Here is a 129,152-nt window from a genome sequence, read left to right as displayed (position 1 = left end):
GAGATTTTTCTCTTGGGATCCTTGGCCCGCTTATCTGGCCTTCCATGCATATATTGTGCGAGTCTAAAAGGTGAAAATTGGGGCCCACAAGACAGCAAGTCCCCCAGGAAGGATATCCCTGATGAGGGTTTGGAAGTGAGGCGCCTCTACCTGGAAAAAGCAGTTGACTATTTGCAGCTCTGTGATCAACACTGCCCTCTTGTGGCTACTTACTGTCAGGGCAGCCTAGAGGCCCTGAAATGCAGCAAGCCGTTGGTGTCTTCTCTCCTTCAGGTCCTCACTATCTAGGATCGATCCCCCCGTTCCCGGGGCTGATTTAGATCCTCCGGGGCTACCTTTCCAGGCTAGGCCATCTGAGAGAACAAGCTTTCACACATCATTCTCCAATAGAGTCCTCATGTGGGTGGGCCAGGGCTGACAATCCGTCCCTCTCCACCTTGCCCAGAGGGACTATGCACAGGCTGTCTCTCCATCCCTAAGGAGCTCTGGCTCTAGAAGTCTGGCCCTTCCTCGGATGTAAGGGCATGAGAGTTGAATGGGGATGGGGATCCTGGTTTTAGGTGGGTCAGAAATGAAGGGAGAGGACTTTGGAGGAAAGAAAATTGGGAAAGAAGCCTAGGGCTCGTATCCTTGTGCCCAGCTATGCCCAGTCCAGAGAAGGAAGGGTCAGGTTACCCCACCTCTCAGTTTGTCCCCAAGGGCTGAGTACACGTCACTTAGGGGGCACTGTCCCAAAGATGTAGAGCAAGGATGCCCCCTACAGTCCAAGACCAGGCACTGCTGAAAGTACTCTGTGGAACCCAAGTTGGGAAACCCAGCTCAGCTCTTTGTTCTTAGATCAGAGCCCAGGACCTGGCAGTGAGTGGGCAGCTGGGCAACCTGCCCTGGAATGAACAGCTGGGTGGCCCAGTATGCCCTGTCCCTGCAGATCAGGCTGGGCAACATCTTATGACACGTAAATCTAGAAGGGAGAGTTTCCAGGCATTTGAATTACCACTCCGCTCTTCACCTCCCCCACAGAATAGATATGCAGGTCACCTGTGAGAGCCCCACCTGGGACGCAGGGGTATCATCTGGTCTCTACATCACTTCATCGCTGATGGCCCCTTTCCTCTGAGTTCACCCCTTTCCTCGTACGTTCACACACACTGTCTCCATGATGATCTATGTGTTTTTTTGCTCCTCTCTCTAGGCTGGAATGATAAGGAAAATTTCCAGCCTTGAGTTCAACCCCTCACTCTGGAACTTGTGGGTTCAGTAAATACTTATCAACTGACTCACTGAAAGACTGGAGGTGGGGCACATTTGTGGCCCTGTGCTTCCTTGCTCAAAACACTTTTCAGTGCTAACTTTTCAGTCTGGCTTACCAGGCCTTCAGTCTAGCCAGTCTACTTCTCTATTCTCACTTCTTCTCTACATATGTATTATTTTCAGCCAAACTGGACAACTTCTCTTGCCTTGATATTCCATATCATGGAATGTTTTTCCATGTTTTTCCAAGACCTGCTGCTTCCACCTGAACTACTCTCCTCTTCTCCTCTTTCAATTATTGTTGTTCAGTCACTCAGTCATGTCTGACTCTTTGTGACATCATGGACTGCAGCATCCCAGGCTTCCCTGTCCTTCACTATCTCCTGGAGTTTGCTCAGACTCATGTCCATTGAGTCAATGATGCCATCCAACCATCTCATCCTCTGTCACCTCCTTCTCCTCCTGTCCTCAATCTTTCCCAGCATCAGGATCCTCTCCAGTGAGTCGGCTCTTCACATCATGTGGCTATAGTATTGGAGCTTCAGCATCAGTCCTCCCAATGAATATTGAGGGTTGATTTCCTTTAGGATTGACTGATTTGATCTCCTTGCTTTCCAAGGGACTCTCAAGAGTCTTCTCTCAGCACTATAGTTCAACAGCATCAATTCTTTGATTTACTTGGAGTTTAAATCCTATTCCTCCTTTAAGACCCCTGCCACTTCCTTCAGGAAGCCTTCCCAGATTTCCTGAGCGAGTGGGTTCACTTTTTCCTTTGAACCTCCACAGCATTTTGATTCTCCTTTGAAGGTGATAATCTGCTTCATCTCTGTCCTAGACTGTAAGCACCAAGAGGGCAATGTTTGTATTTGTTTCACCTTTGTACCCTCTTTCTTACCTCCTAAACAGAGCTTTGCATATAGAAGGTGCTCAAGAAATAGTTCATGAATTGAGTAACATGAAGCCTGTAGTTCGGGCTGCTGGGAGTTGCAGGAGGTGAGAATGGGATGCTTCAAGGCTTTAGGCGATGATAGGAGTGTCATCAGAATGCGGAGACAAGACATGTACAAGGAGCTGAGTGGGGAGTCTGGGCCTCCTTAGACCTTGGTTGGGGAGGAGCACTTTCCTTAAGAGAACAGGCAGGTGGGAGGGCCTTGGAGATGTGGCAGTTCGAGGAAGGGAACCTGGTATTGGGGAAACTTCGGGTTTGCCCTAGCGCCAAGTATGACAGACCCCCAGCTGTCCTTAGTGACAGGCACAAAAAAAGGGGATAGGAATCCAGAGGCTTAGATTCTGGTCATTTCTCCTTTGCCCTCTAGCTGTTGTAGCCTTGGGCAATTTACTTCCTGTCTCTGGGCCTATTCATCTGTAAAATTGCTATCTGACCTCCTATGGGGCTCTCTTCCCAGCCCAGGAATCACACTGGGGTCTCCTGCATTGCGGGTGGATTCTTCACCAACTGAGCTATCAGGGAAGCCCCTATGACCCTCAAGTGTGTGTTAGTTGCTCAGTCATGTCTGACTCTTTGTAACTGCGTGGGCTGTAGTCCGCCAGGCTCCTCTGTCCATGGAATTTTCCAGGCAAGAAGCTGGAGTAGGTAGCCATTCCCTTCTCCAGGGGATCTTCCTGACCCAGGGATTGAACCCAGTCTCCTGCATTGCAGGCAGATTATTTACTGTTTGAGCCACCAGGGGCTTTCCAGGTGGCACTAGTGGTAAAGAACCTGCCTGCCAATGCAGGAGATGCAAGAGATGTGGATTTGACCCCTGGGTCAGGGAGATCCCCTGCAGAAGGGCATGGCAACCCACTCCAGTATTCTTGCCTGGAAAATTCCATGGACAGAGGAGCCTGGTGGGCTGTAGTTCATGGGGTCGCAGAGAGTCAGACACAACTGAGCACGAACCCATGATGAGCCTCAAAGCTCTGCTATTTTGACTGCAGGTCAAGGTTCTGAAGTAGAAGGGTAATGATTACTAGGGATTTGTACATGACTCTCTCAGGCCTGAGCATCAGGAATGACCCCATCTAGGTCCTGGACCAGAGAAGGTGACAGAACCCAAAGCCATAAAGGAGGCAGGTGGTCTGGGTCAGCTGTGACTGGTCTCAGGATGTGGAAGTGAGTAGCAGAGAGAGACAGCACTCCCAACTCAAAGTAAAGTGTCCAGCTATCAGGCTCCAGGGAAGGGATTTCAGGGACCCCTACTTCCCTTCCCTCTGCTTCCCTGTCCTTTTCCTTGTCCCATCTCCAGAATGAGTAAATAGAGATCTGGGATTTCTAGCTGCTTAGCTGTGTGGCTCTGAGAAAGTCACTTAACCTCTCTGAGCCTCAGTTTCCACATGTGTAAATGGAGTTTTTGAAACTAACTCAAGAGATTGTTGTGACATTTCTCCTGTCAAAGTGCCTAGTTCTGGGGTGACTGCTAGATCTCCCTCCCTCCCGGAGTCTGGAAAAAGGCAACTGGCACAGACCGGCCCTCTGGCCACAGGGCAAATGATTAATGGTGCTTTGCAGATACTGGGATGGGGCGGGGCATGTGAAGGCGCAGGCTGGATGGGAAGAAGAGGCAGAGAGGTATCGCCCAACCAGCCCCTGATACTAGTGAGGAAGGGCCACTCTGCCTGGATACCTATTTATAGTGCAATTAGCAAGGGTCCAGCAGCTCTCTGGGAATTTTTCTTTGGAGGTCCAGCATTGAGCTCCAGCTGATGGATGGGGGGTGGGTAGGCAGCAAGGGAAAGGTTCTGCGGTCTCATAGCAGGCCTGGCCTGCGCAGGCACTGTGGGTGTTCCTGTCACTCTTGTGAGTCTGGTTCATCCAAGGCCCTCAGTTTCTAATCTGGTTGGGAAGGATTTATTTTTGGGTCCCTGTAACCTAGCAATGGGCTCACATGACCAGTGGCAGCTGCAGGCTGAATATACTGTCGGATCTTGGCTCCTGGCAGGGGGTGTAGGCCAGACTGTGGGGGAATAAAGGGAATGGAAAGGCTTTCACCTCTGCTTTCCTCCGACTCCCTCTTCAGCCCCTCAGCTTGGCCACAGATGGTGGGCAGGGGGCTGGCTGCCTGGGGAGCGGGTGCAGCTGGTGCTGGCACAGGGGGCTTTTGGACAGCCAGGAGCTGAGCTGCGGTGGGGAGGTCCCAGCTGTGAGCCTGCTCTCCACATGGGGAGGCTTGCATGTCCATGTGGGTGTGGTGGGGGCTGGGAGGGCGTCATGTCAGCATCCTGGGGGGCAACACCAGTCTTTGCTGTGGGATCTCGGGGACACCCCTTGTCGATGCTGGAAGCCCAACATTCGGCTTCTTCCCTTTGTTCCCTGTTAAATTACTAATATTCCTTGGAGAGAGAACACATTAAGCTGCTATCAGTGTGAATGGATTTATCAACCTCTTTCTCAAGAGCAGGTTTTGACAGACCCAGAGAGAGGAGAGGAGGAGGGCAGTGGGTGCCACTAAGCAGGCAAAGGGCCGTGGGAAGGGGCTGTGGGAACATACGGAACATTCGAGAGACTTCTGAACACATGGGTGGATGAATGAAAGATAAACTCGGTCCATTTCAAGGCCTCATCTTGCGGAGGCAGGAGTGGGAGGGGTGGACATAATCCCATCAAGGGGATCGAGTAGTTAGGACTCAACACTTTCACTGCTGGGGTCTGGGTTCAATCCCTGGTTGGGGAAGTGAGATCCCATAAGCCATGCGGCATGGCCAAAAATAAAAAAGAGGTGATGGTGGGCAAGGGTCAGGCAGGGCAAGGAGCAAGCCTGGGATGAAATCAGACCTCAGTACTAAATCAGACTTCAGTACCAAGGACCCCGCCAGGATCCTGGGAGGGACTTCAGGACCAGGAAACTTGGCCTGCTGGCCCCCACCCCAGTTGTTTGACCAGCTAGGGTAACTGTATTAGCTCCCCCAAGCCTGAGAAGCAGGCTATGTATTGTAGGCTTCTTATTCCTATTAGATGGGCTTCCCAGGGGGCGCAGTGGTGAAGAATCGGCCTGTCAAGCAGGAGACATGGGTTCAATCCCTGGCTTGGGACGATCCCCTGGAGAAGGAAATGGCAACCCACTCCAGTGTTCCTGCCTGGGAAATACTATGGACAGAGGAGCCTGGTGGGTACAGTCCATTGGGTCCCAAAGAGTTGGACATGACTTAGTGACTAAACAACAACAACAACAAATCCCTATTGGGTAAGTAGGAAGTGAAGAATTTTATCCATTTTATAGATAGAAATACTCAGGCTCAGGCTGAGTTCCTGCTGTTGACCAACAGAATAAAGCCCAGTTAGAACCAAGGACTTCTGACCAATCCAGTGCTCTTTCTTTCTTTTTTCCTGATCACACTGTGCGGCCTGTGGGATCTGAGTTCTCCAACCAAGGACTGAATCTGGGTTCCAGCCATGAACGCTCCAGGGAAGACCCTCCTATAATCCCATTCTAAGTGTAGTCTCTGGTTCTTTGTGAATCCTTGGACGGGGGCCATGTCAGTCTGAGCTAGGCCCCTGCAGGAATGATGTGGGCCCTGATCAGGGACAGGCTTTACCTGATCCCAGAGGGTCTGACTGATGCCAGGATGATCCTGCCAACATGAGAGCACAAGGTTTGATAAAAATCACTTTGCTGTCTTCGGGTTTAATTTGACACTTTAATTACATTTCCCTATACTCAGGTTTATCTAATTTTGTTTTAGGCTGTTTCCTGGAAGGTAATAGCCATTTCTATGGAATTGGCTTTAGGGCCTCACCCCAGAGTCTCATGTCAGACCTCTAGAAAAGCCATGGGAGTAGGGGGAAGAAGTAAATGCTTTGACATCAGACAGACATGGGTTCAAATACTGGCTCTGGTTTTTACTAGCTATGTGATCTGCACAAAGTCACTTCACCTCTGGTACCCATTTCCTCATCTGTGACGTAAGGTGTATGACGGCTGCCTCATAGAACTGGTGTGGGGATTGAAGGCCTCGTATGTAAAGGGGCTGGCACTCATAAGAGCTCAGGAGAGGGTGGACGGGAACAGTGGAGATCACAGTGTGGGTCTGGGCTGGTCGCCGGACTCTTTGTTGTCGACCCAAGGCCTGGGACAGCCACCTTGCCCTCTTCGTGTTCCCTGGGAAATTCATTGTTCTTATGACTGTTTAACTGGGGTCTGGTAAACAGTTCCAGAATTCCCTTTCTTCCTTTTTCGAGACAGAAGGAGTTCCCATACAGGTGAGTCTCAGGGAAGAGGGCTCTGGAGCAGATATCATGACTGAATTCCTTGTCTAGGCTCACGGCTCTGCCATACGTGACTCTGGGCAATCTCTTCACCTCTCTTGCAACTCTACAGTCTTAGGATCCTGTCCTTGGGTGTCAGCCCCAATCCTGAGGGAGCTGTTTTCTTCATAGTTTGTGGGAAGTCATGCCCCTTCATCTCACTTCCAATGGCTCATCACCTGTTCTCCGCCCTTCTGCCAATGATGTTTCTCAGCTCTGTTCAGCCCCACAGATCTGGAACAATCAGAGCCTCCCCAAGTGCCTGCCTCCCACCCTGCCTTGGGGGAGCAGTGCTGTGTTGGTACCACAGGGTGGCTTATGAGGGTGTTCAATTCTCCTGTCTCCACAAGCTCTCACAGCCCCATACCAGAAAAACATACTATCTAAGAAGACGATAATAAAGCGCTTTTTGAGGGGCAAGTGCAGGATTAAGACAAGGCCCTTGGCTCTCCTCCAAACCTGTTCTCTCTATACAGGAGGCAGCTTTCAAGGGAGCCCAAGTTTGGGCCATGCTCTTGAGCCGCAGCCCCTGTCAGACCTGACCTGGGCCCTGTGTCTGCGCTGGCTGGCCTACTACAGGAATGCCTTGGTTCTAATGTCTCAGAACCAAGCAACGGCATAGCTGTCAGAAACCTCAGGGATCATCAGTCTTCTATTCCCTTTGAGGGCTTCCCTGATGGCTCAGACGGTAAAGAACTTCCCCGCAATACAGGAGACCCAGGTTCAATCCCTGGGTGGGGGAGATCCTCTGGAGTAGGAAATGGCAAAACCTAGTCCAGTATTCTTGCCTGGAGAATTCCATGACAGAGGAGCCTGGCTGGCTACAATCCATGGGGTCACAAAAAGTTGGAGACGACTAGCAAACACTTTCATTTTCATTCCCTTTGAACAAATAAGAAACTAAGGCCAGAAATGACAAGTGACTTGCCTAAGGTCACACAGTTAGGAACTGCCAGAGTCAGGCCTTAAACCTGGATCTTCTGACTCTGAGTGCTCTTTTTATGTCATCAGGTTAGCCGGGAGGGTCTCCCCAGTCTGCCATCACCTGGCCTCACCAGGCTTTTGAGCTACCACTCTAGCAGCCTGAGAGGAGTGGGAGGGGCTGGGCCCACTCCTGGGTACCTTGCCTGGGGGCACTGGTCCCTGGCTCCTGGCTCCAGAAGTGGCTCCAAGGGTCTGGGTGGGAAGAAGGAGGCCATTAGGACCCAGAAGCTCTCAGAGCATCCTGCTCTGCCGGCTGCCTCTCACTGATCACTGCAGTGGTTCAGGCTTCAGCAGCCTTGGAGAAGCATCAGCTGAGAGGCGCTATCACATGGGAGCCGGGAGCTGCTCAGCAAAGGTAGGACTTGCCGACTAGGCCAGAAATGGGGGCCAGACCCAGGCCTGGTGATGAGTGCTGAGATACCCCACAGAAGGGTACAGCCCACCCTCCCTTACGGTGGGCAGTTCTGTCCAGGGATGGGCCCCCAGGTATCCTGAAGGAAATATTGGGGTGTGGGCATCTCTGAAGTCTAGAGATGGGGCTTGATCTACAGCTGGAGTATCCACATCCTGCAGACAGACAGGGTTCCCCATCTATCTTGCTCCATGTCATAGAAATGGGTCCCCTACATCCTAGGAATAGGTCCTTTGGCATCCAGGCCGACGGGCAACTCTGTGTCCTAGGCATGGGCAACTCTGCTGGGGGGAGGTGCCATAGCCCCCTGAAAATCTCTCCTGGCTTAGGGGGGGCATGCTCCTGTCTGAAGGAAGGCCAGGCTCGGGTCCTCAGGATGAAGCTCTGTAACTAAGAAACAGGTGCATGTGAATCCCAACACCTCTGCGGCCTTGGGCTGGGCACTTATGTACATCTTGCCTCCTGAGACAAGGCTATTTGTAACTTGACCGTACCCCTGCTAGAGGCCCAGACTTCAGCCTCTAGGATGGCAAAGGCTTCCAGGTATTGAGATGTCCTGGAGGTGAGGGAAGGGTTGCTAGAAGGGAGCAGGGAGAGGATAAGAGCATCCAAGAAGCCACGATAACCAAGCGAGGAGTGGAGCGAGGCTCCCTGGGCTTCCACTGTGAAACTGTTACCCCATGTCACTCCCAGCCTTTACCCTGGTCCATCAGTGAGGAAGTGCTGGGGAGCAGGTATGCTGGCTTTTCTTTAGAAGGTAAATGGGAATGCTGAAATTTAGGGAGCAGTGCGGAGATACTGGTAAGGCTCAGAGGGGCTGTGAAAAAGAGGAATGTTCAATGCCTTCTTGCCTAGGGCTCCATTATGGCTGCACAGCACCTCTCCATCTCCACGTGGAACACACATCTGCTTCCCGTGGTTGGGGACCCTGGGTAGGCCCTGTTGGCAGACTCTTGATATCTGAGCAGATGTGGTGGGCCTTGACTCCTTTAGCTCCAGGGCCCCAGAGTCATATCTTCTGGGCCCCACCCCAGGTACAGGGGATGGGGGAGTCATGGCATAGAAAGAAAAGGGCAAGTTTGCCTCTCCTGGTGTTTCTTCCCACATTTTTTTCTGGAAGCTTGTCTTATGATAAGCGTCTCTACTTGAGCCCTCTCTTTCACCTTCTCCACAGACTCTGAGTCTATGTGATATGAGCTGTCTTTTATCCCCCGGGAGAGGCACATCTCTAGGTAGGTAGTCCAAAGTTAGGACTCCTTCAAGTCCAGGAGCCCAAGTTACTCATTTCAGAAGAGGCTCCTGGCTGGCACACAACTGATGGACTGAGTGTTCCTGGAGTATATCCTGGAGGAAAGGATTCAACTGATCAATCTGAGTTTGATTCAGGTCACAAAGTTGTATTGAGCACCTACTGCATGCATGGCATGCTAGAAGTTTAATTCGTGCAAAGTTGATGGTAATGCCAAAAACCAAGGGTTGTAAGGCTGTAGCCATAGAGGGGCAAGGGACCTATCTGCCCCATGTGGGCCTCTTTACTTCAGTCAGAGAAATCACGGGGTTTTTAATTGAGCAGCCACCAGGCCCTCCATAGCCCAGGAACTTACTGAGCCATCCAATGTTATCACATATGGAAACCTTGAAGTTTTTCTAGTCCAACCCTCCCATTTAACACATGAGGAGAGTGACCCAGGAAACTTCTGACTTGTCTGCAAAAAGCCCATCAGACTTGGCATGGCCACAGTTTGCCTCTAATTTTTATACCTTAGTACACTATGCTGAGGGACTCTGGACTGAAAGAATGGCATATGAAAATAAAAAAAATTAAAATTACAGCTGACTCTTGAACAATGTGAGGGTTAGCAGTGCTGCCCCTTTGAGCAATGAAAAATTCGGGTATAAACTATAGTCGGCCTTCCGTCTCGCAGGTCTGCATCCCTTATTGCTGATGGGATCCTGTAGTACTGTAGTTTACTATTGAAAAAAAAAATCTGCGTGTAAGTAGACTCCAGCAATTCAAACTCATGTTGTTCAAGGGTCAGCTGTACATTGGGCAACTTAGTTCAATTCTGTGCAAACTCAGCATGGATAATGAGACACATAAAACAGATTTTATCAGAGAAATGAGAAATGCTGAACCCGGAGACTTCTTCCTTTGCCAGTTTCTTCCGGTTTACCTCTCTGCTTTATGCTCACCCACCTTCACTCCCCATACATTTTATACAGATGCCTACACCCTCTTCTTGCTCTCCGTCTATGGTAACAGTCCAGAACAGGAGGGTTTTGGCCAGAGGCCCCTCCATGGTCAGCTGCAATGACCCTGGATCCAGGGCCCTGGACCGTGGGAGTTTAGGAGCAGCTCCTTTCCCACCTCCAGGAGCACAGTGACCTTGGGAAGTTAATGAGTGGGTAGAGATGGGCAGCTATCATATGACTTATGCCCTTCTGGCTTTGGGAGCAATGGAGGCTGGATGAATTGACTTCCCAGTTTCCTGCCAGTGGGACGTTTTGTTTTCAATGGTCCTTCTAAACACTCCCAAAAGGGGAAGCTCTTTGGCTCGGGGGTGGTGATGTTAGAGCAAACTCAAGCACAGTCTTTCCCCTTTTCAGATGATCTCTTCCCAGTGGTAGCCCCAGTTCAGTGGGAGACATATTTTTTATTTTTAATTAATTAATTTTTATTTTTGGCTGTATTGGGTCTTCATTGCTGTGTGGGTTTTCTCTAGTTGCAACGAGCAGGGGCTACTCATCATTGTGGTGCCCGGGCTTCTCATCGTGGGTAGTTTCTGTCGTCATGGAGCATGGGCTGGAAGGCGTGCAGGACCTCAGTAGTTGCGGTTGTTGCTCTGCGGCATATAGGATCTTCCTGGTCTAGGGATGGAACCCGTGTCTCCTGCATTGGCAGGCGGAACTCGTTACCACTGACCCACCAGAGAAGCCCGTGAGACATTTTTAGAGATGTTTCAAATTCATCAATTATTTACTGAATGTCTGTTGTGTTGCAGCCACTGTGGAGGGCACCTTCAGGCTAAGCATGGCACGGTGGGCTGGAGTACTAGCCCTGGAGCCAGGCCTCCTGGGCATGTAACTGGACCTGGCCACTTACTAGCTATGTGACCTTTGGTAAGTTCCTTTATCTCTGGTAGGCCCCAGTTTTATCAATTGCAAAGTAGGGAAAGGATATCTACCTCATAGGGTTGCATAAGGATTAAAATGAGTTAATATATGTGGAGTGTTGAGAACAGGGCCTGGTGTGTGGAAAGCACCATATACACATTACTGCTTATTAGGATCTGATTAATACATCCTGCAGCATCTTCCAAACACAGTTGTGAAGTAGGTATTATTCCTTTCATTTTACAGATGGCTTTATGAGGAAACTGAAGCTGAGAAGAGCCACAGAGTTAGTAATTCCCAGACCTGGGACTGGAAACCGGATCTCGTGGTTATTCTCCACAACGACTCCTGCCATTCTGAGGAGACAAGAAATCAGGAAATTTACATAAGCAACCTTAAAACTGGGGCACGATCCCAGAGCTCAGCGGGACCCTGAGAAAGGGAGACAGAGGATTTAGACTCTGGACAACAGTCCTTGAAAGGGGAGAAGGGTGTGGAAAAGAGAGGAAAAGGAAGTGGAAAAGGAGCTGGAGACCACTCAGAAGATGGAGTGTTGAGTTGGTGAGGCTCCTGCATCGCTCCCTCTCTTGCTTCTTTGCAGTCACCAAAGTGGACCGGAGCTGCCTCCTGAGCCCTCAGTCACTGGCCTTGAAGGCTGGCAACGGTGAGAGAGGCTCCAGCAGGAGGCGCTCTCCCCCCAAGATCTGCACACACAAAATTGGGAAGCCTGAGCCTGGGCTTGCCATCCCAGGGGCACTGGACTAGGATGGGGGATGGGCCTGTGACAGGAGGTGCCCTGGGTGTCGTCTTTCGGCCCCATGGAGTCCTCACCCATCCCCCAGTCATCAGGGAACTCTTCCACCCTGGGGAGGGCCCCTCAAACCCCAGGTCCCTCTACTGCCAGTGGGGTCCCGGAGGCAGGGCTGCGGGACGTGGCTTCAGAATCCGTGGCCCTCTTCTTCATGCTTCTGCTGGACTTGACTGCTGTGGCTGGCAATGCAGCTGTGATGGCTGTTATTGCCAAGACACCTGCCCTTCGAAAATTTGTCTTTGTCTTCCACCTCTGCCTGGTGGACCTGCTGGCTGCCTTGACCCTCATGCCCCTTGCCATGCTCTCCAGCTCTGCCCTCTTTGACCATGACCTCTTTGGGGAGGTCGCCTGCCGCCTCTACTTGTTCCTGAGCATATGCTTCGTTAGCCTGGCCATTCTCTCAGTGTCGGCCATCAACGTGGAGCGCTACTATTACGTGGTCCACCCCATGCGTTATGAGGTGCGAATGACGCTGGGGCTGGTGGCCTCTGTTCTGGTGGGTGTGTGGGTGAAGGCCTTGGCCATGGCTTCTGTGCCAGTGTTGGGAAGGGTCTCGCGGGAGGAGGGAGCTCCTGGCGTCCCCCTAGGCTGCTCACTCCAATGGAGCCACAGTGCCTACTGCCAGCTTTTTGTGGTGGTCTTTGCTGTCCTTTACTTCCTATTGCCCTTGCTCCTCATCCTAGTGGTCTACTGCAGCATGTTCCGAGTAGCCCGTGTGGCTGCCATGCAGCACGGACCGCTGCCCACGTGGATGGAGACCCCCCGGCAACGCTCTGAGTCTCTCAGCAGCCGCTCCACGATGGTCACCAGCTCAGGGGCCCCCCAGACCACGCCACACCGGACGTTTGGGGGAGGGAAGGCAGCAGTGGTCCTCCTGGCTGTGGGGGGACAGTTCCTGCTCTGTTGGTTGCCCTACTTTTCTTTTCACCTCTACGTCGCCCTGAGTGCTCAGCCTGTTTCGACAGGGCAGGTGGAGAATGTGGTGACCTGGATTGGCTACTTCTGCTTCACTTCCAACCCTTTCTTCTATGGATGTCTTAATCGGCAGATCCGGGGGGAGCTCAGCAAGCAGTTTGTCTGCTTCTTCAAACAGGCTCCAGAGGAGGAGCTGAGGCTGCCAAGCCGGGAGGGCTCCATTGAGGAGAACTTCCTGCAGTTTCTTCAGAGCACTGGCTGTCCCACGGAGTCCTGGGCTTCCCGACCTGTACCCAGCCCCAAGCAGGAGCCACCTGCAGTTGACTTTCGAATCCCTGGCCAGATAGCTGAGGAGACCTCTGAGTTCTTGGAGCAACAACTCACCAGCGATATCATCATGTCGGACAGCTACCTCCGTCCCGCTCCCTCACCACGACTGGAGTCATGATGGGCTGGTGGACACTTGGAGGGTGATGGGGCTGGGGGCCAGTTATAACTTCAAGGAACTCCTTGTGGGATCACCTTTTCCTGGCTAGCTGGGGCTGGGGTCTCTGCACACAGCTTTTGCTTAATGTTTTCTGGGTCAGCAACAGAGCCAACTGGATGGATATGTGGCAAAAGCCTTGGACATGGCTATGATCCTTGACTACTGGGGGAGGGGACCTGGTGAGATGGTGACGAGAGTCAAGGGTCACTAAGGTGAGATGATGATGATGATGATGCTTTTCAACCAGTGAAATTTCCATGCCTCAGGAAGCAGGGAAATTCTAAGGGCAGGAGTTGGAGGATATAGGGCAGCAGGCCAGGTGTGGAGTTATTCTGAGGACTCTTTAGGATCTTTCATTTTTCAGTGTAACAGTCCATGGTAGAAACTGCACCCAGGCAAGGTAAGAAAATGACCCCTGACTTCTCATTTCCTTGTTAGGCTTAAAAAAAAAAGGGCAAAATTGCAGCCAAGTGTTTCCATTTAACAGATTTTTTTTTCTAGTTTTAAACCTGAGGTTTCCTTGAAGTGAGAGGACCAGCTTTATTCCTTTCTTGAGTTTGGTCAGAGCAAGGGGAAGTAGTAATCAGGGCCCATAGAGTAGAAGAGAGGAAAGCTGACTGCAGCTCTGTCTCCCACCTTCCAGGAACAGCTGTTCTGTTGTATTTCTTCTGTCTCTCTCTTAGACGTGAGAGATTGATTTTGGGACTTGATCTTAGCAGAGGGAAGATTAAAGCAGGATGGCTCTTTGTCTTTTAGGATGAAGTGGAGGGATTGGGGGTGGATTGCTGAAGGTTGGGGTTAGCATTTGAATTGCTAAGGTGGTTGGATACAGAGAGGCTCACAATAACCCTGACCAATAACACTGTAAATCTTTATTTTCCAGAACTGGCCTCCCTGATCTCTGTCCTCATGGCAGTGACCCATCGCCAGCCCCCTGGACAACCGGGTACAAGAGACTAAGGTTGGGAATGGGAAAGGTGGGGTTTCCATGGTTCATTAAATGCTTCCTTACTCCCATTCATCGCTCTCAAAATTAGCTTCAGTGACAAAGACTTAAATCTCTCTCCTATCTGCAGCCCTGGGTTGGACAGGGGGCACAGGAACTGGGCTCAGCTGTTCACTGATTGAGACTGTAGGAACTGTTAGGTGGTACTGATGGTGGTATATTCAAGGGAGGGGGAATAACTGCAAAACTGGACAGGACACCCATCTGGGGCTACCTGTTCATCCATTTCCCTCATTTCAATCAGGTAACATTAAAGAGTCAAGGCAGGACCAGATGGTGATGTGATCTGTATTTGAACAAATTCCTAGTTTATTGAGCTTCAAGGGGAAGTCGGGTTGGTGAGAGTAGGATAGCTTCCCCTTTGAACAGCTAATAAATAATTTTTATTATAAAAAAGTTATGCTGATATCAACATTGACTCCTTCAGTTCAACCCAGTGCATAATAGCTGAATACCCCACTCTCTGGGACTCACACAGATTTATAGTCACTGCCTTCAAGGAGTGCACAGTCTTAATTTGAATCAGGTACCTTGTTTTATATTTTGACAGAGCATTCACATATAGTAAAGCATTATAGAATTTTAGAGAAATATATTGAAAAATATGTTTATGGTTCTAACTTGAGAGTTCAGCCCATTGCAGCAAGATGTCTACATGGAGGCTTCCTGCAGACTGGAAAGTGTGGGGGTTGCAGATGAAACTCTAGTTGAACAAAATGATTTATTAAGTGAAATAGGGCAGCTTTTTCTCTCCAGATCTAGGAAATTTTCCAGGTTTCTGTCTTCCTACTGCTAGACTTATGCGCAAGGCCTATTGCACTGAGGAGTTCCCTCAGATAATTTATACGTCGAAGAGAGTCTTTTGCGATTGAAGGCATGTTCTCCACCACCCTCTCCTCCCTTTTAAGATAAATTCATGAGGAATCGCATTTTAGAAATAGGGGAAAACATCCAACATCACTGATGAACTAGTAGACTGAGCGTTGCCAGCAGGTGGCAGTGTAGTCTAGTGGAAATAGGAAAGAAGCGTGTAGGTGGGGAGGGGGAGCATTGCCTGGAAGCCATTTTGTTAATTTATTTTGCCTTTTCCTTTGACTTTGCCCTCCAACCCCTACTTCATACTTCAAAGGAGAAAGTCTTGAGTGGAAGGATATTGCTAATTTAGGCTGAAATTTCTTGACACTGTGACCTCACTGGCGTTTATTACAGAATTTGACATATGCTGGTTTATTTGCATTTATTTTTCCTTGAGTTGATCATGAAGGAAATAAAATTTTCTCTTCTATTCTGCTGAGAACTTTCCCAACAATTTCTGTCATGACCACCTTCCAGGAGTATTCTAATCACCAGGATCACTTGGTAAAGTTCCATATGTAATTCGTAAGCTTGTGAAAGCAGTTCCTAGGCAAAATTTGACTTATAAATCCACTGAAGAAATCAACAGGTTGAGAAAATTGTGCTCTCAAGTTATTTTTTCCCTCACCCCAGTGTTGTTGGAGTAACTCTCAATCCTAAATGAAAAGCTGTTGTCAAGACTCCCAGGTAACATCTTATAATGGCATTGTAGAAAAGGAGTGAATATGGAATCAGATCTACTTATTCACTGTGTGAACTTGGAAAGATGCTTAATTTCTCTGAGCCTATTTGTTTACCTGTAAAAATGTGGATAACAACCCACAATTACAGGGTTGTTGTGAGGAATAAACGAGATGACACATCGAAGTACCTAGCCATACCTGGCAAATAGGTACTCAATAAATATCGTTTTTTCTTCCCTTCTTCTTGCCCTCTCTCCCCGTAAGTATTGATATTCTAACAGTCACTAGGAAGAGTACGAGACTTGGAACTTTGAAGAACTGGCATTGATAAATTAAGGTGCATGAGGCTATTTAATGTGGTTTTCAAGAAATCCCTCTAATGATCATCAGTCACCGTATATATCTTTCTGTTGGGATCTTATATTCTAAGGTCTACGTTCGACTGGGGAAATAATATTTAATCATAGGGAAAGGTCTTGGAGGCTGCACGAGTTTCCCTCCCTAGAATGTACGGTGAATGTTTTTGTGGGGCTCTTTGGAAGTAACGGTAATGTAGGGCTACTTTCACCATAGAATCCAGGATTATGAGTAAAAAGAGTATCAGTGTGGGGCTTTCATAGGGGATTTATCAACCTCCAGGTGATACTATAGCTGAGAAACAAATTTTACTATGACTTCTCTTTTCGTGTGTTACCACAACAGGAAATTTTAATAGGATGCACTGGTTTGTTTTAGGGTGTGGAACTTTGGTTGACTAATCTTGGTAGAAGTCCTAAGCCCTTAACACACGACAATATGTCAGGGCTAAATCTGGCTTGTGTGGGGGAAAGGCAGCATGGAAATTTCATGGAAAAACCACATTTTTACCTTATGTAAGATCTGTTACCGATTTCAAGAGATCCTTTACCGATATAGTAGCTGGGAAACCCTCAAGCCCACTGGGTACCAGTAGGTGAGCCAGAGGAGAGGGCAGAAAGGGACTGCAAAGTCCCAGGCATGGTGGGTCTTAACTTATTCCAGATGTGGAGCGTGACCGCGGCGAGGCCCAGACTCTGTAATTCTCATCCCATAGCTCTGGCTGGGACGACGCCAACAAACAAACTATCCTACACTTGGTCTCAGATCTCCACAGCCAGAATTTAACTGGGTTTTCTGGCCAGTGAAAAATTCCCAGCAGAAATTCCCGTGCGGATTGCGGGCTTTTCTTGGGAATTTCCATTCCCCACGCCAATCGGCCGTGCGACCTCGGGAGGGTGCCTTGAACCGGAGAAACCAGTCCCTGGTATCTCTATATTCATCCAAATAAGACAGCCAAAAAGGTGAAAGGGGACTAAAGTCGAGCGGCGCCCGGTAAACTCGACAGAGCCGCCCTACATCTCGGAACCGACACTCGGCGTCCTGGTCTTTCTCTCTCCGTACTTCCGCTTTTGGTCACGCCTCCTTTACCCCAGCTAGGGAGGTCGAAGAAGCAACGGCCGCGGGCGTTGCCGGAAGTGTCGTAAAACGCCGGATATCCGGTTCCCCTGGGCGCTCTGGGAGCTGACGGAGAGGGCCGCCGCCCAGCAGTAGACTCTGTCTCCGCCTGCTAAGCCGCAGTCTCCGCGGTTTTTGAGTGAGCCCCGGCCCGGTCCCTTCTTCCGCCGCCGCCATGGGGTGCACGTTGAGCGCCGAAGATAAGGCTGCGGTGGAGCGAAGCAAGATGATCGACCGCAACTTGCGGGAGGACGGGGAGAAAGCGGCCAAAGAAGTGAAGCTGCTGCTACTCGGTGAGGGGCTGGGGGCGGGGCTGGCGGGAGTCCTAATGGGGGGTCGGGCCGGACGGGAGAAGAGGACCCCGAAGAATCTGGAGGGCGTGGCGGACGTGGGGCGGGGTGTGGGGTTGGTGGCTGATGCCGGAGGGCGTGATGAGGGGGTGGGGTTTTGGGGTTGTAGGAATTAGGCTGGAAAGAGGGTGTGCCACCATGCTGGATTGTGTTTAGCGAAGGAGCCTCGAAATGTGTTCCAATAGGACATTGAGACTGTATTAGGAATATGGGAAAAGCTCATAAAGGAAGAGCTGATGTTAGAGAAGGTTTTTCAAGGGAAGGGTTAGAGTAAGTTGGTGTTGAGGACGGGAGAGTGTTGGGCTTGTATAAGGGGGCCTGAATAATTAATATAAATAGGGGGTCTTGGACAGAGTGGTCACATAGGACCCTGTCATTTATTAGAGAGTGGACATTTCGAGCTCTCGCTGAGGTGGAGGAACCCTGGGTCATCCAGGAACATAAAAGTGTATGGTTGAAATAACTGACAAGTTCTCAGGTGTAAAGGTAAAGAGTTTGAGTGTAGAGGCTGTGTGTACTTATCCACTATTTCCTATTATTTTTATTTTCTTAAGGTTTTTTATAACTCCTTCCATTGTTTTTATAAAGGGGGAGCTGGTGTGAGCTGAGGGTATTTAAGGACTGGCTTGTTTGAGGTTTGTGGCATAGGATGTGATGCTGACAATAGGTTACGCAGTGGGAGTTGATGAATATTTGCTAGGGATGATGTGCAGTGGGAATGCAGTTATCTTAGGATAAATTATGGAATTGGACTTACTGTAAAAGATGTGATTGTGACAGACTTCTGTTGAGCTGGGCTTTTTTGTTTCTTCAAACGAAAAATATTGGCTTCAGGAATTACTGTTTATTTTACTTGACATTCGTTTTAAGTAGTTTTTATGTACAGTCAGATGCATTTTACTCAGCCTGGTTAGTTTTAAAATTTTTGAGAATTTGTTTTCTAGAAGCTCAGTGAATCATATAAAATACCCTGATGTCAGCTTACCAATAAATCAGGCCACATTTTTTCTTCACTGTTAGTATTTTCTAGGGATCTGTTAGGGAAGAGTAAATGGAAGTAATGGTTTCTGTAAGCAATAGAACTTTGCTTTTTAAAACAATTGATTTTTGGGAAAAAGAAGTTGCTTTAGGAGAAGTGCCAAATTTTTATGGTGTGAAGCTCCAGAGGACAGAATGCACCACCACAACCCAGGGTTTATTTTGTACTCTGGGGTGTTCAGGGTGCCCATGCTAGTCTTTTCATGTTAACGTAGTTGGTAGTTTGTAGATTGCAGAAGGCCTGGTAACAGCTTTTTGAATAAAGAGAGGAAGTTACGCACTGGAGTTCGAGCCTTCAGTTTGAATACTTGATCTTACAGAATGTATGAAAAAAAAAAATTGAAGTTTCAAACTGCTACTCTTCCATAGAACAGGTATCATTTGTGAATGAGCATGGTCCCTGGTATTTAGTAGATGCTTAAATATAAACTGTTAACCAGCATGTGCCAGCTACTGTTGGACATAGCTCCTTGGGATCTTTCAGATGTTTGATATAAACTATAGTACTCAAGGCATTAGCATTGTTTCTGTTGATCAGTTGGTTATGAAAGTAAAGGTGTGTTTTTATCTTCTATGATTATTTTGGTTTACATTCATAATCAGAGATCCCCTCAGGATATTAGGCTGTTGTAATACATGACTTTATAAACAGTGCATTTAATTAAAACCAAAATTAAACATATGATCACTTAGGAAATTTCAAAAGCAGTAGGTAAAAATCAAAGTACTACAACATTTGCTTTTACTTTTTAATCAATTTCATTGTTTTAAGTAATTTTTTTTAATATTCTTGAGCAAGTTAAATGAACAGATTCAAGCAGGTTGCAGAGAGAGATGCATTTGCTTGAGTCATGACATAACACATGCTGCCAAGTCGCTTCAGTCGTGTCTGACTTTGTGTGACCCCATGGACTGCAGCCTACCAGGCTCCTCCATCCATGGGATTTTCCAGGCAACAGTACTGGAGTGGGTTGCCATTGCCTTCTCCCGACATAACACATATATGAAATTAAAATTATCTTCTTTGCTATTTCTATAAACAAAATGCACTTATCACAGTATACAAATAATTTTGCTGTTGAATACCTCCTTTGATATACATGCAAGTCATTTTTACTTCCTCTCTGTAAAACTATCAAATTTGGTCTAAGTTGGAATCATTGTTATTATTTTAACAAAATGAATGTTACCAATTAAAGTTACTATAGAAATTCAGGAGGAATGCAGTATTGTAACTGTTTTGTTACTTTTTGGGTTTTTTTTCACATTTGCAATGTCTATTTCCCCTCAAATTTTCCTTATCTATTATGATACTTAACACAAATTTCCAAGACTCTGTGTAACTCCAATTGAAAAATATTTTGGAATTTGTAAATCAGCTATTATTTGAAATAAATGCACCATCAACTAGTCTAGAAATCTTTTTATGCCATCACTGATTTTCCCTACAATGGCATTCAACCTGTCCTCATTTATCCTCAGTCCAGCCCTATGTGTTATTGAGAAGCTCTTGATATACTGTCTAATCATAATATTCTGTAAAAAAACAAAATTATGTTATACAGGGTTTCCTAACCAGAATGTAGTGCATAGGAAGGCTTGCAGTGTGCTGTTTGCAAATGTTTAATGGTTTTGAATTTTTAAATCATTTTTATGATTTTAAATCATTAAAGTAACTTAACTTTTCAAATTTCACAGCAGTTAGAATGATATTTGAACATTTTTGGTATGATTCCACCAGTACACTTTCTGAATTTGGCAATTGAAAATATTTGATTTGGAAGATTTGTACCAATTAGTGTTTAATATCATCTGTAACATTTTGTACTTTATTTTTCATGCCATAATTTTATAATATAAAGAAAATGTATGTTATTTTCACCAGATTCCTCCAGTTTACGTTGGTAATCTATACAAGTATTATAATTTTAAGCATGCAGCATGATGTGACCAAAGTTGGGAATCACTGGTATAATGGATATGAGCAGTGTTTTTGGAGTCACATAAAACTGAATTTAATTCCCACCTCCATTTACTAGCTGTGAGACCCAGAGCATGTAACTTAACCCTAGGAATCTTATTTTCACATATAAAGTGGGGATGTGATACTTATTTCTAAAGTTCAAATGAGATAATATATGTAAACTGTTTAGCAAATAAATACTAATTGGTGACTTCTGTTATTTCAATGATTGGAAAACATCATTTTAGTTGCTTTTTTCAAGGGTGCTTCAGACAGATATTTGATTATTTTTCAAATATTAATGAACCCTTTTCAAAGACCTTCAAAGAATTTTAATACAACTCTTTTGTGGTAGAAGGAATTCAACATTATCTTTTAGTTTTGTGGGTTATTGAATGATCTACTCCTGTGCTATCTCGATCCATTTCTTGATAGTTCCCCTTAGCAGACCTTGAGAAAGAATTGTTACACAAAATGAGGTTAATGCTTTCTTCTCTAGGATTTTGCTGGTAGTGGCAGGGCAAAAATTAAGTTGCATGCAGAGTATTAGTTAGTTAGTTAAAGTCGCTCAGTCGTGTCCAACTCTTTGCGACCCCATGAACCACAGCACGCCAGGTCTCCCTGTCCATCATCAACTCCTGGAGTCCACCCAAACCCATGTCCATCGAGTCGGTGATGCTGTCCAACCATCTCATCCTCTGTTGTCCCCTCTCCTCCTGCCCTCAATCTTTCCCAGCATCAGGGTCTTTTCAAATGAGTCAGCTCTTCGCATCAGGTGGCCAGTATTGGAGCTTCAGCTTCAACATCAGTCCTTCCAGTGAACACCCAGGACTGATCTCCTTTAGGTTGGACTGGTTGGATCTCCTTGCAGTCCAAGGGACTCTCAAGAGTCTTCTCCAACACCACAGTTCAAAAGCATCAATTCTTCCACACTCAGCTTTCTTCACAGTCCAACTCTCACATCCATACATGACCACTGGAAAAACCATAGCCTTGACTAGATGGACCATTGTTGACAAAGTAATGTCTCTGCTTTTGAATATGCTATCTAGGTTGGTCATAACTTTCCTTCCAAGGAGTGTCTTTTAATTTCATGGCTGCAATCACCATCTGCAGTGATTTTGGAGCCCAGAAAAATAAAGTCTGACACTGTTTCCACTGTTTCCACTCTTTCCCCATCTATTTGCCGTGAAGTGATAGGACCAGATGCCATGATCTTCGTTTTCTGAATGTTGAGCTTTAAGCCAACTTTTTACTCTCCTCTTTCACTTTCATCAAGAGGCTCTTTAGTTCCTCTTCACTTTCTGCCATAAGGGTGGTGCTATCTGCATATCTGAGGTTATTGATATTTCTCCCGGCAGTCTTGATTCCAGCTTGTGCTTCCTCCAGCCCAGCGTTAGACTACTACTAAAAATCTTTTAGTTTGGGGGCAGATATCTCTGATAAAAGTAGTTCATTCTCTTACAGATGGTTGGTAAAACCGCAGACCTTGAGCTCTGTGCTCGTCACTCTGCCTCTGCGCCATGGTGTGCTGCTTCATGCTCTAGTTGCTTGGAAGGGAAAAGGGAGTGGATGAGTCCCTGCAGATATTTCCTCTTTTTCTTCCAACCCACTCTCTCCTTCCACAGGGTCTTTCACATCATGCCTTTTTTAAAAAAACAAACAAAAAACCTGGGGTGTGTGTACTCCTTAGGGCTTCAGAAGATCCATAAACTTTATAAAATTGTTAGCAGTATTTGTGGTTACATGGGGTTTTCTGGAGAGAAGAACCATATTTTCATCAAGTTCTTCTATGATACTGCCTAACCTCCTTAAAGTGTGTCATCTTTGGACCCGGAACATCAGTAGCTGGGCAAAAATGGGACATTCAAAATGCAAAGGAAAAACCTAGACACTGAAAAATCTTTTACCTCTTTTCTCTAAAGGTTTTTTACTTGGAATTTTGAGAAAACCGTTTTCTGTGCTTTAGAGGGCTTCTCTTTCTACAGTTCCCCAGTGATTAATGAACTGCTCACTGCCACTTGCCTCAAGTCAGTATATCCAGTACAGAACTTGCCTCCCCTCTTCACTTCTCTTCCCCAAATCCACCTCCTGTGAACCTTTCTGTTCTGGGATTGTCATTCTCAAAATCACCTACCCTGAAAACGAAACTTTTTTTTTTTTTTAACTCCTGGCTTGCTCTCATCCATATAATCAGTCAGTTGCCAAGTTCTGTGACTCAGTTGTTAACCAGATTTTTGTATTTCCTGAACCAGTAAAATGATTTTTTATGTTTTGACTCGACTGATGTCTCCAACATTATATTTTTCTTAGTAAATACATTTTTTTAATTCCAAGCACCATCTGTTATGATTACTATTTTAGTTTCCTTTCCTCCATGAAACCTTTTTGATGTTCTGAATTGGATATGATGTATCCCTCTTTTTGAAACCTCATAGTACTTTTTATGTTATCATCTACCTTATATTATGGTTATTTGTAAACTTAACAGCTCCTAACTATGTATGGCCTTTGAGGGCTGAGTGAACTTGGTGTTTTTATATCTTTATATCTGCTGCAGCACCTAATATAATGCTAAGGTGTTTTGCCTGTAAGAAACTCATTCATACTTGTTCCAGTCAAGGAGGTCTTTGTTGAAAAGACACAGTAGGCAACTTTATAGGCATCAGACATCCAAGGATAGATAAGAAATGAAATACAAGCAGGTTGAATGCATGTGGAATGTAATACATGTCCCCTCCCCCCATTTCTCCTAGAGACTGGTCACTTGCTCTGCTTTGTTGGTAAGTCACCTCTTCAGATCAGCTTTCTCTGCTCACTCAGGACCTCTTTGCTCCTACTTCCCTTCCCCAAGTCTTCAATTTTGACTTACTGTGATACCTCTGGCTCACACACTGCCTAATCTGGTAGTTCAGGTACTTCATATCGTCTGACTCAGGTTCCCAGGATTCTCATTCTGGGTTCCTGGAAAAGAATATCAGATTGGCCCATCCCTTTCAGGTGCCTACCTGTGGTGGGAATATGGCAGGGTTGTGGGGTATCATGAGTTTCATAAGGCTGACCCTTTCAGGGATTAGGTGGGCCAAGTTCTCTATTAAAAAGGCTTGACTAGAGAGTTAATGTTTAATAGAAGATAATGCCTAGCAAAGAGTCGGACACGACTGAGCGACTGAAATGAACTGAATGCCTAGCTAGTAGACACTCATTAAATGTAAGCTGAACTTAATGGAATGAGATGAATTGAAGAGCTAAACATATCATTGTTTAGTTTTTCTTTAATTCACAAGAGCATGGCTGCTAATTTTCAACATCAGGTTGTCATTTTGTGTAGTTGGGAGATGTAATTAAATTCAACTTCAGGTAGATGCAAGATTTTAAGCTCCCATTATCAACATATCCAACTCAGAGATTTTCTTTTCAGCTGTAGGGGGGTTGAGTTCAATCCCTGGTAGAGGAACTAAGATCCTACATGGTGTATGGCAGGGCCAAACAAAACAGCAACACATCCAACCAGAGTAGTTAATATCACTTGAATTTAATTACCTTTGATTTTTATTTATTTATTTATTTTTATTTTTATTTTTGGCTGTGCTGGGTTTTCATGGCTGAGCGTGGGCTTTCTTTAGTCGTGGAGAATGGAGACTGCTCTCTGGTTGCAGTTCACAAGCTTCTCACTGTGGAGCGCAGGCTCAATGGCTGTGGCACACAGGCTTAATTGCCCCATGATATGTGGAATCTTCCTGGACCAGGGATCAAACCTGTGTCCCCTGCATTGGCAGGCAGATTCTTAACCTCTGGACCACCAGGGAAGTCCTACCTTTGATTTTTAATTCAGGAATTAATTTTCTTAAATGCATATAATCAGTTCAGAATCTATGCATCATTGTCCCTACTTTTTCCTGGCTAACTTTTCCCTCTATTATTATTTTTTTCCCCCCTCTATTATTTTTATGAGCACCAGAAAATTGTTCAGAGCTAAGGGAGGAGGGAAAATGGACCATTTTTCTCCTTGTTAATAACCTTGCTTAGAGGTTTTTGTTAGAGAGTAGGTAAAAACATTTGGTAAAGAGATTGCTCTTAGATTTTAGTTATCCATGCCGTGTCTTCTCCTTCTGTTTGGTTTTATTTGGAAGTGGGGCTTGTTAGGAGAAATGGGAAGGAAGATATGCTTTAAGTATTCAGGAGCTAGAATATTAGCAGTAAAGACCAAAAAATTAAAACATGGGTCTTATAAGAATTGTCTAGAGCAGTGGATGCTAAATTTGTTCAGATTACCAGTTTGTGGTATGTTGTTGTTGCTGTTTAGTTGCTAGTCCTGTCTGACTCTTCGTGAAAGTCCCGTCTGACTCTCTGCAACCCCGTGGACTGTAGTCCACCAGGCTCCTTTGTCCATGGGATTTCCCAGGCAAGAATACTGGAGTGGGTTGCCATTTCCTTGTCTGGGGGATCTTCCTGACCCAGAGATTGAAGCAGGCACCTCCTGCTTGGCAGGAGATTCTTTATCACTGAGCCACCTGAGAAGTCCATAGGGTAGGATGAATTGGGAGATTGAGATTGACATATATACCCTATTGATATTATGTATAAAATAGATAACTAATGAGAGCCTGCTGTGTAACTCAGAGAACTCTACTCAGTGCTCTGTGGTGACTTAAATGAAAAGAAAGGAAATCCACAAAAGAAGGGATATGTATATGTCCCGCTGATTCACTTTGCTGTACAGAAGAAACTAACCCAACATTGTAAAGCAACTATACTCCAATAAAAATTAAAAACATTTGTCTTGTAGTCAACAGAATACAGTAGACTAGCACTCATAAAATCCGTCTATTTGGACTAGTAACTCAATTGAGAAATAGGAGATAGCATGTAATGTAGGGCAGAGACTGAAAACTGGAAGAGCAGTCCTCATCTCTGAGCTTCATTTTCCTTTTTCTGTACAGTGAGGTCCAGCCTCAGGGGTCCCTTGTCTGTGAAATTAATATTGTCAACTAGATGGAATATTTTAGCAAGTTATTAAGAAGGCTATATTTGTGTTATTTCTCTTTTTCTTGAGTCTGATTGAAAGTAGTGTAACATAATAAAGCTGTTTAGGAAGATAGTTAAAAACAAGTTTAAAACTTGAAAGACATAAATTCACGAAGTACTTGTATGTAAATATTCAAGAGGATATAAATAAATTCTTCTAGTATTTGATTTTCCTACCTATTTTAATTATCTTCATTTTGTCTAATTCTTTATAAGTGTTGGGCAAGTTAGAGTTATCTTTAAACTTTTATCTATCCAGGCTATTGTTTTACCTATGTAGCAACCCTCCGTGTCATTTCTGTAATTCAAGCTTCTTGAACTGAATAACAGTGTTAGGATCACTGTTTAATTGTTCCAGTTTTGATGCAGCACTGTATGTAAATAGAATACACTATTTTTGATGTATTGCTATTAAGTGCTAACAGAAATGAACATATCTGATAAGAACCAAGCAAAGAAAGGATACCAGAAAGACCAAATTTGTTTGATTTGTACCTGAATAATGGCCTGGGTGATCTTTGAAACAATTTTCAGGAGGATACAGTCTTTTGTTTTCCTTTTGGATGTGCCGCACAGCTTATGGGATCTTCGTTTCCAACCAGGGATTGAACCAGGGCCCATGGCACTGAAAGCGCAGAGTCCTAACCAGTGGACTGCCAGGGAGTTCCCAGATACAGTCTTTAGACATGAGTTTCCTTTGATTTCTGAGTTTAACTTAGAAGATATTTAAAGTTTAAGACTTCTAAGGATTAGCTGAGATACATTGTCCTGTTACTGTTTTTTTGCTATAGTCACATGTCTGTATCTCAGATAGGTAAATGTTTTAATAATCATATAAAAGTCTTAAGTTTTTTGAGTGTTGTTAGTATTTTACACCTCAAAAAATTTTCATTGCTTAAAAGTAGACGGTGTCCTATTTTTTTAGCTGCTTGTATAAATCTATAGCTGGCATGACAGGCATGTCTCACCAGGATTGAAACATATACTATTTGTATATTTAAATTGTTCTTGTATTTCCTGCTTTTATTCACGTGGCCTGCTGTTAACACTTATTACACTTGTAAAACAGGGACCATTTAAATCAGACCTCTTTAAAAATGAGCAGTATAACTTGATTCTTGTCATATTGTAATTAATCTTCCTGTAGTGATTGATCATGCAACCTATCTACACTTGGCTAAATACTCAAAATTTCCTTTATCCTTTCAAGTTGGATTTTAAAAGTAAAGTAGTATTCCATTGAATTCTGAGAACTTAGGAACATGTTATCTTTAAACATTGTATTTGGATTTCTGTTTTAGTCATGTATTGAAATCTCTAGTTTTTATAGGTTTTATTTAATGGATAGTATTTTATACTTAGATATGACCTTGGAACTTACCAATATAATTTTAGAATCATTAGGTTAAAAATATTTTAAAATCAGTTGAGGAGCAGCAAAGCTCCTCTTTAGTCACTGCTTTTGAACTAATGAGGAAATGAATTTTGCCCCGGACCTTGAAGTTATGTTTTACAAATTACTGTAAATTACACAAAGATTGTTTTAGAGTGAGATACCTTTAATAGAACATTTCCCCCTCTATTTACTGCAGTTAGAACATGGGAATTGTTAACTTCAGAACAGGACTTGGTTTGAAGTAATGATATAAATACTACAATGATTTATGTAGATATTGTAGTTCTGATGTATGTGACGTGATGGCACAGTCTTAACCTTTCTGTGCAAGTTATTTTAATATTGAGTTATGTATGTATTTCTGAAAATAAAAATTGAACTACTTCAGTTTAATGATGTAAGTCCTTTTTTTTTTTTTTTACCATTTTGCAGCATTAATAATTCTTCACGTTTAGGCTCATTTCAGATTATTGAAAATAATTTCCTTTATTTGTCTATATCTAAGAAGACACGTGTGTTTCTTACTCTTTTATTTTTATTACAGTTGTAATTGAAGTCCACATTCATGTTCTCATTGATTTTGTAGTTTTCAACTTTTTCTAGACTACTTAAAAGTTTATTAGTAAGCTTTTTGTTTGGGAATAATTTTAGGTTTGTAGGAAAGCTGCAGAAATAATGCAGGGAGTTCCTGTGTAGTTTTTGCTTGATCTTCTTTAGTGTTGATGTGTTACATAGCTGTGGTTTATTTGTCAGAACTAAGAGATTAATGTTGATGCATTAATGTTAACTTCACACTTTATTTGAAGTTCAGCAGTTTTTCCATGAATGTTCTTTTTCTGCTGCACGATCCAGTTCAGGACACTACATTGCATTTAGTCAAGGTTACTTTTTTTTAAGCTTTTTGGTTTTCAGTGTTCAGAAGGAGGCTTGTTTATTGACTTATTTATGATTAGGTATCTGATTGTCTTATGTGTACACAGGTACTTTGCTAGCCTGGAGATATAAATGAGAAATAGACAAAACTCTTAAGCAGTTCAAGTTGTGGAGATACACAAGTAAACAGTGGTAATGGAATGCTGTTATAGAAAAAATAGCCCGTTTTGGGAGAAGGGAGAGACATATCAGGGAAGTTCTCTCCGAGGTGACATTTGAGATAGACTTTGAAGGATAAATAGAAACTCTTAAGGCAGAGAGTAGAGAGAAGCACATCCAGGCAGAGGGAATAGTATGTACAAAGACTCAGAAATATGAATGAGCAAATAGATTTGCCCTGGAGTAAAGGGTTGGCATGGGAGGAGTGTAGGAGGTAAGGCTGGAAAGGTATACAGGGCATTTGGAGAGTATTGATTTGAATTTTTACTAGCTGTATTTTAAAAAGCTACATTTTACTGTAGCTAAGTAGATAAAGATTTGTTGTTGTTTAGTTCAACTTTGTGACCCCGTGGACTGTAGCCAGCCAGGCTGTTCTGTCCATGGGATTTCCTGGGCAAGAATACTGGAGTGGGTTGCCATTTCCTTCTCCAGGGGATCTTCCAGACCCAGGGATCAAAATGCATCTCCTGCATTATGGGTGGATTCTTTACCACTGAGCCACCAAGGAAGCCCCTAGGTAAAGATAAATATAGATAGAATTTGGGGGAAATCATCTAGAGACTTTGCATTCTCCTTTCCTTTTATTACCTCTCTTTTTTGCCATACTGCTACTAATTCATGCTGTAATAAAGGTTAGTAGAAAGAAATACATGTATGAACCCACTTTTGGGGGTTTTGACTTACAGCATTGGTGAGCATTTATATGGTAAAGGAAATTGAAATTGTAGACATCCATAGGGATGTATAACTGAATTTGAATTGAAACTGAATTGAAATTGTAGACAACTGAATTTATATTTTGTTACTGGTGAATTTTTAAAGTTGGCATTTGCATTCAATTAAATAGGCATTTAGAAAAGTGCTGTATGCTGCCATCAATGTTTGAGACTTAGGTAGCGATATGATTCTAGTATTTTTAAATGTGAAAATTTGATGAATGGATGTAACATTACAGTTAACTTTGTAGGACATCACTGCTATGAATTATTTGTGTGGGTTAAATGTGTATTTCACATTTCTGTCTCACAAGAAAATTTTGAGGCAGAGCTAGCTGGTAAGAAATGTGCCTATTTAAAAATAATTTTCAGTCAGGTCACATGTACATACCATGTAATTTAGCCTTAGCACTACAGTGACTTTATGTTGCTCTGCTTTCAAAGAAATAAAAGGAAAGTTACTCACCAGAAGCCAGGATTAGAACATTGCAGCAGTCAGAAAATGAACCCCCTTCTTGCTTGCAAATGACTGATCCCTTAAGCACACTTGTTATATTTCATAAAAGTGAAGAAGAGAGCCTACTTCCCCCTTTTAATTGACTTGTCCAAAGAAAACACATGATCTTTAGTAACACTGTTCATATTCTCAAGTGAAAATATTTTGAGGAGAGCTACTTGGCTAAGTGAGCTGCATCTTTTTTTTTTTTTTTTTTTTAATATTTTGTCCCCATTTAGGTGGTTTATGAACGTTAACTTGCTACTTTGTGGTTTATAATGCGGCTTGTAAAATGATAGGATCCAGTCCATGAAAGATGTGAAGCTGAACAAACCCTACACCACTGTGTAAGCCAGACATATCTTGGTTGTTAGAGATTTAAAAAAAATTCTCCCCATCCCTTATTGCGTATTTACCTTCTAGAAATATTTAATGAAAAAGTAATTGATACTGGGAGGAGACACATAGGTAACTTCAGATAACTGGTAATGTTTAACTTTTTATATTGAGTGATAGGTACACATTATTTGTTTTGTCTCGCACATGTCATAAATATCTCTTCTTACATTCAGTATTTAATTGAAGCAACTTAAAAAGGTTTAAAGGCCAGAAAAGGGGTTTAAGCCAGTTCCATTCAAAGCGGTGGTCATGGTGGTTTTGTTTTGTTGGGTCAGAAGGGATAGAAAACTCACTCAAACTAGCTTAGAGTTGAAGAGGGGAATTACTGTTAAACTAGAGATAGATTTATGAAAGTGCAGGAAGAGCTGAAGAATCAGGCTGCAGAAACTGAAGCAGTATTGGCATTGGCCATCTATTGTCTGCCTTTATTCTGTTTCTTTCTCACTGTCTTCATTATTCACTATTTCTGCCTCTTTTTACTTTGTCCTTACTGATTCTCCTTTGTGTCTGCCTCTCTCCTTTGTCTCCTTGGTCCCATACATTCTCTCTTCCCTCAGTTATTTTTAGTGTCTTCTTTTGTGCAGTCTCTCTCTCAGGACATCTCTGAGTCTTTGTGTGCATTTGTTTATACTGTTTTCTCTCCAGACCAGCTTTCTGAATCCTTTCCTTTATGGGGGGACTTCCTCACGTCTCAGATGGTAAAGAATCTGCCTCCAGTGCAGGAGACCTGGGTTTGATCCCTGGGTCAGGACAATCCCCCGGAAAAGGGAATGGCAACGCACTCTAGTCTTCTTGCCTGGAAAATTCCATGGACAGAGGAGCCTGGCAGGCTGCAGTCCATGGTGTTGCAAAGAGTCAGACACGACTGAGCGACTAACATATCTTTATGGTATTGATGTGCTATAATGGTAGTCTTAGTTTTCACACATTGTGACCTTGTAGTTTAGGATGACTTTTTCTGTGTCTTCTAGTGCAGAGTCCTTCAATAATTGATTGGTTGAAACAGCAACCCACTCCAGTATTCTTGGCTGGAAAATCCCATGGACGGAGGAGCCTGGTAGGCTATACAGTCCATGGGATTGCAGAGTCGGATACGACTGAGCGACTTCACTCACTCACTCCAGTAAGGCACTTTGAGTGGTCTATCAACAAAATCTTTGCCAAACCTGAGAATGGACATTCTCAGCACCATGGGATAAAATGGTCATGAAATATAGTCATGGCCACTGCCATGGCCTTGAAAGGCCCATGAAAGGAGTTCAGGGTGAAAATCATAAATGAGGCACTCTGTGCTCTGGGAAAAACTGGCAGAACAGGCCTTCAGATAGTTAGATCCTTTCAGGAAAAGATTTTATGAGTTCCAATTCTTGCATCTTCTTATACCTAGAGAAACACTGACGTCATTAATGGTGACATCTGCTTTGGCTATTAAGAAAAATTTGACAGTTAAAAAGTCAAAATAGAGTGGCTATGGTTCAGACAGGGCTTCCCTTGTAGCTCAGTCGGTAAAGAATCTGCCTGCAGTGCAGAAGACCCAGGTTCGATCCCTGAGTTGGAGAAGGAAATGGCAACCCACTCCAGTATCTTTGCCTGGAAAATCTCATGGACAGAGGAGCCTAGTGGGCTGCAGTCCATGGGGTCGCAAAGAGTTGGGCACGACTGAGCGACTAACATTAACACACTCATCTTTTGGAGCTAGGTCACACAGGGTGTAGGTCTTCTGTCAGCCTGTGACTGGGTGGGTCCTGTGTGAGGTATTTACTGATTATCCAGTCTTAGGGAGGGCCATGGCCCAGATCCTGTAGTCCCCAACCCCCAAATGAAATAGGGATGTCTCCAGAAGAGGTTATGGGCAGGCAGGTACTCTTAATATATCAATTAAGTTTAATAAAAATAGTGCACTTTTAGTCTCTTTGGTGATTGGTATATAGTTACTTCCTGGAAAAATCTTTCTCAGAGAGGAGACCCTTTATCTTTGTCCTAGTCACAACTCACTGCCATCTTTTATTGTTAAGATATTCATTCATTCTTTCATTCATTCAGTGAACAAATATGTAATAAGCACTCATAACATTTCTTACACTCTTTCAGGTATTGGATATAGAGTGGACAGGACAGATGGATAGCAGTTAATTTCACTGAAGCGGATATTGGGTATAAGAGAGCTGGAACAGGGTTTGAGAATAAAGTTTAGAGGGGAATAGGGAGAATAGGGGCTTCCCTGGTGGCTCAGATGGTAAAGAATCTGCCTGCAATGCAGGAGACCTGGGTTTGATCTGTGGATTGGGAAGATCCTCTGGAGGAGGGCATGGCAACCCACTCCAGTATTCTTGCCTGGAGAATCCCATGGACAGAGGAGCCTGGTGGGTTACAGTCCATGGGGTCGCAAAGAGTCGGTCATGACTGAGGGCCTAAGTACAGCTCAGGGAGAATAGGAGACTTGTGAGTGAGTCCAAATTTATTGTCAAATATAGTTGTGAGGTGAGAGTTGAAGACGTAACCACGAGTGGGTGTGGGCTGACTAAAGATAGCAGAGGAGTGGAAATGTCCTGTTTCTGTTAACTGCCCACATTGAAAATTCCATCTATCGCAACTGGCATTCGCAAAATGTTGATTAGGCAACCACTGAATCTCACAGAAACTCAAGCCATTTCCCCCACAGTTATTATGTGTCTACTCTGTCCTACAATGTGCTCTAGATTGGGGATAGGGACACAAAAAGAAGGCAGTGCTTTTGTGCTTTCGAGGAGCGTGCTTTTGAGTTTAGGGCTAGTGGAATACTAAACAGACCCCAACTCAAATAATTAAAATAATTTGTTCAAGTATTAGTGTTCTGGTGTTTGACATTAGCCTATGTAGGATCAGATTGAACCTGGTCAGAGTCACTTTGAAGGAGAATTACATAGATGTGGAAGGATTTTCAGGTTGTACCAAAAAGTTTCATTACCATTTTAATCAAAATCAAGAAAAACCCATTAGCAGTTTATGAGATTAGGAGCTGGAAAGAAAGTCAAAAAATTTTTTCTTATTGAGTATCCAGAGCTGGCTAGAGATAAAATGAGTTGATGTGACTGGGAAGGACAGTTTGAGGCTTAATTTTGGAAATTAACCTCTAGGGCTGATGCTGAAAGGAAATAATCTGTGCCAGCCATCAGAGCAGGGAGTATTAATTGACTGTGTTCAGAGGGAATAGGGGAGGCTTCAGCAAAGAGTTGAGATTGAATTGAATAGTATTTTCAAGAATGTTTAAATGCAGAAGACTGGCATGCTTGGAGGGACAGAGAGCTAGGTGAAAAAATTATGTTTTAGGTTAAGGAAACTTGTTAATTTCACAAGAAAAATAGATCTAACTTCTCCTTTAAGACCAAAATTTCTAAACTTATTTGTCTTTGAAGTCACAGTGTCTAGCAGTGCCAGGCAATGCAAGATATGTTTGTGGTTTTTTGTTTGTTTGTTTCAAAGGCAGAATAACAATTTTTGTTTGTTCTGTGACGTTTTCCCCATCTGTAATTTTGCTAACCATTTCTTTTACTGAGTTAGAAAGCTGGAAACTAGTCTTTGTGTTAAGTATCGTACCTTGAGACCTTCCCTGGTGGCTCAGGCGGTAAAGCGTCTGCCTACAATGCGGGAGACCCGGGTTCGATCCCTGGGTCGGGAAGATCCCCTGGAGAAGGAGATGGCAACCCACTCCAGTATTCTTGCCCGGAAAATCCCATGGACGGAGAAGCCTGGTTGGCTACTGTCCATGGGGTCGCAAAGGGTTGGACACGACAGAGTGACGTCACTATCACTGTCACTGTCCTACCTTGAAAAGCGTGTTGGATGAAATGTCAGTTTTTTACCTTAATCTGAATTTTTACTCTGTTAGCTACTTTTGCCTTAATAGAAAGGAATCAGTATGAACAATAGATAATCTTTTTTAAAACATTTATTTTTAATTGAAGGATAATTGCTTTACAGTATTGTGTTGATTTATGCCAAACATCAACATGAGACCCCTCCCACAATAGATAATCGTATTGGAAATAGCATGAATTGTGCATCTGTGCTCTTTAGTTATAGATATTCACTTTTTTTTTAATGAAGAGTAATCAACTTGAATGTTATTCTAGTTTGAGACTGTATAAATACAGAGTATCCTTGAGCATGATTATAGGAGCTTGGCTGCTAGACAGCTCTTACCTTCTCACTGTTGTTGCGCTCTTTAATTCTTTCTGCTCTTTGTTCCTTCTTGACTAGAGTGCATAATTGGAGAACATGCTGATCACTGTATTATGGTAGTACTGTGGATTGTTGAATTAATAGGAAGATGTGGCTCCATGGTTTGATTTGAAGCCTCTGTGTGTCAGAATTAGTTAGTCTGCCTTTAGTATTATAATACAGTCATTGAATATTAGCATACAGCCATAAAGCACATGGAGGCCAAAATCCTTCAGCTTTTATGTATAAGGAAACTCGGCATTAAATTAGGTTACTTGCCCACAGTCACAAGCTAGTCACGGCAGAGCTAGCACCAGAGTCTCCTCTTGCATAGAGTGTGTTACTATGTGGCTGCCCTGGTGGCTCAGGCGGTAAAGAATCTCCCTGCGTGGGGGAGACCCAGGTTCAGTCCCTGGGTTGGGAAGATCACCTGGAGAAAGGCATTTGACTAAAAAAATCTTTTTAAGTGCCTGAGTTGTAAATGAAAGGTGAGAATAATTTAGAAAGAAAAATAAAATGTACTGACCAAGCTTTCAATTTGCTGCGGGAGAGATGCTGTCTATACCTGTTCCAGTCATGTGTTCCCATAGTGTGATTTTGGAGGCCTATGGAGAGTCCACGAGCTATATCTGGTCTAGCACTGGCTAGAGGGTTATCCAAAAATAGTGACATGCTGGGGGCTGTGCAGACCTCTAGAAAAGGGGTTATGCTGCAGCTATAATCCTGGGCTTTTAGAAGTTTCATGATTTTTCCCCAGAAACAAGTATTTGAAAGGAAAAGATATTTTCCAGGTGCCACTGGAGTAACTACTAGTATATGAGGTAGAAGGAGGTAGTAGTGCAGAGACCTGTGGGGGAGCTGAAAGAAACAGCTGCAGAGGTGCAGATGGGTGAGAAGTGTGGGAGCGGAGATAGCAGACTGGAGAATCTAGAACTGCAAATAGATTTAAGGAAGAAAGTGTCTTTGTTCCTCAGGGTGGGGCAGAGAAAATGACTAATGCTTTGATGTAGTTTGCTGCAGCTTTTAGGTTGTAAGTTGCTGTTGAAGTGTGTGAATCCAGGTTCTATCTATAGCATTGTTGTTGTGAGAGAGCAGCTAAGTAGTTACACCATGTCTACTGCGATTTTGAATCAACATCAACATCAATATCCAATATCCAACAAGTTTTTATTAAGTTAAGCTCTTTGGGCCTTAACATCACTTGGTGGTACTCAGAACAGAGAAAACAGCATTCACAAATAATGGCTAGTTAAAATTTATTGAATACCTACTATGTACTGGGCACTGCTTTAAGAACCTCCTATGGACCCCTGTTTTATAGATGAAGAAATTTATTATACCTGATGGCACACAAATATGAAAAAGCATAATAAACTTACGTACCTTCTTTGGGTTGACTTTAAAGTTTTCTTTTAGTCAAAAGTGAAAGAAAAAAAGAGGTATCAGGTGACATGGTGTTTTTGAGCGTCAGCCATCTTTCAGGGTTTTTAAAATCAGTGTGTATGTAAGCTAAATGTGTTTCCTGATATATAATGATTTGTTTTTGCTAGCAATTCACTGACCTTAAAAAAGAAAACCTGCAAAGAAATCATCACCACCTCTTACTTTTCACACCCATAATATAGTATATGTTGTGGGAAGAAATAGAGGGGGCCTGTGATGTGAAACCTGCTCTCAAGAAGCTCCTTAAAAGTAAAATTTAGAATATATTTAGGTGATTACAGTGATTTTACAGTAGACTATGTACTGGTAAATTGTCTTTGGTTTTACAGTGTTGGTGATTGTATGCACTAAGCTGTACACATGTTTCTTTCTTGTTCTGTTTGACAGTTTATAACATGATTTTTAAATTATTAATAATTCTATTCCTTTATTCTCTGCAGACTGCCTTGCTTCTTTTATTGAGAACAGAGCCATCTAACTTAGTTATTTGTCTTCATTTTCTCCTTTTTTCCTTTTTATATAGGATGTCCCTTAGATAAATATTGTTATAAGGATAAATTTTTTAAGCCGAACTTATCCCATTCCTTCCTGTCTCTGGAAACTTTCAGATTTTTCCGCTGTATATCCTGTCACCTGCCCAGTTCTGCCTCTTCTGCCTACAAAGTCATCTTCAGTTCCTTCCGCTCCAAGCCAGAGTCTGTCTTTGCAATTCCTTTATGTCTACTCCATTCTTTATATCCTTACTGTTGAAGATTGGACATAGTTAAAGGAATCTCTCCTTCAACTTGATGAATTTTGAAGGAAGATATGTAAAAAGATGTAGATAAAATTAGGAAGTTTCAAACCCCACATATATATTGGGGGAAGAAGGTGAGACAAGGAAAGCAGTTTAGGGAAAACCTAAGAATGAGAAGTTACTAGAGAACTTACTTTTGAAGCAGTGGAGCACAGAGGGTTGAGTGAAAGTAGAGTTCAGACTAATAAGAAAAAGGCTTATAGAAAATGTTATAAGAATTTGGAGAATTATTAGATAAACTGATTAAAAAAAAAAAATAGAGCCATTTGGAGATGACAGGAAGGAAGAGGGGCCTTAAGCTAGAAGTTTGAGAAAATTATAGCAGTAACATACAATAGATGTAATGGCAGGCTCAGACATGTGAAGAATAGAAAGGAATAATCTGAGAAATGCATAAGAAGATTTTGTTACAGCCTGATGTAAAGAGAGAAGGGTGAGTGGCTTCCAGATGACTCTTAGATTTCGTACTTGGAAGAAAGTTAAGATGGTGGTGCTTTTCATAGTGATCTAGAGACTGAATGGGTCAAAGACTTGGTATAAAGTGATTCTTTTCTTTTCTTGTATGAAATGCCATGGAATGCCCACTGAAACAGATCCTGTGTTTAGTTCTGTGGTAAGAGGTGCTTTCTTTTAAGAAATAGAACTAGATGCCTGGTAAAAACCTGTATCTTGTGTGATAATGTTATATGATAAAGAGAAGACAAACTGACATTTTATGAGTAGCTTTGGAAAAACATGAAAGAGAGCAACATTTAAAAAAAATCAGCACCTTCATAGAGTAGAACTTAGTGGGATGAGTAGAAATTGATTCTGAGATTAATAAACTTATTTCACTCAAAATAATCCAACATCAGTGATTGAAATGCTGTTTTCATTATATAGAATGGTACACATTACTTCATTAATCGCTGCTTTTCATAGTTTTGTAGTTGTTGCTAACATAGGATAATCTAGGAATTGTGTGTCTGAGACTGTATAAAATGTAACTGGTATGCTTTTGTATTCTCTTCCTCAGAATGAAATCATTAAGGTTTTTTTAGATATGCATGGGCAAAATGACTTCTTTCCAACACTGCTGTTCAGTTCAGTTCAGTTGCTCAGTCGTGTCCGACTCTGTGATCCCATGGACTGCATGCAGCATGCCAGGCTTCCCTTTACATCACCCAACTCCTGGGGCCTACTCAAACTCATGTCCATCGAGTTGGTGATGATATCCAACCATTTCATCCTTTTTCATCCCCTATTCTTCCTGCCTTCAATGTTTGCCAGCATCAGGGTTTTTTCAAATGAATCAGTTCTTCCCATCAAGTGGCCAAAGTATTGGAGTTTCAGCTTCAGCATCAGTCCTTCCAAGGAATATTCAGGACTGATTTCCTTTAGGATGGACTGTTTGGATCTCCTGGCAGGTCAAGGTACTCTCAAGAGTCTTCTTCAACACCACAGTTCAAAAGCACCAATTCTTCAGTGCTCAGCCTTCTTTGTATATTTCAACTCTCACATCCATACATGACTACTGGAAAAACCATAGCTTTGACTAGACAGACCTTTGTTGGCAAAGTAATGTTTCTGCTTTTTAATATACTGTCTATGTTGGTCATAGCTTTTCTTCCAAGGAGAAAGCGCCTTTTAATTTCGTGGCTGCACTTACCATCTGCACTGATTTTGGAGCCCCCCAAAATAAAGTCTGCCACTGTTTCCATTGTTTCCCCGTCTATTTGCCATGACATGATGGGACCAGATGCCATGATCTTAGTTTTCTGAATGTTGAGCTTTAAACCAACTTTTTACTCTCCTCTTTCACTTTCATCAAGAGGCTCTTTAGTTCTTCTTCGCTTTCTGCCATAAGGGTGGTGTCATCTGCCTATCTGAGGTTATTGATATTTCTCCAGGCAATCCTGACTCCAACTTGTGCTTCATCCAGCCCAGCATTTCTCATGATGTACTCTGCATGTAAGTTAAATAAGCAGGGTGACAATATACAGCCTTGATGTACTACTTTCCCAATTTGGAACCAGTCTGCTGTTCCATGTCCAGTTCTAACTGTTGCTTCTTGTCCCACATACAGATTTTTCAGGAGGGATGTCAGGTCGTCTGGTATTCCCATCTCTTGAAGAAGTTTCCACAGTTTGTTTTGATCCATAACAGCCAGAGGCTTTGGCGTAGTCAATAAAGCAAAAGTAGATGTTTCTCTGGAATGCTCTTGCTTTTTCGATGATGCAGTTTGATGTATGGCAATTTGAACTCTGGTTCCTCTGCCTTTTCTAAATCCAGCTTGAACATCAGGAAGTTCACGGTTCACATACTGTTGAAACCTCCTGGCTTGGAGAATTTTGAGCAGTACTTTGCTAGTGTGTGAGATGAGTAAGGTTGTGCGGTAGTTTGAGCATTCTTTGGCATTGCCTTTCTATGGGATTGGAATGAAAACTGACCTTTCCCAGTCCTATGGCCACTGCTGAGTTTTCCAAAATTGCTGGCATATTGAGTGCAGCACTTTCATAGCCTCATCTTTTAGGATTTGAAATAGCTCAACTGGAATTCCATCACCTCCACTAGCTTTGTTCATAGTGATGCTTTCTAAGGCCCACTTGACTTCACATTCCAGGATGTCTGGCTCTAGGTGAGTGATCACACCACCGTGGTTATCTGGGTCATGAAGATCTTTTTGTATAGGTCTTCTGTGTATTCTTGCCACCTCTTGTTAATATCTTCTGCTTCTGTTAGGTACATACCATTTCTGTCCTTTATTGTGCCGATCTTTGCATGAAATGTTATCTTGGTATCTCTGATTTTCTTGAAGAGATCTCTAGTCTTTCCCTTTCTATTGTTTTCCTCAGTTTCTTTGCATTGATCACCGAGGGAGGCTTTCTCATCTCTCCTTGCTGTTCTTTGGAACTCTGCATTTAGATGGGTATATCTTTCCTTTTCTCCTTCGCCTTTTGCTTCTCCTCTTTTCACAGCTACTTGTGAGGACTCCTCAGACAACCATTTTGCCTTTTTGGATTTCTTTTTCTTGGGGATGGTCTTGATTACTGCCTCCTGCACAGTGTCAGAACCTCTGTCCATAGTTCTTCAGGCACTCTATCAGATCTAGTCCCTTAAATCTATTTGTCACTTCCACTGTATAATCAAAAGGGATTTGATTTAGGTCATAACTGAATGGTCTAGTGGTTTTCTCTACTTTCTTCAATTTATGTCTGAATTTCACAATAAGGAGCTCATGATCTGAGCCACAGTCAGCTCCCAGTCTTGTTTTGCCTCTCCATTTTTGGCTGCAAAGAATATAATCAACCTGATTTCAGTATTGGCCATCTGGTGATGTCCATGTGTAGAGTCTTCTCTTGTGTTGTTGGAAGAGATGTTTGCTATGATGAGTGTATTCTCTTGGCAAAACTCTGTTAGCCTTTGCCCTGCTTAATTTTGTAATCCAAGGCCAAATTTGCCTGTTACTCCAGGTATGTCTTGACTTCCGATTTTTGCATTTCAGCCTCCTATAATGAAAAGGACATCTTTTTTGGGTGATAGTTCTAGAAGATCTTGTAGGTGAGGTCTTCATAGAACCGTTCAGCTTCAGTTTCTTCACTACCATAAGAAAGTTCTTTGTGTGCTACTTGATTGTTACTATTTTAGTACCACCCCTGATTGTCAATTAAGTGGTAAGAACAGAGATAAAACCATATATAAATGTTCTTTTTGATTCTGTAAAAATGTAGATATCTGAAATTTTAAAATGATTTGAATGTTATTTTAACCAGTTTTGGTTGATAAAGTTGAGAAATATTAACAATGTATTATAAAGGATTATGCTTTTAAAACAAAAGTTATTCATCTGTTCAACGTTGCTTACCTATGTAACCGATTTATATCAAGCGCAGTTCTAGACCCTGGGAATACAAGGATGAGTAAACATTTATGGAGCTTATATTTTGTGGAGAAGACAGGAAATGAACAAATAAATAATGTGAAGAAGTGATTGGTAGTTTGTAAAATATAACAGAGTAAAGGGAGAGAATGTGATCAAGTGGGGGCTGTTTTGATAGATTAGTTGGGGAAGGCTGTTTTGAGGGAAGCAGAAACCTGGATGCAGAAGATTTTGCAAAAATTTATTCCAGGCAGAAGGAATGGTAAATGTGAAAATCATGAGTCAGGATCTAGCTCATTGAGAACCAGTTTGGTATGTTGGAGGAAAAGCAAGAAAGCTGGTCTGACAAGTGCAGAAAACAAAGTGTAGAATAATAGAAATTGAGGGTGAAGGAGCAGGCAGGGGCTGGAGCATATTGGGCCTTATTGCCCGTGAATTTTATTTTGAGTGTAATTGGACAATATAGGAGAGTTTGTGGACAGAGTTGTGACAAGGTCTGATTTACATTTTACAAAATTCATTCACGCTACTGAGTGGAAAACTGACCATAGGAAAGGTGAGATCTGAAGCATTCGACCATTTGGAGTCTTTTGCAGTGACTAGGTCTGTGATTTCCAGTATGCTCATGACCATCCATTGTGGTGCAAGAAGAAACTGTTAGAGCTGTATATTTATATTTATTTTTAAAAGTTAAGCTCTGCCAATTCAGTACACATATCTGTCCTGGCACCCACAGTCCATCTGTATATTAGCTGCATGTCACCAGTTTTGGCCTGAGCAGGTGGGTAAATGCTGATGTCATTTACTGAGAAGAGAAGACGTGGTAGAGCAAGGTTGGTTTGAGGATAAGGGTGGGGAAGCAGTAACTCATTTTGGACACTGTGAGATGTCTACTAGAAATATGAGATTATCAGGTAAGAGATTTACATTTATGACCCTGGAGTCCAGGTTAGAAGCCAGGATTTAGAACAGAGATTGAGAATCATTAGCAAAGAGGCAGTGTACAAGAAGTTTGGAAGCATCCTGTGTAAATGCAGTTTTCAACTTTGGCATTCACTATGTAATGGTGGACAAGTGAATTTGACATCTCTATAAAATGGAGATAGTAATAATATGTACGTCACTGGGTTATTGTGAGGGTTAAATAAGTTAACACAAGCAGAGTGTTTGAACAGTGTCTAGCATGTATTCAGTGGATGTTGCTGCTGCTGCTGCTAAGTTGCGTCAGTTGTGTTTGACTCTGTGCGACCCCATAGACGGCAGCCCACAGGCTCCCCCGTCCCTGGGACTCTCCAGGCAAGAACACTGGAGTGGGTTGCCATTTCCCTCTCCAACCATGAAAGTGAAAAGTGAAAGTGAAGTCGCTCAGTCGTCTCCGACTCCTAGCGACCCCATGGACTGCAGCGCACCAGGCTCCTCCGTCCATGGGATTCTCCAGGCAAGAGCACTGGAGTGGGGTGCCATTGCCTTCTCCCCAGTGGATGTTAACTGTTAGCAATTTATGAATGGTGTTTAAAACTAGGAGGTTAGATGCGATGGCCTAGAAAGTGAATGTAGGTAGAGAAACCATCCAGGGAAGGAGCCCTGAAGCAATACAACCTTTAGAATTCAGAGACAGGACGGAAGACACTGAGAAGGAGTGGGGTAGGAGTCAGACCAGTAGGGTGTGGGTTCTAGTAGCTGCCTAGTGAAGAAAATATTTCAGGAAGAGTCATCAACTTGGACAAATTCTGCTTTTGAGGGTTTGAGTAAGATGAGGACTGAGAATTGACCATTGGATTTGTTAAGATGGAAGTTACTGAAGACATTGAGAAGTAGTTTCAGTTGAGTAGTGCATAAACACCTGATTGGAATAGGTTAAGGAGAATTAGGGGTACAGAACTGGACAACATGTGTATATATATATATATATATATATAGACAACATAGAGGGGTTTGGGAATGAGAGGAAGAGAGAAAATGAAGTGGTAGCTAGAGAAAGATTTGTGGAGTCAAGAAAAGGTAGAAAGTGGGATGTGTTTGAGGGACTTCCCAGGTGGCAGTAGTGGTAAAGAACCTGCCTGCCAATGCAGAAGACATGGATCCCTGGGTGAGAAAGATCCCCTGGAAGAGGGCATGGCAACTCACTCCAGTATTCTTGCCTGGAGAATCCCATGGACAGAGGAGCCTAGTGGACTACAGTCCATGGGATCGCCAAGAGTTAGACGCAGCTGAAGTGACTTAGTACGCATGCATGCATGGGGTGTGTTTGTATTGATTATAAGATAGAAGGTCAAATAGCAAGTTTGTATACTGATGAGAGTGAACTAGTGGGTAGAGAAAACACAGTGATGTTTGAGTGACATGGACTAATTGTAGCAGCCAAGAGCTTGAGTAGGTAAAATAAGGTGGATAAGTGCAAAGTTGGAGGGGTTAGTCTTAAGATAGTTCATCCACTGGTGAAGGTAGAGAAGATTAATGGAGGTGCAGATAGACGAGGTGGCAAGAATACACAGAAAAGTGAAAGTGAAGTCGCTCAGTCGTGTCCGACTCTTTGCGACCCTGTGGACTGTAGCCCACCAGGCTCCTCTGTCCATGGGATTCTCCAGGCAAGAGTACTGGAGTAGGGTGCCATTGCCTTCTCCAGGGGATCTTCCCAACCCAGAAGAACTATATGAAAAGATGTTCATGACCCAGATAACCACGGTGGTGTGATCACTCACCTAGAGCCATACATTCTTCACATACATCCTGAAATGTGAAGTCAAGTGGGCCTTAGAAAGCATCACTATGAACAAAGCTAGTGGAGGTGATGGAATTCCAGTTGAGCTATTTCAAATCCTAAAAGATGAGGCTATGAAAGTGCTGCACTCAATATGCCAACAAATTTGGAAAACTCAGCAGTGGCCATAGGACTGGGAAAGGTCAGTTTTCATTCCAATCCCATAGAAAGGCAATGCCAAAGAATGCTCAAACTACCGCACAACCTTACTCATCTCACACACTAGCAAAGTACTGCTCAAAATTCTCCAAGCCAGGAGGTTTCAACAGTATGTGAACCGTGAACTTCCTGATGTTCAAGCTGGATTTAGAAAAGGCAGAGGAACCAGAGTTCAAATTGCCATACATCAAACTGCATCATCGAAAAAGCAAGAGCATTCCAGAGAAACATCTACTTTTGCTTTATTGACTACGCCAAAGCCTTTGTGTGGATCAAAACAAACTGTGGAAACTTCTTCAAGAGATGGGTTTACCAGACCACCTGACCTCCCTCCTGAGAAATCTGTATGTGGGACAAGAAGCAACAGTTAGAACTGGACATGGAACAACAGACTGGTTCCAAATAGGAAAAGGAGTACGTCAAGGCTGTATATTGTCACCCTGCTTATTTAACTTACATGCAGAGTACATCATGAGAAATGCTGGGCTGGATGAAGCACAAGTTGGAGTCAGGATTGCCTGGAGAAATATCAATAACCTCAGATAGGCAGATGACACCACCCTTATGGCAGAAAGCGAAGAAGAACTAAAGAGCCTCTTGATGAAAGTGAAAGAGGAGAGTAAAAAGTTGGTTTAAAGCTCAACATTCAGAAAACTAAGATCATGGCATCTGGTCCCATCATGTCATGGCAAATAGACGGGGAAACAATGGAAACAGTGGCAGACTTTATTTTGGGGGGCTCCAAAATCAGTGCAGATGGTAAGTGCAGCCACGAAATTAAAAGGCGCTTTCTCCTTGGAAGAAAAGCTATGACCAACATAGACAGTATATTAAAAAGCAGAAACATTACTTTGCCAACAAAGGTCTGTCTAGTCAAAGCTATGGTTTTTCCAGTAGTCATGTATGGATGTGAGAATTGGACTACAAAGAAAGCTGAGCACTGAAGAATTGGTGCTTTTGAACTGTGGTGTTGAAGAAGACTCTTGAGAGTACCTTGACCTGCCAGGAGATCCAAACAGTCCATCCTAAAGGAAATCAGTCCTGAATATTCTTTGGAAGGATTGATGCCAAAGCTGAAACTCTAATACTTTGGCCACTTGATGGGAAGAACTGATTCATTTGAAAAAAACCCTGATGCTGGGAAAGATTGAAGGCAGGAAGAGAAGGGGACCACAGAGGATGAAATGGTTGGATGGCATCACCAACTCGATGGACTTGAGTTTGAGCAAGCTCTGGGAGTTGATGGACAGGGAAGCCTGGTGTGCTGCAGTCCATGGTGTCACAAAGAGTTGGACATAACTGAGCCACTGAACTGAACTGAACTGAACTGAGATAGATTGAAGGGTTTGGTTATAGGAAAATGAGATAATTTTTTCGGAGTGCTTTACTTTTTCCCATAAGAAGGAAGCAGAATCATTAACTGAGTCAGAGTGGGAAGGGGTTTGTAAAGTTTGAGAGAGAGGAGGTGGTGTCAGATAGGCATCTTGGGAAGTAAGAGAGAGTTCACTAGGGAGGTGCAGGTGGAATATCAAGGCATTCAGGGGCCCCATCTGATAAAAGTGATTCCAGGTGGCTGAGGAGGGAAATGTGATTTTGAGGGAATATACAGTGGAAAGGTGGTAGAGACAACGCCCCCTCTGCTTCTGTTTTGAACTCTTTAGTCATGGCCTAGAATTGACCATTGGATTTGTTAAGATGGAAGTTTCTTCTCAGGTTCATGGATATAGACAGAGGAATTAGTGAACGTGAATAAGCCAAAAAATAATCATTTCCTTTTTGCCTGTATTCAGTACCTGTATCATGCACGATGTTTCATGTAGATGATGAGTTTGTAGAGGTGTTTATGTTGCCATATCTCCTTTAGAGTGCCTGCTTTACACACGTTATATCAAGATGGCACTGGGACACTTTCAATGAATTATATTTGGTTGCTGAAGAAAGTAAAAAATATATATCTGTGTGTGTGTGTGTGTGTGTGAAATCTCTAATGGAGAAGCTTTGTAGTTTTTCCTGATAGAAAAACCTCATCAAAGTTTTCCCTGGGACCTGTGGTTTCTGTTAATCTAAAATTATCACTCATGTGACTTCATACTTTTGAGCTGGATTACAGATGAATTCAAAGTCTGGTTTTCTTTTCTTTCAGGTGCTGGAGAATCTGGCAAAAGCACTATTGTGAAACAGATGAAGTAAGTTGGAACATGGTCTTTTGTAAAACTGTTCGATACATTTCCTCAAAATGTGTACAAGTCCATAGTGTCTTTCATTTTAGTTTCATGGTAATGATTTGTGGTTTTCTTTTTTTTAAAGAATCATTCATGAAGATGGCTATTCAGAGGAAGAATGTAAACAATATAAAGTTGTTGTCTACAGCAATACTATACAGTCCATCATCGCAATCATAAGAGCCATGGGACGGCTAAAGATTGACTTTGGGGAAGCTACCAGAGCAGTAAGTGTTTCTCATTTCCTCTTTACTTGCCCTTTTTCAGTAGATGCAGTTAAGCAAAATCTGCTTCATGTTTTAGGGAAATAAATTTAAGTGACAAGATGTAGCAAAGTACTGTCTCTGCTCATTTGAGATGTGTTAACAATCTACTTTAAGAGATATTTGATTACTGCCACAAATATAAATCTAGGAAATCAGATTCTGTGGATATACTGTAGGTTTTTGTGGTAACTTTTATTTACTTGCTGCTTTTACAGCACTGTTGACGTTTGTAGTAGTAAATGATAATAAATTAAAATGATCTCAAAGACGTTGTCATGATAAGTAGCTCTGCTTTCTGAGGTGTAGAGATTAAAAACAAATATCAGTCTCTGGGATAAACTTGATAAGGACATGAGCACCTAGTCTCAATTTTAGAGACAATTTTCCGGTATTCAAGAATACTGTATCCTTATACTACACTGTACTATAGGTTATAGAATTGAGTTTTACCATGTCCTAGTATAATTTTTGAAATGCCAGATATTCAGAAGTTGTGTTGATTGATTATAATGCTTATTGGGCCCTGAAAGTGTAGTTTGTAAATTAAGATATTTGATACAGTGGGAGAGGGCCAAAATGAAGTTGCAGGATTTTTTATATCATCATTAGCTAAATTTCAAGAGAAGGCTGGGAATGTATAGAATGCTTTCCTAAAACTAAGGGAGTCATCAGCTGTGTTCATTGTCATACTTAGGTGCTATGGTCAATAAAAGGAAGTGACTTTGGGAGACTGCCTGGAAAGGCAAAGCCTCTATGTCTGTAAAGTAGCTTAGGAACTCTTCTAAGCAACTGTCAACTTTTCAAATGCAAATTAATATTCAGTAAATAAGTGGGAAAAGTATTGGAGGGAATCATAGTAAAAGGATGGTTATAATTGATAATGTTAGACTAGGAAGTCTAGAGGTGCCATGAAGGAAGGGAAGCTGTAATAAGGATTGTAAAATGATTGGAGAGAGGAGAGCAAAAGAAAAAGTGAAGAGGAATGCGTGGGGCATGACTTTGACGTTTTTGTAGAAATTCCATATCACAGAAATTAGGGACTGTTTTTCTAACCCTCTGAGCAGGAAAAATGTGGTAGCTGAGACAAGAATAAATGAAGTCTTTATTTTTGTCTTATTCCTTTCTATCCTTTCTCTCACCAGCCTGTCTTCTTCTTCCCCACACCATCTACCAGTTCTTTCTCGTTTTCTTACTTTCTTCCTCTCTTTTCTCATTCCTTCTTATCACCCAACTCTGTTTCTCTGTCATATTTGCTGTATCCAGTAACTGGTTAGTAATACTCTCTTCCCTCTCTTTGTTGGCTTTTTCTCCGTCTCAGTTATTTACTTACTTTCTTAGTTTCCTCCTTTTTTATTTCGCACTCTCTATCTGACCTCCTTTCTATCCTGGCCATTCCTGCTCCCTTCCTTTCTTTCCTCTGTCAAATTAGTTGTTATTAATCTTTGGGTCCCATCATTCCTTTGTCACCAGATGCAGTTGACATTCTGTCTTAGAATGTTCAGGCTGCTATAATAAAATGCCACAGATTGAGTAGCTTATAAATAACTGAAATTTGTTCCTCATACTTCTGAAGGCTGGAAGCCTGAGAACTGGGTGCCAGCATGGTCTGGTTAGAGCTCTCTTCCAGGTTGCAGACTTCTTGCTGCATTCTCACTAGGCAGGAGGGGAAGGGATCTCTGGAGTCTCTTTTATAAGGGCATTCACCCATTCCTGAGGGTGCCACCCTGATGACCTAAGCATCTCCCAGAGGGCCTACCTCCTAAAACTATCCCTTGGAGATTAGGATTTCAACATAGAAATTTGAGGGGGATACAAACATTCACACGATACTATCCCTCTTCCTTTCATTTCTTTTTTGATCAAATCAGTACCATTAATTTCCAGGTCCTAACACTCCTGTGTCACCAGAAGCAGTTGACATTGTTAATTCCTCTCATGCCTGCTGAATCACCTAGCCCTCCAGCATCTACTCATCATAATCTACAACCCTATATAATTTTTTGAAGTTTCTCTTTTTTTTCCTTTCATATGTAAGGATTTATATTTATAGCTCCTCACTTATCTTTTGCTAGTTTTTTGTAGTTGGTAGGGGAGAGAATGGAAAAGCATAGAACTGGTGTGGGATAGGTTGCTTTTTCATATTTGCTTTATAGGTGGAGGTATGATGATCACTGAAAAGAGGGGCCTCTTTATGGACCTGTAAAAGAGGATTTATTGTGGACAAGCAGGAGTAGGTCTCTGGAAGGGCTTAAGGGAAAGATGTTTTCTCCTAAAGCTTAACAAAGTCAAGACAGCAAAAATATGTAGCAGTATCTCTGTTTTAAAGTTTCTAAAATTAGAATCATATTTTAAAAAACTAATACTTATTGAGGTTTTTGAATACTTACATGAGTATAGGTCAAATTTCAGAACCAAGGGACTATAAAGTCTTTATTTTTTTTTTAACTTTTTTTAATTAAAAAAAAAACGTCGTTTTATTTTTGGCTGTGCTGGGTCTTTGTTGCTGCGTAGGCATTTCTCTGGTTGCTGTGGGTGAGGGGTGCTCTAGTTGTGGTGATGGGCTTCTCCCTGCTGTGGTTCTGTTGTGGTGCACGGGCTCTAGGGGCGTGGGCTTCAGTAGTTGTGGCTCCCAGGCTCTAGAGCACAGGCTCAGTAGTTGTGGCATAAGGGCTTAGTTGCTCTGGCAGCATGTGAAGTCTTCCTTGATTAGGAATCAAACCTGTGTCTCCTGCATTAGCAGGCAGATGCTTTACCACTGAGCCACCAGGGACGTCCCTATAAAATCTTTAAATGTTAAATAAGGCAATATACCATATATAACTTCCTTGGTGGCTCAGACAGTAAAGCATCTGCCTGCAGTGCGGGAGACCCAGGTTCAATCCTTGGGTCAGAAAGATCCCCTGGAGAAGGAAATGGCAACCCACTCCAGTATTCTTGCCTGGAAAATCCCATGGACAGAGGAGCCTGGTAGGCTACAGTCCATGGGTTTATACCACATATGTAGAAGGACATGCCCACTGTTGAGTACATTGCCAGTTTGTGTAATTTTTGAGCTTTTCTCATTCGTTCCATTTTTATAAAATTATTATCTCTGAAAATAGAGGAGGGGAATACAGATACTAGATAAAGTTTGTTAAAGAGGGATGGGTCTCAAATACTACTGGGAAAAATACTGAAAAGAATCGCAAAAGAAGAATATTACCTGACTACTTGTAATATAGTTGATTGCTCCCCTTCCCCCTTTACTACTTCTTTATGAATTTGTTTAGCAGTTGCATTCTTACAGTTAATTAAAAATCTCCTGAGACAGATAAATAATGAGATTCAAGGCAGGGAAATTATCCCATGAGATCTGTGTTTATTTTTAAAGTATCTGACAAGCAGGGCTGGTTAGGACAAAGCAGTCACAATTCTCACAGCCCTTTCTGTCCTCTTTATCTCTCACATGTCTTAGTTTTTAAAACTAGAACCACTTAGAAAGCTGTGCCTGTGACTCAGGAAGTTTTGATCAAATCTCTTTGTGGTACTTTCTTTTTCTTCTTCTACCTTTCTTCCTCTTTCTTATTTAGAAGATTATTATACTTCAGGGAAACCTGGAGACTCTGAATTTTTCCCTTAGGAATTTATTTCCCCCACTAGACATCCAGACTCTGTAAATGCTTCAGTCTCTTCTTCTTCCTGTTCTAAGATTTAGTGGGGGGGCGGGGGGGGGGGGTAGAACAATGTTGCCTTAAACTTGATTAATGTTTTACTCCCTTTGATGTATTTAGACTTTACCTCTTATCTGCTAGTCTTTTCATTTCTATTTTTTATTGTAGGCTTCCTTTAACAGAATGGGGATGTATTCCATGTGCCTGTCTCACAGACCAGTTTTTTCTGTCAAAGAAATCATGAGTGACCAGCATGGAGATTTGTAGGACAGTCAGGAGAGATCATTTCAGGGATTAGTGGTGTGAGGAGTGGGAGTGCACTTCTGACTGTAGTGCGGTGAGAAGGGAGGAGACAGGCTTCATTGTAAATTCTCTCAAACTACACTGCCAAGAAAGGTCTCTTTCATGTCTCTTTTTAGAAGTAGTTACCATGTATTGTATGTGGTACCATTTGCATGTGTGTGTTAACGAGACGCTTGTTAAGTCTTCAAGAAATAGGGAATCATCTCTCTCCCTTAAATGCTTTCCTCAGGACGATGCCCGGCAATTGTTTGTTTTAGCTGGCAGTGCCGAAGAAGGAGTCATGACTCCAGAATTAGCAGGAGTGATTAAACGGTTATGGCGAGATGGTGGGGTGCAAGCTTGCTTCAGCAGATCCAGGGAATATCAGCTCAATGATTCTGCTTCATAGTAAGTAATTTTTCCTTGTGAAACTAAAACAAAAAGTGTCTTGGTGACCCTATCGAAAGTTCAGTGCCTATTCTTAAGGAAATAGGAACAGACACCCTTAGAATTCTGTAGGATATATTTATAAAAATTGTTTCAGTTTAGGGTTATAGAGCCATTGGTCATTTTGTGTGGCTTGGAGAAAAATATTTCCTCTTGGAATGTAAATGGGAGACTTGGCATCATTAGAGTAGCTCTGTGGTCATTTATTGGAGAAGGCGATGGCACCCCACTCCAGTACTCCTGCCTGGAAAATCCCATGGATGGAGGAGCCTGGTAGGCTGCAGTCCATGGCGTTGCTGAGGGTTGGACACGACTGAGCGACTTCACTTTCACTTTTCACTTTTCTGCATTGGAGAAGGAAATGGCAACCCACTCCAGTGTTCTTGCCTGGAGAATCCCAGGGACGGGGGAGCCTGGTGGGCTGCCGTCTATGGGGTCGCACAGAGTCGGACACGACTGAAGTGACTTAGCAGCAGCGGCAGCAGTGGTCATTTATAGTAAATAAGTGAGAGGAGAGAAATCAATTGCAGCTGAGTCCTGAATTTCTTTCAACTCAGTAAGTTCTCTCTGTATAAGGGCTTTACATTGATTGCCAGCTAACAAGAGAAGTTAAAATTGTGATATCCCTTTTATGCACACAACTCTCTGGCTGGGCTGCACTATGGCTTTCTCTGGTACTAGTTACCACTTAAAAATCTTTTGTCTAGATCACAATAATAGACTTTGTATAGAAGGAGAATGTTGAGTCTTGGGACAAAATTGAAGCATCTGTTTGTTAAGAAAATTCTCTGGAGTGTTACATAGTTTTAGAAAATTTGTAATTAATACTTCTGTTAAGCTATTACATGTTGTCCTATATTGCTTCTTTTACAGTGTGTTTATAAGACCTATATTCAGAATGTGTGGGTTTTTTCTTAATGTTGTTTTGGGGTCTTAGTGTGCTCTTGTTACCTGTATTCATCTCTGTACTAAATGAAGGCATTTCTAAGCATTAAGGTATTTTTTCCAATATTATATTCTACTTTTCCTATCATTCTAGCTTTAAATTGTTATAAGAAGAAATTAAATGATATTTGAGAAACATTTTTTAAATGAAAACTTGACTTTAGAAACATGTCAGTTCAGTTCAGTCTCTGAGTCGTGTCCGACTCTTTGCGACTCCATGAATCGCAGCACGCCAGGCTTGTCTGTCCATCACCAACTCCCGGAGTTTACCCAAACTCATGTCCATCAAGTCGGTGATGCCATCCAGCCATCTCATCCTCTGTCGTCCCCTTCTCCTCCTGTCAGGATTCTATAATTTTCTCTGTAGTCATCAAAGCTAGATTGTAATTTTTAAAACATGCATTCAGTAAGCTCTGAATCCTCTAACTATACCTGAAGACACATGATTTATAGAGTTTTGTGTTTTTTTTCATAATTGTTGATCTAAGCTTGACTGATTCCCTAACATTAATGATGGTACTTAGCTTTGTGTGTGTGTGCATGCTGAGTCGTATCTGACTCTTTGCAGCCCCATGGACTATAGCCTGTTAGGCTCCTGTATCCGTGGAATTTTCCAGGCAAGAATACTGGAGTTGGTTGCCATTTCCTACTAAGTTTTATAGAGGGTCAGTAATGATTCACTTACTATGGTATCAGCTGTTCTTTAAAAAAAAATTGGGGGGGGGGGGACCTGAAATTGTGAAGAATTTAATTTAGCTTTGAAGCAGTTTTTAAATTATTTCACTGAACAAATGAAGTTTCTTTGGAGGTATTTATTTGTTTTTGGCTTAGATTAAAAAGAAATCTTTAACTTTTCTGTTTTATGAATGAAAACAGGAGGAAATAAATACTCATTCTTACTAAGCTTAGTAGTTCTTTTTAATTTTAATAATTCAAACAGCATTTCTAATGTCCTGGCAAATGTTTAAACAGACAAATGACCCATTAATTTAAATGTCTGAGGGCTTTTGTTTGGTTGGATTTTTGTACTGTGCAGTGCACAGTTGATTTAGTATTAAATTTCAGGAGTCTTTATTAAGAATAGTGTTTTCATGTTTTTTAATTGGCTTTCACAGTTAAATTTTCGTAGAATTAATACCACTTTTGTGTAGTGTATAAAGAATCTACTTTAATTGTCCTGTGTTAGATTCCCTTTTTTTCCCTCATTATCATTTCTAAGAATCTGAAGATCTGATTTATTCTGCCACTTTAGTGACAGGTACAGATTCTGCTTTCAGCAAGGAACTAGTTTAGTCTGTTGACTTGCTCTGCACATGGTTGGCTTCATTAGGTAAAAATAAATGTGTATTTTACTTACTTAGTTACCTAAATGATTTGGATAGAATATCCCAAACCAACTACATTCCAACTCAGCAAGACGTTTTGCGGACGAGAGTGAAGACCACAGGCATTGTGGAAACACATTTCACTTTCAAAGACCTATACTTCAAGTAAGTCACTATCCTTTTTCTAGATATGCCAAACACAAATATCTTTCCTTTATTTAGTATCTGTTAATCAGGGTATAATTTATCTAGGCAACTTTCTTCGATTCAGAAATTTATAATTATATTCATCTGCTAGTATTTGGCTGTTTTAAGCGAATGGGTCCAAGTGTTTATTCTTTCTCCAAATAGCGTCAAATATGTTTTCTATTTGGAGCAATTTGAATTCAAAATTAAATTAGAACTTACGTATCAATAAAAGTAATCATGTGGTTACCAATTTATTTTATCTTTAATTTTATTCTTTTCAGCTGCTTTTTTATTGGAATCACCAAAACAGGTATTGAATGTTTGTTGTTTAGAAGGGTAGCAACAATACTAAAAGGATAGAAAGTAGTGTTTTGGTTTAGTTTATGTGGCTTTGTTCTGGCATTTTGATATTAAAATAGAATGCTTTTCTCACCAGTGTCAACCGTTTCTTACTGGATCTCACTTCTCTTTAAGTTTAATGGAATGAAGCTAATATTGTCCTGGCCTTTGACTGATTAGTGCACAGTATAATGCACAGCTTAATTCTTAATACTATGTACAGAGTGGAATATTGATCTAGGGGTAGAGTTAATTTGCAGAAAGTAAGATGATTTATAAGCAATTACTATTTTAGAGAGAGAAAATTCTATTATTCTAATACAGAGGATTTTCTCATCAGCATTAGTAATTCTAGAATAGGCTTCAGCTTGTCTCTGTGTTAATAATAGACCTGTCTTTTTGGTTCCTGTTTTCTGCTTTTGTGACCTTTGAGCTTAGGAGTAAACTTTCCCTCTTGAATATATGATGTACTTTTTAGCTACTTTGTTATGCTTATATGTAGAATGTGACATTCAGCATTATTGCATGCAGATGTAACTTCTAGCTCAGATTCTCTTAGTTTTCTCTTCTTTGAAAAAAATTGCTTCATAGAATTCTGTATGCAAAACAGTATGCAAAATCCATACAGAGTTTACCTATTACTAGACACTAGTTGAGGTCTTGAAGTCTTAATACACCAAAATGGATTTGAAACCTGATGGAGGAAAATAGCAGTTCAGCTGAATATTTTTAGAGTAGAAGAGCTGCTTATCATAGTACTGATGAATTTATTAACAAGAATAGCAGAGTCTCCATGGATTATAAGTCATGAAACCGAAAAAATGAGATGACTATATGCTATAAGATTAGTAATCCATTTATAATTATATGTCATGACCTTTACTTATTTAGTGTGGGAAACTTGTTGATGTCATAGTTGATCTTTAGTTAGGTAAATCCTATTGGTCTCTTTATGTCAGGATTAATAGCCTGATCTAATTAAGGTTCTGCACACACTTTATTGTTGGCATGTAGATATCTTGTTATGAAGTACTATCACTTCTTCCTTTTCCTCTTCTCTCTAGGCAAAAACCACTATCCATTTATTCAAACATTTATTGAGCATCTGGTATATGCAAGGCATTCTGTAATTGCTTACTTGCCTCTCTGTTATGAGGTAATGTTTATAAAATGTTGATGTTAGTGAATGATACTGTAAATGTTAATATGTGTGAAAAGCCCACTTTGGGAACTTCACAGTGTTCTACCAGTTTTATGGATTTTATAGAAAGAAATGGTAGAGCATACTGAAATTATTGGTGTACCAGTGTATGTCTGCCCTTGAAAGGTCCATGGTGAAATATGTGATGTTAACTTTTCTAAAACTTATAATATGACCTTGTATTAGCGAAAACTTGTGATTGCCTCATTTCAGGGGTCAGGACTAAAGTTTCAAAAAACTGCGTATGATCAGCCAAAAGTGAAAGTGGGTCATGAAGAGATGAGATGACTGTTCTTTTAAAACATACACTGAAAAATTATTCAACTATGTCTTAAATTTCTCTCAATCTCTATAGAAAATATTCTCTTGAAATAGACACCTAGTCCCTGTAGATCTGACACACTGAACCAGCTTGGCAGAGTTTAACCTTAAAACATTTTATCGTTGTCGTCAAGCATACGTCTTAAGAGTAGCTAACCATTTGTGTACATACCGCCTCAGACCCTAGAGCCAGTTAAAAAACAAAGCAGTGCAGGTCCTCCTTTTACTGTAGGTGGCAAAAGAGGACACTGCTGACACAAGTTCAGCAGTTTACTCAGAATATCAAGTTAAGTCTCCCGGAAGGGATTAGTGGACTAAAACTAATCAGAAGTGGAACATAAGGTGTGTGAATGGTTTTGAGGCTTTGTTATTATTAATTAGGTTGAATGAGACTTGAAGTTGGAAAATACTGGTTAAGTTTTGTGTTTAGATACTGGGTTCTTAAAGTTCTACCATAAAATATAATTTACTTTTTTCTGCAATTAATCTCAAAAATATTTTCCTTAAAGTAAGAAAAACATATCTCAGTTATAACTCAGTTTAAAGAAAGAAAAAAGTAAGGAAAACAAAATTTTGAATCAGTAGAGTTATGGAAGCAAGTTGGGGATTTATGTTTTTTCATTGTTCTTTTTCTTTTTTATCTCTTTTAACTAAAGAGATAAATCGTTTTGAGAGGTAGAGTGGTGTTGTGAGTCCCAGCTTGGGTATAGGAATTAGAACTCCAGTCACCATTTATTAGTAGTGTTCCCTTGGGCAAATGAACATATCTGCACCTCAGTTTCTTCATCTGTAAAATGGGGATAATAATAGTACTGACAGGAGTGTTATAAGGGTTAAATGAGTTAATGTACTTAAAGATGTTTAGGGTAGTGTCTGGCAAATGTTAGTTATTATTTTTACTATCTCAGATTGTTCAGTATTGTTCAGCTCTTCATTTTTCCTGTCTTTTTTTCCCTCCTTCCTTTAATCTATTTCACTGCTCACTCTGCTGACTTTCGGCATGTCTGGCACAAGCTTTATGAGGCTCAACTGTTTTTTCTAAAATGAGAATCTTGATTGTTCTTCAACTTTATTTTCTCATATTGTTCTCTTACATTTAACTACAGATAATTTTTATCTGCTTCTTGTTTGTCTTTTTTTATTATAAATGGGGTTTTTAAAATGCAGTAGTGGGAACTTCCCTAACCATTTCAGTTTAGAAATGTGTGTGTGTGTGTGACCTTGCTAAAATTGTGCATTCTTTCCCCTTGTTCAGGATGTTTGATGTAGGTGGCCAAAGATCAGAACGAAAAAAGTGGATTCACTGTTTTGAGGGAGTGACAGCAATTATCTTCTGTGTGGCGCTCAGTGATTATGACCTTGTTCTGGCTGAAGATGAGGAGATGGTATGTTGGAGCTTCTGGTAAATAAAAGACCTGTCTAATGCAAGCAGGAAATGGAAAATAACTCTTAGGAAGACTTTGGGCATCCATTTACTCATTGAACCAGAACCTAATAGTCTTAATTTTTCTCCTTGTCAGTGAGATTAAAATTTCAAATTATTGATCTATACCCTATTAACCGTAAGGAGATATGGCAGCACACTGAGTGTAAGGACAGGATTAGGTCTCTTATTAGCTAGTCCTCATTCCCACTTCCCAAGCTTCAAGAATTATAAAAATAAGGACTGACTCAGCTTTTGTATTATCAGTATCTGACTAGTTTCCATGATTGCCCATCAGTGGTTTTAAAACTTTGCGGTGTGGGACTTATTTTGTGATCCAGTGGTTAGGATGCCACACTTCCACCGCAGGAGGCATGGGTTCAATCCCTGGTCGAGGAACTAAGATCCTGCATGCTGTGTGGCATAGTCAAAGAAAAGAAATAAACCCTTTTTGGTCTCTTTTTCATTAATAGTTAATCTGCTTTTACTTTTTGCTACTGACCTATATCATCCTTTGTTTCTTTCTCAGAACCGAATGCATGAAAGCATGAAACTCTTTGACAGCATTTGTAACAACAAATGGTTTACAGACACTTCGATCATTCTGTTTCTCAACAAGAAAGATCTTTTTGAGGAAAAAATAAAGAGGAGTTCATTAACTATCTGTTATCCAGAATACACAGGTAAAGGGTCATGAAAGATTTTGTTGGAGGTATACATCTTGAATCAAAACTTTCATGACCTTCCTACAGCTGTCATTCGTTTTGAATGTTGTGTGTATCTCCTTGTGGAGAGTGTTCATTTGTAGTGGTATCAACATTAAGCATGTGCTTAAGACCCCTTAAGTCTAAAGTGCTATTCCAGATATAATCATATTTATGATGTTTATATTTCTGTCCTCATTTTTTGAGGTAAAGAAAGATAAAAATTTGATATAAATATATTCACAAAAAACAAGGATAAGATAGAGTTTTGCACTCAAGAAACTGACATAGAAAGAGAGAGAGAGACGCATGTAAAGAGTTTCATTTTAGTGTGACATGTTCGTTAATAGAAGAACCAAAGAAGTGGTTACCTCAGTGGGATCAGTGTAATCTTTTTCTAGAGGAAATGACACTTGGAGTGAGAGAATAGGAGGATGAACTAGAAATCATCAGGCAGGTGGGGGAGGAAAAACATTTTAGGAAAAGAAGGTAGCATATATAAAAATCTGCAGTTAAAATTGACATGATATGTCATAACTGCCATGACTAGTAAGGACATCAGTGGCTTCACCTGAATTTAAACCAGCTCTAGATAGGAAAAAAATCTCACTCTCCTCATTTGCTATTTCAGTGGAGAACACATCTCATATTTTAGAACAAATAGGGGTGCCTTGCTTAAATAAAAATAGCATTTAATGTATAATTGTGTGAAAGGTTTATGGGTAAAGCTGTATTTTTGCAGCATTGTGACAGTACCATCTGCTTTAATATTAAACAGCTTGTTATTTAAATACTGGATCAAAATGGTTGGCTTCAAAATGTCGTCATTAATAAACTAACTTCATGTGCAAAAAAAGAAAAAGACATGATTTGTTCTGAAACCTAGGAGGAATTTGATATTGCTGGAGCTTAGACTGTGGGGAGGAGTGGTTAGAGAAATGGGCAGGGATGCTCATAGAGGGCATTGTATGCCATGCTGAGACACAGGGGAACTATTGAAGGATATTCTTTGGGGTACATGATGTAGTAGAAACAGATTTTTTAAAATTACATAATAGATGCCAATAAAGATAGATAGTAGGGGAGTTGAATTAGTAAGGACTTCCAGTATGCACATAGAAACTTTTGGTGAAGGTTCAGAGATACAGAATTCAGGGACAAGAATGCAGACGGCGCTCAAGAATGCAGCTGGAATTAGGAAATATTGTCAGAAGTCCTGGAAGCCCTTCTTTCCCCATCTTTTTTCTCTCCTGTGTCTTCTCTATTCTTCTCTCTCTCCTTACCAACTCTCTCCTGTTCAGTGTATATGATAAAAGTTGGCCCTGTCGTGGTTACTGTATCTCCTCCATTTAAAAAACCAGGCTAGATTGGGATTTGTTGGCCCAAGGTTCAGATTGACTGGCCAAGGTTTAAGTTAGGCAAAAACCCTTAGCTCAGTCAGTTGTGTTTAGGGTCAACAAACGTGAGCGCTAGGGCTGTACCATTATGACCTTTAGATCAGAATTAAGTATTTCTAGGAAAGTAGACCTCTTGTTAGCTGAGCAGATGCTGTAAATGCTTTATATAATAAGGTGAAAGGGTGTAGCTAGGGTAAGACAATGGAAAGAGTCAGAGGTACTCTTGATTGGTACTTGGTATGTTCCTAAATATAAATTCATTTAGGAATGTTAAATATAAGTTCATATTTTGGAATGTCGGTTTTGAAGTTTCTGAAACATCCTGATAGAGATATTTAATAGATAGTTATATATATGACCTTGGAGCTTGGGGAGAGGTTAAAGGTTAGTAACAGATGCTGATTTGGGATCATGTGTAAATACAACATGAAAATGGATGAGATGACCTAGGGTGATGATATAGAATGAGGAGAGAAAAGAATAGAATGGGAGCAAATACCAGCCTCTGTAGGCAGGCGAGAAAGAAAGGTTTATATTGGATATAAAGAGAAGAATCTGGAAAGCTCAAGTGTCATAAACTAAGAGGAGAGTTTAAATAGTGCGGCGTGGTCAACAATGTCATATGCAGATAAGTAAAGTAAATGCATTTTGAAAAAATGTCTTGTGGAGCTAGCAGTTAGAAGATCATTGACTGTTAATGGAGAGCATTATCAGTGGAATGATGAGAGCAGAGCCAGGACCAGTGAGTTACTGAGTGGGAAGTGAAGAAATAAAGACAAGTGTAGCTTCCTCTTGAGCAGCTTAGATTACAGGGGAAGGAGAGATCTTTAAATGTTTATAGGCTTAGAGGTGAGATCCTAAAGCATAAGAGAAGTTGTTAAAAGTGGACGTAATGAGCAAAATTTGTAAGCAGGTGGGAAAAGAAGGAATTGAGAGTCTAGATAGGATGAATGGATAAATAAATTAGTATATCTGTACTAAGGAATATTATTTAGGTATGTGTGTGTGTGCTCGATCGCATCTGTCTCTTTTTGACCCCATGGACTGCAGCCTGCCAGGCTTCTATTTAGCTATAAAAAGGAACAAAGTATTGATAATGCTACAACTTTGATGAATACTATAAATTTTATACTAAATGAAAGAAGCCAAACAGAAAAGGTCACATTTGTATGACTCCTTCTATATGGTATATCCCAAATAGGCAGATCCGTAGAGATAGAAAGCAAGTTGGTTGGCAGGAAATTGACATGGGGAAATGAGGAATGGTTACTTAATGGGGTATTTTTCTGGGGTGGTAGGAAAGTTTGAAACTAGAGAGAGGTAGTGATTGTATAACATGTGGCTGCACTGAACACCACTGTATTGTAAACTTACTGCATGTTATGTGAGTTTCATTTCAACCTAAAAGGTTGAGATGTAGTTTTAAAGCCCTGTGCCCTCTCTTTTCTTAGGGAATTTAGAACTGCAGCCTCTGTTAAGAGTGAGGAGGAAGATGAGAGTTGGTTAAGTTCATAGAAGGTAGCCAGATTTTAGAATGGGAGAAAAATCTTAAGTAAAGGATTGATGTTAATGTTTCAGCTGGGAATCTTCACTCACAGCAAAGAGTTGTCAATATCTTATCTATTTTTCGGTAGGGGGTGGGGTGAATTTCCAAGCCTGTTTTCCATTGCCGTCATTCTTATTAAGAATTTTCACATCATGTTTTGGTCATCTGTCTAAATTTTTGCCTTTTCATATTCCTCATGGGGCAGAGAAGGGGGCAGCAGAGGGATGAGATGGTTGGATGGCATCAGTGACTCAGTGGACATTAATTTGAGCAAACTCTAGGAGAGAGTGGAGGAAAGAGGAGCCTGGCATGCTGTAGTCCATGGGGTTGCAAAGAGTCAGACATGACTTAGTGACTGAACAACAGCAGCTGCTTTAATTTACAGAGGTTCTGTACATCTCAGTAAATCTTATTCAAGCACCTATCAAGCTATCTTCCTTCCTCTTTTAAAATATTGTTTAAATAATAGTCATTTTTTTCTTAAGCTTTCCTTTGTTATTTAGTCTTCTTTATATACTTGGTCGTTGATATTTTTTTGGTCATGCTTAATGTCACTGAAAATAGCCCCTAATTCTCAGGCAACTGTGTGTTGTCTTTGTTGAGTTTCCCTGGCTCTGCAGCCAATTTCTAAGGCTATTCTAAAAACTCACAAGTAGACAAGATTGTTTCGGAAGCAGGTAATTAAGAGTGTTAATTTTAAATGTTATTGAAGTAGGGTTACTTTGGATAACCCCCTCTTTGAAGAAATAACAGATTTATTGAACCATAAAATGCACCACTTAAGAGTGTGTAACTCAAGCCCCTTCCCATTTGCATCTGCTGTATTACCTTTGGTTATTTAAACTATTGCTCTAAGGCTCTGAGGCTAAGCTCTGTTAAAACTGGATGATTTTGAAAAGAAGCAGGAGTTACCCTTTTGAATTGTTTATTTCAACATCGATCCAAGGAACACAAGTTCTCTTAACTTTTTAAGCAATTGTGTTCTTCTAGAAATGCATCCTCCTATTTCCCTAGTTTCTTTTTATACTTTATAAATTTTTTAGCTAAAAAATGCAAATAAAAGGGAAAAAGGAAAAAAGTTTTGTTTTCCTGGATCTTTCTGATAAGTTTACTGACAATGAGATTGTGCACTCAAGAAACATGTGATTATAGAAAAACCTAATCATTATAGAAAAATAGAAATCTGTTTATTTCAGTTGGGTTATAGTCCCCCTCTCCATAAGTAAATGGTGATGGCCTGACTTAATTGAGTTCAGGCAGCTGTTATAATTTGAACTGAGAATATTGGGTGTCTGCTTCAGGTTCCAACACATATGAAGAAGCAGCTGCGTACATTCAGTGCCAGTTTGAAGACCTGAACAGAAGAAAAGATACCAAGGAGATCTATACCCACTTCACCTGTGCCACAGACACCAAGAATGTGCAGTTTGTTTTTGATGCTGTAACAGATGTCATCATTAAAAACAACTTAAAGGAATGTGGACTTTATTGAATAGAGTGTGGATGTTAATAAAAGGTAAAACTTTGAACAGTTTAGTTATAGTGCTGTAGTGATGTCTCCTGACTTTGTAAACTTTTTCTAATTACAGCTGTTTTTCTTTTCTAGTTATTACAGTGTGGAGTGTTGAGACCAGACTTCCTTTGCTGCCTCATTGGGCAGCGCAAGCATGAACGGGACCAGGGAATGGCAGCAGCATGCAGAATCCTAGCACTCTTTTAGCACAATCTTCTGTATTAGGGAACTCTTAATTGACACAAGATGCTAAAGTCAGACATTGGAATTGGAGCAACTGTAAAGTATGATTTGATCATCGAGACATGACTTGGATTTCATAGTCTCAAACGTTTAGGGCAGATGTGAAGTTGAGGTGCTGCATTCCAGAACTTCAATATGTAGCTTAACTGTTTTTCTTCTTCCCTCTTGACAAACCACCAGTAGTTCATTTTTTTCAAAAATTTTTTTTTTTCATCAAGGGAAGAATAACTTCACTGAATTTTATTTTTTTGTGAAAGAACCTTTATTAAAACACAAACAGTCTTAACTATGCACATAATGTGACCAGATCATCTTGAAAATATTCCTCCTAGTAGGAATTCTTTGTTTTTAACTCTAGGTATGGTCAGAATATAATATTTCCATAATAACTTAATTCTTTTCAGTTATTTGGGCTCTGATTATAGGTTTTTTTGATAAAATTTATGTTACTATCCTGCTCAGAGTACCATTATGGTTTCTAAATGGCAGTTACGTTGAAGAAGTCTATAATAAGATTCTAGCTCTCCTTTTTTTTAAAGCTTGTGGTTGAAGGTTAACCTAGTTTATGCTAATCACCAAATTACTAAATAAATGCTGATGTAGTATGATAAAGTCAGCTTCTTGGATACAGACACACCTAGGGCAGCTGTCAGTTAGAAAAGTATATGCTAAATTCCAAACAGAACCAATGACTTTGCTGCTACATATCTGCTAAATTGATCACTTTGATTCTTGCTTGTTTGTCTTAGTCATAGGGAGTTCTGTAAAAGATGCCCCATGTTTTCCATCTTCCAATGGCCTTTTCTGTTGAGAAACATCTGAAGTGTATTAAAAGTGCATGCTTTTACTTTGTAAATGTGGTGCCAAATCCCTGTTTGCCATTGTTTTTACTGTAGCAATGTTGATTGTAGTAATCCTTAGTCAGTACCTTGTTTTGCTGCAACTATTGCTTTTGGGACTTTTTTCTACTTTGTCGTGTGTACAGATTTTAATCTGTTATAGTTGACAGCAGTATTAAAATGGTGAGTAAAGAGTCCAGGTTTGTTCCTGTTTGTAATTAGTCCTTTCTGGAAATATTTTCTTCTGCTGTTTTTTGCCCCTGCTGAGTGTGCTTAGGCCTTTGTCTGACAATGGGTTTAGGTAGAAGGGTTCTCTGAAGGTCTTAAGTCTTTTGATGTAATAGTATTATTGAGTCTTGGCCTGATTGAGGTTGTTATGTCATATCTGTATAAGTGATGCACAGTCAAAACCCATTTTCCAGATTTACACTTTGGTTTTGTGAAGAGCTCTTTTCACCTCAGCCTGCAGGTCCTTTTGTGCAATGTACTGCAAATGTCATTAAATATTGAATGGTCCATTAGGGGAAGGCAAAGGAAGAGAATGCAGTTTGAGCATTCCAAATCAGTAATTTGAGCAGTGCCTTTTGGGGTCCAGTCTTTTTGGATTGGATTCTGTTTCATCTTTTGATGTGACCTTTCAGTAGTTTAAAAAAAATAAGGTTGGTGGTCATCAAAGCTGGTTCAGAAAGCAAGCCACAGCACTTCAGTGCCTTTATTGGTAGGTTTTTTTCTTTTTGCTTTCTTGGGAAAATTTTAACTCTGCAGGTGGTATAACTCTTATTATCTAACAACTTTTTTTTTAGGATTGGCAAAACTGGATCTAAAAGAAAGAAAATTATCAGCTTCAATTGGTGATTGACTTATGCCCACAGTGTAAATAAGGGATAGTTCTTGTTCATTTTGAATATATCTTTTCCTTATTGTATTCTGTGATGTAGAATCATTTGGAAATGAGAACTGGTAGAATGTTACTTTAACTGTAGTTTTTCTATAGTCTGGGCTAGTGGGATCGTGTTGTTGATAACCCAAAACAAGAGATAATCCAAAAAAGTTAATTTAACTTGAAATGTATTTTGTATTTTCATTTGAATATGTCCATCTGATGTGTTAATTTTTTAGCCCTTTCATTAATGAAAAATAGTAATTCTCCACTTTTTTGACTTTACACCATTTACATTTGTCCTATATTTATGTGAGGATCACCTCTTACCCCTCCATCCCAAATAATTTATCAAAATGCACATTCGTTGAGGACACAGTTTCAGTCAGTGGTTTTCAAATATGCCTTCAGTCAAAATCACCTGGATCCATCTCAGAGACTGACTCTTGGATGGTGGGCTAGCAGTCTATAATTTTAAAAAGGTGATTTTGATCTGATGAATCTGATGGTCTGCCTTACAAACCACTATTGTGTTTTGAATTAAAAGATCTTTTCTTATAGCAGAGCCAAAATGTGGGGATGACACATCATATCTACTAGCCTGGAGAAAAAGGATTGATATTTGTAATCAAAGAAATGAAAAGTTGCCTGTATCTTTTTGATGGAGAATACTGAAAATTTGTGATGGATCATGTTTCAGAATTTAGTTGGCCAGGCTTTGGACCATCTAAGAAATCAGCACATCTAAGAAAGTTAAAAAATTAAATAACAGTAAATAGCCATTAGCAGGAAGGACTGTAACAGCAGCTTTATTTTGTTGACAGTCACATCTTAGCCACCTGATTAAAACTCTGGGGTGTAAAATTGCCATCTGTTAGGCTCCTATGTAAAGAGGAAGTATTCTGCTCCTTAATGGTGAGTCTTAGGGAATAAATAACCTTAAAATTTCAGCCTTTCAACAGATTTCACCTCCTGGCATGAAAATTCTAAGAACTGTTAAGAGTTATTCATAAGTGGATCTTGAAGTGTCATTTTCATCTTGGATGGTTTGACTCTAGACCTCTAGTCCAGTGCATTGTACCTGATGGGTTGTGACTTTTCACAAGGTGCTGCTCTCTAAGAATAGGTGGACCACATTTTAAAAACCTGTTTCCTTGCCTTGTTCATTTTTTATTCTCCTATGTATTCTATTTGTGTTTTATTTATACACATTTTGGGGTATTTAAAAATAACTGGTGGTTCTTCTAATTTATTTGCTCACCTTATATTCTTAAATTCTCTCTGATTTGTGGCCGTTCTCTCTGATTTGTAGCTATAACTTTGTTTGGACCTTGATGGCCTGATCTGACTAGTTACTTTTTTATATTTATCCATTTGCTTAGCATAGTTCTGGCATTTCCTGTTGCAGAGCTCCTTGCTGCATTGGCAGTTACATACAAGGGGAAGTTAGTCTCTCAGTCAATCAAAAAGCTGCCTTTGAATGGTTTTTTTTTTTCCTTTTAGATGTTCAAAAAACAGTGGCCCCTTACTCATTGATACAAACCTAAAATATTAATAGTACTAATTCCTTTTACTGATTCCCTGTGAAATCTTTCATATGTGATACTGACTTTAAGAATAAAATTATCTCAGTTTCCCAGTACTACCAGGTAATTTTCTTCTTCCAGTTTAGGCTTCAAAGTACAAATCAGAGATCTGACCTGAACCAGCCACAGGTCTCCTTGTAAACTTATGACTGTCCAAACACAAAAGAAAACCAAGCTGCTTAGAGACCTGGAACTTAGATACCTCTTGCTATCAACTATCAGAAAGTAAAAGATTTAATTTAAGTGAGGCATACTGAAGAATAGACTTCCAGGATGGTCAGGATCCTTGTTCCTTTACCCTTGTTTAGCTTTTGAATTCCCATTCCCCCTCACCACCCACCCTCCAGTTTTCTCACAATCTTTTATGAATTACTTCTCCCGAGGAGAGCATATTTCAGAACAAATCAGGGCAGGACAGTTATTTTCTGATACTTTGTCAGGCCTGCACCTGGCTTTACTCAAGGCTTCTCAGGAATAAGAGATAATGTGGAATATTATGCAGCAGCAGATACCTGTGGTGCACGATTAACATAGAGATTCTTTGGCTAACCTCAACTCAATTAAAATGTCCAAACCAGGTCCTGGGAATATGTATTTTTTAAGTAAATTCCTCAGGTGGTTCTGATGTGACTAACCTGGGCCAACATCCTGGGGACAATTGAATAGACCTTATATTAAAGATCAACATGAATAGTAAACAACCTGTAAATCACTAGTGAAAGACTTGAGTTATTTTTTATTTGCAGTAAGTACAAAGCACCTTTTGTACATAACTTAAAGTGCCTTTCACCCAAAAAGTTAGTTTGAGGACTGTTTAGCCAAAGAACATTACTGCATTTTGGATAAGAGTATTTAGTTTTTATACAAAAGTTAGACAAAACAAGAAACTTGGGGTTTCTATACATTTATTTCATTTATTTCACTCCATTTATTTTCAGTGAAAATAGATACACAAAAGTAAAGATAAAATCCTGTAACAAAGATAACTATAATAACATGAATATCCATTTACAATCAGTAGATAAAGAACAAAACTAGCTATAGGATGAAAGTCTTTTGGGGATGAGGTAGGTAAAGGGAATGAATGATTGAGGAGTTAAACATATATCTCTGTATGCCCAGTGGTATATGTTTTCCTTTCCTGAAATCTAGTGGGAATCAACATGGTAGGAGAAATAATCAAATATTAGTAAATATACTTATAGAGTACACTGTCTCAGTGTGTTAGCATTAGCTGTAAGATCATTTACAGCTGGAATATTAAATTCTGTACAACCTTGTTGTACAGATATCCTATCTTACCCCCACACCCCCGGCCATATTCCTTTGGGTTATCCAAACATTTTTACCAAGAGGCTTGTTTATATGTAAGAGAATCCCAGTGGACATAACAAATTATAAGAAATTACCTGTTTTTTCTAACTGTTCATCTTTGCTTACATAGGATGAAGGGTTCTGTTACGAGGTTGGAGAGTTGCTTGATGTGCTGGGCTCTGATCTTTTCCCTGCTTCCAGCTAGCTATGAAATCTTTCAGTCTTATATCCCTCATCTAAAGACGGACTAAAGTACTCCTTCCAGGTCTGATATACTGTAGTTCTGATCAAATAGAAAGAACATTAGAAATGTTTCATAAATATTCTTGATGATACTCGAAATTGTACTCCACTCCAAAAAAAAAAGTAATTCTTGAGACAATACCTACAAATGCTCATTGTTGCCGGTTGTCTTTTCTCAGAATCACTTTTCCCTACTCATTTCAAAAACCTAAAATGAACTAAATTACTACAAATTCAACTAGAAATTTTATTTTGTGAAGCAGGGTGAAAAGGTCTGTAAAAATTTTGCATTTAAATCCAGTTCTTTATTTCTGATTCAAACCAGTGTTGGCTTTTCCATGACCAAAGGGCAGAAAAGTTCCTACAATCTGCAGTTTATCTGTTTGACCTCACAGAGATGTCTTCACACTTCTGCCTAGCAGGATCACCAGAGGCTCTGGCACACTTGCAGTCCCTGGCCCAACACTGAAGTCCTGCTGGAATCTGTGCTCCGGGGGCTGTGCCGGGTAGAGAGGGCAGTGGGAGGTAAGAGCTCTTCACCCTTCACCACCTTCTCCACCCAGCAGGGCCAGCACACTTTGGTCTACGGCATATCTCCAAGTATAGCATGGTTTTTGAAGGTTCTTCTTTTTCACCTTGGGGATGGGGCCACCCAGATTTTTATTATTTGGGGTACATGTAGGTTAATTTTTTTTTTTTTAATCAGAGTAGGAACTATTTTGAGTAAATGTGTCTTTTATATGGTTCTTATACTGAATTTTTGTGGTCATTTTATCCATCCTTTAATTGACAGAAACATAAAAGCACATTTCCAGTTATATTTTTTGTATTATTTTTTTATTGTAGTAAAATGTACATAACATAAAATTTGCCATTTTAACTATTTTTAAGTATATAGTTCAGTAGTATTAGGTACATTCATGTTTTTAGCAGTATCACCACCATCCATCTCCAGAACTTTTTTCATCTTCCCAAACTGAAACTGTACTCATTAAATAATAACTCCTCACTTCCATTCTACTTTCTGTCTTTATAAATTTGACTACTTTAGATTCTTGATATAAGTGAAATCATATTGTTTGTCCTTATGTGTCGTATTTTTGTAAGAAAAAAAGCAACTGTCATCAGATTGATATGAAATGGAACTTAATTTACATTTGGCTTACTTTCATCAATGTCTAATCATGCAATTCAAGGAAAACATGGTCTCTGCCCTCTAAGATAAGGACAGGAAATTATACCTTCAGCAAGCAAAGCTGTCTATATTTTTATTATTCTATACTAATATCACATCCATTTTGAGGCCAGTTTGTATTTAGTTTGGAGATGGTTTTGTTAAATAGCTATGATTTAGAGCTGGCATAATTTAAAAATAACCAAGGACTTGTTTGGGACTAGAAGGAGCTTAGGTGAATGAGAAAATTGACTTTGATGTTACGGTGTTTGGTGGACTGTTGGTATTGTGCAGATAGAAAAACTACTGGCTTTGGATTCAGAAGACCTGTTTTGGAGTTCAAGTTCTGTTACTTCCCAGCGGTGTGATCTTGAAGACACTCTACCTCCCTTGACCTCAGTTTCTTATCTATAAATTGCTAGTGATGGACCTGGAATATTTTGAGTTTCTTCTAGCTTTATCATCCTAAGCATTAAGGTTGCAGTATATGAAAACAGGGTTGAGTATTAGTTTCTAACCTATCTTGTTACAGAAAAGAATTTGTGATGACATAAAATTTAACAGTATAATGTAAATTTAAAATGGAGCAAAAGAAGACATATAGACAGCAGAGTGAGTATATGGCATAATTTTGGTTTTAAGCTTTCTAGCAGCTGTTTTATGCAAAGAGAACTTTTCATGGACACAATCAAAATGTCCATGAGATAAAAATAAGCCAGTAGGATAGAAGTACCAATGTAGTTGTCTCTAATAGTGTAAGGTTTAGGAATCATCTCTGGGTCTGACCAACAGTTAAGCCGCAGTAAGGATTACTAGGCTTTTTGGAAGCCTACCTAGAACATTTGAAGTCACGTCCTGTTACCTTTACTCAGAGAAGAGCCTGGTGTTTGCTAAGAGCTTTAGGAAATTATTTTGACTTTGTTCTAAGGAACAGATGAGTGGATGACCAAGGCCACCAATTTTTATTCTGTGTAAACTCACCAGAAGAGTTTTAGCTTGAAAGCATTATAAGATGAATAACCAGATTCTAACCTGAGTAAAGCAGCTATAGAAGTGTTGTTTTTAAGTACTGCTACTTCCCTATCCAGCCTCCAAGATAACTTTTCTGCAAAGTGAATATAATAGGGCATCTTTTGGCTTGTGGGAATTTGTTTATAAACCAGTTAAAAGTTGAGATGTCTACCAGAGCAGAAGAAAACTAAAATATAACTGTGTTTTATTCTGCGAGAGATTGTTCTACCATAAGACCTGTCCCACTGACTCTGTTTTCATGCTAGTACTGTAGGGCAAGTTCTGTATGAACATTAATAACCAAGGAGTCTGTGTTGGGCTTCTGTAGTTTGACCTATAACCAATTCCTGCCTAGAGTCAAAGATCAAGGAAAAGGTAATTTAGAAAAGCAAACAATTTGCCATGATTGGAGGGTAGATGGGGTTACCCTACTTGAAGGTGGAATTAATGGGAAAACTACATTTGGGCCTTGAATAGCTAAGATCATAGCTGTAGCAAAATTCTTAACCTGGGGCTTCAGAACTCCAAAGATACAACTGTTGTTGGTTCAGTATGTTGGTTTCCTTTGTAGTTCTCTGAGTTTTGTTTTATGCATTTTGAAGTATCCTGAGAAAGAGATCCATAGGCTTCATCAGACTGCTAGAGGGATTTATGATACCAAAAGGGAAAAAAAAAAACAAAAAAAACAAACACCTCGGAACCCCTATAACTTGAGTTAAAGCAAAGAGGTTAGTGAGCATTAGAGCGTGCCCTTTAGAATAGTCCCTGAACAGTGCTTGGATACAAGAAATCTTGCCCAGATTTTTTCCCTTCGGTTTAAGTTTTTTAATCGGCAGTAGACAGTAGTTTTCCTTATTTCCCTGGTAATTTTCCCAAGTTGGTTTCTTTTCAAAGAATCAGAAAGACTATTAAATGAATCCAATTTTAACACCTGCAAATTTATTCTTCAGTGTATTTCAAGCTCATATGGCTCTCTAGTATCAATATTGCTAGTAGTAGCCTAAGTGTGAATGTGTTTTTCTGGCAAGGAGCAGATTTTCATTTTAATTGACACTTTCTCTTATATACTAAATCTTGGATGCCAAGAGCTTTCCTCACTAGTAGTTGTAAATGCTAAATCTATACTTGACTTCACCACCTCCTGTCAAGATAAATACAAGCTTTGTTTCCCCTCAAAGGAGTTCAAGGGATAATTTAATTGTTGGCCTGTTTGGGGAGATGTTGTTTTCAGCCAGGCATCACATGGATCCAACTGCAAAGATTTTCAGTGCCTAAAGCAAAATCAGCTGCCTTTTTTGTTCTGAAACATGTAGCAGTTGAAATGAGGATTTTAGGATTGCTCACTTGTTCTAAATTCTGTGACAGAGAAGTAGCAGCAACACAATCATTAATACTCCAAGTGGGAGTGTGTTCTGTCCTCCAGGTTCATTCAGAAAGTGTCTTATATAGCTGAGAGAGTTACTTAGAGAGATAAGTATCCCTGTACTTACAGAGATATAGGGAACACAGCTTGGCAGTTTGGGAGCAGAGGGATAATATGATTTAATGAAAATCATTTTGGGGAACTCCCTGGCGGTCCAGTGGTTAGAACTCTGACCAGGGTCTGGGTTCAATCCCTGGTTGGGGAACTAAGATCCTTCAAGGCAAGCCATGTGGCCAAAAAAACAGAAAAAAAAAAAAAAAAACTGGATGTGTGCCTTAGAGCTCACAAACTAACATCCATCTGGTGATTCAGATCTCTTAGCTAAGGCACATAAAGGTCTTATAGTAAAAAAGGGTGGTAGGTTTATTGAAATTCTGTTTTTAACTAATTTAAGTTTTTTTGCAGATTGCAGGGAAGGTTTGCTTTTTTGTTTGGGATAATTCATCTAAACCTTGGTGTTGAATTTCATTGGTGGGAGCTTTAATATAGGATTTCTTTGTGTCACCACACAGTTTTTATGTGCCTTCCTTCAGTTATGTTGTGATCATTAGAATAACCTTGTGAAGTAGTAGAGAAGTTACCTTCATTTTATAGATGAGGGACTCAAGGCTCAGACAAATGAAATATTTACATTTTTGCATCAATAGTAAGTTGCAGAGCCAATAACGGATCCTGGGTGTTCTGATTTCCTGGTCCTGCATTCTTTAAACTGTGCTAGCTATCCCGCTTTTAAAAGAACAAATGAGACACAGTTGCAATCATACATACTCCATCTCCAAGGGAGGATGGATTCATTCTTCTTGTCATAATATATTGACCTTAAATTTTCTGCTTAAAATTAACGAGATTCGGAGCCTGTTTATAGAACATACTTGAGGAATGGTGAGAACTAGAAGAGTCCGCAGTCCTTGAGGTTTTCTTTGATGATAATATCTGTAACTGCATCAAATACAAATTTGACATTCTGTGTATCTGTAGCACAGGTCATGTGACTGTAGATTTCTTTGACATCTTTTCTCATGTTGAGGTCAAGGAACTGACTCTTGATATAATTCCCTGCATCCTCATAAGAGTTGTTCCCTGGTTTTCCAGAAAAATAGTAAAGAAGTGGGATAAATTAGGCTTTCTTAGTTGCTCCCTTACTTTTTAAGTGACTGATTTGATCCTCAAAATGTGTTAGACAGTTGTGGTTGGGGGTTTAGTTTTGGAGGGTGGGTCCTCTCCTCTCTTGCACTCCAGTGTTTCACACTTGAGCAAAGGAATTGAGGAGAGAGGTGTCTCTGTCTCTTTAGACACCTTTGATTTCTGGCAGGTATCGTTTGAATAATCAGCAGTGCATCTGCATTTAATGTCTGCTGTATTCCAGAGATATCTGAATTTAAACCTCTAACTGAATACTCAAGTTTCTCAGGTTAGACATCCAAATACCTCTTGGACATCATAAAACACATAAGACAATATTAAAGAGATAAGGGATCATCAACTCAGCAAAGCAAAGGAGTTAGACTTACTACTCCTTAAAGACAAGTTCCTTAGTATAGGAACTTCTTGGTATAGGAAATGAGGCAATTGCCTATCATTACTATGAAAGAATTGTCTCTAGCCTTTGGCACTTACCATCATACTCTGGAAAACAAATGCTGAGATGGACTTTCTTGATTTTTTCCTCAAAGAGATCCTTCTTGTTGAGAAAGAGGACAATGGAAGTGGCCGCAAAGAACTTGTGGTTACATATGCTGTTGAACAGGTGCAGTGACTCATGCATACGATTCTAGTGAGAGGAAATACCATCAGAAATATCAGATTGGGTTTATGGCATACCTGTTTGCTTCCTGTTGTTGCTCTCCTTGAAGAGACGTGCATTCCAAATGTAAAAGGAAAGATAGGGAACAGCTTATCTCCATTTAGTGTGGTAGAGTAGATCCAAAGAGATCTGACTTCCTTCTGATCTTTGTATCAGCTGTATGATTTGGAGGAAATTACTGAGCTTTTCTGAGTTTCTCTTTCCCTATTTCATAGGATTATTATGAAAGTTAAATGAGATCGTGTGTTTGTAGTGTCCATGGTGATGATGTTGTTTAGTCACTAAGTCATGTCTGACTCTTTGCAACCCGATTGACTGTAGCCCTCCAGGCTCCTCTGTCCATGGGATTTCCCAGGTAAGAATACTGGAGTGGGTTGCCATTTCTTTCTCTAAGTGTCCATGATAGTAGCTGGCATATCGGTGTACAGTAAATGTTTTGGAAATCTTTGGCAGCCAGGGCACAGGTAAGGACTTTGATATCCTTAAAGGCTGCTGATTCAGGGTTGAAACTGAGTGCCAGTTAACATGTGTCCACTTCCATCTCCAGGATGATTTTGATAGGTTTCTGTTAGACAGTCCTAGATCTCAGTTTGGGTAGGAATATAATAGGGATTATTTGGCCCTAGTGCCAAATGGTAAGGGCTAAAAAATTCTCCAGTGCCACACCACAAGCACTTCTGCCTTGTTTCCTTTTCTGATCGCCACTTGGAATGAGTGAGAAGTAGTGCTGTAATCTGCGGAGTCCAGAGGTTACCCAGTGCCCCCAAAGCAGCCTTTTTTTAGGGAGCAGGACTTTAGGGTCTTGGAATGTGCTCTTAGCTGACTTGGGCTCAATCTTTTCACCTGATAAAACAAATATAATTTGTAACCTTCGCTCATTGCTAACACTCCTACAAAATCCTTTAAGACCTTGTAAACTTTAAGGTTAAGGACAGAAGAGTTCTTGGAAAATGAATGGCTCTCTAAGACATTTTGGCTAGAGGATATTCAGAGTGCTGTAATGTGAACCTGAGGCACTAAGGAGAAGGCAGAAGAACTGGAGCAGGGGGTCAGAGGGTAGAAGCTTTGTCTTCTGTCAGTTCCCTGTGGGCCTCCATTTGTGGAGCAGATGTTTATGTGAATTTGGGGTTTTCCATGCCTTTGACATCCTCTGTCGAGGAGCCTGGTGGGCTGCAGTCCATGGGGTCGCTAAGAGTCGGACACGACTGAGCGATTTCACTTTCACTTTTCACTTTCATGCATTGGAGAAGGAAATGGCAACCCACTCCACTGTTCTTGGCTGGAGAATCCCAGGGACGGGGGAGCCTGGTGGGCTGCCGTCTATGGGGTCACACAGAGTCGGACAGGACTGAAGCGACTTAGCAGCAGCAGCAGTCTAAAACTCGGATGCTACCTGGATGGGCTGACAGTATTCTACAGAGCTTCTGTCTTGTAAAACTCTGTAGGCTCAAGAGAACCACTCTCAGGTAGTTCTCCAGCTGCCAATTTAAGTGACATGTGAGAAACCTGGTTTGCCAGTCTCTCTCTAGTCCTGTTGACACGTAGTATATATTTAGGCTTCCAAGTGAGTTTACTAGTTCAACCCTTCTATCAAGTTGCATAAAGATGCACATCATACACTGTTCTGCTCTGTCATTTAAACCTCCTTCACTTCCATAGGCAGCCTGCGAGAGTACTAAGTGTAACTCTTGCTTTGCCAAGTTAATGATCACTTATCTGTCTAGTACTCAGTTTCTTTGATGAACTGTTTGATGTCCCAAGTAGTACTTGGATGTCTCACCTGAGACCAAGCTCTCAGTAAATCTGGACCTCTAAAGGGCTAACCTAGAACCTGCAGGAGAAGTATTTCTAGAATTATTTGCCTGAGACATCGATTGCTAGAAGACTGCTCAACTATTATTGTTAGCGGAGATCACCCAGGTTGGGCCATTGGAGTGACACAAAGCTTAGAGGAAGGGTCATGGGGGATCGATTTATCAAGGCTGCTTGGTGCAAAAGTCACTCACCACTTCGTCATCTTCCACCAGCACCATATCATAGGCACTGAGGGCTGCACAGAAAATGATGCAGGTGACTCCCTCAAAGCAGTGGATCCATTTCTTTCTCTCTGATCTCTGCCCTCCCACATCAAACATCCTGAGAGAAAAAACACCTGTTCTTAAATGTATACCCAATGTATGACCCACATGCACTTGGTGTTTACCCCAGAGAGATGGCCATCTTGGGGCCAGTTAGCAGTAAGATGGGAAGTGGAGAGGAAAGGGGGGGAAGTAGTAGTAGTTCACACTGGGCTTTAGTGACGGCCAAGAAGCATTCCTATGCCCCCTTTGGGGTATCTGACATGTTCTGAGGGAACAGTGTACTCACCTGAAGTTTAAGTCCTTGACAGAAAACTTAGTCTCAATGATGCCTGTGGTTTTGACTCTGGATCGTAGCACATCTTGCTCATTAGGGAGGTAGTCAGGGGCCGTAATTCGGTCTAATTGATTCAGGTAGCTGGAGAAAAGGGGTTGTCAATTGATATTAAATTTTCCACAGCCGAAGTCAAGAAAGGTGAAGAGTGTTACCCAAAGGCATATAACTGTAATATGGTGATAGAACCAGCACCAGAATCTGTATTATTAAATCTAGGAGTGTTTACTTCAAACCCTTTTCATGTATCCTTACAAAAGGAAGTTAGGTCATCAGATAACTTTTCCTTACGTTTCATCTGACTGCAAAGTTTTCTAGATTTTTGAATGAGACTTGGTGGTTTAAATCAGGGGTCCCCAACCTCTGGGATCTAATGCCTGATCTGAGGTGGAGCTGGTGTAATAATTATAGAAATAAAGTACATAATAAATGTAATGTACTTGAATCATCCTGAAACCATCTCCCCCTGTGCCCTAGGTCCGTGGAAAAATTACTTCCATGAAACTGGTCCTTGGGAGCTGCTGGTTTAAATGGGTGTCAAAAGTTCTATCAGGAAGCAGGAGTAGATTAAAAGGGATTTCAGAAACACATGAGACATGAACCAGTGCAATGCATAGACGTTGTATATCAAGGTGAAGGGAAAACATTTGAGATAACTGAAGAAAGTTGAATGAACATTGACTTGGATATTTGATGACATTAAGGACTTACTAAATATTTAGGTGTGATAATGATGTGACTTTTTTTTTAGGAATATATTTTTAGAGATACATAATGAAATTTTTAGGATGAAATGGTATATCTGAGTTTACTTCTAAATAATCCAGTGGGGAATGGATATAAAATGAAACAAGTCGGCGTCAGTTGGTGACTGCTGAAGCCAAGTGATTGATTGTATTCTTGTTTTGTATATGTTTGACAGTTACCATTAAAAGTTTAAAAAAAAAAGACATATATGAAGTGAGATGACAGAGAAAGAAGAAAAGTAAAGATTTTTTTTTATATGCCAGGGCTTTTCACATTTAAGTTCTCATTTAACCTCATAAACCTTCAGGTTTCATATCCCATTTTCCAGATGAAGGAAAGATCCAGAAAAGTTAAATAACTGGTCCAGGACAAGAGGCATTGTGGGTGTATTGTAAAAAACCTTCAACTCTGTGGTCAGATAGACCTAGATTTAAATCCTAGCCTCTGCCATTTATCTGTGTGACTTTGGGTAAGTTAATTTATTTCTCTGAGCCTCAGTTTTTTTCCTCTATAAATGGGACTGATAAAAACTACTATCTACCATGAAGATATATTGTGCAGATTAAATGAGAAGATGTACCTAATGCACTGAGCAGTGTCTAGGCCTGAGTGAGGGCTGCAGGGACAGTAAATGATAACTTTATTATTAGACCAGGTGATAGAACAGTGGCTAAATCCGGGTCTTTTTGATGCTGAAGCTTATGCCCGTCTGTGAGACCGTGCTGTCTGTGTAGGTTTGATACTCTGTCTACCTTATATTTTGGAAGCAGCTTTGCCGAGTTGGTGCTCTCTGACCCCTGACCTTTGCCGTGGCAGTTTGTGTCCTTGGGCACCTTGACATAAGATACTAGGGGTGAAGGAGAGTTTAGGTTAGTGACTTAAGTAGAGCCTGTGTTGCACTGAAAGGGCCATCATGAATCATGTCTCCTAAAGGAGTATATGGCAGAACTGTAGGACTGTATTAGTATTCATGATTCTGAAAGAAGAGGCTCTGTGTTTGACTTAAGACAGGGACTGAGGCTGTTAACAGAGCATCTCTGTTTTGGATTTTGAGTCTTCAGCTTTGTAGGCTGCAGTGGACCAGTGTTAAAGCAATAAATACAGAGTGAAGGGAACTGGGGCAGAGGTCTCAAAGGCATTAAATTCAGAGCATAGTAAAACACTGTTCAAAGCCTAACAAGACAGGTATACAGGCTGAATTCAGTCCTTGGGTCTCCATTTTTCAGGGCCAGAAAATTTCAACTGGCTGAGATTTCTCCCAGAATGTTGCTGACACTTCATCCCACCCTGCCCCCAGTCAGAGTCTTACTAAGATGCTGAGTCATTGAGCTGGTACTCTGCAGCTCTGTCAAAGCAGGCTTGCACCCCACCATCCTTCCACAACTTTCTGATAACCTCCACTAGCTCAGGAGGCATGGTGCCCTCTTCAATGGAGTCAGCCAGGTTGTTGAGCTGTCGCCCATTATCCTGTAAGGCAGAAACCAGGATCAGAATTACATGGGAGTAATGACGTTCCAGGAGGCTTTTGGGAATTCTGAAAGGAAAGCATTTTGCATTCTGTCAAAGCCTCAGGTGGAGGCGGTGTTCGACAAAGATTCTAAGTAAACACACTGATGAGTTTCTGAGGGTGCTTCTGCGATGTGGAGGGTGGCAGTTCATCCGGCCCTGGGATGTCTGGTGGATAGCAGAGATCCCAGCGGCTTCCTCTGAGGTGTTTTCATCTTCCATCCTTAGTCCAAATGTGGGGGTCCTGCCAGGAAATGTGGGTCCTCTGCCTCAGGGAGATTGGTTTAAAGACCAGACTGACCATGAAGTGGACAAGATGGCAGACAGGAACTCAACCTCTCTGTTTCTTCAATTATTCAAATCTAGGAAAACGATAATACTTGAACTAGGGATTTAGCTTATGAAAGTTCCACACTCAAGGCATAGAACCTGAGGGGAGCAATTTAAATGGTAAAATAAGACAAAAAGGCAGAGGAAGCTGAGAGCAGATTTTTTAATGAACACTTACTAAGGTAAGAACTGCATGCTTTGCTAGGGCTGAAGTAAAGATTTGAAGCTCAGCAAATGAGCTTCCCTAGTGGCTCAGATGGTAAAGAATCTGCTTGCCAATGCAGGAGACTGAGGTTCAATCCCTGGGTTGGGAAGATCTGGAGAAGGGAATGGCAACCCACTACAGTATTCTTGCCTGGAAAATCCCATGAGAGAGAAGCCTGGTGGGCTATAGTCCATGGGGTTGCAAAGAGTTGGTCACGACTGAGGGACTAGCACTTTCACGTTTTTCAAGTGGGATTTTTGTGACATAAACCTTTTTCTGATGCACGTTTTCTCATAGCTTGTTGGCCACTGGTCTGTTTCTTCTCATTAGCCTTTCTTTCCACTCTTAACCATATACCATTAACCACGTACCACACAGCTCGCTTCAGCATAGTCAATGCCCAGTGTGGGCATGGCCCGGATGATAGCCAAGATGGATTGCAGCACATTGCCGTAGATGATGGCCTTGTACTCCAGGCATTCTTCTGGCGAATAGCCATCCTGATGAATAATCCTGCAAGGGGAAGACACCCAGCCATTAGTTGGACCTGAATAACCAGACCTAAGGGATTGTGAATTGGGGGGGATTTAAAGGATTATAAGAACTCAATCTCTCTATTCATACTGCTGTCCCAGAGTAGAGAGTGAGGGACACGGGGCATGAAGATAAGGGACATTGGGAATAAGGTCCTTTATATTCTTTACATCTGGGTTCCTAAAGGCTTTAAAGAGCCCTTTATCCTCGACCTCTACTGATTCCACTGACTTCACCCTACCTCAGTCCTGTGGGGCTTTGTTCCTACTCACTTCATCTGTTTGACGATAGTGCTCTTTCCTGACTCCCCAGCACCTGCAGGGAGAAATGCTTATGCTTCAGATTTCCACCAGTTCTCCCCAACCCTCCAGTAGATGTGAGAAGTCTAAGCCACTGCGCACTTGGGAGCCTTTTTAGGGGAGAACATACAGGGATGCTGACTACCTCAGTTTGTACCAGCCTTGAGCTCAGGCCATTTGATCTGGGATCGGAGGAGAGTTTCTTAGCATCTGCATTGTAGACATTTTGAGTGGATGAGTTTTCTGTGGAGGGCTGTCCCATGCCCCTTGGCCAATACCCACTAGAGCCCAGTAGCATTCCACTCTTCCGGTTGTAACCACCAGAAATGCTCTCGACGTTTCCAGATGTGTTGCAGTAGGGGTGCAGGTGTGCAAAACCTTGTTGAGAACCACTGATAGATTCAGGGAAATTCCTTCAACACAGTTTTGCTTTGCCTGTTTTTTCTCAGGAGTGATCTTGGAGCAGGATTGTGGAGAACTCAATCACTTCACTGAAACACTTTTTATTATCTTGCTATTTCCCTTACTGATTAAAATGTTCTTATATCCTCATTCACACTTCACTCTCCCTCCATCAAAAACTGCATACCCTTCAACCCTCTCCCCCAGTCTATACTATCCCTGATGACTTAATACCCGCCCCCGCCCCCCCATCCCCACTCCACCACTTATACTGTGCTTGGTTCCTCTAAGCTTCTTATCCTGAATGTAGAAGAAAGCTGCTTAGGCTTAAAAGCTCGCTCAGTGGCCTTGCTGTCTCTTTCCCCTTGGTAGCCTCCTGGGCTCCTTGAGTCTACTTAGAGAGGTGTGCTTTTCACTGTGTCCTTAGTGCTGTGCCACAGATCAGCTGAGGAAAAGGAGGCGCCTTAGCTTGGGGCTCTAGTTCCCAGGCACCTCGTGGGCTTGGACACCCAGCCAGCCAGTCTTCTGCTATAAAGATCTTAGCTGCTCCAGCTCGCCTACCTCTACTACCACTAGGACTTTTTCTAGGCCAGGTTTCCCAAACTCTGTTGTCTTAGTTCTCTTTACAGCCATGATCAGTTTCTGACTGACTGGGGTGCTTTTCTTTTTTCAGCACAAACCTGTGATCTGCTTAGGAGCTCATCAAGCTCCTGAGCCTCCCATCTGGCAGGGGCTTTAGAGGCAATCATGGAATAGAAAGCCAGGAAAGGACTTCTGTAAAGACTCCATTCCTTCCCACTCAGGGCTCCCCACTTCTAACGTTTTTAAAGATTTCTTTTTTTACTGAAAGCAAGGAGAAGGAACTGGTAAAAGTCATATTCCTGAGTCTACATAACACTAACTATATGATAGAACTTCTCTATCCTTTGAGTTCATTGACTCAGAGTTCTCTGACTGCAGACTTAGTTAAGTGTCTTCGAGCCCAGAGTTCATGGTAGTTGCTAAGCTGTTAGGTGTTAGGTTTGGTAGATTTGGAGATGGGTGGGTCCACCCTGGCCCTTGCACTGTTCCTGGTTCAAGGAAGAGCAAAATGATTCCAGAGCAACTTTGGTAGAACATCTTGGGGTGGCTGTGCTCAGCCCTAGAGCTCCTGATCCCCTAGCCTGAGACTGCATGGGGGAAGGACAAATAACCTTCCATCCCTCCTCCCCACATGGCAGGCTAGAACCCACCTACCATGCAGGATAAGCGGGAAGGAGCAGTACCTTCTCCTCTGGCTCATCGTCCCATCTCGCTCACCCAGCAATAGCAGCTTGACGGTCTTGGCTTCCTTGTCAGCATCCTCCTGCAGCTTCTTTTCTAGCTCTTTGGACCTCTTGGCCAGTTCTTTGTCCTCGGCACTGGCTCCACTCCCCATCTTTCATCCGTCTCCTCCTCGGCAGCTTCCTCCAGCCCTTAAGCTTCTCCTCCAGGGTTTCCTATCTGAGAGATGGGAAGATAAGGAAAAATAAATTGGGATCGAGTATCAGTTTCTTAGTCCTTCTAAAAAGCCAGTCTGTAGGGAGCTGGGTGAAAGAGCAGGTGCTGTGTGGCACCCTGCCTGTCTTGCCTGAGACTCCCTATCCCAGCCGCAGACCTCCTTAAGTCTAGGGATTGTAGCCTTTATATCTAGTGGTGTGATGGGCTAAACCAATTAAGAGCTCAGTATGACAAAGGGCAAAGACTCAAGTGTTTCTGTAACTAGGGACATGATGTCCTGGATTCTGACACAGGAGGTTGGGATGCAGATACTGGAACTCTCTGGAGTAAGATAATGGTTGGCTCCATACTTTGGAAGGGCCGATCTCCTAAAAGTCTTTTCCTAGATACACTTGCATAGAGCTAGAGATTAGAGGTGCAGAGGAAGCTCTCCCCATGTTGTGACTCCAGAGTTCATGGTTTCAAGGCATCAAAGCACTGCTTCCATCATAGCGGGCCGGTTCCTGGCAAGGAATCTGTTTAAGGGTTTGCCCTTTTTTGGAAAGATTAGAAATGTTCCCTCCAGCTCCTCCAGTGGCTGCTGCACTAGGAAGCTATTAGCATTCCTTTATGTTGGCTTGTCTCTTTTTACATCCTCCTGTTATTACCAGTTAATCACTTCATTATTATCGGTTTTACAAATGGGTTTCCCCAGACCGAATTCCTCCCCTTGGAGGTCAGGTACCAAATCTGATTGATCTTTGAATACTTCAGATCTTGTGGTTTATTTGTGGATCCTCCGTGATGGTTTGATGGATGAAAAAAGGAAGGAAAATGAGTATATGGTAGAGAGAATGGGGATGGTGGTGGTTTATTTGCTAAGTTGTGTCTGACTCTTGTGACCTCATGGACTGTAGCCTGACAGGGTCCTCTGTCCACCGGATTCTCTAGGCAAGAATATTGGAGTGGGTTGCCACTTCCTTCTCCAGGGGCTCTTCCCAACCCAGGAATCAAACCAGGATCTCCTGCATTGCAGGCAGATTCTTTACCACCTGAGCTATGAGGGAAGCCCAAGAATGGGGCTGCTTACCCATTAAACTCACCTGAGGCCTATCTTCACTTGGTGCGTGAACTTGGTATTTATTGTGGAGGGTTTGTGTTGCCTCACATAACAAAGTGCTTCTTTGGAAACTAGACTTCTAGCCTCTGGCTCCTCAAACGTCAGAGCAACCCTTCCTCTGGCTGTCATCCCAGCTGCCCCTTCCCAGGGAGAAATGAGAGTGTGGCATCCTAAAGTTGCCTCCCAGACATATTGAAGACTCTCCATTGGTCATCTTTCTCTAGGCCAATAATTTAAGTTTACTTAAATGAGTTGCTGTGGAAGCTCCTTATTGGGACATACTGTAGTATATCGCTACCCAAAGTGTTGTGCAAGGCCCCGCACACATCACCAGGGAGCTTCTTAGAAATGCAGAATCTTAGGGCTTAGCAGAGACCTTCCGATTCAGAACTTGAATTTTAACAGGATCACAGGAGACTGTAAGGATACTAAAGATTGGAAAGCTCTGCCCTAGGGAGTACGAGAGAACCATTTTTTCCCCCTCAGTCTGGCTAAATCATAAATATTACCTGAGATGTTTGTTTCTGTATTTCATCAAATATTAGATGGCACTGATTGAAAGATCATTCTGATTTCAAAGATGTTAATACGTACATGTTTTTAAAAGAGTGTGTTTTTGAATCAATAAGTTCCAGTTGTTGTTATTGTTTAGTTGCTAAGTTGTGTCTGACTCTCTTGCGTCCCCATGGACTGTAGCCTGCCAGCTCCTCTCTTCTTGGAATTTCCCAGGCAAGAATACTGGAGTGGGTTGCCATTTCCTTCTCCAGCAGATCTTCCTGATTTCGGGATTGAACTCACATCTCCTGCATTGGTGGAGAGGGTTCTTTGCCACTGAACCACCAGGGAAGCCCTGTGTTCCAGTAGTAATGCCAATCCCAGAGCCTGAGAAACCATATTCTAAATTAACAGAGTTTGAAAAATCCTGATCTAGAACAGTGGTCTCAGCGTTTGGTATAGATTGGAATTTACCCAGAAAGCCTTTTAAAAAATACTGATTTAATGAGTCTAGAGTGCAGTCCAGGCATGAAGAGTTTAAACATTTCCCAGGTGATTCTAACGTACAGCCAATGTGGAGAGCCACTGACCTTGAAGGATATAACTTGTTTATTCCTCTTACAGTGGAATTGTGAAGCAGTGGCCAGGTAGACTGAGAAAGTGGGAGGTAGAACCTAGGTCTCCTTGCCTGCCAGGTACTCGAAGCCATCCTTAATCATCATCTTCCTTTCTGCTGCTTCTTGCCTGCATATCTGAGAAGCCCTGGGCCTTGGGCCCAGACTCTTGGGGCTGATGAAGAAGAAGGCAGCCGCCAAGGTGCCTTCCACAGTGATCATCTTTTCCCAATCAGAAATTGGCAAGTGCTTACTGAGGGAAAACAGAAGAGTCTTTGAAATTGTTACCAGCTTGGAATCTTGGCTATAAAGTTTTAGTAATTATACCTCACCAGCTCTGCCTAACCTACCCACAATATTGACAACGTATACCCAGGGCAGAGCTGTGCTGCAGCCTGCACTGTTCAGAGCAAGGAACTGCTGGGAACTGGGCTAGACAGTTTACATGGTTCATCTCAGTTAACTCATGCTAACTTCAAGGTAAGAGCTCTTGTCCCCAAATTACAGACCAGATAACTGCGACTTGAGGGTTAAGTATCAATAATTTGTTCAAGGTCATATAGCTTAGTAAACAGACCAGGGGATCTTTATTTCCACTGCCCCATAAAAGCAGCCACTGAAAGAATGTTGGGCAAAAAAGGCAAATTGCATGATGAGCTCAATAACAGCCGCACTTGTATTGTTAAAGGAACCACTAATTTGTTTCACAAATGGGGAAAATGTTTGTGTTTGTGCTTGTTCCTTTTTCATCTGGGTTTCCCTGGTGTCTCAGATGGTAAAGAATCTGTCTGCAATGCAGGATACCTGGGTTCAATCCTTGGGTTGGGAAAATCCCCTGGAGAAGGGAAAGGCTACCCACTCCAGGATTCTTGCCTGGAAAATCCCATGGACAGAGGAGCCTGGGGGATACAGTCTATGGGTCGCAAAGGGTCAGACATGACTGCGTGACTTAACACTTTGACTTTCTTTCTCATCTACCACCTCTGCAAACTTCTGTGCTGCTTCTGCTTGTTTCCTAGCTTGCTGGGCTCTCAATTTCCACTACTGACCTGAGTATGGGAACTCCTGTACCTCGCCTGCCCTCTTAATTGTGTAGACCTGCTGCTGTACATGACCACCATGATGCCTCCTGTCTCCTGTCTTCAGCTCCTGTGCCTTTCCTGTGGCTCTTCTCCTTTATTATTGCATTTAGGTTTAATGTCCTGATGGAGTCAGTAAAGCATGTAGGTGCTATTCCCATTTTAGAGGTAGTGAACTGAAGCGTGGGAAAGTGATCCTCATGTTAATAAACAAGTTAGAATCAGCCGGAGCTCAGGTGTCTTAGTTCATAGCCCTTATAACTGAAACAAAATTTTTATCTTCTTTAGCAACGACTTTACTGTTTGAATATTTGCATAACCAAATTCTGAATGAAAGAAAAAAAAATAATCATTTTCCACTTGAGTCCTGCTTTCTGAGTTAAGAGGAAATCTCAATATCTGTCTTATACCCAGTGGTAGGGATTGTGGATAAAGCCTTATCACCCAGCTGGAGTTTGGGGGCAGGGCCATGAAGAAGGAGGAACTTCCTTCAGGACCTTACAGTCCAAAGGAAGAGATGGTGTAAATTCACAGAGAAACAACATAGTTAAAGGAACACTCCAGCTAATGCTGGAGAATTCAGAGCTGTTTAAAACCTAGCCTCGATTCCTGGTAGGAAAGACAATTATACACACATCTCACTGGCAGATGGATAAATTCTATAGTAGAAGAAGGGAGGAAAATTATAAAATAGACTTTCAGCAGAAAAGCAAAACAACAGAAATGGAGGATAGGCACTTGGAGGAGGAAAAAAGAGCATGAGAAAAAGCATGGAGACATGAGGTACAAAGTGTGCTTGGAGAAGACTGGCAAGTTTGATGTGATGGAACTGGAGTAAAAGTGAAAAGTGCATGGAGGGAGGAGCTGGGAGATGAAACAAGGAAAAGTGAGGCTAGCCAGTGAAGGGCCTTGAATGACAAAGGTTTGGCTAAAGCTCACTGAAGACTTAAACAAATATGGTTGGATACTGCTGCATGTTGCCATAAACAATGCTGGGTGGCTGGGTGGGGGGCTGGCTTCCGATAGAAGCTGAGAAAAAGCTGAACAGCTTGATTCTAGAAGGATCTAGGCATAAGGTATGGTTTGGGAAAGTGTCATGGCCAATGATCTCTTTGAGGCTGCCCGTGTTCTCTCCCAGGCCTACCATCTGCTGAGAGTGGTCTGGCCTCGGTAGGAGGCTGACATCACAAGTGAGCATCAGGCAAGAAGATAAGCAGTTCTTCAGAGATGAGTGCATTTTCAGTGAGGCCTGGGGCTCAGGGAGAGCCATTCAAGAAACCATCTTGGTTCCAGGCTAGGAGGTAAGGAAGCTTGTTTCAAGCTAAGGAAGATCTCAGAGGCTCAAAGACAACATTCGGTCCCCAACATGAAAACAGCTAGAGGTTGGAGAAAATGACTCACTCCTTCATTTCCCAAACTGTTCTAGATAGACAGTGAAATCCCACCAAGATTCTTGCTGATAATGTGTAGGTGGGGAGAATGCTGCTTAACTGTAATCAGTGCAGACTTCTAGCAGGGACAGCATACCAAAAGGCCTAGAAATAGGGAGGATTACAGGGTGAAGGGTGTGCTGTAGATAGGACTAGGGAGGGAAAGGAAGAGACTAGTGGACTGGTTTGCCTTTCCACCTACGGGCTGGTTAGGTAGGTAGGTCTGGATTAAGGGGGAGTCCTAAAAAGACCTGGTTCAATGCACAATACCTCCCCATAAAACTATGTCAAAATTTGCATTATATCAATATAGATGACTTCTCAGGGACTTCCCAGGTGGCGCTAGTGGTAAAGAACCCACCTACCAATGCAGGAGATATAAGAGACATGGGTTTGATCCCCAGGTTGGGAAGATCCCCTGAGGAAGGGCATGGCAACCCACTCCAGTATTCTTGCCTGGAGAATTCCATGGACAGAGGAGCCTGGCAGGCTATAGTTCATGGGGTCGCAAAGAGTCAGACACAACAGAAATGGATTTAGTGCAAGCACAATATAGATGACATTCTGCATGGTTTACCTGGTCCTTGATTTAAAAAAAATTTTTTTTAGATTTATTTTATTATTCATTGTTGAGAGTGCAGCAGCCTCAAAATTCTTAAAGGCTCCCAAACCAATTTAGTCTAGGGTTAAAACACAGAAGAGTATTAAGTGGGTGGGGTGTAGAGGCTATTACAGATTTTCCTAGACTTCTGTTGCTTTCCATTTCCTTGATTATAAAAATAATGGATATGCATGGTAGACAGTTTTTAAAATGCAAGTAAACATAAAGAAGAAAATAAATATAACCCATAATTCCACCACTCACAGATAATCATTTGTTAAATTTGTTGATGTGGTTATTTTCTATGCATATGTGTCACTTAATTAGGACCATACTGTATTGTACAGATTTTTGCACCCATTTTTTCCACCCTAATTTTACATTGTAAACATTCTCACCTTATTAAGAAATTCTTCAGAACAATTTTTAATGGTTGTATTTAATTGTGTGCATATGACATAATTTAAACATTTTCCTGTTGTTGGGCTTTTAAGTTTCCAACCTTTCTATGTGATAAACATTGCAGTTATGAACAATTCTGTGCATATTTTTCTTGCAGCTTTTTTTAAAGAACAAATTCCTGGAAGTGGAATTACTGTGTCAAATAATATGAACCTTTTTAAGACTCTTGATCATAGGTTGCCAAATGCTTTCAGAAAAATTCTACCAGTGTTTACAACCACCAGTAGAACATGTGTGTGTCCCATTTCACTATTACACCCTTGCCTGCTTTAGGACTCTTTTCCAATTAATCTTTGCTAATTTGATGGGTTAGCATGGTTTATCCTTGTTCTCTTTTCAGTTTTATCGATTCTTTGTGAGGTGAACCTTTCCCCCCTTGTTTACAGAGGCCTTTTTTTTTTTTTTAAAGTTGTCCAGGGTGAAGAGCATTAGGCAGGAATCAATGGATGCAATACCAGATTCGGGTAGAGAATAGGGTTCAGGGTCCACAATCCAGTCTGGGTGGATGGAGGAGGAGGCAGAGTTTGGGAAGGAATTTGGCTGCAGGGATGGTGAGGACTGGGAGAAGCTGGACAAACAGCATTAATACAACTGGGTTTGGGGGACAAAGGGCTCCCACAAGGTGGAGAATAGGAAAAAGACTAAGCTGCTAATACATTAGGTCTTTTCCCCCATAGGTTTCCTTTAACCCTGGTGGTAGGATTCTCTGCCACTTGGGAGTAGGGGTGCTGGTTGGGTGGGGTATCTGCAGTCCCCAAAATAGCCCAGCACACCTTCTTTATAAGCTACAGGTGAATCAACTGAGAGTGTACAGGGGACCGAGGCCAAGGACACAGCAATAATAGGAAACATTGAGTGTAACTAAAGCCAGGCACTTCTGTTACTTCATTTATCCTAACAGCTTATAAAGTAGGGTCTCACACTCATTTTATAGAGGAAGTAGAAGCAGCACAGAGAAGTTAACAATATTCCCAAGGGCAGTCAGGAAGTAGGTGGAGTCTGGAATTGAACCTAGGCATTCTGGCTACAGAGCCTGAGCTCTTGACCAAGTACACAGATAAATGTGGGAATGGGAGCCAGAATTGCAGGGCACACCCTGCCCAGCTACGCCTGCCTGAGTAAGAAAACAGGCGACCTAGAATAAGAATGCGGGGAAGGGCTTCAGCTAAAGGAGAATCCTGGGATTATAATAATAGCTATCTGTCTTATTGGGCACTGGCTTTTTGCCCAGCATCTTGCAAAGGTGCTTAACGTTTAATTCTCACAATAACCCCTTTGAGTGAGGTACTGCGATTACCCCATCACTTTACTGGTGAGGAAGCTGACGCACAGAAGTTACCCAAGACGCTGCCGGACGGATGCGAAGTGCCGGCTTCCCACGTGGCGCCCGGGAGAGGGAAAATGGCGGGGGCGGGGCCGCTTAGCGGGGGCGGGGCTGGGCCCGGGCAGGGGCGGGGCCACGGGCCTAGCGGTGCCTGGGGCTGCGGAGGAGAGCGCTGTCGCTGGGGCGGCTTTGGTGAGGTCGCACCTGTTGCGTGACTCCCTCACGGTCCAGCTACCGGAATCCGACCCCGAATACCCTGAAAGTGTGGAGAGAAGTCCAGACGAGTTCCGGGTCCCGCTCTCTGGGGAGCACGTGGCCTGCCCGCCTCCCGAGTGCCGGGCTTGGGGGTCGGGGCTCCGGGGTCTACAAGGCCAGTACAGCGGCCCAGGTCGGCAGGGGGCCCGCCTCCAACCAGCCAGCAATTTTGAAAGACTGTCTTACTTCTCCCATCTCAGTGCCAGGGCAGGGGCCCTTGGAGCCACTTGGCAGGGTCTGGACCCTAGCCCTCCTCCCCTCCCTCGTGACCGGGTTTCCAGGCGGTGCAGACCCTGGCGGACAGACTCCCTGGTTCCCCACAGGGCTCGGGCAGCATGGCCTCAGGTGAGTGTGTGCGTGTGAAGGGGGGCAGGGTCTCTGGGACAGAGAAGTGCAGTGGCGATAGTGACAATAGGGTGGGCACTGCCTTCAGACCTAGGGAAGGCGGCCGGCTCCTGGGGAGCGGCCAGGAGAGCAGAGCCTGAGTGTGGAAAGACAAGGAACCGTCAGAAGCTATTGGGGTCGCTTTCCCACACCCCAAAGAAAGCCCCTGCTTCCTTGCCTCCCTGTCTTCTAAGAGGGCAGCTTCTGTGGACAGTGGAATTTTCCCAAGACAGGCTCCTCCCTGGATTGGACTGGGATTCTCAGTTCTACCCCATCGTCCCAGAACTGAACCACCTGGGGCCGGAGGTTCAGATAAGGAAAAAAGGGGATACTGCCCCAGAGGGGCTGTGTTTTCACGGAGTCCGCTGACCCTGAAAGAAATGTGTTCTGAGCTTGGGGTACCTGCGCTGGATCCCTCTCTCTATTATTATCTTTTTTCTCCCAGGCTGGCTGGACCAGTTAGCTTGAACTTTGACTCTCTTGCTCCAGAGCCCTGGCTCATAGCGGGATTAGTAGGGTGCTTGGGGCTGGCCCATCCCCATTCTGTTTCCTCATTCCTACCCCCTCAGGCCCAGTTACCATCAGTCGAGTCACTCCAGGGATTGAGAAAGGGAGGGATAAGGGGCAGGGATGGAGGCCGCCCCTTCCTGAGGTTGCCTAGACAACATCAGAAATCGTGGCCAGGGCCTCTTCCGCCTGCGGGGCCTCTGCTTCCTGCATCAGTCACTCCCGCTGGGGGCGGGGCGGAGGAAGGGGTTGGATGTGGCAGAGCCAAGCCCAGCTGGTGCAGCTCAGACTACCCCCGCGGGCTCCGCGGCAGCCTGAGCCATGGCATCTTATTCATCTGGCCCCAGCAATCCCAAGGCCAAATATCCCTTTAAGAAGCGGGCCAGCCTCCAGGTTTCCTTTGCAGTACCAGGTGAGTGTATGCCTCCTGTCCTCAGTCTGGCCCTACTCCCCACCCTCACCTCTCACCCAGGCCACTGGTCCCCTAACGAGGGGGACTTCTCTGACGCCTTCTCGGCAGTGATGCACCTTGTCCTCTTCCCAGGGACAGCTGGCTTGGGAGGCGGTTTGGGGCGGAGGTGGGGTGCAGGGTGACTGGTTTCCGTGTCAGGGATGCGGTCCTCTGTAATGAGGAGTGGGCGTGGGTGTGGGTGCAGCAAGAGTGTACTTGCACACGTGTCCGTGTGTGGCTGTGCTAAGATTATTTGCATGTGGAGTGTGTGTGGAGTGGGGGATGTGTGGGACTGACTGGTTTGCGGACTGGCCACACTGCTGGCGGCTCGGGCTGTCCTCCTGAGGTTAGTTTCTCTTTCCGGGATCCCAGATCTTGAACCCTCTTACTGGTTGTCTGACATTAGGGCATACTTACTGCTGTGGGCATCCAGGGGCTGAGGGCTCAGCTGTATCTATTGTTTGCAGTTTGTTCATTTCTGGTCTGTCTTGCGAGCTTCCTCGGAATTGTGGGGTGCCCTTGGGCCGAGCCAGTGTTGGGGCTCAGGCTGGGGCTGCTGCCTGCCTGCATGTGGTCCTGCACCCTTTGGTTCGGCTCCCACTCCAGTAGACATCTCTGCACCATTTGGAGCTGGCAGCTGTGCCCATCTTTCTGAAGGCTCCACTGCCCAGATCTGTGTTTGCTGAGGGAATCTACCTGCTGTCTGCTGGTCTCAGGCCTGTGGCTAAGGGAAGCCCACCCCTACTTTGATGACCAGGTCAAGCTGGTGTTGCCCATCCCCCCAGCAGCTGTCTGTACTACCTTCTGTTTTTCTTATGCTCCTGAAGATGATGGCCTGAGTTCTGTATTGGCCTGAGGGGCTCTGTTCTCTGTGCCCAGGTCTGTGCCCCCACAGCGTGTGTCCCCTGAGGCTAGATTTGTCCACATTCGGGTAGTCGCATGGCGGGAGCAGCTGATACTTGTAGGTCAAAGCCTCGAGTAGTGTCTGCCTACCGGGGCAGCCTTGGTAGTGAGTGAGGGGCTCTGGTCAAGTGTGTAGACAGGTTGGCAAGAATCTTGGAGTTAATGGGAATGGCTAGGGCATAGCCCCCTATGACTTTTGGCCACCTCTCCCACGCTCTGTGTGTGTGTGTGTGTGTGTGTGTGTGTGTGTGTGTGTGTGTGGTGTGTGTGTGGTGCTGTGGCACAGACCCTGGGAGAAAGTGACCAGTAGGTGACCGGTCCTCAGGGAGTGGTGGTTACTGCCTGTCTGTCACCTTTAGTGAGCCCTGGCAGTCCTTTATGGTGGTCCAACAGGCTGAGGGGATGGTGCTGCTTGCTAGGACCTGTCTGGGCCACCCCAGCATTTCTGAGGAGGCCCTAGGTCACCCTGCTAGGGGAGGTGGTTGAGATCAGGGCCTCTGTGTCAGTTCTGCTGACTTGATACAGACCAGTCCTGGGGGTCTGTGGCCGGCCTCTCTGGAGGGGTTAGAAAAGGGGAAGATTGGGTTGGATCAGGGTTCTTGGGCGGAATACAAGAACCTTAGGCTGTGCCTTAAACTCTAAGGGCTGAGCTAGTGCCCATCTTTCCTTCCTTTTTCTGCTCTGCTCTCTTCCAAGTCAGAGATAGTGTCCCCACCCCACCCATTCTGTTCCCTTCACGCCCAGTCCTGTGTGCCTCTCTGATCTGGGACCCAAAGCTCCACCCACCCCCAGTGGGTGGGACTGCATGTGGGAAGTGTTTGGAGGGTCCCAGAAGTTCCTAATCACAGATGATGGGTCTTTCCAGAATGCTTGCAGAGCCGTATCTCTGTGTACCTTATGGTAGCTGTGTGGCTAGGCAGGGTAGGACCCCTTATCACCCCATTGTAGGCAGACTTGAAGCCTCCAGATGGTAGAGACTCACCAGTAATTGGGAACAGAGTCAAATTTAAGTCCTCCAAATTCTAGCCCTATGTCTGAACCTCTCTTCCCAGGCATTTTGTCCTCGACAATAGGCTTGGAGAAGAGTTGGAGGTCTAGGGGGCTGTGAACTGGTCTCTGGGGCAGCAGGAAAGCTCTATAAATTGGTTGCTCCCTGGACTGAGTGTCTACCCCTGGTGCCAGCCAGCACATCTCCCCTGCAGAGGCCCCGTCTCTCCCAAGGGACCCCGTAGTCAGGGGCCCAGAGGACAGTGGTGAGCAAAACAAGGCCACTGGGCAGAGGGAGCTGACCTAGGGGTGTTGGGGTGTGGAGCCCAGGAGGGCTGCTGCCCTCTCCTGCCCTTTGGTCAGCCAGGCCCTGCATGCTATCCCCTAGGACACTGCATTTTAAAGGGGCTTGTCCCTTCCCTGCCAGCCCACCCTGCCCATATCAGCCTGCTCTGCTCCTCCCCCTTGGGGGCCCCACTTTGGGCTGGGCCCTGGCACTGTAGAGGTTAAGGCCTTGTTCAGTTTGGGGGTTTCTCTTATCTCCCAGCTGTGCTACTCCTTCCCTTGATTTCTGAGCTCCCCTGAGCTTCCCCAGCCCCCTGCTTGCCAGCATCCCAGGGTCTCCCCTGCACGCAGCTGCACTTGGTACAGCCCATGCCGGCCCCTGAGCTGTCCTGGGGGACTGGCTGCAGCTCCACTCAGCAAACAGGCGGGCGAGGGGCACAGGGCTGCTGGCCGGCGCTGCCTGACTCTGCAGGTAGGACCCAGGCAGGCAGCAGGGTGTCTGTGTGGGGGGCTAGATCCTAGATCTGGGACAGATACCCCCTCTTCTTTTTGTCCAGCTGTGGGACAGGACTCAGGTTTTTGGGAAGCAGCCTGGAGACTTCAAAGCGTGCCACCTGGGTAGAGCTTCCAGTCCATCCCTGAGCCACAGTGGGGAGGGGAAAGGAGGGTGCTGAAGGGGAGCACCCCAGAGCTGGCTGGAGAGCTTCCTGCCGGGGAGGGTGGCTTGGGGAGCCCAGGGAGGGTTCTTGGGAGTGGGCTGGGAGCTTAGGCAGCCTCTCTAGACTCTTCAGCTTCAAGGTCTTTAGTGCCAGCCTCCTGTGGAAGCTGAGGAATCCTTCCCTCTGTGGAGAGAGACTCCAGCTGCCGATCCTCCCTTCCCCAGGCCCTCCCCAGGGCCTCCGGCCCAGATCCCGGGGCCTCTGAGTGGCGCAGACTGTTTGTGGCAGCTCCCTTTGGAGGGGCAGCCAGCAGTGGGAGGGGCAGGCTGAGGCCAGGCCACATCTTGGCAGTCCTGGGGTCCTGGGGGAGAGGGCAGGCCTCCCAGGAGGAGGTCAGGGTCCTGCTCCCAACCAAATCCTCCACTTCCTCTCCTCCTCTTCCCTCGGGGGCTGGTCCCCAGGCCAGAGCCGAGTGGCAGCTGTGCTCCCCCAGGCTCTGTAGGTCTAGGTCAGCCTGCCCTCGAGGGGCCGTCTGCTCATCCAGAGGCAGATCTGACCCTGGACTGTCTGCCATGGAAGCTGTGCGCCGGGCTTCGCTGGTGTGGATGAGCACCTGGAGAGAGAGAGAGTGTGAGAGTGTGCATATGTGTGCATGGATACGTGGATGCTGCCTGTAGCAGGTACTCACCTGGAGGTTCTCTCACGGCCCGATGGAGTGGCCCCTAGTCCAGGATCTAGAGTTTTATTCCTGGGGTGAATGAGTCCGTTTGTTGTAGGGGCAGACTCTTAGCCCCACCCCCGAACCTGGAATGGGTGAGGGGTCCCCAGGCCAGACTGCAGGTGAGGTCCACGGGTAGGCTCACGCCTCAGCCTCTGAGCGGGGCTGGCCTGTCTCTGGGGCTGCCCTGGGGTCATGCCAGGGCCCAGGGCTTCCAGTGCACCCAGGCCCTGGCCCACACCCTTTGACCCCACATCACTGTCTCCACAGAGGCTCGGGGTGGGCTGGGGGCCCCTCCGCTACAGTCTGCCCGATCCCTGCCAGGCCCTGCCCCCTGCCTCAAGCACTTCCCGCTCGACCTGCGCACGTCCATGGATGGCAAATGCAAGGAGATCGCCGAGGTATCGCTTGGCACCACCCCCTGCGTTTCCCCACTCACCCTGGTCGCTGCCTCCACGCCTGGTCCCCACTCCCTGCACCCCTCCACCTCAGCTGTCCCCTTACTTTATATTTGGCTCTGCCCTGATCCCTAGGTGGTCCCAGGTACCCCCAGCCCCTGTCCCCTCCCTGCATCCCTGGACCCTGATGGTTCGGCCACACTGACCCTTCCTTCCCTCCCACCAGGAGCTGTTCAGCCGCTCCCTGGCTGAAAGTGAGCTCCGCAGCGCCCCTTACGAGTTCCCGGAGGAGAGCCCCATCGAGCAGCTGGAGGAGCGGAGGCAGCGCCTGGAGCGGCAGATCAGCCAGGATGTCAAGTGAGCCCCCAGCTGCAGAGCCAGGCGGCCACAGGGCGGGGGCTTGGCCAGGCTGCTGCAGGGTGTAGGGTCACAGCCAGGCGGCGGCTATGGGGTTGTGGGGAGGGGCACAGGGCAGTCCGCCCAGAATCCCTCTGTTTGGTCCTGGGTGCTTGCAGAGCCCCGTGGTTGTTCTCTTACAACCAGTCCTGCCCCTGGGCCACCCCCGGGAGGTGGCACAGAGTAGTGTGGTGTTCAGACATAGGCTTTGGGGTCAGGCTGCTGGGCTCTGCCCGGTTCAGCTTTCTGCCCACCAGTGTGTCCGGGAACATGTTGCTTAACTTCTGGGTGTGTTTTCTCATCTCTGACGTGGGGCGAGAGCAGCCCGCGTGGCCCAGGGTTCTTCAGCCCTGTGAGGGCCACACATGACAACACGCTCACGGCACCTCGGACGGTGCAGGGCCCTGGCTGGGAACACGGGCCTCATCATGGGCCTGCCTCTCCTCTCACCTCCAGGCTGGAGCCGGACATCCTGCTTCGGGCCAAGCAAGATTTCCTGAAGACTGATAGTGACTCGGACTTCCAGTGAGGAGGGCAGAGGGGTACGGGGGCTGCGGGGCTGGGGCCTGTCCCTCTGCTGCTTCCAGCCCCTCTCTTGTCCTCCCCACTTGTAGACTCTACAAGGAGAAGGGTGAGGGGCAGGGTGACCGCGGCCTGTGGGAGCGCGACGCGGTGCTGGAGCGGGAGTTTCAGCGGGTGTCCATCTCTGGGGAGGAGAAGTGTGGGGTGAGTGTCCCCGTCCTTGCATCCTGCTGGGCTCCCCAAGTCTGGGCTATGGGGATAGAGGCTAGAGGGGCTGTTTCTCTTTCTAAAAGCTGGAGAGGCAGAGGCTCTGGTTGGGAGCTAGTCACCCTGTTGAGCATAGAATGGTCTGAGTGTTTCTGGGGTACGGGCCTCAGGAAGGAGGTGAGAGCAGGCTGGGTCTGGGACTGAGGAGAGCGCGTCCACATCTCTGTCTCTAGGTGCCCTTCACAGACCTGCTGGATGCAGCCAAGAGCGTGGTGCGGGCGCTCTTCATCCGGGAGAAGTACATGGCCCTGTCGCTGCAGAGCTTCTGCCCTACCACCCGCCGGTACCTGCAGCAGCTGGCCGAGAAGCCCCTGGAGACACGCACCTACGAGCAGGGCCCCGACACCCCCGTGTCCGCTGGTGGGACCCCCCATCCCTGTCCTACTCCATGTGCCCTGGCATCCCAGCCACCCTGAGCCGTGTGCCCAGGAACTTCAGCCTGCCTCCTTCTTCCCAGCCTCTTGGCACGCAGGGCGGGGAGGCAGGGGCAGGAGCTGTCCTGCTGGGGCCTCTGGGCCGGGAAGCGGGTGGCCTGGAAGAAGAGCCCTGGCCCTGACTCCACCCTCCTCACCCCTGCAGATGCCCCGGTGCACCCACCAGTGCTGGAGCAGCACCCCTATGAGCACTGTGAGCCGAGCACCATGCCTGGGGACCTGGGCTTGGGTCTGCGCATGGTGCGGGGCGTGGTTCATGTGTACACCCGCAGGGAACCTGATGAGCAGTAAGAGGGGTGTAGGGTGTGCTGGGGGCCGTGGAGGGGCAGAGACTAAGGGGATGGCATTGGCTCAGGAGGGCCCGCAGGGCCTCCTGGCTTGCTCTCCTCACTGAAGCTCCCCTTACACACCAGCTGCTCAGAGGTGGAGCTGCCATATCCCGATCTGCAGGAATTTGTGGCAGATGTCAATGTGCTGATGGCTCTGATCATCAATGGCCCCATGTGAGTCCGCGCCTGTCCCAGACACTCGGCTCCTCTCCCAGCTCGGATTTTTCCAGTCTGGCCCCTGACACCTGTCACCCAGTCTCACCCTTTCATAGTCCCTGAGTCCTAGACGTCCTCCATCTTCGGCTGCTGTCCCCTTGGCTGCCCCATTCCTGACCCTCCGGCTCCCGCCCTTGTCTCTGCCACCCAGGCCCTCCCGGGTGCCTCCCTGCATGCCTGAGCCCCTGCCTGGTTCTTCTCCTGCCCAGAAAGTCATTCTGTTACCGCCGGCTCCAGTACCTGAGCTCCAAGTTCCAGATGCACGTGCTGCTCAACGAAATGAAGGAGCTGGCCGCGCAGAAGAAGGTGCCACACCGAGATTTCTACAACATCCGCAAGGTGGGCCCTCCCCACCCAACTGACCCAGCACCCCTGTCCAGCCTCCCCCTCCACAGCCTGCCCGCCTCCCCAGCATCCAGTTTGGAGAGTCCTCCCCCATCCCACCGCCCAGGCCCCAGCAGTCCCCGTTCCGTCGCAGGTGGACACTCACATCCACGCCTCATCCTGCATGAACCAGAAGCATCTGCTGCGCTTCATCAAACGGGCGATGAAGCGGCACCTGGAGGAGATCGTGCACGTGGAGCAGGGTCGTGAGCAGACGCTACGGGAGGTCTTTGAGAGCATGAACCTCACGGCCTACGACCTGAGTGTGGACACACTCGACGTGCACGCGGTCCGTCAATGGCACAGGGGCTGAGAGGCTGGGCTGGTGTGCAGGCTGGGGTTCAGGGGTGACCTGGGTTGGCCTTTCTCCCCCAGGACAGAAACACCTTCCATCGCTTTGACAAGTTCAATGCCAAATACAACCCCATTGGGGAGTCTGTCCTGCGAGAGATCTTCATCAAGACGGACAACAGGATTTCTGGGAAGTACTTTGCTCACATCATCAAGGTGAGGAGGAGGGCAGCCCTCCCTGACTGAGAGCCTGGGTGGCTGGGGGTTTGTGGGGTGGGTGAGAGGCGTGAAGAAGTCAGACGGAGCGTGCCTCGTGGGCACGGGGACAGGGATAGGGGAGAAGCCTGAGGGTGACAGTTGCCCACGCATGCTGCTCAGGAGGTGATGTCCGACCTGGAGGAGAGCAAATACCAGAACGCGGAGCTGCGGCTCTCCATCTACGGGCGCTCAAGGGACGAGTGGGACAAGCTAGCACGCTGGGCCGTCACGCACCGTGTCCACTCCCCCAACGTGCGCTGGCTCGTGCAGGTGCCCCGCCTCTTGTGAGTGTCCCTGGGCGTGGGAGGGAACGTGGGGGGCAGAGGTCATGGGGCCAGGGCTGGCCTCCTGCCCTCTGGGATGGCTGAGCCTCCCCCATCCCAGCCAAGCCCTCGGAACAGGAGGGAGCCCTGGCTCCACTCACGGTCTCTCCAGCCCCTCTCACTCAGTATGGCTCAGAAGTGCTTCTGTGGTTCTGCCCTGACCTGCGCACGCCCGTGTACCTACATCTCGCCCGCAGCGATGTGTACCGGACCAAGGGCCAGTTGGCCAACTTCCAGGAGATGCTGGAGAACATCTTCCTGCCATTGTTCGAGGCCACCATCCACCCTGCCAGCCACCCGGAGCTGCATCTCTTCCTGGAGCATGTGAGGGGGTAGCCTGGGTCTGGGTGTGGGGAGGACACTGCCTCAGGCCTGGCTGTAGCTCTGGGCCTGACCCAGCATCCTGGGCCAGGTGGACGGCTTTGACAGTGTGGATGATGAGTCGAAGCCCGAGAACCATGTCTTCAACCTGGAGAGCCCGCTCCCTGAGGCTTGGGTGGAGGAGGACAACCCGCCCTATGCCTACTACCTGTACTACACCTTCGCCAACATGGCCATGCTGAACCACCTTCGCAGGTGCCTGCCCTGGGCTCCACAGGTGCTCCCAGCCCCCGGGAGGGGGTGGGCAGCAGGCCCCGGTGCACCTGCCTGGCGTCTCTACCCGCATGGCTAGCTCTCAGTCATCAGGCCTTGCTCTGGGCCTGCCCTGGGGCCTGCTGGGGCCACCTGACCCACGTCTTACCCCCAGTCTTGGATCTGATGGGTTGTTTCTCTGCCCCTGGGGCTCTGTAGTTCAACCCTGACAGCCAAGAACCTACCGCTGACCCTGGTCCTCGGCCCACACAGTCACTGGGTTGGGGCTCAGGAGCCTGGGCGCACCAGGCTTGGGACCCAATGCTGTCTTCTGGCCCCCCAGACAGAGGGGCTTCCATACGTTCGTGCTGAGGCCACACTGCGGGGAGGCGGGGCCCATCCACCACCTGGTGTCGGCCTTCATGCTGGCTGAGAACATCTCGCACGGGCTGCTTCTGCGCAAGGTCAGGCTCTGCACCCCTGCCTCCGCCATCCCAGAGGCTCCCCTCCTCCCTGTCCATCAGGCCTCTTCAGCAGCTGATCCTCCTCCTCACCCACCCCCAGCTGGGACCTCAGCCTCCACACCAAGGCCCCAATTCAGAACCTGGCTGTAACCAACCCTCTGCAACTCCTGCCCAGCCTGGACTGCCCTCCAACCTGCACTGTGGCCTGGACCCCCCAGAACCAGGTGTCCTCCCCAACCTGACAGGCCCACCCTCCCTGTCGCCCACCCAGGCCCCGGTCCTGCAGTACCTGTATTACCTGGCCCAGGTTGGCATTGCCATGTCCCCGCTCAGCAACAACAGCCTCTTCCTCAGCTACCATCGGAACCCGCTCCCCGAGTACCTGTCCCGTGGCCTCATGGTCTCGCTGTCCACGGACGATCCCCTGCAGTTCCATTTCACCAAGGTCAGCGCCCGGTAGGCAGCCAGGCAGGCGGGTGTCCTGGGGCACAAAGGCCTTCTGGACTGAGGGGCCTCGGGGCTGGTGCTGCCCTCTGCTGGTGGAGCGCAGTGTGCCTTGTGGTCAGCCCCCGGGAGGGGTGGGCAGCAGGCCCCGGTGCACCTGCCTGAGGGAACCTGGCCCCTGCAGGAGCCGCTGATGGAGGAGTATAGCATCGCCACCCAGGTGTGGAAGCTCAGCTCCTGTGACATGTGCGAGCTGGCACGCAACAGTGTGCTCATGAGTGGCTTCTCCCACAAGGTACCCACCCCCTTGCCATCCCTCTCCTCCCCCGCTCTGCATTTGGGAAGGTCCCGGGGTGCTGGGCTCGGAGGTGAAGAATCTGCCTGCAATGTAGGAGACTTGAGTTCAGTCCCTGGGTTGGGAAGATTACCTGGAGGAGCAAACGGCAACCCACTCCAGGGTTCTTGCCTGGGAAATCCCATGGACAGAGGAGCCTGGCGGGCTACAGTCCATGGGGTCACACAGTCGGACATGACCAAGTGACTAACACACACAGACACGCAGGGCTGCTGGCCCCTCAGAGCGAGCTGCAGCCCTGCCCCTTACCCTGCCCCTCCAGGTGAAGAGCCACTGGCTGGGCCCCAACTATACCAAGGAGGGCCCTGAGGGCAACGACATCCGCCGCACCAACGTGCCGGACATCCGCGTGGGCTACCGCCACGAGACCCTGTGCCAGGAGCTGGCGCTCATCACGCAGGCCGTGCAGAGCGAGATGCTGGAGACCATCCCGGAGGAGGCGGGCATCACCATGAGCCCCGGGCCTCAGTGAGCCCGGCCCCTGCGGTGCCCTTCATCTCGGCACCTTGCCCATGCTCTGTCTGCAGACCCTCCCAGCCTGTTCTGGTCTCTGCACGTGTCGTTCTTCCTTGTTCTGTCCTGCATGTTTCCACCTGTGTCTGTCCCTGTGCTGCCCCGGGCCAAGTGGAGCCGCTTTGCCCTCGTCTTGGCTCACGTGGCACCTGAGGGCCCAGGTTTGAGGTCTGCCCCACCGGAAGCTCTGTCCCAGGATCCTCTGAAGCCTGACCGGTCCTTTGGGCATCTGAGAGCTCAGGATGGTTGTGGGGGGCTGGCCCCTCTAACCCTTGGGGTCCTGCTTGGGCAAATTCAGCCTTTGACTGGAGCTTGAATTTAGGCCCCCGTCTTGTTTATGTGGCCGGGGAGGCAGTCAGGTGTGGCCTGTACGCGTATGTTGTTGTGGGCATGGGCCGCCTGGGATCTGTGAGCTCCCCCAGCTCCTCGGCAGGTAGGGTTGGCTGAGTCCCAGCCTTGGCTTCCTGGACTCAGGCCCTGGAGGTGCTGGACCACCACCTCTGCCGAGTCACTGCCCAGCAGCTCTCTCTGTTCTTTTCTGGTCTGTGTGCTCCTCTGGTGTCAGCTTCTGGTGCCTCTGTGGGAGGGGGCAGCCGCCCTGTGCCGTGTCCGGGACCCTTGTAGCAGGAGGGTCCCGGATCTGCCACCGGCCCTGAGGGTAGTAACCCCACTGTGATCCCCAGAGTTTTGACCACACCTGGATCCCCCCTGGTCCCCTGTGTTGTGATCTGGACTGAGGCCTTTGCTGTGAAATGCAGTGTTTCATACAATCCCATCTTTCCTAGTGCATGAGAAATAAAGATTATTTAAGTAATGAGGCAGGTGGAGTCTCTGTTGGGAGAGGGAGAGCCGTGGTGGATGGTGGCTGAGGTCAGATCCAGGAGCATTGTGGATGGAGGGACAGCAAGTTCTGAGGGGAACGAATGGACTTGACTGTTTATGCATGTGGGAACTGACAGAGGAAGCGAGGTGGGAGGAGAGGCCCACCAGGGACCCAACTGCTGCCCCTAGGCCCTCATCCAGCTTGGCCCACCCCCTCTGAAATGGACAGTTGGCTCCAGGTCTGGGGCACATCCATATCACATCATTTTGGGGAGTAGCATCCCCTTTCCACTTTCTCCATCCTCCCTCTCAGCCTCCGGTAGATGTGGGAATATGTGCTTACATGCAACCCTGAGGCCAGTGGTTCTGCAACTCCAGGAGCATCAGGTTCTTCTGGGGAGCTTGTTTAAAATGCCATTTCCAGGTCCTGCCCTCAGAGACTCTGAGTCAGTAGGTTGGAGGCGTAGTGCAGAAATCTGCATGTTCCCAGCAGATTCTCTTGCAAAGAGTTGGAGCAAGCCTGTGCCTTCTGAATGCAGACTTAAAGCAACTTGGCTTCAGTCCCATGGTTAATGCATGGTTTTTGGGACCACCTCCTTGGGCACAGAGGTTGTTGGAGTCTGTTGTTCATGTAAGGAGGAGAGTAGGGTCTTGGGTTGGTGATAGAGAAGCTGTTTCCTGCTGCTGCTGCTGAGTGGGGAGAAAGACGCACTGTTCATTCTCTTCTGACACAATTAGCCCTGGAACAGCATGAGCCTGTGTGACTGAGGGCCTGGTGAGGGAGCAGGAGGCTGGCTTCTTGCCTACTCTCCGTCAGCCTGCCCCTCTCCAGCCCCATCTCTCTTCCTGCATCTGCGCCTCTGGGCAGAGGCTCCCTAATGCTGCTGCCACCTGAGGGCTACGGGCTCGCTCCTGGCCAAGACCCAGGGTCCTTCTGTCTTCAGAAGCCATCTCTAGCCAATTCATTCTAGCCATTTATACAGTGGAGAGCAGAGTGTTAGAGCTGGATGATGAGCAAGAGATTGTACAAGTCTGGCTGATATCTGTTGGGGATGGAATGGGCTCAGGGGATGGAATGGGCCAGTGGCTGAGTCTGGGCTAGAGCCAGGGGAGCTCGGGGCCCACACTGGGCCTAAATCTGCCCACGGGAGGATCTTTAACAGGCTGATGGGAACTTACTTTTCAAGGAAGTGAATGTATTTAATAAACATGCTATGTCTTCATTTGTAAGCTAAAAAAAGGATTTCTAGAAGGGTTCCTTAAAGGCAAGAGCTGCCTTAGGACAGCAAAGACTCCCTATTTACTCATTGTAAATTCTGAGACCTCACTGTAAGTTTATTACCAGTTTAAAAAGTTTCTTAGCAACTCCCCCCCACTATTTTTTTTTTTTTAAAACTTGTGGAGTTTTTGTTTCTCAGAAATTTCTCTTTTAAAAACTTATTGAGAGCAAATAAATTTAAATCAGCCCTTAATACTTTTTCCTAACTGAAAAGAATAATTTTCATGAAAGAAATTTGGAAAATACAGAAAAGTAAGAAGAAAAAAGTCCACTCACAATGCACCAGTTTCAACAGATATGTGGTCAACTTCTGAGATACATTTATATGTTTAAAATATATTTTATATTACATATTTTTTAGCTCTTTTTTAAAAGACATTAAAAATATTCTTTTTAATTAGAGGATAATTGCTTTACAATGCTGTGTTGGCTTCTGCCCTATATCGACATGAGATCATACGTGTATTATTTTGTATTTTAAAAATATTTTAATGTCTTTCCACATTTCGTTAATATTTTCATATTCTTTATAAATTGTCATTACTGTACACTGTCCCATGGTGAGCCTCACCATAACTGACCATCAGGGCTCTTCTTAGGAATAACTGTGGCCTAATGTCATGGCTACCTACCACTTGTCTACTGTGGTACCAGACCACGGAGCTTTGAACTTTGGCTCCACCGCTTACTGGCTGTGTGACCTTGGACAAGTTACTTCCCCTCTCTGTGCCTCCATGTCCTCACTGATTCCATAGGGATAATAACAGCAATAATAATAATAATAGCAATCAATAATAATCATCCTCACAGGTTGACTCTGGATTCATTGAATCTCTGGATATAAAGCACTAAGTGCTCAATAAGTATTAGATATTATCTCTGCATATACGGCTTTGGGCTTCCCAGGTGGCTATCATGGTAAAAAACCTACCTGCCAATCCCAGAGATGCAGGAGGCCCGGGTTTGATCCCTGGGTCGAGAAGATCCCCTGGAGAAGGACATGGTAACCCACTCCAGTATCCTTGTCTGAAAAGTCCTATGGACAGAGGAGCCTGGTGGGCTACAGCCCACAGGGTCGCAAAGAGTTGGACACGACTGAAGCAACTTAGCATGCAAATAAGGTTTTACAGAATATTCCTAATCTTGATACCATGAGTAAAATGACCAGGTCCAAGGTATGTATCATCTGTCTGTCTTACTGCTTCTTGATAGAATGAATCAAAGCGTGTAAACTGCAGTTAAAATTCTTTCCCGCCCTCTACCTCTCCCACGCCTCCTGTGCAGTCCTGCCTCCTTCCCTTTCATGGGATCACGTTGAGCCCCTCCCCATGACCGGCTCGGGAGGCATGCATGGAAGGCTTTGTGACGAGGCTGCATCTTCCCTCCTTAGGGCTTCTGCCTCTTGCATGGAGAAGGGAGTGAAGTGATGGTGGATGGCAGAGGGAATTTAAAAAACTAGTCTGCTCCGAAAGGCCCCAAACAGAATGCAATAAAATAGGCAAGTCAGCTTGCCTTGGCCAGTCTGCCTTGAATGGGGCCAGCCATGAATAAAGTCTGCACTGGGGGACTGTCCCTTGTCAGTCACAAAACACTGTGGTTGGGTGGGTTGTGCCAGGACACATCACGCTCTGGCCTGCCCTGCTTCACCTTCCCGTGCCCCATCCTGCGGGACTTGAGGGGACCAGGGGGGCCACTGGTTGTGCCCCTAGATGGGAGGGGCTGGTAAGGCTTGGTTAGGATGACAGTGATCCTAATTTCCAAAGCTTTTATAAGAACGGTCACTCCATCAAAGCATTGCCTCATTCGTAAATGTATTTATATGGAATTCCAATAAAGATTTAAGCATCAAATCACATTTAACCCAACATTTGGCAAATCATTCTGCTTTCAAAATGAGAATAATCTATGAAGAAAGTGTTAGGCACTCAGTTGTGTCTGACTCTTTGCAGCCCCGTGAACTGTAGCCCACCAGGCTCCTCTGTCCATGGAATACTGGAGTGGGTAGCCATTCCCTTCTCCAGAAAATCTTCCCAACCCAGGGATCGAACCCAGGTCTCCTGCATTGCGGGCAGATTCTTTACTGTCTGAACCACCAGGGAAGCCCAAGTTGCCCAAATTAGGATGCCCTGGACCATCTTGGGTGGGTGGTCTTGCAGCTGGACCTGCTGGGGCAGCCTGCATGTCTGGAGATGGGGAGGAGCCAAGTGTCCTGGCTTTATGAGCAACCCTAGGGCTTCCCAGGTGGCATTAGAGGTAAAGAACCTGCCTGCCAATGCAGGAGACAAAACATGGGCTTCATCCTTGAGTCGGGAAGATGCCCTGGAGGAGGGGCACAGCAACCCACTCTATTCTAGTATTCTTGCCTGGAGAATCCTGTGGACAGGGGAGCCTGGCAGGCTACGGTCCTTAGGGTCGCAAAGAGTTGGACACGACTGAAGCGACTTAGCATGCACCCTCCTATTTAGGGGCCAGGGTGGACTTCCAAAGGCCCAGGAAATGTTGGAGATTTGAAAGAAAATCTTTGAGGGCTGCAAACTATGAAAAAGACAATGTCAAAATTGCTGAATGTTTAACAACGTGCCTTCAGAAAGTAACATCAACTTTAATATTTAAGTTTGGTATCCATACACATGTCATTATATTTGAAAACAATTTGTAAGTTGGATTTTTGGCAAGAGTTCCAGACTGTGCAGGATGATTGAAGAGAAATCATAACCAATAGTTAATTGAATGAGTTACTCAGAGGCAAGTCATTTCAAAAGGAAATTCATGAACATCCTTTCACATTTCAAGCAAAGAGGGTTCTATTTAATGAGGGATGTGCGTGCAATTTTAATGTTTGTTTCAATAAGGGTGGGGCCTTATCTAAGAATCAGATGCAGCATTTGGAAAGGACTGAAAGCGCCCCACCCGTCCCTGAGCCTTTCACCTGGCTCAATCTATATAGTGTCAGGGAGGTAGTTAACTTTGTGACCCCTGGTTAAAATTACTGTTTCGTGGTATACAGCTCTTTCACTTTATTGCTGTGATCTTAGGCAAATTGTATGAACTCTGAGTTTCAGTTCTCTTACCTGTAAGATGGGGATACCAAGGTCTCCTGCACTGGTTATCACGGACATTAAATAAAGCTCTTAGCTGGGTGATCAGCACACAGAAAAGCCAGAGTGCTCATGTGAAATTTATGAAACCTTAATGCTTCCTGTCTCTATCTTTCTACCCATCCCTCCTTCTCCCCAGCAGACCATGGAGTCCGATTCCTGCCGATGCTTTTTGCTCACATCCCAGAGTCAGCAAAGACATTTATTTGCTGGGTGAAAGGCATGTATTGGGGCAGAGGTGGGGGAGGGGAGCAGAAGGGAGGGAGTACGTGCTGAGGGCCTCGGTGGGTGAACATCTTGGCAGAGGTCAAGATGGAGATGGTAGTGTGGTAGTCAAAAGGCTGCTGGAGGAAGTGACCCTGCAGGCCAGATCCTCAACCTGTCACAATGCCTGGAGATGACTGCAGCACAGTAACTGAATGCCTCTGACCCAGCTCATGGGAGGCCTGCAGCAGACCAGGCACACTGCTCACCAACTTATAACAGGGAATCAAAACACCAGCAGAGGGTTTCTCAAAAGTCCACCTGCAAGGGCTTGGTGAGTAGGGAGATGGAACCAGGGGTTTGAACAGCCTCTGTTGGCCCTGGACCCCTTCTCCTCTGCAGCCATATGCCCCCGGGCAGAGCCATGCTAGCTCATAGAGTGCCTTTGTGTAATTAGAAAAAGATGCTTCTTCTTTGAAGATTCAGGACTCACGCTGGGGAACACAGCTTGGTGAGCAGACAGTAGGCTGGCTTTTGGTCCCTGATCACCCAGGAGCTCTTGTCAGTGGATACCCCGTTGGATGGAGATGGTAGACTGACACTGGCCCCTGGGCCCCTGCAACCTGAGGGTGTGTGTACAGCCACATTGTCACTGATGTCACTGGCTCTTGCATCTGCCCTTGGAAGGTGTCACCCAGCCAGATCTGGGAGTTCCTGGCAGCATCCTACTTGAGCTTATAAGTCAAATGAAGCTGCAGGCGCCTCTGATCCACCCCTGTCTTATAGCTGAACAAAGTTCAGTGCCCACAGTGCTGCCCAGGGCCCTCAGTGCTGCGGTGGGGTTCCACAGACTCATGTCACGGTGCCCCCAGGGCAGTCTGCCTTGGGTGCTGGAGCCCCTGATGTGAAGAATTGAGTGGCTCTTTTCCTTCCCCTCTGCCACATACCATTGCTGTGCAGCAGGGGCCTTGCCGGGCTGCTTGAACACCGGGTCACGCACAAACCCAGGGCTGATGTTCACCCATGTGTCACCTTTGTGGGAGATAGAAAAATGTGGGCCCTTTGGGCAGGCATAGCCCTGATAGCGTTTTGGGGTAGAGAAGAGTTTTTGCCCCTCCCCCCCACCGCCTCCCCTCGCCCCCCTCGCTGGCCCAGGCAGCCCAGGCAGCCATACCAGGGCAAGTTCCTTGGTGAGCAGAGTGTAGACTGAATTTCAGCTTCCACTTGCCCCACTGATAGCCCTATGCGGTTTCAAACAGATCCACACGGTGGCGCTAGTGAGAGCCTTGTGAGACGTGCAAGGGCTTCAGCTCCTGCCTCTGAGGCTGGGCTGGGGCACCCTCTCCAGGCACCCATATCAGTGTCTCATGATGCTGGCACCTATGGGGCCCCACCCCACTAGCCCAGTAGGCAGGCTGGCTCACATATGAATCCTCCCATTGAGATGTGGCTTAGGCTAAGGCAGGACTCTCCCAGGAGAAGAGCTGCCCGGGGTGAGCTGGTGTGGACACTCTTGTCTCCCCTACGAGGATTTGAATCCTTTTGCTCTGCTGCTCTAGACCCCATTCCACTCCTCTTCCCTCGTCACCACATTCTTCTTTCAGGTCTATGGGCCACATGTAGTCAGGCCCCTGTCCTGTTACAGTCAGCAGATCCTAACTGGCTTTCCTGGCTGCCCAGGCTCCTCATCTGGAGCACCTCTTAGTTTTAAGATGATTTCTACAGGAGTTCAGGCTTCCCCAGAGGCTCACGTGCAATGCAGGAGACGTAGGAAATGGGATTTGATCCCTGGGTCAGAAAGATCCCCTAAAGGAGGAAATGGCTACCCACTCCAGTATACTTGCTTGGGAAATTCTTGGGACAGAGGGGCCCGGTGGGCTACAGTCCATAGGGTCACAAAGAGGCAGACCTGACTGATCAGCTGAGCACTGCAGGAGTTCATTTCATCTCCTCTGAGTGGATTTGCCTGTAGCCTTCAGAGCTTGAGGAAGGCCCATGTCCCTGACATGCTCTGGCTTTACCCTGGTCCTAGTCAAGGAGACAAGGCTCTTGCTAAGAGGGCTGGCGAGGCGAGTGTGGGCTGTGGTGGTCAGCAAGGAGGAAGCTCTGGGCTCCAAGGAGGAGGTGGGCTTTGACTGGGCCCTGCAAGGATGTGGAAAACCTGTATGGAGGAGGGAGAGGGAGGAAGGCATCCTAGGGCTGGCTGGGGGGCATCTCCCCTTCCTCCTCTGGTGTGGGGTCAGTGTCCTGAAGGCCACATGGACAGTGCCTCCCTGGGGTGGGGCCTAGAGGGGTCACCTAGGCTCTTGGAGACAGGGACTGAGTCAGCTGGAATGGGAGGCTTGTTCTCAGTGGGTGCTTCCCATGGGTGCTCAGCATATAGCTCTGGCAGGGAGTTTGGGGTCCTGAATTCAGTTGTCCAGGATAATGGTAACAAGGGCTCACACTTACTGAACACTTTCCATATGTTACTGTTTTAGGAATTTTACATATACGATTTCATTTATCTCCAAATTGGCCCTGTGAAGTAGGCATTATTTTTTTTTTTTTTAGGCATTATTATTATTGCCATTTACAGAGGGAAAAAGCACAGAGTAGTTAAGTAACTTTCCCAAGGTCACACAGCTAGGAAGTAGTGGACCCAGGATGCCAACCCAGGATATCTGGCTCTATCTTTTGTGTCCCACTATCTTCTTCCTTTGGCTTCTGTGGATGAGGTGGCCGAGGAGCCCATTATGGCTAAGGTGGGGGCAGGTCCCTTAGACTGTAAGAGAAGGGTGGCCATGGCAGGCCCCCAGAATGAATTTTCAGTGTAAAATATGGTTGCAGCCCTGGACCTGAGCAACAACCTCTACCCTCTGGGATGGCAATTGGGGGTTGCCCTGCCTCTGTAACCCAAAGTTAGAGTCAACTCTTTGTCCCCATTTTCTGTCACATACCTAGCAAGCCAAAGCTCCATCCCCTGGACTCTCTGTGAATGTCCCACTTATATACTTCTTCTGGCCCCTAGGTCTTTGATTTCCTTACTGCCTCCTGCCTCCTGGGGAGAATTTTTTTTCTCCTAGGGACTACTTACCATTCGTATGGCTATGACAGATATAGTTCTCAGTGCAACCCTTATCCAAAACCTGGAGAAAACAGGATGCCTTCCACTTGCTCCTGTGAGTCAAAGAAAAACCACTGTTATTACTTACTTGAAAACTGGGGGTCAGGAAAGGATGGCTTTTTCAATAACCGGATATGCATAAAGAAACGAGGCCAACTCCACCCTCACGCTATGTACAGAAGTCAATTCTATGTGTGTTGAAGATCTGCTTTTATATGAAAATATAGAGGAACATCTTGATGACTCTGGAGTGCAAAGATGTCTTAAACAGGAGACCAAAAGTGCTAATCATGAAGGAAAAAATGATAAATGAAGTTTATATTAAGAAATTCTATTTATCAAAAGCCACAGGATGAGAACATAAAATAAAGGGCTTGCATCTAGAATAAAGAACTCCTAAAAAGCAATAATAGAAAGGTAACAATAGAAAATAAACACAGGTCTTAGGCATTTCACAGAAGAGAACATCTAAATGACCAATAAACACATGAGGTGTTCATCTTCATTTGCCATCAGGGAAATCTAAACTAAGACCTCAGATTGCTACTACTGGACATCTGCCAAACTGGCCCCAAAGGAAAAAGCTTGGTGGCGTGCCAAGTGTTGATGAGGGTGTGGAGCCGCTGGAACGGTCCTGTGTTACTGGGGGGAGTGTCAATGGGTGTGGATACAGAAAGCTGTTTGGTGGTATCTGGCAAAGCAGGACAGGCACGCCCTGTGACCAGGAACCCCACTCCTTGGTAGGCTGTCATAGCAGCACCGTCCAGGTAGCTCAGCGCCGGTCAACTGCAGAACAAAGAAATGGAGGCGGCTGAGTCACACAAAGGGATGCCAGACAGTGAGGGAAATGAGCAAACCACAGTCACACACACACACCGCGCAACACCACACAGGCAGGGCTGCTGAAGAAACAGACACATATGCTAAGTGACTCCAGTTACCAAAACCTCAAACCGGGCCACACCACTCCATGGTATTAAAGGTCAGGCTAGTGGTAACCCTTGCGGGGTAGTACAGACTTTTAGGGCTGTTTGGGGTATAAATGATGTCCTATTTTTTTCTCGATGCTGTTAGCCAGAGTCCGGATTTTGTGAAAACACATCGAACTGTATATTTGTAACTTGTGTACTTTTCCTATACATATTTAATACATATAGGAAATAAGAATAAGAAGTTAAAAACCAAAATCATGGGGACGGGTGGGACTAACCCACAGACTTGCCCTGGGAAACCCTGGGATCCGAGCCAGGGCGTTCTCAGGCACAGGACCAGGAAGAGCCTGCAAAGCAGACTTGGTCTCTGTGGTCAGGTCCCTGGTATCAAGGTGGGAGATACAGTGATGGCCCTTCTACCCAGAGGAGATCTGCCTCAACCTGGGGCTCACCTCGATGCAGGGGACACAGAAGATCCGGAGGCTTCTTGCCGAGTCAGGGCTGGGTTTGGCAGTGGGGGTGTTGCAGGGGAAGCGTTTTGGCCAGGGGAGTGACAACCGGCAGAAAGTCTGCTTTCCTGCCTCCGGGCTGCAGGCTCTGTGTTTGCCAGCCTTACCTACCCTGTCCACAACAGCCGAGCTACTCTTTTCTTAAAATTGATTTAAAATCAATTTACGTAAAAAAAAACCAAAAAACAAAAACGATCTCAGGACTTCACTTCCAGTGGTTAAGAGTCTGCGCTTCCCATGCAGGGGGCACAGCTTTGATCCCTGGTTGGGGATCCCACATGCTGTGCAGGAGGGGAAAAGTTAACATTGTATTTGAGGAAAATAAAAAAATAAAAATAATTTAAAAAATCAGTCTCAGTGTAACTTCACAATCACGAGGATGGCTGTAATTGGAAGGAAGAAATAGAAAATTAGTGGAGAGGTTGAAACCCTCATACATTGCTGGTGGGAGTTTAAAATGGCGCGGCCGCTGTGGAAAACAATTCGGTGGTTTCCCAAAAAGTGAGTCACAGGATTACCATCAGATCCAGCAATTGCAGTCCTACCTACATATTCGAAAGAAATGAAAAGTGGCATTTAAATAAATACATGAACATTTATGTTCATAGCAGCACTGTTCATGATAACCTAAAAGTAAAAATAGCCCAAAGATACATCAACAGAAGAAGGGGTAAACAACAGTGGTATATCCATGCAATGGAATATTATCCAGCCATAAAAATAAATATCCATCCTCCAAAATAAAATAAATGAATAAATTTTAAAAAGAAGAAATGGAGTCCTGAGCCATGTAACAACATGGATGAACCTTGAAAACACTGCACTAAGTGAGAGAAGACAGATACAATAGGCCATATACCGCATGACTCCATTTATACGGAATATCCAGAACAGGTGACTCCATAGAGACAGCCTGGGCCTGAGGAAGAGGGACAATGGGGAGCAGCTGCATAAGAGGTATGGGGCTTGCTTTTGGGGTGATAAAAACCTTGGAACTAGATAGAGGTGGCAGTTTCACAATATTTTAAATGTACTTAATTGCCATTGAATTGCTGACCTTAAAACGTTAAATTTTATGTTAGGTGAATTTCACCTAAATGTAAAACAAATGTGAGAAAAAATAACCAGTCTCAGTTTTCTTACTGGCAAAAAGAGGCTAAAATACTACTTACTTCATGGGAGGTGGTAAGGAATAAAACAGTATGTTCAAAGCGGCTCCTGTTCAGCTCTTCAATAAAAGGTGCCTGTTGTTCTCTGAATGCCACTTCCTAAGGTTGCATCAGGGATGCCCCAGTCTCCCTGCTGGCCCCTGGGAGCTGTGGCTTACCTCCCTGGGCAAAAATCCCAAAGAGCTCTAGGTGTGAGGTGGTACCTAATGGGCTATTGTTCTCATGTGGATGAAGATATGCCCCTTGCAAGAGTAGTGGAGCCGCTGCGGAACAAGCGAGTGTTCTGTGGGAGGTCTGGAGGGGCTGAAGCTGGGCATTCCCAGGGCAAGAGGTAAGGGGTGGCTTTTCCCCTGCCTGGGAACTGCAAATGTGACCACCAGGAGATGGACCAAATATCAATGTATATATCCATATACCTGGGCTTCCCTGGTGGCTCAGTGGTACAAGAATCCACCTGCAATTCAGGAGATGTGGGTTCAATCCCTGGGTCAGGAAGTTCCCCTGGAGGAAGGCATGACAACCCACTCCAGTATTCTTGGCTGGAGAATCCCCATGGACAGAGGATCCTGGTGGGCTACAGTCCATAGGGTTGCAAAAAAGTCAGACAAGACTGAAGTGACTGAGCACTCTCGTGTCCATATACCTAATCTTGCCTTGCTGTCTTTGAAACTCTTCATACTTATGTGGATTGCCTGTGTGCACATAATAAACTTGATTTTCTCCTGTTAATCTGCCTTATGCCTGCCAGAAGAACTGAGAGGAGAAAGAGGGGAAAACCCTTCTCCCCCATGGTCAGGCAATCTCTCTAGGATCCTCTCCTCTCCTTCTCTTGCATGCACCCTGAATAGAATAGAGGTTGCTGTGTGTTTGGCAGGGAGGGAGGTGGGCTTGGAGTGGAGGGCAGGCCCTGCCTAGGCCTACCCCTCCATCCACCCCATCCAGCTATTGAACTTCTGGCCTTGCCCCTGACTCCAGGGCCTGGCCAGTGCTGAGGCAGGACCAGTGTGGGAAGGCTCAGACCCAGGAACTGGTGGCTTGGAGTTGGTCTCCTTGCTGGAGGTTCAGGGATCTAGGGATGCAAGAGGTGTCCGACCCCTCTGTGTCCTGAAGCCACAGCCTTTCCTTCTCTCCCAGCCACTTCTGTGTGAGTCTGCGTTACCTCTGCTTCATGTTTCATTGGTTAGTTCTCAAGCCAGGCTTAGTTGACCTGTCCCAGATTGCCCACTGAGACCACAGCTCTCATTGGCCCTCCACAGGGGGTTATCCCCAACTCCTGATGCTCTACCAAGGGCAGAACTCCTGGAACGAGACCACCACCTCTATTACATCATCACTGCTTAGAGATTCCTGCTTCTCCCACCTCAGCTCAGGCCTTCTGAGGGCACACAAGGCCCAGTTCCAGTCTGCTGGAGCCAAGCCTACAGCCTGCTTTGTGCTCCCGCCAGACCCACTCGTTGCCACTGCTGACTGAAAGAAAAATGCATAAGGCTGGAGCTGTGAGTGTAAGTTTATTCAGCATCTGACCAAGGACTATGGCTCAGGAGACATTTGCTCAGTAAACACGTTCTCAGCTCTGAGTAAACCGCCAGTTTTTTTGTGATTTTTGGCTAGAGACTATGTGCAGTCAGGCGTACCTCTGGGTGAAAGATTAACGCTAGTCACAAAGGACACATATCTCAAGTTAAGGATTGTGGTGTTTTCCTATGCATGAAAGGGTACAAGAATCTGGAGTCATTAAAGTTCTTCCTGAGATGTGCATCTAACTATGGGCCTGCTTGTCCACGGTGCAGAACCACCTGTTATTATTATTCTTGTTTCCTCTGTCTGAAGCCCAAAGTGCCCTGTTGATCAGTGCAGTGGGTTAATCCTTGTAGAAATGGGCGATGAGCAAGGCTCTCTGTTTACTTATAGTTTCTTGCCTTTTGGTCATAAATTCTACCAAGGTTTGAGACACATTTCCTGACCAATTTGTCCCATGGTGCCAGGAAGGCTCATTCCTAGGTCAAATGAGGATTTTGTTGGCAGGTCACTTGATGTGTTATGGTTGGGCTGGGCCCTTCTAATGGTAGCCATGAAGGTCTCTGCACCATTTGTCTCACTGTTATGGTCTAGGACATGATTCCGCCTTGCTGCTTCTTCCCATACCAAGAGTTACAGTTTGACAATAATTTTAATCTTATATAGAACTATATATTTGATTGATGATTTCAAGTTGCCTAATAATCATTGTTTTTGTCAGAGGCTCATGTACATATTGGGAAATACAAGAAACTATAATCTTGGATTTTCCTGGAGGCTCAGTGATAAAGAATCCATCTGCCAGTGCAGGGGGCACGGGTTCAATTCCTGGTCTGGGAAGATCCCACGTGGCGTGGGACAACTAAACCTGTGCACCGCAACTACTGAGCCAGAGCCTGTGAGCTGCGACTGCTGAAGCCTGCATGCCCTAGGGCCTGTGCTCCACAATAAGAGAAACCACTGCAGTGAGAAGCCTGCACACCACAGCTAGAAAGTAGCCTGCACAGCAACGAAGACACATCACAGCCATAAATAAATAAATCTTAAAAAAAGAAACAACATCTTGTAAAATAGAATACAAGTCTTATAACATTAATAGGGCCATAAGTGAAAATTTAAGTCAAGAACTCCCATTAGGTGCAGCCTAGTATATCCCTGGTTACCTGACCCAGTCTGTTCTATACCAACTACTATCTTTAAGGCTAATTATATATATTGATATGGTTCATAAGGTGGGGCTTGCTAGGTAGCTCACCTGGTAAAGAATCAGCCTGCAGTGCAGGAGACCCCAGTTCAATTCCTGGGTTGGGAAGTTCCCCTGGAGAAGAGATAGGCTACCCACTCCAGTATTCTTGAGTTTCCCTGGTGGCTTAGACAGTAAAGAATCTGCCTGCAATGCCAGAGACCTGGGTTTGATCCCTGGGTTGGGAACATCCCCTGGAGAAGGGCATGGCAACTCACTCTAGTCTTCTTGCCTGGAGAATCCCCATGGACAGAGGAGCCTGGTGGGCTACAGTCCATGGGGTCACAAAGAGCTGGACATGACTGAGTGACTAAGCACATTGTTCATAAGGTGCCCAGTCCAATTTCCTACTATTATTAAGCTGATGCATGTATTAAATTTAGTATGATTTAAGGAAACCTTCAGCCCTATGTAACTAATTCTTGTTGATACTAAATTTCTGTTAACAGTTTTAGGAAACCATCAGGTCCTCCACTGGAGTTCAGTAATTTCCAACCCCGTTCAGTGTTTGATCTAAAAGTTATCAGAAACCTCTACTTGTCAAGAAGTTCTTTCTATGAATTGTCTTGAAGACAAAGCATTTTGTAAGAGTATCAAAGTAAAACAGTAACTATTTATAAATGTCAAAACAAAACGGCATGGTTAAAGATTGGATTACAATGTGATTGACAAAGAAATTTGGTTAGTTCTATGACATACGACATTTTAAGATAATAACTAGAGCTGTGATTGATAACATTATGCCAGAGCATATGCAAATTTCATATAATTCCTAGAGCATTTATATTAATAACATATATCCATAAAATATAAATTAAGAAGGTTTATTATCACTCATTTGACAGTGCTTCCCATGTAATTTAATATATCAAATAAGCCTTGTTTAATATCTTTCTTCGAGCTGTTTCAGAGTCCTGCTAAAATGTTTCAAAGTTAGAGGTTAAAAAGGTTTCATTTAGAATTTTATTTGGGAAAGTTTGTCAAGATATCACAAGATTTTAAAACACTTGGCCAAACAGGATCACGGTCATTGTGAAACAATGCTTATTCACTTAACCAAAGTGACAAAGATTTCAAAGGCAAATACAGAAAGTTACAAAGGTTACTTAAAAGGTGAAGAAACTGTACAATCTGTTATCAAAAGCAGATTGATATTCCAAGAAACCTTTGTCCTTTTAACAGAGAGAAAGCCAGTTTCTAGTTTTGCACTTACTTTTAATATAAAAAAGTCATTCATTCAATTAAATTTATTCTCACCTTAGCCAGCCCTGACCATGCACAAAACTCTTTTCTCAGGGTTTCTTACCCAAACTTTTTACAGCTTTTTTACCTTCAGATTTTGTCCTATGTTTTCCCTTTCTCTCTCTTACTCTTTTTAACCTTTCTTTAGGATAAAATTCCTTTTTTTCCTTAACAAACACGTTTTCATTCCTTGCTTACCAAGATGTTTTTCCTTACTAATTTTAGTAGTTTTCGTCACACATATTGATTGGAATTCTTAACCTTTAAAAATCTTAATTTCTAGTGAAAACTAAGAAGTAAACAACTGTAAATTTACTTTCACATTTGTTGTTAGTGGCTAAGGTTGTGTCCGACTCCTTTGCAACCCCATAGACTGGCCTGTCAGGCTTCTCTGTCCATGGGATTTCCCAGAGAAGAGTACTGGAGTGGGTTGCCATTTCTTTCTCCAGGGGATCTTCTCAACCCAGGGATCTAACCCCTGTCTTTTGCATCTCCTGCATTGGCAGGCAGATTCTTTACCTCTGAGCCACTGGGGAAGCTCTCACTCACTTTCACATTAGCAGTGTGAGATTGGCAAGCTTGTGAACACATTCCACAGCCTCTAGAAACACACATGTCCTCCCAGCATAATTTATTTCCTCATTGTGGTACAAGATGTGTGTCTGATAAACCGAAACATCTTTCTTGTTTTGTTTTTTTTTTGTCTACTAAGAAGATAAAAAGAGGTAAACTTAGACTTGTTTAGCAATTAATGCCTAAGTATTTTGTCTTATTTTGAAAATAATCTAGACATTCAATGAATTCCCATAATTTAATTTAATGTAGCAAAACTCCAAAGTTTCAAGTCACCATAAAGATTTGGAGAAACTTTTTTTTAAATTCAAGATCTTTCTTTCCTTTTTTTTGGCCATTCTGCATGGCTTTCAGGATTTTAGTTCCCTGACCAGGGATTGAACCTGAGCCTGTGGCAGTGAAAACATCGACCAGGGAATTCCCTGGAGAAACTATTTTTCAGTAGATATACCATAAGACATAATTATTCTCAAAAGTGAAATTGCTCAGTTGTATCCAACTCTTTGCAACCCCATGGACTTTAGCCTACCAGGCTCCTCTGTCCATGGGATTCTCCAGGCAAGAATACTGGAGTGGGTTGCCATTTCCTTCTCCAGGGGATCTTCCCGACCCGGGGATCAAACCTGGGTCTCCCGCACTGCAGGCAGATGCTTTACCATCTGAGCCACCAGGGAAGTTATTATTCTCAAAAGTTTACATCAAACTCTTATCTCACTTACATTTAGTTTACTTATGAAAATACCATCATACCAAGTTATTTTTCTTGATGACAAATTTTGTTAGAGATAACATGAACTTGTTTCACTTTCGGTAAACTTAGGTAGAATAAAGGTTTTAATACTGATAACTCTGTAGACAAGATAGGCCTATGTAAATTAAGCCAAGCAACAAACTTGTTTTTATTTACTAAGTATTGGTTTTAGATCATGCGTGCAGGCTGGCTCAGTCGCTTCACTTGTGTCTGACTCTTTTGTGACCCCATGGACTGTAGCCCACCAGGCTTCTCTGTCCATGGGATTCTCCAGATAAGAACACTGGAGTGGGTTGCCATTCCTTCCTCCAGGGGGTCTTCCCAACCCAGGGATAAAAATTGCATCTCTTATGTCTCCTGAATTGGCAGGTGGGTGCTTTATCACTGGTGCCACCTGGGAAGCCCCAATCCTAGATCACATAATCTTAAAAATAATGCATTGGTTTCTATTACATTTAGAAATAGTTAATTCACAAGCGTTTACTTTTAAGCCAATTAAATAGAGCTGCTTTACAAATTAAGATTGGCAATACTGTCAGGAGTTAGAAACATAACTTATCTATAAAATATATAAGACATAATAGATAGACACAACCAGAGATCACATTGCTTTCATTTTAAGGCTTTAGTTATGAATCAGGTATAAAACAAAACTCACTAGTTTATAAATAATTGTTAATTTATAGCTGTGCTGGGTCTTTGTTGCTGTGTGGGCTTTTCTCTAGTTTCGGAGACCAGGGCCGCTCTCTAGTTGCACTGCGCAGGCTTTTCACTGCAGTGACTTCTTCTGTTGCGGAGCACCAGTTCTAGGGTCTGCACGTTTCGGTAGTTGCAGTGTTTGGGCTTAGTAGTCGCGGCTCCCAGGCTCTAGAGCATGGCCTCAGTAGTTGTGGGGCACAGGCTTAGTTGCTCTGAGGCATGTGGGATCTTCCTGGACCAGGAATCGAACTTGTATCTCCTGCATTGGCAGGTGGATTCTTTACCACTGAGCCCCCAGGGAAGCCCACTAGTTTATGATTAACAGCTGGAATAAATTAAGTCTCTCGCCTGAGTTTAGAAAGGCCTTTTTCCCTCTCAGTCTCAGGAATTGGAGATGGTCTAGATAAGAGCATCCTGAAAAGACCTGGAGAAACATCCACATCTCACAGGCACAGGAAGATAAGTGTAATTTCCTCCCAGAAGGACTTTTGCTCCCCTGGGGTCAGAACTTGGAAATGATGTTTTTCTCAAGCTGGCTTTCTCTAGCTGCGTACACAAAAAAGCCATTTGGAGCCTCATCTTGACCATTTCAAGGCCAGATCTTTAGTTCCCATTTAAGTAAGTACTTCTAAGTATATTCTCTGTACATGCATAAGCCCGGCTAGCGTGGTCAGGGTTTGACCATCCATCTGTCGCCCCTTTTTCATTCTATCTGAAGCCTTTGCCTCCCATTTCAAGGTGGTTTGTCAGGACAGAATTACTATAGAAAACTGTGGGGCTGGTGTGCTGCTTTGAGCTGAACTCCTCTAGGTGTCACTCAAGAGTCATTTCTTCCCCCTCCAGCAGTCTAAAACCAGCATGGGCTCTCAGAGCCGATCTCAACATGGTTCTCACATGGCCAATCTTAATGCGTGTGTCCCTCAGACAAGCAGTTTTTAAACCAGTGAGTGGTTTTCCCTGAGGGACCACTGCACAGGTATAGGACTCACCTCCACCACTTCTGTAAATTTCTCAGTTGCCTGAAAAATCTGTAACTGGCCAGGAGGAACTCTGTCCCTTATCTTCGAAGCTGAAAGCTCTCATATGATATCTTCACTTTTATTCAAATAAACTCTGTTAAAGTAGCCAATTAACAAAGAACACCAGGTCGTTTTTAGCCAGGTCAGCCCCCTACCTAAAAACCGTCTCAGTGTCTTTCCAATAAGTGACCTTCCTTCCCAGTGTCTTTCAACTGAAAGTCCAGGTACCTCTTTCTGAACTGCTTTAAGTTCAGAGAAACTTTCTCCTCATAGTGAGGAGTTAACCAATCATGGAATAAAACTCAGGATCATTAACCAAGATGTGAGATCTGAGGCCGGGAGAGACATCCAGTTATGGGACTCGCTAAGGAGGTGAAGGGCGCAAGGAGACTTTACTAGTACCAACGCTCTGGATCCTTGTAGATTCAGGTGAAGAAGAAAATTTGCTCTGGGTCTCTTTGTGGTCACTAAAACTGTTAACCAAAAGAAAGACACCTAACATAAGAGCTGTGAGTTTATGTTTTATTCAGTATCTTACTGAGGACAACAGCCCAGCAGATAGTCGTTCAGTAGCTCAGAGAAAATGAATCCAAAGAGGTACACAGAGAGGCCAGTTTATGTGTAATTTTAGCTAGAGGCTATGTGCACTCAATCACTGAGGAAGGCTTTCTTATCTCTCCTTGCTATTCTTTGGAATTCTGCATTCAAATGGGTATATCTTTCTTTTTCTCCTTTGCTTTTTGCTTCTCTTCTTTTCACAGCTATTTGTGAGGCCTCCTCAGACAGCCATTTTGCTTTTTTGCATTTTTTTTTCCTTGGGGATGGTCTTGATCCCTGTCTCCTGTACAATGTCACAAACCTCCATCCATAGTTCATCAGGCACTCTGTCTATCCAATCTAGTCCATTAAATCTATTTCTCACTTCTACTGTATAATCATTAGGGATTTGATTTAGGTCATACCTAAATGGTCTAGTGGTTTTCCCTACTTTCTTCAATTTAAGTCTGCATTTGGCAATAAGGAGTTCATGATCTGAATGACAATCAGCTTCTGGTCTTGTTTTTGCTGAATGTATAGAGCTTCTCCATCTTTGGCTGCAAAGAATATAATCAATCTGATTTCGGTGTTGACCATCTGGTGATGTCCATGTGTAGACTTTTCTCTCGTGTTGTTGGAAGAGGGTGTTTGCAGTGACCAGTGGGTTCTCTTGGCAAAACTCTATTAGTCTTTGCCCTGCTTCATTCTGTACTCCAAGGCCAAATTTGCCTGTTACTCCAGGTGTTTCTTGACTTCCTACTTTTGCATTCCAGTCTCTCATAATGAAAAGGACATCTTTTTTGGGTGTTAGTTCCAGAAGGTTTTGTAGGTCTTCATAGAACTGTTCGACTTCAGCTTCTTCAGCGTTACTGGTTGGGGAGTAGGCTTGGATTACTGTGATATTGAATGGTTTGCCTTGGAAACCAACAGAGATCATTCTGTCATTTTTGAGACTGCACCCAAGAACTGCATTTTGAACTCTTTTGTTGACTATGGTGGCTACTCCATTTCTTCTAAGGGATTCTTGCCCACAGTAGTAGATATAATGGTGATCTGAGTTAAATTCACCCATTCCAGTCCATATTATTTCACTGATTCCTAAAATGTCAATGTTCACTCTTGCCATCTCCTGTTTCATGCAAAAATGGGCTCAATAAAGGACAGAAATGGTATGGACCTAACTGAAGCAGAAGATATTAAGAAGAGGTGGCAAGAATACACAGAAGAACTGTACAAAAAAGATCTTCATGACCCAGGTAATCATGATGGTGTGATCATTCACCTAAAGCCAGACATCCTGGAATGTGAAGTCAAGTGGCCCTTGGGAAGCATCACTACAAACAAAGCTAGTGGAGGTGATGGAATTCCAGTTGAGCTATTTCAAATCCTATAAGATGATGCTGTGAAAATGCTACATTCAATATGCCAGCAAATTTGGAAAACTCAGTAGTGGTCACAGGACTGGAAAAGGTCAGTTTTATTCCAATCCCAAAGAAAGGCAATGCCAAAGAATGCTCAAACTACTGCACAATTGTACTCATCTCACATGCTAGTAAAGTAATGCTCAAAATTCTCCAAGCCAGACTTCAACAATGCATGAACTGTGAATTTCCAGATGTTCAAGCTGGTTTTAGAAAAAACAGAGGAACCACAGATCAAATTGCCAACATCTGCTGGATCATCAAAAAAGCAAGAGAGTTCCAGAAAAACATCTATTTCTGCTTTATTGACTATGCCAAAGCCTTTGACTGTGTGGATCACAGCAAACTGTGGAAAATTCTGAAAGAGATGGGAATACCAGACCACCTGACCTGCCTCTTGAGAAACCTATATGCAGGTCAGGAAGCAACAGTTAGAACTGGACAAGGAACAACAGACTGGTTCCAAATAGGAAGAGGAGTTCGTCAAGGCTGTATATTGTCACCCTGCTTATTTAACTTATATGCAGAGTACATCATGAGAAACGCTGGGCTGGATGAAGCACAAGCTGGAATCAAGATTGCTGGGAGAAATATCAATAACCTCAGATATGCAGATGACACCACCCTTAAGGCAGAAAGTGAAGAACTAAAGAGCCTCTTGATGAAAGTGAAAGAGGAGAGTGGAAAAGTTGGCTTAAAGCTCAACATTCAGAAAACGAAGATCATGGCATCCAGTCCAATCACTTCATGGCAAATAGAAGGAGAAACAGTGGAAACAGTGACAGACTTTATTTTTCTGGGCTCCAAAATCACTGCAGATGGTGATTGCAGCCATGAAATTAAAAGATGCTTGCTCCTTGGAAGAAAAGCTGTGACCAACCTAGACAGCATATTAAAAAGCAGAGACATTACTTTTCCAACAAAGGTCTGTCTAGTCAAGGTTATGGTTTTTCCAGTAGTCATGTATGGATGTGAGATTTGGACTATAAAGAAAGCTGAGCACTGAAAAGTTGATGCTTTTGAATTGTGGTGTTGGAGAAGACTTTTGAAGAGTCCCTTGGACTACAAGGAGATCCAACCAGTCCATCCTAAAGAAGATCAGTCCTGAATATTCATTGGAAGGACTGATGTTGAAGCTGAAACTCCAATACTTTGGTCACCTAATGCGAAGAGCTGACTCATTTGAAAAGACCCTCATGCTGGAAAGATTGAAGGCAGGAGGAGAAGACAGAGGATGAGATGATTGGATGGCATCACTGATTCAATGAACCTGAGTTTGAGTAAACTCCAGGAGTTGCTGATGGACAGGGAGGCCTGGCGTGCTACAGTCCATGGGGTTGCAAAGAGTTGGACAGACTGAGCGACTGAACTGAACTGACTGATGTGCAGTCAAGCAGGCATCTTGGCAAAATATTACTGCTAGTCACGAAAAATAGATACCTCAAGTTGCTGATTTAAATGCTTTTCCATGTATTGGAAGGTAAAAGAATCTGAGGTCATTAAAATTCTTCCTGAGATTAATTAATTAATAAATTAATATTAATACATCTAAGAGGCCTGCTTGTCCAACACATGGGGCATCCTGTTATCATAGTCATTTCTTCTGTCTGGAGCGCAGAGTGCTACCAGCCAGCAACTGCAGTGGGTTAATCCTTGCAGAACTGGGTGATGAGCAATGCGGTCTGTTTTTTTGTTTCCACCTCACCCAGTCACACCCTTTCTTTCGCATTTTCTTTGTATTTAGAAGTTCACTAATCTTCTTGTGTGCAAAAGCCCAAAGGTTAGATACAATGAGTCTTCTGCAGCCCAATGAGGTTTTTGTGCCCCTGTGCACTGTTTTGAATCTTTCCAGCACATTCTTTCTGGCTTATTATGATCTCCCTCGGGTGTATCAGTTACCTTGTTCACACCACTCAAAGTATTTATAAGATCTACTAACTTTCACATAATCTGGCCTTGTGAAGTTGCATTTCTTGCTGATAAGGAATACAAAAGACATAGAGCATTCTAAGAAACACCCACTATGTTTGGTGTGTGAGGGCCCTTTGCTTACTGCCAAGTTTGTCTAGTATCAGCTCCCACGGTGTTTGGAAACACTCTTGAGTTGTTGTTGGATCTTCTGGTCCTGTGGTTTCAGTTTACAGCCTTTGTGGGCAGGGTGGTGTCTTGGGTAGAAGCAGGCCTTGGGGTGGTCTGCACTGAGCCAAATATACTTCAGTGACTTACTAGCTATGTGTCCTTGGGTAAGTTAGTTAATTTCTCTGAGACTTAGTTTCCTCATCCATAGAATGGGAGAAGAAATATGTAATTTAAAGAGATGTTTGATGGTTATCCATTTTAAATATAGCAGTGTGTACATGTCCATTCCAAACTTCTTTAAAATGGATAGCACAGGACCTCTATATAGCACAGGAAGCTCTGCTCAATGTTATGTGGCAGCCGGGATAGGAGGAGAGTTTGGGGGAGAATGGATACCTGTACATGTATGGCTGAGTCCCTTTCCTGTTCATGTGAAACTACACAGCATTGGTAATCAGCTATTATTGCTGTTCAGTCACTAAGTTGTGTCTGACTTGTGGCGATCCCATGAACTGCATCATGCCAGGCTTCCCTGTCCTTCACTATCTCCTGAAGTTTGCTCAAACTCATGTCCATTGAGTCAGTGATGACATCCAACCGTCTCATGTACTGTCACCCCCTTCTCCTCTTGTCCTCAGTCTTTGTCAGCACCAGGGTCTTTTCCAATGAATTGGCTCTTTGCATCAGGTGGCAAAAGTACTGGAGTTTCAACGTCAGCATTAGTCCTTCCAATGAATATTCGGGATTGATCTCCTTTAAGATTGACTCATTTGATCTTGCTGTCCAAGGGACTCTTAAGAGTCTTCTCCAGCCCCACAATTCGAAAGCATCAATTCTTCAGCGCTCAGCCTTCCTCATGGTCCATCTCTCACATCCATGCATGACTACTTGCAAAGCCATGGCTTTGACTATATGCACCCTTGTCAGCAAAGTGATGCTGCTGCTTTTTAACACACTGTCTAGGTTTGGCATAGCTTTTCTTCCAGGGAGAATGCGTCTTTTAATTTTGTGGCTGCAGTCACAGTCTGCAGTTATTTTGGATCCCAAGAAAATAAAATCTGTCACTACTTTCACTTTTTCCCCATTTATTTGCCATGAAGTGATGGGACTGGATGCCATGATCTTAGTTTTTTGAACGTTGCGTTTTAAGCCAGCTTTTTCACTCTTCTCTTTCACCCTCATCAAGAAACTCTTTAGTTCCTCTTTACTTTCTGCAGTTAGAGTGATATCATCTGCATATCTGAGGTTGTTGATATTTTTCCCCGAAGTCTTTATTCCAGCTTGTGAGTCATCCAGCCCAGCATCTTGCATGATGTACTCTACATATAATTTAAATAAGCAGAGTGACAATATACAGCCTTGACATACTCCTTTTCCAATTTTGAACCAGTCCATTGTTCCATGTCCAGTTTTAACTGTTACTTCTTGTCTCGCATATAGGCTTCTCAGGAGACAGGTAAGGTGGACTGATATTCCCATCTCTGCCAGAGTCCAACTCCAGCAACCAGGGATTCAACCTGAGGAGGTGAACGGTGTCGGCGATGAGACAGCCTCTCAGTTTTCTATAGACTGCCTGTTTATTTCAAGTTTAAGATTCTCTTTTATAGTTTTACAAAAACATTAGGCCAGAGGTTTGACATTTTCAGTTCCCCCTCTCCCAGATTGATTATCCCCATAAATCATTGTTGCTCTTCAAACAGAGTTCCTGCTTCAGTGATTCTCTCAGTATAATATCATCTATTATCCACCTCTTCTAATGTGTCCTATAGTTAACTTGTGATTACATTGTAACTCATGCTACATTCCTCAGTTTATTAAGTATCTTCCTAAATCCTGTTTGCCCCTAACATCCTGAGCTCACTATCTCTTAAAAAAGGCTTCTAGCTATAGTGTCTCTAAAAATTCCTAACTTCTATAAGCTATATTAAAATATGCTAACTTTACAACATTCCTTAAATCTTTAACTTCTAAATATTTTAATTATTTCTAAGCCCTAAATTCAGTAAACTCCTTTGCCATAAACATTCTCCTCACAGATAGGCTTCAGATATCAATTTCTCCCATGGCCTCAAAGTACGGCCTATGTGCTCATCCTGGAACACTCTTTTGTAAAAGTCCTTGAACAAATGTCAATGATTAACTTTATGAATTATTTTCTGAGCAATGCTGCAGAAGGCTTTGTGCCTTCTCATGCTCCTCTCAAGACCAATAAGCACCTTAATATTCCTTTTCAGTCAACTCAGCCAAGGAGAGGAAAAGACAAGTCAGAATTATAAGGCCTAACTCCTTCATCCCAGGATCCGTGCCTGCGGAATGAGGAGAGGGGGCTGGGGACCGTGCCTCCATTTTGTCAGTAATGCCTAACGCGGCTCCCGACACATCTCTTTGAGAATTTTCCATAGTTTGTTGTGGTCCACACAGTCAAAGGCTTTAGCATAGTCCCAGTGAAGCAGGAATAGATTTTTTTTTTTTTAATTCCCTTAAAAAAAGAGGCAATGCCAAAGAAGGTTCAAACTACCACACAGTTGCACTCATCTCACACACTAGCAAAGTAATGCTCAAAATTCTCTAAGCCAAGCTTCAACAGTGCATGAACTGTGAACTTCCAGATGTTCAAGCTGAATTTAGAAAAGGCAGAGGAATCAGAGATCAAATTGCTAACATCCGCTGGATCATCGAAAAAGCAAGAGAGTTCCAGAAAAACATCTATTTCTGCTTTATTGACTATGCCAAAGCCTTTGACTGTGTGGATCACAGCAAAGTGTGAAAAATTCTTCAAGAGATGGGAATACCAGACCATCTTACCTGCCTGCTGAGAAATCTGTATGCAAGTCAAGAAGCAACCGTTAGAACCAGACATGGAACAACAGACTGGATCCAAATCACGAAAGGAGTGTGTCAAGGTTGTATATTGTCATCTGCTTATTTAACTTACATCGGAGTACATCATGCAAAATGCCAGGCTGGCTGAAGCACAAGCTGGAATCGAGATTGCTGGGAGAAATATCAATAACCTCAGATATGCAGATGACACCACCCTCATGGCAGAAAGCAAAGAAGAACTAAAGAGCCTCTTGATGAAAGTGAAAGAGAAGAGTGAAAAAGTTGGCTTAAAACTCAACATTCAGAAAACAAAGATCATGGCATCTGGTCCCATCACTTCATGACAAATAGATGGAGAAACAGTGGAAACAGTGGCTGACTTTATTTCTTTTGGGCTCCTAAATCACTGCAGATGGTGATTGCAGCCATGAAATTAAAAGACACATGCTCCTTGGAAGAAAGCTATGACCAACCTAGACAGCATATTAAAAAGGAGAGACATTACTTTGCCAAAAAAGGTCCATCTAGTCAAGGCTATGGTTTTTCCAGTAGTCATGTATGGATGTGAGAGTTGGACTATAAAGAAAGTTGAGTACCAAAGAATTGATGCTTTTGAACTGTGGTGTTGGAGAAGACTCTTGAGAGTCCCTTGGACTGGAAGGAGATCCAACCAGTCCATTCTAAAGGAAATCAGTCCTGAATATTCATTGGAAGCACTGATGCTGAAGCTGAAGCTCCAATACACTGGCCACCTAATATGAAGAACTGAGTCATTGGAAAAGACCCTGATGCTGGGAAAGATTGAAGGCGGGATGCGAAGGGGACAACAGAGGATGAGATGGTTGGAAGGCATCACCGACTCAATGGACATGAGTTTGAGCATGCTCTGGGAGTTGGTAATGGACAAGAAAGCCTGGCATGCTGTAGTCCACAGGGTTACAAAGAGTTGGACATGACTGAGCGCCTGAACTGAACTGAACTGCTTTTCCTATGATCCAATTGGCTATAGTCAATTGGCGATACCCCAGTACAAAATTTAAAAAAATGTTTTTCAAAGAAATGTTTTGAGAATTCAGTGAGAAAGTATATGTAGTAGATGTGATTGGCACTCAGAAAAATATTGGTTAGGGTTACTAGTCAATTAGTAATTAGTACTGGGATTACAGGCTCCTCCTTTAAAAAGGAACATAGCTCTTTACTAAACACTTTGCCAAGAAGTTGTGGTTCCCCCAGACATCCAGGAGCAGAGGCTGGGGAAAGGGTTATTTCAGGGAGCAGGGGAGAGGGGCTGCCCCTTGGTGCTAGGGATCTGCAGCCTCAGACAAAAAGCAGGAGAAGGGCCATTTCCAGCTTCTGCAGTTTGAGGAGCTGAGCCCTCCACCTGGGGCAGGTGAGGCAGAGGCAGGTTGTTCTGGGGAATTATGTAAAAGGACTGAAGCCAAAGGTGGGATCCAATTTCAGGGAGCAGCAGAGCTTCCAGGAGCCTCGGGTGAGAACTCAGGCCCCAGCCTTAGCAGAGTGGTTGAGGCTCCACAGGCAGTGAGCCAGGCCTGGCCTGAGGATCACAGACACACACACACACACACACACACACACACACACACACACTCATGGAATTTGGGCCCTGTGCAGAGCACTGTTCAAGGTGCTCTTCACATGTGAGCAGATTCAATGCCCTAAACCACCCCCCATGAATGCGTTTTGCAAAATTTGCCTGTTTTGTTCACTGCAGAATTTCTCAAGAGTTCCTGCCACACAGTAGATGCCTGATACACATTTGCTGAAGGAACAAGCCCTGTGAGGTTTGTCAGTGGCGCTGGAATCAGGAGGAAGTTCGAGTACGCAGGGAGATGAAGTAACTTGCCCAAGATTCCCCAGCTGGTAAAGGGCCAACTCAGGATGGAACCCAGGCCACAGGGAGAAACTGCCTGCAAGCGTCCGGATCCCCAGTCTCCCCTCTGCCTGTTTTCATCGAGTGTCTGACCAGCTTCTTTTCTTTCTTGTGATCTGCTTACTGGAGCTTTCCCTACCTTGCCTATCTGTAGATGTTTGTAAACTCGGACAAATTACCTTTGGGGCACTTATTTTCACCCACACTTGATTTCCCATTTTCACAGCGTATGTCGCTATACTTCAGTAGAAGAGTCTGGTTTACATGTTTGCAAACTCTAGTTTTTCCTGATGATGAAGGTATTCAGAGAATTAGATCTTCAAGGTTGAAGGCTGGTGATTTGCACCAAATCAGAAAGCCTTCTGGACTGTCCAGGCGTGTTCTGCACATTTAGTGAAGACGTGAGAAATGGGAGGGATGATGTCTGAACCTGCCCTTCTTCCAGGCCAGCCTGGAAAGAAATCAAGAACAAGCTGGAAAGAAAGCGGCCATCTTCGAGGTGTCTGGATCTTGGCCTCAGTTCAGCAGCTCTTCTGCTGCTTGCTTTTCCCATCCCTCCACCCTCCTGCCTCAGCCCCAGAACTGCTCTTACTCTGGTTCCGAAGCTGGAGGGCTTCGGGCCTTGTCCTGCCCAGCCTGAGGATGTCCTCTCCGGTCTGGGGCTCTCAACCCTTCCTGCCCATCATCAGCACTTGTGGGTCTGGAATAAATATATGCAAGTGCCCTGTACCACTGCCCTCCCCAGACTCGAATTCAACAGGTCTGGTGGAGGGTGGAGGGGTCTGCATTCACAGACTCTGCCCACCAATGATTCTCATCAGGCTTTGATTGACACATTGCCCTTTGATGTTGCCAGGTTTCCTTAACTTGGGGTGATACAAAAAAGAAATGAAAGGATATATTTGAGTTACTGTGCTGTTTCTGTGAAAAGAACTATTGTGCTCAGGAAGTTTACTTGGAATATCCCCCCAGCTTTATTAAAATAGATGTAACTGACATAAACCACCTTACCTGCCTCCTAAGAAATTTGTATGCAAGTCAAGAAGCAACAGTTAGAACTGGACATGGAACAACAGACTGGTTCCAAATCTGGAAAGGAGTACGTTGAGGCTGTATATTGTCACCCTCCTTATTTAACTTAACGCAGAGTACATCATGTAAAATGCTGGGTTGGATGAAGCAGAAGCTGGAATCAAGATTGCCGGGAGAAATATCAGTAACCTCAGATATGCAGATGACACCACCCTCGTGGCAGAAAGTAAAAAACTAAAGAGCCTCTTGATGAAAGTGAAAGAGGAGAGTGAAAAAGTTGGCTTAAAGCTCAACATTCAGAAAACAAAGATCATGGCATCCGGTCCCATCACTTCATGGGAAATAGATGGGGAAACAGTGGAAACAGCCACAGACTTTATTTCTTTGGGCTCCAAAATCACTACAGATGGTGACTGCAGCCATGAAATTAAAAGACACTTGCTCCTTGGAAGAAAAGCTATGACCAACCTGCTGCTGCTAAATCGCTTCAGTCATGTCCGACTCTGTGCAACCCTACAGATGGCAGCCCACCAGGCTCTGCCGTCCCTGGGATTCTCCAGGCAAGAACACTGGAGTGGGTTGCCATTTCCTTCTCCATGACCAACCTAGACAGCATATCAAAAAGCAGAGACATTACTTTGCCAACAAAGGTCCATCTAATCAAAGCTATGGTTTTTCCAGTAGTCATGTATGGATGTGAGAGTTGGACTATAAAGAAAGCTGAGTGCTGAAGAATTGATGCTTTTGAACTGTGGTGTTGGAGAAGACTCTTGAGAGTCCCTTGGACTGCGAGGAGATCCAACCAATCAATCCTAAAGGAGATTAGTCCTGAATATTCATTGGAAGGACTGATGTTGAAGCTGAAACTCCAATACTTTGGCCACCTGATAGGAAGAACTGAATCATTGGAAAAGACCCTGATGTTGGGAAAGATTGAAGGCGGGAGGAGAAGGGGATGACAGAGGATGAGATGGTTGGATGGCATCACCAACTCGATGGACTTGAGTTTGAGCAAGCTCCGGGAGTTGGTGATGGACAGGGAAGCCTGGTGTGTTGCAGTCCATGGGATCGCAAAGAGTTGGACACGACTGAGTGACTAAACGGAACTGACATAAACCATTGCATGAGTATAAGGCAAACAGTGTGATGAATTGATATGTGTATATATTGTGAAATGATTACCACAACAAGGTTAGTTAACACATCCATCATCTCACATAGTTACTGTTTTCATGCAGTGTGTGTTGAGAACATCTGAGATTGACTCTGTTAGCAATTTTCGAGTGTACAATGCAGTATTGTTTACTATGGCCACGATGCTGTACATTGGGTCCCCAGAACTTGTTCCTCTAACAGCTGTAAGTTTGTACCCTTCGACCAACAACTCCTCACCTCCCCTACCTCCTGGCTCCTGGCAACCACCAACCTATTCTCTTTCTATGAATCTGGCATTTTTAGATTGCACATATCAGTGAGATCATACAGTATTTGTCTGTCTTGGTTACTGTAAGTAATGCTGCAATCAACATGGCAGCACAGGTATCTCTTTGAGATAGTGATCTCACTTCCTTCGGATAAACACCCAGAAGTGGGATTGCTGAATCATATGCTAGTTCTATTTTTAACTTGTTGAAGAGCCATCATATTGTTTTCCATAGTAGCTATGCCAATTTACATTCCCACCAATAATATACGAGGGTTCCCTTTTCTCTATATCCTCACCAGTAATTGCTGTATCTCTTTGATGATAGCCATTTTAACAGGTGTGAGGTGATATCTCATTGTGGTTTTGATTTGCATTTCCCTGATGATTAGTGATGTTGAGCATCTTGTCATGTACCTGTTAGTTATTTGTATACTGTCTTTGGAAAATAAAAACTGTGGGCTTCCTAATGGCTCAGATGATAAAGAATTTGCCTGCAATGCAGGAGACCAGGGTTCAATCCCTGGGTCAGAAAGGTCCCCTGGAGAAGGGAATGGCAACGCACTCCAGTATTCTTGCCTGGTGAATTCCAGGGACAGAGGAATCTGGCAGGTTAAAGTCCATGGGGTTGCAAAGAGTTGTACACGACTGAGCAACTCACACTTTCACTTCAGTTTTGGAAAATATGTCTATTCAGGCCCTTTGCCCGTTTACTTATTTATTTGAAACTTTTTATTTTGTACTGGGGCATAGCTGATTAACAAATAATGTGTGGTAGTTTCAGGTGAACACTTTTGCCCATTAAAAAATTTTTTTTTTTTTGCTGTTGAGCTGTATGAGTTCACTATGTTTTGGATGTTAACTTCTTATCAGATATATGGCTTGAAAATGCTTTCTCCCATTCTATGGGTTGCATTTTCATTTTGTTGATTGTTTCTTTTGCTGTGCAGAACTACTTGGGTTATTGTAACTTATATGTTCTCATTCTGATTACACTGAGGTAACACTTCATTTTCACACTGATTGGTGAATAGCAGGAGCCTCCTTGACCCAAGTGCCAGATCACATAGACTCTCTCTCTGCTAGCTGCCCATAGCACTGCTTCCCCTGCTCTGACCCCATGTGATGGCCTTGAGCCAGGCATAGCTGCTGACGTCCTTGATAGCCCTGTGTTTCCACCTCAGAGCCTAGAAGTAAAAACAGCTGGGAAGCAGTTAACCAGACTTTCCTCCAGGTGTGAGGAACATGGAAGGAATTACCATCATCGTCATCATCATTATCATCTTCACAGCTCACACTGTGTGCCAGGCAGCTCCAACTGCTTCACTACATTTCATCCTCCCAGCAACCCTCTGGGGTAGGTACTGTTGTTAACCCCATTGAACAGATGAGGAAACTAATCTCTCAACATCGGGCAGCTAAGTAAAACCAGTGTGTCTCTAGAGGGGCTTACTTGCAGCATCCCACAGGCATGAACATTACTGAGAGTCCCATGTACCTCCCAGAAATCTTTAAACCAGAGATGCAAATTCAGCCTCTGTCAACGTGGCCCTGCAAATCTGGAATTCCAGGTCAAATTGCCTCCCTCTCCACTTCATTCTTGTCCCATTCTTCCCTTCTGGTCTAATACAACCATCTCTGACCATTAGTGAGAACAAATATCCCCTTTGGGGAAATTCTCTCCAAATGCAGGAGACGTGGGTTCGATCCCTGAGTCAGGAAGATCCCCTGGAGAAGGAAATGGCAACCTACTCCAGTATTTTTGCCTGCAAAATCCTATGGATAGAGGAGCCTAGTGGGCTATAGTCCATGGGGGTCACAAAGAGTTTGACATGACTGAATACTCACATACACATCGTTCACCATTACTTTTCTCAAGATTTGAGTTGGGGACTTAAGTAGATACCAAAGAGGGACATCCCAGGCTAGCTCTGAGGCCTTCGCCTTCTCTGGGACACAAAAACTAGCCATAAGATTAAAGCACAAGCACCCACTAACCCCAAAGTATGCAAATAAACGAGGGCGTGCATTCCATGTTAAACAAATGATCTTTTCAGAAAAAGAGGACAAACAATTTCTCAAAGGAGTTCTTTTGTTTCTGGTCTTCAAAATCTCTTTAAAATGCTTAACCAAAAGTTCATGCAGTGGAGTGATTTGCCAATTTTGGTTTACGTTTTGATATTAAGCCATCAATAAAAAAGTGGAAAGGGAATTAGAATAACTTCAAGAGCT

General features: G+C 44.2%; 4 protein-coding genes and 1 long non-coding RNA gene across 10 annotated transcripts; 4 read left to right on the top strand and 1 right to left on the bottom strand.

The window, feature by feature from the left end:
* Positions 1–7,735: 7,735 nt before the first annotated feature.
* On the top strand, positions 7,736–45,115 carry GPR61 (G protein-coupled receptor 61). Of its 2 annotated transcripts, XM_044944585.2 has the most exons (5): positions 7,749–7,832; positions 10,892–11,009; positions 11,250–13,428; positions 14,100–14,177; positions 45,073–45,115. In XM_044944585.2, exon 3 carries the CDS (start codon positions 11,822–11,824, stop codon positions 13,175–13,177), a length of 1,356 nt encoding a protein of 451 aa, XP_044800520.1. In that variant the 5' UTR covers positions 7,749–7,832; positions 10,892–11,009; positions 11,250–11,821; the 3' UTR covers positions 13,178–13,428; positions 14,100–14,177; positions 45,073–45,115. The 2 variants fall into 2 exon arrangements, with proteins under 2 accessions (XP_044800521.1, XP_044800520.1); XM_044944586.2 differs by lacking the exon at positions 10,892–11,009 and having other exon boundaries at positions 7,736–7,832.
* On the top strand, positions 17,269–61,978 carry GNAI3 (G protein subunit alpha i3). The gene is made up of 9 exons (XM_006052191.4): positions 17,269–17,526; positions 45,073–45,115; positions 45,237–45,378; positions 49,600–49,757; positions 52,103–52,231; positions 55,372–55,501; positions 56,069–56,222; positions 60,488–60,702; positions 60,793–61,978. The coding sequence occupies exons 1-8, from the start codon at positions 17,409–17,411 to the stop codon at positions 60,676–60,678; spliced, it is 1,065 nt and encodes a 354-aa protein (XP_006052253.1). The 5' UTR covers positions 17,269–17,408; the 3' UTR covers positions 60,679–60,702; positions 60,793–61,978.
* Positions 61,979–70,071: 8,093 nt separating this feature from the next.
* On the bottom strand, positions 70,072–79,085 carry GNAT2 (G protein subunit alpha transducin 2). The gene is made up of 8 exons (XM_006052192.3): positions 78,951–79,085; positions 77,223–77,265; positions 76,788–76,929; positions 75,685–75,842; positions 73,584–73,712; positions 73,223–73,352; positions 71,030–71,183; positions 70,072–70,492 (listed from the first exon to the last, which is right to left on the bottom strand). The coding sequence occupies exons 1-8, from the start codon at positions 79,066–79,068 to the stop codon at positions 70,302–70,304; spliced, it is 1,065 nt and encodes a 354-aa protein (XP_006052254.1). The 5' UTR covers positions 79,069–79,085; the 3' UTR covers positions 70,072–70,301.
* Positions 79,086–86,357: 7,272 nt separating this feature from the next.
* AMPD2 (adenosine monophosphate deaminase 2) lies at positions 86,358–98,368 on the top strand. 5 transcript variants are annotated; one of them, XM_025288142.3, is made up of 19 exons: positions 86,358–86,834; positions 87,319–87,792; positions 91,654–91,784; positions 92,008–92,138; positions 92,634–92,702; positions 92,792–92,903; positions 93,140–93,326; positions 93,546–93,687; positions 93,814–93,903; positions 94,155–94,284; positions 94,424–94,618; positions 94,705–94,836; positions 94,999–95,162; positions 95,399–95,525; positions 95,614–95,777; positions 96,118–96,238; positions 96,510–96,683; positions 96,867–96,977; positions 97,300–98,368. In XM_025288142.3, exons 2-19 carry the CDS (start codon positions 87,702–87,704, stop codon positions 97,507–97,509), a joined length of 2,481 nt encoding a protein of 826 aa, XP_025143927.1. In that variant the 5' UTR covers positions 86,358–86,834; positions 87,319–87,701; the 3' UTR covers positions 97,510–98,368. The 5 variants fall into 5 exon arrangements, 4 of the variants coding, with proteins under 4 accessions (XP_025143927.1, XP_025143929.1, XP_006052258.1 ...); XM_025288144.3 differs by lacking the exon at positions 91,654–91,784; XM_006052196.4 differs by lacking the exon at positions 87,319–87,792 and having other exon boundaries at positions 86,360–86,834.
* Positions 98,369–115,085: 16,717 nt separating this feature from the next.
* LOC123465929 lies at positions 115,086–125,120 on the top strand. Its single transcript, XR_006641249.1, has 2 exons — positions 115,086–115,313; positions 124,307–125,120. It is a non-coding gene; the product is annotated as an uncharacterized LOC123465929 (long non-coding RNA).
* The last annotated feature ends 4,032 nt before the right edge of the window (positions 125,121–129,152 follow it).

This window comes from Bubalus bubalis, chromosome 6 (genome assembly GCF_019923935.1).
Source record: "Bubalus bubalis isolate 160015118507 breed Murrah chromosome 6, NDDB_SH_1, whole genome shotgun sequence".
Taxonomy (NCBI): Eukaryota; Metazoa; Chordata; class Mammalia; order Artiodactyla; family Bovidae; genus Bubalus; species Bubalus bubalis.
The sequence above is the reverse complement of the archived record's forward strand: the minus strand, read 5'-3'. Positions and strand labels throughout refer to the sequence as shown.

What these genes read in the sequence shown, in the direction of transcription:
- GPR61 (XM_044944586.2), top strand. Translation starts at nt 11,822, where the DNA reads ATGGAGTCCTCACCCATCCCCCAGTCATCAGGGAACTCTTCCACCCTG.
- GNAI3 (XM_006052191.4), top strand. Translation starts at nt 17,409, where the DNA reads ATGGGGTGCACGTTGAGCGCCGAAGATAAGGCTGCGGTGGAGCGAAGC. An exon ending in AGTGAAGCTGCTGCTACTCG is followed by an intron (nt 17,527 to 45,072) that starts GTGAGGGGCTGG and finishes CTTTTCTTTCAG; the next exon opens with GTGCTGGAGAATCTGGCAAA. An exon ending in ACTATTGTGAAACAGATGAA is followed by an intron (nt 45,116 to 45,236) that starts GTAAGTTGGAAC and finishes TTTTTTTTAAAG; the next exon opens with AATCATTCATGAAGATGGCT.
- GNAT2 (XM_006052192.3), bottom strand. Translation starts at nt 79,068, where the DNA reads ATGGGGAGTGGAGCCAGTGCCGAGGACAAAGAACTGGCCAAGAGGTCC. An exon ending in GTCAAGGACTTAAACTTCAG is followed by an intron (nt 73,353 to 73,583) that starts GTGAGTACACTG and finishes TTTTTCTCTCAG; the next exon opens with GATGTTTGATGTGGGAGGGC. An exon ending in TTGTTTTCCAGAGTATGATG is followed by an intron (nt 70,493 to 71,029) that starts GTAAGTGCCAAA and finishes CTGGAAAACCAG; the next exon opens with GGAACAACTCTTATGAGGAT.
- AMPD2 (XM_044944583.2), top strand. Translation starts at nt 90,376, where the DNA reads ATGCCGGCCCCTGAGCTGTCCTGGGGGACTGGCTGCAGCTCCACTCAG. An exon ending in GATAGTGACTCGGACTTCCA is followed by an intron (nt 92,703 to 92,791) that starts GTGAGGAGGGCA and finishes CCCCACTTGTAG; the next exon opens with ACTCTACAAGGAGAAGGGTG. An exon ending in ACGGGCTGCTTCTGCGCAAG is followed by an intron (nt 96,239 to 96,509) that starts GTCAGGCTCTGC and finishes TCGCCCACCCAG; the next exon opens with GCCCCGGTCCTGCAGTACCT.